Source organism: Neovison vison, chromosome 6 (assembly GCF_020171115.1).
Source record: "Neovison vison isolate M4711 chromosome 6, ASM_NN_V1, whole genome shotgun sequence".
Taxonomy (NCBI): domain Eukaryota; kingdom Metazoa; phylum Chordata; class Mammalia; order Carnivora; family Mustelidae; genus Neogale; species Neogale vison.
The window spans coordinates 75,132,068-75,276,246 of NC_058096.1; the positions used below are offsets into that span (position 1 = coordinate 75,132,068).

Genomic DNA, 144,179 nt, shown 5'->3' on the forward strand with positions numbered 1-144,179 from the left:
TCTGGACATTCATGTTTTTTTAAAACATGAACAGTATGGATGGTTTGACTTCTATATTTTTAAATTGAATGAATAAAATAACTATTGAAATAAAATGTCCCATTTAAGCAAAACAATGTGAAAGACCCTACATGTTTTTTCAGTGAGGAATTGGGACATAGAAGAGATTAGATGAGCATCTGCTGTGGATAGTCCCATTTAAGTCGCACACTCTACTCTGTGCTCAGTGGATCTGGAAATATTAACAGAAAAAGGAGGAAAGTCATGGAGGTCAAAGAGGGAGACCAACTCTCTGTTACAGCAGAGAATTAAAAGGATTGCACATTACATGGAAGGGGCTCAAAAATGAGAATGGTACAAAGAGGCACTGCTTTGCATTCTTCCTGGTCCCTGCCTTGATGTGTCTCTAGGCTTATTATATTCACCAATCCTGTAAATGTAGAAACTAATCTCCAACTTTGCAGGCTGCAGGACAGCCAATCTAACTTCATTCCCCCTTTCCAGTCTATTAACAAATGTTGGGATACCAGCAAATGGAAGGGGCACCCATAGCACAAAAATGGGTTGATCGATAAATGAAGTGCATGGAATGATTTTGAGAGCAATTCTACATTTCTGTAGAAGCCAGCAAACTGATACAAACATTAAAAGTAGTAAGATTCACTTGAGTAAGAGATTATGATCTTTCCATCACGTTATTGTCTGAGTAACAGTCGCTGAATACTGTAACTTTGCACATGCAGGGTCTAAATGCCAGACCATCTGTGGAGATGGGGGATGCCCCATAAGGTCCTGGCAGTCTTCCGAGAGAGCTCTGCAGCTGGAACCCACTTTTGCTTGAGGTCTCTAAAATTCCTATAAATAGCAAAGATTCTATTAAAATAATATGTCTTCTATGGGTGCCTGTGTGGCTCAGTTGGTTAAGTGTCCAACTCTTGACTTTGGCTTGGGTCATGATCTCAGGGTCGTGAGACTGAGACCCATGTAGGAGGATATTCTCTCTCCCTCTCCCACTGCTCCTCCCCACTGCTCTCTCTCTCTCTCTCTCTCTCTCCCTTTCTAAAACAAAGTAAAAAAAAAAAAAAACATGTCTTCTAGAGTTACATTTGTGATTATCACTCTTGCTTTCCGCAAACCCATAAAGAAGAAAAGTGAGTCTACACGGTCTGGAGGGTATGTTACACAGAATGTCAGGGAAGTAATATAAGGGAGGCCCTAAAAAGCAGCAAGACAGTAAGTCATGGCAAGATTTGGGAACAAACTCTAGGTGCAGAAAACAGCATGTGATAAAATCCTAAGAGAACAAGCAGGGGGTTTTTAGAGAACACAGAGAGGACTTCTGTGTCTATGGCATGATGGAAGAGAGTGGCAGGAAATGAGGTGGGAGAGAGATAATGAGGTTGACCAGATAATATAGGGCCTTGCAGGCCAAGCCAGGAAATATTAGTTTTGATCTGAATATCATGGAAAGCCACTCGAATGTTTTGAGTGACACTGTCTCTCTTTTATTTAAAAAAAAAATAAATTAAAAAAGCATTTAGAATTTTAAAATATTTTCCAGAACATAGCAAATATCTTAGAACACATTATTTACCATTGAACTCCAAACCACATCATTCTTATTTTAAATTTCCTCTTTTGGGATGACATATTTTATTTTTTTATTATCTTATTTTACTTAAATTCAGTTAGTTAACATATAGTGTATCTTAAGTTTCAGATTTAGAGTTCAGTAATTCTTTTATTTTAAATTCTCAAAGAAATACTTCTATATAATTAAGCTTTGCTTTGCAATTATGCAATAACTTGCTAATTAATGAGTTAATTAGCAATTTGATTTTGGGTAAGTCTCTTAGCTGTTACACATCTTGTAGTCTTTTAAAAAATTCACGTATTGAAAGTACACAGTCTGACATGCTATAACATATGTATTCACCCATAAACCTATTATAAAAATCAGGATAGTGGACAAATCTAACATTCCCAAAGTTTACTCCTGCCCTTTTTTAATCTATCATATCTCTGCCCGTCACTGAGACCCAGGCAACCACTAATGTCTGCTACTATAGTTTGTATTGTCTAGAATTTTATTTAAATAGAATTGTTTATATTAATAGTACATTCTATTTTTGTCTGGTTTCTTTCATTCAGCATAATTTTTTTTAATTTATTTTTTATTTTCGGCATAACTGTATTCATTATTTTTTCAGCACACCCAGTGCTCCATGCAATCCGTGCCCTCTATAATACCCACCACCTTGTACCCCAACCTCCCACCCACCTGCCAATTCAAACCCCTCAGATTGTTTAGAGTCCATAGTCTCTCATGGTTCACCTCCCCTTCCAATTTCCCCCAACTCCCTTCTCCTCTCTAACTCCCCATGTCCTCCATGCTATTTGTTATGCTCCACAAATAAGTGAACCCATATAATTGAATCTCTCTGCTTGACTGATTTCACTCAGCATAATCTCTTCCAGTCCTGTCCATATTGCTACAAAAGTTGGGTATTCATCCTTTCTGATGGAGGCATAATACTCCATAGTGTATATGGACCACATCTTCCTTATCCATTTGTCCGTTGAAGGACATCTTGGTTCTTTCCACAGTTTGGCGACCGTGGCCATTGCTTCAGCATAATTATTTTGAGATCTAGCCATGTTGTTGTATGTATCAACAGTTCATTCCTTTTCATTGCTGAGTAGTATTTCATTGTATGGATAAAACAAAATTTGTTTACCCATTCATCGTTGATGGATATTTGGGTTGTTTTTGGGTTTTGACAGGTACACAAAAAGCTGCCATGATAATATGTGTTGCCATGATAATATGTGTACAAGTCCTTTTAAGGATATATGCCTCAGTTTTCTTGGGTAAATACCTAAATGTAGAATGGTTGGATGGTATGGTTGGCATATGTCTAACTTTCTAAGAGACTGCCTAACTATTTCAAAAGTTGTTATAGCATTTGACAGCCACATCAGTTGTTCCATATTCTCACCAACATATGTTATGATAAGTCCTTTAAATTTTCATTACTACAATAAATGTAGAGTGATCTCTCATGGTAGTTTTGACTTGTATTTCCCTAAGAACTAATGCTGCTGAGCACATACTGGAATCTTAATGCCCAGCGTGATGGTGTTAAAAGGTAGGGCCTTTGTGAGGTAATGAGGTCATGAGGGTGGAGCCCTCATGAATGGGATTAGTGTTATTATATAAGAGATGCCACAGAGCTCTCCACAACCTCAAAGAGGACTCTAACCCTACTATACACTAGCACCTTCATCTTAGAATTCCCCAATTCCGCAACTGCGAGAAAGAACACTCTGCTGCTTAGAAGCTGCCTAGTCTGTGGTCTTTTGTTCTAACAGCCCAGATGGATAATGACAGTGGCTATCCAGGAGCCCAGGAAACAGGCCTTAGGAAAAACCAGAACTGCAGGCTCTTTGATCTTGGCTTCTGATCTCCAGACCTGGGGGGAAAAAAATTCTGTTTAAGCTATCCAGTCTGTGCTATTTTATCATAGCTACCCTAGCATACTACTACCTAGCTACTGACATATATGGAAACCAAGCACATCCCCCACCTTCCCTTGGCTAGCATGCCTACTCCCTATGAATCTTAAATGAGTCACGTTTATTTAAGGCAGAGTTGGCTATCTCTAGAAGGGACTGGGGTTCCAGGCTGTGAGCAAATATCACTTCTTTCTCCAAAACATTTTTAATGTAGGTGAAATTACAATAAAATTTTAAGTTTAGTCTGCAATTTTAATTTAGGACAGGAATTGTAATTTTCAGTCCTGAGGGAGGAACTAAAAAAAGGACACACATGGCTTGTATTTGTGGAGAGGGGTGTTCATGAGTGTTGTATCCGAATGAGTAGTTGTAAGCAGCTATTAGTCTGTTTTCTATAGGAGCCATCTATGAGTTTTCAACCCTAGGTTGTGACTTCCTTGTCCAGTTCTTGGTCTCACTTAGTTTGGTGAATGACTGTATCCCAAAAAGTCCCTATTGGTTGGATTAGGTGAAGGACAGTAGGAGACTACTAAGGGGTACTTTATTCATCTAGATGGCAAAGGAAATGGAGGTATAATTTCAATAGAGGTTTAACTTCAAACCAATCGCACTTAATTTGTAAATTCTTCCAAGAAAAAAATTCATGAGGGTGAGAACTAGAAACTGACCGAAGGAAAATCTGCTCTTCAGGAACACCTGAGTGGCTCAGTGGTTAAGTGCCTTCTGCTCAGGCCAGGATCCCAGGGTGCTGGGGCTCCCTGCTCAGTCTGTGTTCAGTCCGCTTCTCCCTCACCCTCTGCTGCTCCCCCTGCTTGTGCTCTCTCTCCCTCTCTGTCAAATAAATGAACAAAATCTTAAAAAAATATTTTTGCTCTTTTTTAGTTTTGTCCCTGCGTAAGTAAAGGGACACCGAAGGCAAGAGAACATCCCACAAGCCAAACTTGTTACATATATTGTTTTCTGGATAAAATTGTACAGAGTAGCTCTAAGGCTCACTTCATCTAAATGTACGGGGGCGGGGGTGGTTAGTTTTGTTTTTTAATTGGGATTCCAACTATGAGCTCCACCTTGAGACATCAGGAATGGATACAGGATATAGATTAGTTTTAGGAGCACTGGACTGAGAGTTAGTGGATTTCACCCCTAGTCATTCCATCCTCTGAGGCTCAAACTAACTATCAAATACATGGAGTTCACTAGGTGATACCCACCATTCGTCCGTAAATAAATAAATACATACATACATACATTTCCTTTCTCCTCCCCTGCCTTCCTTCCTTTCTTTTTGCGAAGCACATTCTAAGTGTTGTCCTTTCCAAAGAAATCATCTAGAATTTCCAGGATTTTGGAACAACTCTTCAGAGTGTTTGGCCCGGTGTGGAGCCCTGTGCACTGCACTTCACCTTTCACAGCCCTTATCCTCCTGAAGCTCAGAGGCTATGGCGCCGGGGTGGGGCGGGGCGGGGGGGGAGGGGAGGGAGAGTACAAAATGGTACAAGACAGCAGATAATCAAATGTTGAGACGTATTCAAGGGCCTACACATCTCGTCTAGCCCAGTGCAGTAATGTGAAATGACAAAAAAAAAAAAAAAAAAGGACACAGCGCTCTTTGCGCCGCCAACCGCGGGGCGCCGAACAGCGGCCGGCACTACAGGGTTGGGTCAAAGGCCCCGGGACGAGAGGCCCTCGGGGCGCAGGCGCACCGGGCGCAGGCGACTGCTCCCCGGACCCCAACCTCGCCTCGTAACAGCCTCTTTAAGAAGGGGAGCCGCAGGCAGCCCGGGTGACGCTCACGTGACTCGGCTCTGTGCAACTGCTGGCGGAAGTGGTCCAGCCTCTGCGACCCGAGCGGGGTCTCCGGCGCCCCGCGGGGCGTGCAACCTGAGCGGGCACCGCCGGGCTGCCCCGGAGCCGGTGGTCGGGATGGTGCAGCTCTACAACCTGCACCCATTCGGGTCGCAGCAGGTGGTGCCCTGCAAATTGGAGCCCGAGCGGTTCTGCGGCGGAGGGCGCGACGCGCTCTTCGTGGCGGCAGGCTGCAAGGTGGAGGCATTCGCCGTGACCGGACAGGAGCTGTGCCAGCCGAGGTGCGCCTTCTCCACGCTCGGCAGGGTGCTGTGCCTGGCCTACAGCGAGGCCGGTGAGTAGCAGCGAGGCCAGGGGGAGCCCGGGTCCCCGCTTGGGGCCTCCTTCCTAGAGGACTCAGCGTCCGCCGCGGTACTCTGGGTGGGGAAGAGACTTTCCGGAACTTGCTGGAGGGTCTCGCGGGGTCTGGCTACTGATTACTGAAGGCGAGGAGAGCCGTGCGGTTGTCGTGGCAACCACAGGTGCGCGCTGGCTTCTAGGGGGCGGGGGACGCTGTCTGCTCGCTCTTACCTCGCTCGCTCGCCCGAAAGGTTCTACTCACCCAGACACTTAAAAACAAACAGTACAACTACAAAAAACCCCAAACTCAGAAGTATAGAAAATCTCACTTACAAATGTAGGGAGATTGGTATACCGAACCCCAGATACTCCCAGCTTCACCAGTCATGCCAACTTACGGCCAGTTCTTTCACATCTATACTTGTATCCACTTCTTGTCGGTTTTTGAAAGCTATATTATACGCTGGTTTTTAAATCTATGCAAGTGGAACTCAAGTCATAAACTCCTCTCTCCCACCCAAAGCCTCCACTACCCATTTGCCACTGAAATGTGAAGCAGTACCGAGGAACTACAATATGGGTATATCTCTATATTAGAGAAATCCAACATTTAAAAATAGGTGGTACTTAAGATTACAGAAGGATTTACCATAGGCTTTTTTTTTTTAACTGCTTAATAATGCCCTTAGAATTTGTTTCCTCCTTCTCAAGAGGGATATAAAGGCCTAAACTGCAGTGTTTATGGTAGAAAAGCCCATGGTTCAGGGACATACTAATGAAGTGGAGAGCATGAATTTGGAGGATTGGAGATCTCTTTCTAATTCCTGCTCTGTCTGCTACTGGTTGGATGTGAGTTGTAGAAATTTTTGGGTCTCAGTCTCTGTTAAAAAAAAAAAATTTGGGATTACTAGATCAGAGATTTCCAGGTATTGGGATTTTGTGGGTCCATAAAAAACTATGGGATTATCATCATACTTAGTATCTGATTATTCATTTTGTCCAGTAAAAATATATATTTTTAAAAGTGAAAAGCCCTGCTATTTACTCTAACCAAAGAGAAAAAAGCATTTAGTTCTAAATATCGGATATCTTTGCTTTATGAGCAACTTACTATGCTGTTATTTTTTTTTCTTTTTGACTAGTGAAGACATCAACAGAAGCCTGCATTGATTCACAGATAATGTTTGAGAACCACTCATTAGATCTGTATGTTCTCTTTTAGCAGAAGATTCTGATTTTGGAATTTAGTAGAAATACTTCTCAATCATTTGTCAATATTGGTGGTTTTCCCCATCCCACCCCCCTTTTAAACATGGAAGTTCTTGCCTTCAAGAGCTCTACTGAATGGCAAACTCACCAGTCTCAAGGTGTGGTGTGTGTGTATGTGAGAGAGAGAGAGAGGCAGAGACAGAGAGACAGACATATTTACATGATCTGCCCCATTCTTCCAAACAGACAATTATTCTAGATTTGGAAGTGGCAGGCATTAGGTGAACCTCTAGTTTTCTTCCCCATCAGTAGTAGTGATTGTTGGGATCCTTGATATCACTACCTGTGCTTCGGAATCACCTGGGGGAACTTGAAAATATGCTAATGCCTGGACCACAACCACAGAGAAACTGTCGGTTTCCTGGGGTATGCCCCAGCATTGGGGGGAGTCTGATATTTAGCCAAGATTCAGAACCACTGACCTAGTGCCATACTGGTTCCTGTAGGCAGTAAGTAGCATGGTAACCTTATTAATGAGGCCTTGAAAAACAAAGACTTTTTATAATCAAGTTGGCTGTCCTCAAGAAAGTTCAGGAGTCATGTGCTATGGCATTAGCATGAGTCAGACAGCTCAAGGGTAACTCTGAGTCCTCAGCTTGAAGACTGGGTTTAACCCCTGGGTACAGCTTCTATTAACCCACATATAGCTGACTCCTAGCTATGCTGATACCCAGATAACTTGTTTTCCACTTCTCAACTAGGTTTTTCTTTGGTCTCTTTCCTCCCATCCACAGTAATATAGACAGAGGGATTCTGGCTCTATGAGCCCAATGTCTTTCTCTGTAATAAATCTCCCCCTGTCAGAAACAGAATGAATCTTATATCAGTCATTTATATTTACTGTAACTGCTTTGCAAGTCTCATACCCAAGTAGAAAACACTTCCTTTCCTTTCTTTTTTCTTTTCTCTTCTTTTAAGATTTTATTTATTTATTTATTTATTTATTTATTTGAGAGAGAGAGCCTGAGAGAACAAGTGGGAGGAGGGGCAGAGGGAGAAGCAGACTCATCCCAAAGACAGATGCTTAACTGACTGAGCCACTCAGGCGCCCAATATTTTCATTTTTTTAAATCTCTAATTAGCAGGATGCTATTCTCCCTTTATAAAATTTGGAGGTGTTAGGGAGAAAGAAAGTAGGTAGAAATTTTGAAGGATATAGGGCTCTAACATTATCATCAGTAATGGAAAATTCATTTAGGCTTTGTGTGTGAAGTAAGGAAAAGGAGACCTGAGAACTCACTGCTCTCAAAGGAGAAAGACCTGGTGGCCAGGGTTGAGTGCAGCGTGGGGAGCTCTGGTACAGGACATTTGTTTATGGGGTTTCTGAAGGTGGTGGGGCTAGGAGGACAAGACCACATGGCTGTAATTTTTGTTTTGTTTTGTTTTAAAGATTTTATTTATTTATTTGACAGGCAGAGATCACAAGTAGACAGAGAGGCAGACAGAGAGAGAGGAAGAAGCAGGATCCCTGCTGAGCGGAGAGCCCAACACGGGGCTCAATCCCAGGACCCTGGGACCATGACCTGAGCCGAAGGCAGAGGCTTTAACCCACTGAGCCACCCAGGTGCCCCTAGCACAAGAGTCTTAAATGACTCTGTCTATTACATCCTCCTAAACCCTACTGTCTCTTTACTTTTCTAGAACCATAAAACATATTTTGAATGTGTTGCATATTATTTCTACCTTCTGATGTCAGTTTTGTCATAGGAGCAACCTTTTCCTTAAACTGGTATTAGTGTTAGCCAGGTTTATGATCTTGCTGTATAAAAGGAAGTTTATTATTTTAAAAAATCAATAATCTCAGTTTAAGAATAAATATGAGAATGATTTTTAAATTTACTAAATGAAGACAGAAGCTGTTGGAAAGTAAGTAGAATAAAGCCCTGACCATATATATAATGCCTAAAAAAAATTTATAAGTCAGTCAGAAGAAGACAAATACCATATGGTTTTTTTACATGTAAAATCTAAAAAATTTAAAAAAACTAATTGATGGTTGCAAGAGGTGGGGTGGTAGCAGTGGGAGAAATAGGTGAACTGTTGGTTTTTTTGTTGTTGTTGTTTGTTTAAATAAATTAAAAATTTTTTAAAGTTTCTTTCATAAAGAGCTGTTAACCTCCAGAAGAGGTTAATAGAACCTCCATAAAGAGAACCTCCATAAAGAGCCATAACCTCTAGAATCCTCTAGACTTATATCTCCTTTTTAACATTTTGAGAAATAGCGTAACTGGGGAATGAGCATCAACTTTCCAACTAACCAGATCCAGGTTTAAGTCCCAGCTCTATCTTGTGGGCTGTGTTGCCTTAGGCAAGTTACCTAGCTTATCTGAGCCTCAGATTCCTGATCTTTAACTTGGAGAATGAGATAATATCTTGAAGGTTTGTTGTGAAGATTAACAGAGAGAACTCTAAATCTCTGACCATAATACTTGTCAGGTAAACACATTTACTTTAGCAAGTTCTAGTGCACCATTATGAAACTAATCTGAAAACATACAAGGCAGTCTGGGCACTATTTACAATTTGTAGATTATATATATTAAATGATAAATAGCCTTTATCAGTGAAATAGGTATATGTTTATAAATGGATGAAAAATATTTTACTTAACCAAACAAATATTCTTAGTTTTAAAAATTCATTTACTAATTTGAATATGGCACCAAAGCATGGGCAACAAAAGAATAAAGTATATTGGATGTCATCAAAATTAAAAACCTTCATACATCTATAAAAGACACTAAGATATTAACAACAGATTGAAAGGGCAATCCACAGAATGGGAGAAAATGCTTGCAAAGCATATATCCAATAAGGGATTAATATCCGGAATATATAAAGAACTCATATAACTCAACAACAACAAAAGCCTCTTCAAAATGGGGCAAATAGACATTTCTTCAAATGGCCAACAAGCACATGAAAAGATGCTTAACATCACTAGTGACCAGGGAAATGCAAACCAAACCCATAATGAGATACCATTTCATACCCATTAGGATGGCTGTTATTTACAAGAAGAAAGAAAATAGCAAATGTTGGTGGAGAAATTAGAAACCCTGCGTACTGCAGGAATGTAAAATGATAGAGCTGCTGTGGAAAACAGTATGGTGGTCCTCAAAAATTAATTACCATATGATCCAGCAGTTTCACTCTTGGAAGTCTATAAACAAAGTAATTGAAAGCAAGGACTTGTGCAGATATTTGCACATCCGTGTACAAATTTTTTTTTAATTTGCATTTTTTTTAAAGATTTTTTTCATCCATTTGACAGACAGAGATCACAAGTAGGCAGAGAGGCAGGCAGAGAGAGGAAGGGAAGCAGGCTCCCTGCTGAGCAGAGAGCCAGACACAGGCTCAATCCCAGAACCCTGGGATCATGACCTGAGCTGAAAGCAGAGGCCTAACCCACTGAGCCACCCAGGCACTCCCCATATACAAATTTTTTAAATGAGAGCCAAGAAGTGGAAGCACCCCAGTGTCCATTAGATGAAGAAAAGATAAACAAAATGTGGCATAGGCATCTCTGTACCCATGTTCGTTGCAGCATTATTAATAATAGCCAAGACATGAAAACAACCAAAGTGTCCTTAAATATGAATAAATAAAATGTGGTATATACATAAAATCAAATATTATTGAGCCTTAAAAAGGAAGGAGATCCTGAGACATGTTACAACACAGTTGAGCCTGGAAGACATTATGCTAAGTGAAATAAGCCAGACAGAAAAGAACAAAAATTGTATGATTCAGTTTATATGAGGTATCTAGAGTGGATGAATTCATAGAGACAGAACCTGGAATGGTCGTTGCCAGAGCCTGGGGGTGGGGGAGATGAGGAGTTATTGTTGAAGGGATACAGTGCTTTGAGGAAGATGAAAAAGTTCTAGAGAGGGATGATGGTGATTCAGGCACAACAATGAGAATATACTTCAGACTATGGAACTGTATTCTCAAAAATGGTGAAAATGGTAAAATTTTACATTATGTATATTTTACCACAATAAAAATTTGAAAAAAATCATTTACTGAGGAAATTTTAGGAAGATAGAAGGCGGCAAGGGATCTTTTGACCTGACTCCATCCAAACTGCTTCTCTGGAACAGAGTGAGCAAAATCATGGAACCTGTAGGGTACAGTTAGGTGTTTTGCCACGATTTCCAGGGAATGAACAGGGGCAACTCCATTTCTGTGGTATCAAAGGGACCAGCATCAAGAGAAGGTGGCTTTCTGGAAAGCTGGCTCATTTCAGACAAGGAGGGAACCTGGCCAGCCCAGATAGTGTTTGTGGAAAAGGGACTGACTGCCTGCTTGCTGCATTAGTATATGGGAAGTCATTATGCTGACAGCTTGGTGTTTCAGTTTCAGTTCATTGGAAAAGGACTTATTTAGCAAATAATGTTGGTAAAGTGTGTTCTACATTTGAAAAAAAATTTGTCTTACATTCCCATCAAAGTCTAAACATGAAGAATTTAAATAAAAAAGCCACTAAAATAGAATATGTAAGAGTATATTTATGTAATTTGGAAGGCATAGGAGACTGTCTAAGCCAATTAGGAAACCCAGAGGCCAAGGAGCAAACGATATTATGTCTGACTATATGCATATTTGACTACTTTTACTATGGTAAAAGATACCATAAGCGAAATCAAACGTCAGAGAATAGATTGCCAAAAACAATTTGCTATTCATGACCAAAGATTAATATCACTTTTACCCGGAGAGCTGCTATTTCTTATAAGAAAAACAAGTCAAACATCCTAATAAAGTAGATACTTGCAGAAGAGAGCTCATACATGGTTGATAAACATGGGAAAAGATGGCCAGCTTTAGAAATGGTCTGGAAAATATGCATTTTAATAATCATAGTTGTTTCCCCATCACACTGAGTCAGTGCTAGTGAGGATATGGGGAAATGGGGATGTTCAAACAGTTCTGCTGGTAACATGAGTTCCTATTATGTAATTGTGATAGAATCTGGCAATATCTTTTTTTTTAAGATTTTGTTTATTTATTTGACAGAGAGAGAGTGAGAGTGGGAACACAAGTAGGGGGAGTGGGAGAGGGAGAAGCAGGCTTCCCAATGAGCAGGGAGCCTGATGCAGGGCTCTATCCCAGGACCCTGGGAACATGACCTGAGCCACACGAAGGCAGACACCCAACGACTGAGCCACCCAGGCACCCCACATTCTGGCAATATCTTGAGATTTAAAACATACCTGCCTTTTGGCCCAACATTTTTCACTTTTGGGATTCTATGCCATTGAAACAAACCTCTAGAAAATAAATACAGGGGCGCCTGGGTGGCTCAGTGAGTTAAAGCCTCTGCCTTCGGCTCAGGTCATGGTCCCAGGGTCCTGGGATCGAGCCCCACATCGGGTTCTCTGCTCAGCAGGGAGCCTGCTTCCTCTCTCTCTCTGACTGCCTCTCTGCCTACTTGTGATCTCTGCCTGTCAAATAAATAAAATCTTTAAAAAAAAAAAAAGAAAATAAATACATAGGTATAGTCCTGTTTATTACAGCATGAAGTATAGTGGCAGAAAAACCTGAATATATATCAATAGGGGAATTGTTGAATAAATTATGGCACATAGGATACATAGGATATGCAGATAATTTTCAATAAAACAATGTTAGATACCCAGGTATTGACTTGGCGAGTTAAGATTTATTAGTAATTTTTAGAAGTTGTAAATTGTTAAGTATTTTCAATGTGATTTCATTTTGGTGGGGAAAAAAAGATAAAACACTAGTCTACAGTCCATGTTTATATGAAAGAAAGGTATAAGGGCACATACCGAGCTCTGTGTTAACGCTGGCTTCTCACGAATCGGGCTGCAGGAAAAAGATTATGCTTTTCATCTGGCATCTCTTCACAGCTTTTGATTTCTCACAACAGAGAGTAACCATAAAATTACTTTATAATTTAAACAATATAATAAAATCAACAAGTAAGGTAAAATTAACTTGGATTTAAGTTTCATTTACTATGTATAGCTTTAGGCTACTTCTCAGAGTTGACATGAAGGTGCGACTTGTGGGAAGGGGGGTTTCAGAGCTGCAGGAAACACTCAGAGCTAATATAAGGAATATGTACAATTTCTGTGTAAGCTGCATGAATAATTAATAGATTATCTTAAGATATGATGGGGAGAGATTTATTTTGGAGCCTAAATGCCTACTGTCAGTTAAAAATATACCTAAGATCCTATTAATTAGGGTTTTGTTCTCGTCAGTCTTCAATTCAGCCAGTCACATTAGGATTCACTAATAGTTCCTTTTCAAGGCACACAATAAGTGGTTATTTCTAATGACAAATTCTTAGTATATTCTATTTCCTTCTCAGGAGACTATTTGGCAACAATTGAGGAGAAAAACAAAGCTACTTTTCTACGTGCCTATGTGAACTGGAGAAGTAAAAGGACTGAAAACTGTCGCGTGTGTATCCGAATGGTTGGACACAATGTGGAGGCACCTTTCAGTGAAACCTACAAAGACCAGATGTCTATCATTGAAATGCCGCTTTCTGAGGCCCCCTTGTGCATCTCCTGTTGTCCAGTGAAAGGAGACCTTCTTGTTGGTTGCTCCAATAAGTTAGTTTTATTTAGTTTGAAGTATCAGATCATTAATGAAGAATTCTCAATATTGGACTTTGAACGTTCTTTAATTATACACACAGATAATATCATTCCTGTTGAAATTTCTTTTTGTGTTGGTTATGTTGCTCTCATGTCAGACTTAGAAGTCTTAATTCTAAAACTGGAGTCAGACCCTAAAAATGGAGAGAGTGTTAACCACCAGCCACATAAGACCAACAATTCAATGAAACAGACAGAAGGTAAATAATGAATTTAGGTTGCTTTCTTATCTTAGGTGTAGAGAAAACCCTTACTTCTGGCAATCTCTGAGGGGTGATTGTGTGTGTGTGTCTGTGTGTGTGTGTGTGTATAGTATGTGTGTGTATGTACACGTATGTGTATATATTACCAAGCCACATTATTTGTAGATTCAGTCATTCCTGATACATGGGATTTGGGTTTATGTACTCTGTAGCATGTCAGTGTGTTTCAGCATATACTCGTCAATAGAAATAATGGAAGAGCTAGGATGAGTTTCTAGCTCCAGTTCTCAGAAGTTGAATGGTCTTGGGTTAAGAATACCATCTCTCGGGACGCCTGGGTGGCGCAGTTGGTTGGACGACTGCCTTCGGCTCAGGGCGTAATCCTGGAGTCCCGGGATCGAGTCCTACATCGGGCTCCCAGCTCTATGGGGAGTCTGCTTCGCTCTCTGACCTTCTCCTCGCTCATGCTCTCTCTCACTGTCTCTCTCTCTCTCTCAAATAAATAAATAAAATCTTAAAAAAAAAAAAAAGAATACCATCTCTCTGAGTTTCTTTTTTTATTTTTTAAGGTTTCTTTATTTATTAGACAGAGAGGGAGAGATCACAAGCAGGCAGAGAGGCAGGCAGAGAGAGGGGGGAAGCAGGCTCCCCGCTGAGCAGAGAGCCTGATGCGGGGCTCAATCCCAGGACCCTGGGATCATGACCTGAGCCGAAGACAGAGGCTTTAACCCACTGAGTCACCCAGGTGCCCCAATCTCTCTGAGTTTCAACTTCCTCATGTAAAAAATTGGGATGGTAATATCCTGTTGTACTTTATTAGTTGTGAGGAAAAAATGAGGATGGGCGAAGGCTTTTCAAAACCATAGTGCCTTGCAAATATATGAGATGTCTGTGTGTGAATAAATAAAATTACCATATGTTTATTTAATTGGTCTGGGGTATTGTGAAATTTAATTTTCATTCAAGTAGTACTAGGAGTTATTAAATTCTTTTCTCAAATTTTATATTTTAAGATGTCAACAATGAAACTTTGCAGCTTGAGTCAGATGACTTTGTTATCTGTCAAAAGCCCATGGAACTTCTCGGGGAAAAAAGTAGCCAATCTGGAATATCTGTTACACTGGAGTCCACTGGATTAGCTGATGAAAAAACAAACTATTACCACGTTCAGCATCTGCTCTATAAGTATTAAAACGCTTTTCACTCACTAGCCTTTAAGATCTATTTACCTGCATAGAAGTACATGGAAATTAGATCTCTTCCTCTTTCTTTCTCTTTTTAAACTCGCAGACGTTTTGCTCCTGATATTTCCTCCTATGTCTTTTCTGATGACATCAAGTTACATTCACTTCAGCTGCTACCCATTTACCAAACAGGTAAGTAAGGATAGCATTTCTACAGTGCAGTGAGTTGAAAAGGCTCTGGCCTGGGAAGGGAGACTGATAATGGCGAATATGTTAGGTTCTTCTATTGAAACTCCCTTTGCCCTTGGACAGGTTCTGTGGTGAATAATGCCAAGTTCCTTAGCAAATAATGCTAAATAGTGCTCCTGTGAGCACTAGAAAGGGAAGTTGTGTCTACTTAGGAGAAGCCATGGAGAGGACATGACAGGCAAAACGCATTTCTCTTTTTTGAAATGGTTACTTGGCCCGAAAAGGGAAATTGGAGCCTTGTCCTAGCTGGGGTTTTTTAGCTAGATATGTGGCAAAGCTTCGTTTGATGGTCTTGCGAGCAAGGTGGGAAAATGTTGACTGAATGGGAAGTTCATTCAGAGCAGTGGTTTTCAACCTTGTTGTACATTGGGCTTACTTGGATGCTTTAAGAAATACTGATGCCCAGGTTTTACATATTGGAGATTCTTTTTTTTTTTTTTTTAAGATTTTATTTATTTATTTGACAGAGAGAAATCACAAGTAGATGGAGAGGCAGGCAGAGAGAGAGAGAGAGGGAAGCAGGCTCCCCGCTGAGCAGAGAGCCCGACGCGGGACTCGATCCCAGGACCCTGAGATCATGACCCGAGCCGAAGGCAGCGGCCTAACGCACTGAGCCACCCAGGCGCCCCACATATTGGAGATTCTGACTTAATTAATCAACTACAGTGCCTGGGCATCAGTAGTTTTTTAAATGCTCCCCTGGAACCAGTGGGCAGCCAAGACTGAGAATTTGCCATTGGGTTCTGTACTTAGTCCTGGCCTGCCTAACATCTTTAGATGTTGCCTGAGACAATATAAATATTATTTTGATTAAATGTGTTTATAAGCCTCCCTTATTTTTTTCTTTCTTTTTGTAGACATTTATTACCTAGTATTTTGGGTGTTGAGCTGAATACTAGGGAACCAATAATGAGGAAAGTAGGCAAAGTACTTGCACTTGTGGAGCTTATTGTCTTGGCGTGGGGGAAGCAGACATTAATCAAGTAATTATTTGATTATTATCAAAGAGTATACAATTACATACTGAAATGAGTGCTCTGTGGGAAAAGAACCCTACCTTGAGAGCCTATAGCAAAGATACTAACCTCATTTAGGGGTCAAGAAAGGCTTCCTAGGAAAGAGGATCTGAAGAGTGAATCAGGGCTGATTTGGAAATAAGGTTGGGTGCAGAGGAAGCAACAAAGGCATTTTGGTAGAGAGAGAATCTTATGTTTGAGGAACTGAGAGAAGCAAGACTGAGAGGTAGAGCTAGGCAGAGAGGGTCGTGAGGCAAAGTTGGAGACCAGAGAGGGCCCAGAGCCAGATTAGGGGGTCAACTACTAATGGCTTCTTCCTTTCTCTCTCTTTGCAGTAGCAATGTGCTGGACTAATACCATAGAAAATTTCCCATAATCTGAACTTTGCTAATTGAGTCCCCACAATATCATTTAACATGTTCCTGTATCTCCTATATTTCCCTGTGACTTGGTAGTTTGATCTAAAGCCATACTGTTCACTTTGGTAGCCATTACCTACCAGCTCTTGTTCAGCACTTGAAGTGTGACTAATCTAAATTGAAATACATTGTTAAGGGTAAAATTCCCACCATTTAAAAAATTTTTTTATAGAATTTATTTATTCATTTGACAGACAGAGATCACAAGGAGGCAGAGAGAGGCAGGCAGAGAGAGAGGGGGAAACAGGCTCCCTGCTGAGCAGAGAGCCTGATGCGGGGCTCGATCCCAGGACCCTGGGATCATGACCTGAGCCGAAGACAGAGGCTTTAACCCACTGAGCCACCCAGGTGCCCCATTTTTTGAAGAGTTAGTACAGAAATATATATATAAGAGATCTCAATTTTTTTATTGACTGCTTATTGAAATGGTAATAGGGATATACTGGGTGAATACAATATACTATGAAAATTTTGCCTGTTTCTCTTTACATTTCAAAATGTGATTACTAGAAAACTTGAAATTACATATGTGGCTCATGTTATATTTCTGTCAGCAATGCTGGTCTAGACTAAGTCTTGATTAGATGACGATGGTGGTGATGATTATGAAGGTGATGATTTGGTAGCACAAGAAGTGCTGACTTCTGTTGGAAGGTACTGACTCTTTTGGTGACTCTTCTTGTGATGATTATTACCTAGATCTGTTAATTTATTAGGGGTTGCAAAAGGTGATATTTTAATTATATCCCTCCCTTTTCATTTCCTACCGGCATTCTTCTATAAAGAGCAGTTTTCCCTAAACAACTCTTTGGTTATCCCCTGATAGACTCTTTTCCTTAGAAAAGTTAAGATATCGATTTCCTTTATTTACTGATTTCATGGGTTCCCCCTCCCCCATTTTTTTCATGCAGGTTCCCTTACTTCTGATAGAAAAAATTTGTCTCAGGAAAAAGAGTTGCTGAGTCTCTTCTGTTTCTTCTCATTACCTCACGTGGGCTATCTCTACATGGTTGTCAAATCTGTTGAATTAATGTCAGTTTACCAGTATCCTGAGAAGTCTCAGCAGGCGGTGCTTACACCACAATTTTTGCATGTCATCGCAAGGTATGTTATAGTGTTACTTGCTGGACCTGGAGTCACTTATTCTGCATATTCTTGGGTTGCTTCTTAAATCAAAGAATTTAAGAATGTATGGGGATGCCTGGGTGGATCAATCGTTTAAGCCTCTGCCTTTGGCTCAGGTCATGATCCCAGGGCCCTGGGAATAGAATCCCCTTTGGGCTCCCTGCTCAGCGGGAAGCCTGCTTCTCCCTCTCCCTCTGCCTCTCCCCCAGCTTATGCTGTCACTCACTCTATGACAAATGAATAAATAAAATCTTTAACAAAATAAATTTGAATTGTATGAACTGATATATAGTGTTATAAATTAATGGGGTATATTTGTCTTTTGATGGCCCATATCTACCTTTTCAATGTCAAAGATTTAGATTCTGGTTTTGCCTTTGTTTTATTTTCTTAGATTGGATAGGGGTCTTTGTGAGGAAAAATTTTATAGGGAATTTTAATGAAAAGTCAGTGGAGCCAGTCAGGACATCTCTGGATTTCTTTTTAGATTTTTAAATTTTTTTCTCAGCTGCCCTATCCTTTCTGTGTGAGTTGAGTTTTTTCATAATGGTTTAGAACTGTGAAGGAGCCAGAAAGACTACCCTCTGAGTAGTACAAATGGGGAAATAAACCAGAGGTTGGGATTGGCAAGGTCATGTGGCTAATTGGAGGCAGATGCCTTTTGAGTTACCTTACCCTAATATGCTGGCATGTAACTTGGGTTCCTGAGTAGGATTTTAATCTCATTTCCTTTTATCTCAGCCCTAACCGATGCTTCTGGTTCTATTTCCTGTTTTTTGAGCTTTGGTTATGTGCAAGACACTGCATTGGGCCCTCTGGCCAAGCACTTTGAATAAGGTACACCATTTGCTTTCTAAAGCAACAACGTGAAATAAGGCCAGAAATGCAGGCAGGTGGCACAGACACTAGGGGATTTGTGACAAATATCTTTAGACTTCGTGAAAGTGGTGTAGGCACTTTGAGGAGAGAAATTACTTCTGTCTGAGTCATACAGGGAAGTTTTTTGTGCTTGGAGTGAGAAAAGCTAGTTAGAATCTACAGACGTAGATTAGAAGAGAAGGGCATTATAGATAGAGTGAAGACTATAAACAAAGGCTATGTCTAGTTTTTTTTTTTTTTTTAAAGATTTTTATTTTATATATTTGTCATAGAGAGTGAAGTGAGAGCAAGCACAGGCAGACAGAGTGGCAGGCAGAGGCAGAGGGAGAAGCAGGCTCCCTGCCAAGCAAGGAGCCCGATGTGGGACTTGATCCCAGGATGCTGGGATCATGACCTGAGCCGAAGGCAGCCGCTTAACCAACTGAGCCACCCAGGCGTCCCGCTATGTCTAGTTTTGTAGGAGCATCTAATAACTAATTTCAGAGGGCAGTGATTTTTAAATTTTTCCACCTGAGTGGTAGTATCAGTAACTACAGCAGGTGCTAGAGTATACTCAAACAGCATAATATTCCCCTGAAGATTCACCACTCACTCATCATGTAGTTGCTGCCCTCTCCTCCTGTTTGGTGTAGGGAGAAATGCTATTTATTATGTGTTTCCTAAGTGAACACTGTGGAAGTAGCTAGTCTCAATTTCTGTGTTGCATATAGTGATGTTCTTTAACTATGAAGAAGCTGAAATGCAGAGAAGTGGTACAAATGATGCTTGGGAGAGAGCTCAAGGCTTTGAATTTTAAGGACTTCTTTAAGTTTTTGATAACAGTGATGTGATAAGAGCATTCATTTAGGAAAATTAGTTGTAGCTTTTATGCAGGATGGATTAAACACAGGTATATCAGGTATTGAGATGGTTCAGGGAAGGATAACCAGGGCCTACAGCAGTGAGAGGATGAGGAAGAATGGTTGGAAGAGGCTTCGGCAAGAGAAAGACAGACTTCGTGTCTGTTGGGATGGTGGGAATGGCGGAGGCATGAGGAAACCTCACCTGAGTGTTGAGGCTGCTTTTATGAAAGTAGAGGCTGGCAAAGTGTGGGGCAAAAGAGAAGTTTGGTTTATGAATTTGAGGCGCTTAGGGAGTATCAAGAGGAAATGTTATGTAGGCTTTTGGACACAGAACTGAAGATCAGAAAAGAAAGGGAAATGTAGATGCTTTATTACCATCAAGAAAGAGCTGACTGTCCAAATAGAGAGCATGGCCCCAAGAGTGTATAGCAGAGAAAAGTAGTTGGAAAACTAAGCTCTGGTGAAGTTCATGTTTAGGAGAGGAGAGAAAGAACAAAAGGATTTTCAAGAATGCAAAAGAACCTAAGGAACTACAGCATCTTAGAAACCAAGGAAAAACTAGAGGGAGAAAGAGTAAAGTTTTAATTTCTCTCCCAAAATATTGATGCAAAAGACTATTCAACTTTTCTCTGATTGCATAGATGTAAAGGACACTGAGAATTTAGTGATTTGATTCCCTAAACTTATTCCCCCCTCTTTCTTAAATATAAGTCATGATTTAGTTTAGAATGTAGAGTCCTGAAAACACAGTTATGGTGATTTGAAGGGACTGGATTTTGCCTGTCTCCAGGTAAGAAATTATTGAAGCTTTTCTTAATATCAGCACCAGAATACATTCTGACACCCTTAACTTGACCATGGAAGCAATAGACATTAGAATAGCAGTTACTATATGTAAATTCAGATTCTTAATAAAGATCCCCACCCCTATTTTAAAAATCCTATATTTGTTGAACTTTTTGCATATTATTTTACCCAGTAAATACATATTTTAGAAATATCCTGACCTGTAAGTTTGTCTTCAAAAGTTCCTTAGAGGCTGGTATTTAAAAAAAAAAAAGGAAAAATTTTTTTTGAAGAATCTAAGAACAGTATAAAATCATGTAAAATGTCATCCTTATAGAAATACTTAAATAGGAAAGTCCCTCCTCCCCTCCCCCACCAATAATCCTAGTCCTCCGAGTTCACCATGTCAACAGTTGGCGTATATTTAGGGCACCTGGGTGGCTCAGTTGGTTAAGCCTCTGCCTTCAGCTCAGGTTATGCTCCCAGGATTCTGGGATCGAGCCCCACATCGGTTTCCTTGCTCAGCAGAGAGTCTGCTTCTCCCTTTCCTTCTGCCCCTCCCTCTGCTTGTACTCTCTCTCTCCCTCTCTCTCTCTCTCTCAAATAAATAAATCAAATCTTTAAAAAAAACAATGGGTGCATATTCACCCAACTTAATTAAAAAAACAGTGCACTTACTACTATGATTGGTTTTATAGAAGTGGATCATATGACGTCCACCGTTCAGCACCTTGCTGCTTCACTTAGCGTATCTTGGACATCTTTTCATGCCAGCACACTTCAGTTCACTTTATTCTTCTCTTGTACTGCTGCTTAGTATTTTAGCAATAGCCAGCAGCTGGGTTACTGTAGGTGGAAGTGAGTCAGAGGACCAGTTTTTTAACCTCTGGAATCTGCTACTCATTTATCTTTATGGTCATATGTCTTTGCATGGGTGCTTTTTTGCTTCTCACCATCTCAAAGCCCCTTCTATTCATTTTTACTTCCTGGTGCTAACTCTCTATTCTAGATTTCTAAGTGGTGGTTCTATTGTTCTAGCGATTATCATGACTCCAGAGGTCATGTCCTAGAACATTGTGGAATGGACAGAGATGGCAATGAGCTGAGGCTGCAGTGGAAACCCCCCAAAACAGAGAAAGAACACGCTGAGTGATACATCTTACCTACATTGTGCAAAGTCTCCCAACTGTGGAAATATCAGAATGCCTTCCTTATAAAGAAGGATTTCTTCTATTTTTTAAAAAAGATTTTATTTATTTATTTATTTATTTATTTATTTATTTGAGAGCGAGAGCTCGGGTGTGCACACACAAATTGTGGGGAGGGACAGAAGGAGAGGGAGAAGCAGACTCCTTATTGAGTGGGGAGCCTGCTGCTGGGGTGGGGGTGGGGGGCGTCCACCCCAGGGCTGTGGAATCATGACTAAGCTGAAGGCAGACACTTAACCTGCTAAGCCACCCAGGCACCCTGAAAGCAGACTCTTTACTGACTGAGCCAAGAAGTATTTCTTCTAGGGGTGCCTGGGTGGCTAAGTGGGTTATGCCTCTACCTTCAGCTCAGGTCATGATCTCGGGGTCCTGGGATCGAGTCCCGCATCGGGCTCTCTGCTCAGCAGGGAGCCTGCTTCCCCCTCTCTCTCTCTGCCTGCCTCTCTGCCTACTTGTGATCTCTGTCTGTCAAATAAATAAAATCTTTAAAAAAAGGAAGTATTTCTTCTATTATAAGATCAGTGCTAGGTTTGCTTTATTTCAACATAGTTCATTTTTAATTCTCCAACTTTTTAATTTGTTTTTATTATTCCTGTGGGGGAAAAATTATTCCTGTGAACCCACTATAAGATGGGTTTTGTAGCAATTTCTAAGTTAACTATTTTTATTATTTTTTTAAGAGATTTTATTTATTTATTTGACAGGCAGATATCACAAGTAGGCAGAGAGGTAGGCAGAGAAAGAGAGAGGAGGAAGCAGGTTCCCTGCAGAGCAGAGAGCCTGACGAGGGACTTGATCCCAGGACCCTGAGATCATGACCTGAGCCGAAGGCAGAGGCTTTAACCCACTGAGCCACCCAGGTGCCCAGTTAACTGTTTTTAATGCCCGTATTGAAGTGTTGATTTATCCACTAGTCACCAGCATCTATTGTGCCCTGACTGTGCGGTCTCTAGGTCGTTTTACAGTGCAGAAGCAGCCTGGGGTTGTAGAAAGAGCTAGAGGAGTGTGAGGAGTAAGAAGACCTGGGGTCTAATTAGGCTCCATCCTCCAGAGATGTCTTAGACCAGTCATAAGACTTCCATGCCCTCATCTTTAAAACAGGCTCCTGGAGTGGATAATTCTCAAGACTCCTTCAGCTAGTCTATAATTTTCAGTTCTACCATCAAATATGTGTTTGCATAATCTAAGTGTGTTATCCAGCCTGATCTAGGCTCAATTACATCCTGACATAAGTGGGATAGAGATAGTAGTCAGGAACTTGTGTTCTAATCTTGACTTCCATAGTCACCTCTTTGTACCTTGGGCTTTGGGAAGCTCCTTCATTTTGTCTGTAAAATGAGATATTGACCCACATCCATGGTTCTTAATGAGGCATGTACAACAGAGCCACACACAGAGCTTTGTAGAATTATACATGTCTAGATTCAGCTCTTAGAGATCATGGTTCAGTAGGGCTGAGGTGGGGACTATGGGGACCACTCTATGGGGATTCGGAGGTGCTCTCTTTGTTAAGAAGCAGACTAATCGTCAAATGCTGTGGGTCTTCCCTACCCACCATTACTCTGTTTGCCTGTGTGAACTCCTCCCAATTATGGGCATGTTGATTATTGGCCTCTGCTCTGCTCAGTGGTGTCTCTCCTGTTCCTTAGCAACAACCTACAGTGTTTCACAGTGCGGTGCAGTGCGGCGGCAGCTCGTGAGGAGGATCCATATGTGGACACCACCCTGAAGGTTAGAACTGGTTTTAGATGACAGAAAAGTCTTATGATCAAAAAGGGGTACAGGAATGCTTACAGCTTTGCTTTTGGGTCTAAACTGGTGATCGTTAGAGGTCTGAAGTCTTGTTTATCAAAGCAGAACTCTTGGACATAAAATAGCAAGCATTTTGTGACACTTTTTAAGATTACTTTGAAAACATTTCACTAAGAATTTAGGTGAAGGGCAAAGTTTTTAAAATTTGGTAAAGAATATGTGTAGGGTAATTTCAGAGAGAGTACTTTACAACTATGGTATACTACAATTTTACTCTTTTTTAATGGGAATACTGGAGACAGTTGTATATAGCTATTAACAAAGCACTAGAGAACTCTGTGTGTTCAAGGACACAAACGCATGAAAAGAATTGATTTCTACTGTTACCAGATACGCCTATGATATATTTCTATCGTCTTAAACTGAGAGTTAATAGACGTGCTAGATTATTAACCTCATTTTGAGTGAGAACTAATATGCTTATTCTCTGAAGAGCTCTTGACCACAAAATAACCATAGGCAGTTTTATGATGAAATGCTGTATTTTCTGACCTTGAATTTCTGTTCTCAGAAATATACTGATCCTTTGTGTGATATGCATCATATGCTATTCCACTTCTCAGGTATAAACTACTTGAATGGATATTTGTTATAAAGCAACATGCTGCAGGAAACTTCCAAATTATGATGGCCTATACTTTTTTTGTAAAGATTTTATTTATTTATTTGAGGGACAGAGTGAGTGAGAGAGCGAGCACATGATCAGGGGCAGAGGCAGAGAGAGAGAGAGAGGGAGAAACGGGGCTCAATCCCAGGACCCTGGGATCATGACCTGAGCCAAGGCAGACACTTAACCTACTAAGCCACCCAGGAGCCCCATGATGGTCTATATTTTATAAGTTAATGTCTATCTGGCACCTGAAACACCTTTTCCTGGAAAAGAAGTGTTCAGTACTGATGGTTAGGTTGCTTTGTAGTGCTTAATATGTCTGAGGTCCTCTTCCACTATCACGGTCACCCAAATTGTGACATGTGATAGCATTTCACGTGATCTGAGTTCTCTGTAACTCTTTCATGCAATGGGCTGTGTATAGCTTTCTGTTGCTGACCAGGCATACTGTTTACCTTCAGCCTCTTAAGAAACCCGACTCACAGCTTCCCCATGCCTTTCTGTGTTTAAGATACACACATTGCCTCTTCAAGAGTATATTTTGGAAATAAAGGTTATTTCCCTAGTAAAAATGGAAAGCCAACAGATTCTTTGTCCCTCCCTCCTCCCAACACCTTGCTTTGCTTTTTTGTTTTCTATTTTTCAAACCTAAGAAAGGCATAGGCCTAACATAAGTGGTGATGCTGGAGTGAGGGGTACATCATGGATTGAGGTAGGTTCAATCTGCATTTGAAATTAAATTGTGTTGTAGGTCTTCTCAGTGTCTCCTAAAACCAGAGGGAGGGAACAAGGAAGAGAGGAAGGGCGAGAAAAAGAGAGATGATCAGCCTGCTGGTGGGGGAAGCTGCCGTTGAGGCCCGTCCTCTTGAAGGTAGCAGAAGGAAGGACAGTGATGATCACACCTCATGGCTCCCCCTTTCCTGCAACGCTACCATTCTGAAATGCTAGATACCACCTGAACCAGTGCACGTGTAGCCTCTTGCCAACTCAGACTTTGCAAGCCGTGTGTCTGAGAAAGATTTCACGACCTCAGGATGTCCAAAGTGTACATTTTTCCTCCCTTTCCTCTGAGAGCCTGACTCCTCAGCACTAGTTAAGGCCATCTCATCTATTCTTACGAACAAAAAAATAGATGAAAGGGTTTCCCCAGTTATACAAAAGGACAATGAAGATGACTCAGAACCAGAATAGTGTTAATGGACGAGAGGGCACAGGCCTGGCAGCATCATTTTGTGAGCTCCCAGAAAGAGTGCTTCTATTATCTTACCCATTCTACTTGAATTAGTGCTACCTTATGGGGACAGGAGTCTGTTCCTGGTCCAGGATTTCCTTCCATTTACCTGACACACTCAGCCGGTCATCCATTCCAGGCAATGTGCCCACCTAAGGAGCTAACAGTGAGAGGCCATCAGAGCAAGCATTTCTCTTCTATTCACCCATCCACTTAGAAACCATTGATTTCTCTTTGTGCAGTAGAATGACTTTTGATAGTGTCTACTTTCCTAGCAACCACATTGTGTCATGTCCCTGAACCAGCCCACTGTCAGTGGGGATCTCTCCAGCAGGTTATCAGCCCACAGCTGTGCTCCGAGAGCTGCTCTGTCAGCCACACAGGAGTTCCCACAGCCTCGAGGGACTCAAGAGCACCCGCTGCCCGCATTCACCCAGTCAGCAAATACTGAGTAGCTCTTCGGCAGGCACACATGAAATAGGTAGTTGGTTACATAACTTTGGACAGAACAACTTTCTCCTCTGATAAGAATAGGAATTCAGATTTTTTATTTTGGAGGGGGTGGGCGGGGGAGCAGGACAAATAAACAGACTGACTTTTGAAGGTTAATGTTCCTGTACCTTTATTTCTTGGTTAAATTTGTGATGTTTCTTTCACTAGGCTTGCCCACCTGTCAGTATGGATGTCTGTGCTTTAAGAATACAGCTTTTCATAGGCTTGAAAGCCATCTGTCACTTTAAAAACCACCTCATACTTTTGACCAAGGCAGACCCTGAGGCTGTTCCAGAAAGAAGAGAATCACCTAAGAGGCTTCTGTAAGCATCCCCACACTTCCATCCATTCCTGCCAATGTTTCTGGAATGCATTGTTACTGGTATATTCTGTGTGTGTCCTAGTTTATCTTTTTAAAAATCAGAACTTTGAATGATTAGATGATTTGTCTATGTTTTTTTTTTCCAGAGAAGGAAAAGAAGGTCCTAGTGATCTCCATACTATCCTTTATATTAACCTTGGAATTTTAGAAGATAATGAATTATAAAATAGTTTCAGTAATAATCTGTGGTATTTGAGATAAGCTAAAGGACGTGCTTTTCAGTGTAATTTATAGGAAAGACAGAGCCTCTAAAGCTAATCCAGACTACAAGGCTCTTTACTACTTTTTTTCTTTTCTTCTTTGACCTTCCAGTAGTTACATTTTTATCCAGGTATTATTTTCTGGTATTTCAATTCAAAAGAAATTAGTACTGCATTTCTTACCTTAAAGCACATTCATGGTATATAGATATGTGCTGATCGACCTTAAAATTGCATTTGATAGCACTAATCTCTGGTTGACTCTTAGATTTTCTGCTTTTACGTTGTTTGGAATTGAACGCTTAGTTCTAGACTAGTTCTGCGTCTGTACACATTTCCTGTTCTGTGAACTTAGTGGTAGGAATTAGATGACAATGAGGATGGGGATGATAATTTGTGTGTTCTCCTATGAATTATTTATTTATTAAATATTTATTTATTTATTTATTTATTTATTAGACAGAGATCACAAGTAGGCAGAGAGGCAGACAGAGGGAGAAGAGGAAGCAGGTTCCCTGCTGAGCAGAGAGCCCGATGCAGGGCTTGATCCTAAGACCCTAAGATCATGACCTGAGCCAAAGACAGAGGCTTAACCCACTGAGCCACCCAGGCGCCCCCTGGATAATTTAATCAGAAAAGAAATCCATCTGGGGGGAAGAGAAGCAGGTAATGTACAGATAGTCCTCTACTTAGATAGTTTGACTTCCAAGTTTTCAACTTCACAATGGGGTTGAAGACAATACCTATTTACTAGAAACTGTACTTCAGATTTTGAATGTGGCTCTTTCCCTGACTAGCAACCTGTGGTATGGTATTTGGTGATGCTACAGAGTGGCAGAGGCAGCTGCCAGCAGCCACTGATCATGAGGGTGAACAACCAATACACTCACATCCATCCTGTACCCAGAAAACCATTCTGTTTTTCACTCTGTACAGTATTCAGTAAATTGCGTAAGATATTCAACACTTTATTATAAAATAAGCTTGATGTTAGATGATTGCTTCTGTGAATGTTCTGAGCCAAGTTTACGGTAGGCTAGGCTAAGCTATGATGTCTAGGAGGTTAGGTGTATTTGATTTATGTTATTTTCAATTTTTCGTGGGTTTATTGGGAGGTAGCCTCGTTGTAAGTCAAGGAAGAGTTGTATTTCGAGTCGAACACCAGTTTTTGTTTTTAACATGAGTTTTTGCTTTTTCAGATTTTTTTGTGCCTGTGCTTTGTCCCACCAACAGGAATAATCAGAGGTTGATTTGGGTAACCAGTCACTCAGAGCATGTACAGAATGGCCTGAGACTGACTAATTCTAAAAGCTTTCTGGCAAGAGGAAGAACAGTTCACTGTCTTGCGAATTATTAACGTTTTTTGTCATTGGACAGTTTTAAAATTCTATTTTTAAATGATTTTTTAAAAAACTTCTAGTCTATTTGAAAGTTTCATTGGTCAGAGGTCTGCATTTTAAAAAGATTTTATGCTAAAGAAAATGCATCACATAGTGAAAGCCAGAGCTAAGATAGTGCTTGAAGTGGACCATGGTTATGTATGTGTTCTGCATTTCCCCAGCAGCCCCAAGTGTATAGCCTAGTGTTCTATTGCAGCTTCTGCTTAGATCGGTGGCATAAGGCAAGCGGCACTCCTGAAGGCCATGTGCAAGACAGACACTGGGCACAGGCACTCTCACAGCCAAGTCTCTCTTCCGTTTGAGGGGTCTTGCCTGTTCTTTGAGCATTTTGCCCATTTAAGAATTCTTGTGGAGTGAATTGGAAGCAATTGGTTTATCAGTACATGAGAGTTGTCGAATTTTAAATGCTTTAGAGCTATGTAGCGTTGTGAACTAATGTATAAAAATCCACTTAGAGCTAATCACTGAAGAAAATACTCAGTGCAAATGATTGCACAATTCTTCTTAGGTATTTAAGATTACCATATATTAATTCTGTGTCTTACCTTGTAATTCTCATCTTTTGTTTTGCTTTCAGTTCTAGAAAAGGAACCAGTGGTAAGCTTAAAACACCTCCTGTAGCTGAGGCTGGGTGGAATTTGTATATTGTGGATACGATCTCACCAGTGCAACTGTACAAAGAAATGGTACTCCTTTCACACTTCCAGTTTTGTTTTGTTTGTTTTTTTAAGATTTTATTTACTTGACACAGAGAGAGCACAAGTTGGCAGAACAGCAGGCAGATGGGGAGGTAGAAGCAGGTGCCCTGCCAAGCAGGACCCTGGGATCACCACCCGAGCTGAAAGCAGATGCTTAACCCACTGAGCCACCCAGGTGTCCCAAAAACTCTATTGGATCCTGGATCCTTTTTTTTTTTTTTAAGATTTTATTTATTTATTTATTTATTTGTCAGAGAGAGAGAGAGAGAGAGAAAGCACAAGCAGGCAGAGGCAGAGAGAGAGAAACAGGCTTCCTACTGAGCAAGGAACCCAATGCGGGACACAATCCCAGGGTCCTGGAATCGTGACCTGAGCCAAAGGCAGTTAGGTCAACCGACTGAGCCACCCAGGTGTCCCTTTCACACTTTCAGTTCTTATTGGTAGAAATTTAGAGTCAAAGTCATGACCAGATGTTGATTCTAATCATCACACATTCAGAATGCCACAGCCAACCAGCTTACAGGCTCTGTCTGAACGCAGAGTGTGGATCTTCAGTCACCTTCTCATTTTCACAGCTCCTGACATTTGAGGAGCCAGTAGAAATTCCCTTCACTAAAATAAGACAGACTTACTCATACCCACCCTCCAAAGAGGATCGATTAACCAGTCTGAACATAAATAGCCTTTGACCTTTACTTTCAACCCTAGCAAAGAGAACCAGGAAATGGAGGTGAGAGAAATCTTAGATCATTTATCCCCATCTCACTCTGAAATATTAGCAGATTGTCTCAGGGCCCTGCGCACCTGCCTCATTGTCCTGTGGGGTAGTGGCCCCGGGGCGGGCGGGGGGTGGGGAGCACCCTTCTACCTTTTCTAAGAGCGACACTGCCCACTCATCGCTAGCATTTTTTTTTAACTCTTTCTTTTAAAATAATTTCAAACTTACAGAAAAGTTGCAGGGTTAAGAATAGTAGAAATAAAACCCTGTATATTCTCCATGCAGATTCACCCATAATCAACATTTTATCCCTTTTGCTTCTTTCTTTCTCTCTTTTTTTTTTTTTGTGCTCTCATACTTTCTAAACGCGTACACACCCTCCCACACCCCCTCCCCGACACACTGTGATCCATTGGAAGGTAATTTGCATTCATCAGAGCCTGATGCCTCTAAATACTTCATTGTATGTTTCCTACAATCCGGGTATTTGTTTACATCACTGAAGTACCATGAAATGCTTAATAAATGAATAAATATGGGACGCGTATTCCAACGTTGTCAGTTCACTAGCATCTCCCTTCTCCAGTACAGGGCTGAGTCTAACATCAGGTGGTGCATATAATTATCATATCTCCTTGACCTTCTTTCATATAGAATACTTTCATAGATTTTTTTTTAATGGCATAGACATTTTTGAAAATAAATTTATGCCCCTCCACCTTTTTAAAATTTTTATTATTTATATTTTATTGTTTAGATTCAGGTTGTGTATGCTCATTCTCAGCCAGAACATTGCACAGGTCACATTGTGTCTTTCTCAGGGTGTTACACCAGGAGACACATGACGTCTGTGCCCTTATTGGTGATATTAATTTTGATCATCAAGTCAAGGTTTTGCCTGTTTTGTCCCTGGCATTTTAATGCCGATAATTATATCAGCTTTGCCCTGTCCTTTTAATCTTGCTTAATGGAAAGTCTTAAAACTTCATGTAGATGATTTGTTTGCTGGAATCTGAAAATATTGATTGACTCAGATTAACTAGTGATAATTTTAATAAGCCCACGGTGGGTTACAGAAATAGACCAAGTAGAGCCTAAATTTACTGACTGAAACTACAATAAGGGAAGCATACTCAGCCTGAATTTAAGAAAGATTTCAATCATAAAACTTAAAAAAGTTAGCTGTTTCAGATGTTTGTTAGCTTTATTGAACTGTGATCCAAAAAGAGTATTATTAGTATTACGTTATTTGTACCTTCTCTTGTGATTAGCACGGTTTAACAAGGGAATGTTTACAATCAGGTATGAATTAAACTGGCTCATGGATTGTGAGGGAAAAGAACACCTCAGCTAGGCCTATTCGAATGATAAATGACCTCTTTTTAGTCTTTTATGATTTAATCTGTCTAAATATGAACTTTACTAACAAAATGTCTAGATATTCTTTTTTTTTTAAGATTTTATTTATTTATTTGACAGAGAGAGATCACAAGTAGGCAGAGAGGCAGGCAGGGGCAGCGGGGGTGGAAGCAGGCTCCCTGCTGAGCAGAGAGCCTGATGCAGGGCTCAATCCCAGGACCCTGAGATCATGACCTGAGCCAAAGGCAGAGGCTTAACCCACTGAGCCACCCAGGTGCCCCGTCTAGATATTCTTAAGAACCAGGAAACTTGTGGGTGTCTTTCTGCAGCAATATTAGTGGCTGGCCTTTTTGTTTGTTTCAGGTAGACTACAGTAATACCTATAAGACTGTAAAAACCCAGAGCTGTATCCACCTTCTTAGTGAGGCTCACCTGTTAGTGAGGGCTGCCTTGATGGATGCCAGTCATTTGGAACCTGGAGAAAAAGCGGAGCTCTTGGAAGCATTTAAAGAAAGCTGTGGGCACCTTGGTGACTGCTACAGCAGGTTGGTGATGCTTCTTGGAAACTTGTTAAAGAAGCCATCTGGAGCTTTGGGTGTAGGTGCCAGCTTTCCCATTGCTGGTAGCTATCTGATGAATGGGGGAACGCTTGAGGGGAAGTGGTTCATTTCTTCATGTATTCCATACACGTTTATTGAGCACGTACTGTGTGCCAGGTACTGTGCTAAGCTTAGAGCCACAAAGGTGAACATGACTGTTTCCTGCCTTCAAGGAGTTACAATTTATTAGACAAACAATGACTCTCCAGTTCATGAGTCTCCCTCTGCTTAATTTAGGAACTAAATTTCTTTCAGGTCTTCAGGACCTGCTCATGACCATGAAAATCTCAGAGACAGGAATTATTACTGGTTTATTGCCTGTTAGCCTTAAAAGAGAGATACTATTTTGGTGGTCTGGGATTTTAATCTTTGTAGTCAGCACTTTTATGAGTTCAGAAAAGGAGTGGGATGAATAGTGGGTTTTATTTTTGAGAATGGACTTTATAGATTTTTTTGTATATGATTATTTCAAAGGCTTACTTGACCCATGGGAATGATTATAAATTAATAAAATAGACTTTCCTTTCAACACCATTATTTTAGAGCCACATTATAAATCCTAAATTCACTTAATGAGTTATTTTTCTATTTTTATTGTGAGCAGGCAAAAAGAAACTGTGTTAATTAGAATGACTTTACAAAATAAAATTCAGAACTTGTTCCAGTGACATATGGCAGTAGAAGAGTATTTTGAGATTTATGTCTTCTGGAAAGCATTATCTATTTTATTATCAAAATGTGTTAGACATCCAGGCTCTAAAAATGACAAATTTGAGGGTTTTTTTTTTTTACTTCCTTCCCTTTAGGCTTGATACCCAGTATTCCCACCTCGCCTTACCATATTATAAGATGTCTGGTTTGTCTATGGCTGAAGTTTTAGCCCGAGCAGACTGGCTACTAGAGGATGGATCACAGAAATACGAGAGGGGACTAATCTTTTACATTAATCATTCACTTTATGAAAACCTGGATGAAGAATTAAGTGAAGTGATTATGGTTTTCTATTTACTTATATTAACCTTCCTAACTTTTCATTTTAGCCATTTATTTTATGTGATACTGTTTAGAAGTCAGGTTTCAAATGTTTTTCTTTGGGATTATTTTCTTCTTTTCCTAAAAAGGTTATTGAAATGTCCTTTTCTTCATTAATAATCCTAGAATTATAGCTTGGAAAAGAATTTATAATTACCTTCTCCTACTTTCTCATTGTATAGATGGGGGAATGTGGTTCATTGTGGCTGAGCGACCTGCCCAGTGTGACAGGCACGCATCTTTAGAAGAATGACACACACCTTGGGCCTTGCCCTCTTTCTCATCTGTACCCCTTTGCACAACACAAACCTAGTTCTCCCAAACTCCCAAGTGTCCGAAGCTTCACTTAGGAAATCCTGGCCCAGTGACCTTAAGACATTGTTAAGTCTTGTTTTTAGCCCATCCTGTGTTTTTAAAAAGAATTGAGTTAAATATCCAAAGCTGAACATTATAAGACCAAATACTTTAAGGTTTGGAGAGAAATGAATTTTTTTTAATAAATTACCTCATTAAGTATATTTTGTATTAAGCTGGAATTTTTAAATGTCTTTTAAGTGTAATTTAATCAAATATTTATTTTCTTCTTTTGAACTCTTATTAAAATTAGAAATGCCAGCCACAACTCTGTACATATTTTCACCACTTTTTCTGCATTATGTCTCAGCAAAGAGATCACTTCAGGTCATCTCAGGTCTCCCACATTATCACTGTGAACTCTGTCTTTTTAAGTCCAAACTTAAGAATACTTAAATTGTAAGAATACTTACAATTGTGTCTCATTTGGAAGTTTACATCTTGGTTTTGTATCTCTTTTTTTTTTCTTTTTTTTTTTTTGCTGATTTTGTAGCTCTGTGTTGGTTAACTGACATTTTATTTCTTATTCATGTTCACTAAAGGAATTAGCAGCAAAAGTGGTCCAGATGTTCCATGTAGCTGAGCCAAAGCAACTGCCCCATATTCTCTGTAGTCCTTCTATGAAGAATATTAACCCTTTAACTGCCATAAGCTATCTAAGCAAGCTGGATACTTCTGGGTTTTCATCGATCTTAGTGACATTGACCAAAGCAGCAATGGCTCTGAAAATGGGAGATCTTGACATGCACAGAAACGAAATGAAAAGCCATCCAGAGGTACAGTGCCCTGCTTGGTATTAACGGCAGGCTGAAACAGGACCTGGTAGCCCTAAGGTGTTTAGTTTTCTTCTAACTTCTGTCTAGTTCATTTCTTCTTAGTCATAAAGGAGAATAGACCTCATGCTAGAATAGAAGGGACCCAAAGTGGGAGTACGCGGGCTTTGATCTGGTGAATGAAAAAGAAATAAGAGTGATCAGTGGTAGCAATGGGTATCCAAAGACCTCTCAACTTTGCATCAGGAGCTTTCAGAGCACAGTACTTGGTTCTAAAGAATATATAGCATCTGCCCTGAGCTGACAGTCTGATCTAGCATGAGGGATATGATATGTCCACTGAAACAGAGCAGAGTGCTTTGTGTTCAAGTACAGGAAGTGGGATGTTAACCATGAGCCTTAGGAGTCTAGTAGTGGAGGAAATGGCCTGCACTTGAAAAAATCACAAATGACATGAAGGAAGATTGATATTGAATGACAGTATTAAAGAAAAGGTAGCTTTTCCTTCGAAGAGAGCCCATTTAGGTTCATGAGCCACAGATGTTAATCCAGTAGAGGAGGAAATTAAAAGGTAATGTTAAATGAGCACTTATTTTGCCCCCAGTCCATTCTAAGCCCCTTGTGTATGCTTTCTTATTTAATTCTTGCAGCAGTGCTCTAAGTTAGATGTGTTATTATACCTATCATACAGGTGAGGGAACTAGGACAAAGAGGGAGAAAGGAGTCGTCCAAGACCACATAGCTCGTGAGTGTTCAAGCCAGGGTTTGGAGCAGGCAATATGGCTTTGGATACTGTGGTTCTAGACTCTTATTTTGTTGCCTGTGGTCAGATGCCCACAGTATGACTTCAGTTTCTAAAACAAGACAGCAGAAGTGCTTTATCATTGTACAAATGACATGTTTCATTACGATGAAGAGAGCGAGTCAACATTGAGGTATCCTCTGCTTTGAAGAGTACAAGTTTAGAAAGATGAATTTTCTTAAGGTCTAGTCTTTTTATATTCTCAAGGTATATTATTTTTAAACAAGTAGACTTAAATATAAAGCTCGCTACAAGAATAGGATATCCTGATAGTTAAATATTAATAACGTCTTCAAAGACAATTAACAGTGATGTCCTCCTTAGAATGAGAACTTTGTAGTTAGAGAAAAAATTGAGATTGAAGTATTAATAGCTTAATCATGAACCTTGAATGCACTGGCATGTATTTTCAAGATGAACGCAGTGTACATTTTGACCCTAAATTTCTTGTTTATCTGAAGATGAAGTTGGTGTGTGGCTTCATTCTGGAACCCCGGCTATTGATTCAACAGAGAAAGGGACAGATTGTTCCAACCGAGCTTGCAGCACACTTGAAGGACACTCAGCCTGGCCTGCTTGTGGCTTCAGTCCTGGGCTTACAGAAGAACAACAAAATTGGAGTTGAAGAAGCAGATTCCTTCTTTAAGGTTTGTCACTTTTCAAAATGCAGTGGCTCTGGACAGGCTGATAAAACTGGTGCGGGACAGGAAGCAGAATAAGAGACTGTGTTTTCATTTGTTTATTGCAAAAGAAGACTTACACATCACAAATTTATAAAAGTACACATTAAAAGGATATATCTAGAGAAATTCCATTCGTGCATCCTGGAATCTGGTTTCTGTTCAGACATCTCAATCTACTTTGCCATAGCACGAATGCTAATGATAAATTATTAAATGCATGGTCCCCATGATAGAGTGCTACTCAGACTATAACTTGATCGATACTATATTTAACTGGGCTTTGGGGGCTTGTTTCACTGTTTTCAAGGTGCTTTGTGGTAAGGATGAAGACATCATTCCTCAGCTCTTGGTAGACCTTTGGGAAGCTCAGCTCTTAGCAGGTCTCCCAGATGTGGTTCTCCAGGAACTTTTTTTCAAGCTCACATCACAGTACATCTGGAGATTATCCAAGAGGCAGCCCCCTGACACTGTACCACTGCGAACATCAGAGGATCTGGTGAGAGACTAGATTAACATGTTAAATTAAACTTGTACACCACACATTACAGTAGTATACCTTGTGATTTTTAATGGCTTAGAATCAAACCTAATTTATATTACCAGATATCTTATAAGCAGGAATTAAAAATGCACTTAAATCTTGTCCATGGGTCCTAGGAGGGAGCCCCTGTTGGGCTCTGTGCTCAGCAGGGAGGGTAGAGTCCACTTGTCCCTCTCCCTCTGCATGCCCCTTTGTTTGTGCATGTGCTCTCTCTCAAATAAATAAAATCTTTAAAAAAATAAATAAAAATTTTAAAAAATATATAAGGAAATACTTAGTGCATCCCCCCCCCATTTTTGGTGCAGTTTTATTCAGTGAGAATCAGCAAGGCTGAGACTTTTCTTCCCATTCCCAGGAAAGTGTATGCCTAACTCTGTGACATGCAGAAGATTAGCAATTGCTTGTTCTTGGTGGAATAGATGAAGAGAATCTTGTTTTGATGTATTTTGCTTATGGTAAATTTCTTTTACATTTTAGATTAATGCCTGTAGTCATTATGGCTTAGTTTATCCTTGGGTTAATGTCTTAATATCATCCGATTCCTTAGTGGATAAAAGTTATACAGAAGACCTTTCAAAATTACAGGTAAATAAGAATGCTTCTTTTTTATGAATATGCATATTACCATAGAGTATCAGATTTAAATTTGGTAAAACCTCAGTTGTCCTGTTAATCCAGAGTGTATACTTTTTTTGCGGGGAGAAAAGCCATAGTAAGGCATACTCAGGAGCTCTGGAGGGCATTCCTGCCTCTGCTTGAAACTGCTGAGAGGAAGGCTGGCGGCTTCCAGAGGCTGGTTTTGTTGCCTGCCGAGAGTGAGTTCACCAGGTCATGGGACTGTCTTGCCTTATTTTCAGAATGTCCTTGGAAACACTTTGTGAAATGGAAGTATGGCAAATGTTTAGCAATTTTTATTGATGGAGTTTATTTTTTGTTTCGTGTTTACTCATACATGTTAGACCTCTAGCCAAGCTCACCACTCTCTGTCTTATAGAAAGTAGGTTAAAGTAGCCTGTTTATCTGACTCCTGAGGAGAACTTAAAAAAAAAAAAAAAAAAAAAAAGTGTGATCAGAAAACGTAGATCATCCTGTGAGAATTCTGACTGTGATACTGTTTTTTCCACAAATGAGAAATAAAGTCCATCTTTGACGTGGTAGACCAAGCTGGGCTAGATAGATATGGATATGATTTTATTTCAGGGAGGCCTGTGGCCCAAGGACTGAATATATCCTCACATTTTCTTTGTTTGGTCTGCCCAATGTAGTGCCAACATATACAATTGAAATTTCAAATGAAGAATTCTGAGTTTCAAGTTTTTTCTTGAAAGATTAGGCAGAAGTGGTAATGCAGAGGCTCTCACTGCCTCTGCAACCTGAGAGTTAGAGCAAACTAGTGGCTCCCCTCCGTGGTCAGTGCTTATGTTGTCCTGTCTGCCATGGTTCTTATCTTTGGGTCCTCCTGGTCCAGATATGGTGCCTGGTGTCCATTTCCCTTACATCCAGCTGCCTTCATTCATTTCCATCATCTGTTTTGGCCTCTTTAGACTTTAGAGTTTGTAACCCCTTGATTTACATCGGGAGCTGGTAAAGTGTGCTTACTGCCTATAGAAACCAAAATGTCAGTTTGGGGATGGGGTCCAGGAGGGAAACTGAAGAGCCCAAATTGCTTAAACTCAGCCATTAGACAGGTCTGAATTGCATATCCAAAGATAGAGTTACTTACATTCATAAAGAATTGCCAGAGAAAATTCTTGTTGGTTCTTATCTCTAATCCCCTTACAGTACAGAGGCTCCTTAGGACTTAGCCTCTGATACATTCACTAAACAATTATTCCTCAAGCATGTGCTTGAGGAATGTGTTCTGTGGCACTGGATAAGCCAGGCAGGGCCTTGCCCTCCCAGAATATATGTATTAATTACATATTTAAAATCACAATTGTAACTAGTGCTATTAAATCTTACCAGATAGAGCTTCAAAGCATATTTCTAATCACTGCTTGAAAAAGTGTAATTGAGTGATCTTTTAAAATTCATTTTAAAGTGTCTAAAAAGAATACATTCTTCTGGGAATCTTTGCTGTTAAAGGATAGAAATGTAGTCAAACTATACTTTAAAAAATTGTTTTCCTAATTTTATCTCTTTCTAGATTATCAGTGGGTTGATTGGTCTTAGTCATTAGATAAAAAAGAACCATCAAGAAACAAAAAGATCTCATTTGTTTTCACCTAGAGGAATAGGAGGTTCAGAATCACCTGGAGAACCGTTCCAAAATTGTGTGATTTCCCCTCCGCCCCGCATCCCGCTGTCACCACACAGATTTGATGAGTGTTTGTCTCTTATCCTCAATCACTGTAATAGTATATTTGTGAAAAACTTAAAAAACTATCTATAAATTATCTAATGTCAAAAAGCTCCTATCTGGAAAGACACAGTAACTAGTCAATGCCCTGCCTTCTGCCATAATTGTCACAGTTCACTCCCCCACTTCCTTGCCAACCACCACTCCTGAGATTGTGTAGGTAGAGAAGACAGGGTCTGTGGGTTCCAGCCCTGCAGAGCTGGCTGAGAATGAGGGACCTAGATCACAGAAGGAAACAAATGTGTATATATTGGGTGTGGAAAAGAAGGTCATTTCCAATACTGAAAACAATATTGCTAAGAAACAGAAGACATTAAGAGTAAAGAGTAGTAATAACTTTTGGAGCATTTTAAATTCAGTGATATATGTGTTGTCTGGTGTTTCTTATTTTTAAACTTTTTGATGATATGGATAAAACTAAGTAAATGTTCATGGGTAATCAATTTTGTACCAAGCTTTGACTAGCTTCATTTAACCATGGCTTGGGTTACCCATGCCTTGCTCCTTCCTACCCTGCCCATTATCCAGATTAATCAAAAGTTGAAAGTAGAAATAATCTGTGTTTTCTTTCATGTGGGAGATCCCACAAGTGATCAATTATCATGCTTGCTCTCTTGTTGTCAGAAAATTATTCAGATGAAGATGACTGTTGAACTTGCAGGAAGGAAAGGGACCAACCTTAAACTCCTAGCCATTCCTTGGTAGATATTTGGAATAAAATAATCACGCTGACTGTAAACAAATAGTTCACATTCCATATCCTCTTGTGCGTCTGAGAAGATGCTGTAGTAAAAAGGATACAGAAAGAAAAAAAGTCAGGATATGACTATCTTATCTTTATCCAGAAGAAAGTGAAAGTAGAGATGTTTTGGTGGTAGTAATATTTATAGTTTAAATGTTTAAAAGTAAAATACTAGTAAAGTACTGAATACTCAAATACTGCCTACTCTGTCTTTCAGCATGTGGCAAATAGTACTGATACAAATTATTAGGTTATTAACAATTGCTTTAGTTTTATTAAATTTTAAATTTTATTTTTGGTTATATTTGTAGTACATGCCTATTATAGAACATTTGCAAGATACAGGTGTGAAAAAATAAAAAGTGGACTTTGTTCTTCCATCCAGTGATCTGATTTCTATTTCAAATCTCAGTGATCTCCAAAGGCATTTCTTTATGTGCATGTACCTGTGTAGATTTTATAAAATTGATCCTGTTCTGAATATAATTTTGTATTGATATTTTTTACTCATCATTCTATTATGAGCATTTTCTCATTAACTAGACTTTTAAAAATTTTTTGATGGCTATATAATAGTCCACCATATGAATGTACCATAATTTACTTATCCCTTATTTAACATAGATCCTACTTGTTCATTATTACAATTACTGTGAATTACAATTCACAATTACAGTGAAATGAACATAAATCTTTGATCACAATGTTGATTATTTCCTTAGAATAGAGTCCTAAAATAGAGTCCTAAAATATTCCCATTGGTTTTAATTTACAGTCTATACAAAGCACTGCAACTATGTTAATTTAGAAATTATTGCTTTCTATTAAGCAGATTTTTATTCTTTAAACTAGAGGTGGTTTCAAAATTCTTTAATACTTTAGTCCGCTTAGACTTATAAATAAATACTGTATTGCATTCAACTTTTTGTTTCCTTTTTCTTTCTTTTTTTTTGGCAAGGGATATTGGTCTTTTTTTAAAAAATGTTATACTATATATTGTGCTTTAGTTTTTTGGATGCCTCATTCCATAACATTTCACTTTTCTGTTCATAGTCTCTTATATGTGGTCCTTCATTTGACATAGCTTCCATTATTCCATTCCTGGAGCCACTCTCAGAAGACACTGTCGCTGGCCTCAGTGTCCATGTCCTATGTCAGACGCGTTTGAAAGAGTATGAACAGTGTATAGACACATTGTTAGAAAGATGCCCAGAGGCGATCATTCCATATGCTAATCATGAACTGAAAGAAGAGAATCGGGTACGCTTTTCAGCTATGTCTTTTAGGCTTGATTCCTGATAATCAGAATTGGTGATCTTGTTGTCTTATCTGCAAAATGGGGACAAATTATATCAGTCCAACCTCACAGGTCTGGGTGGGTCAAAGGAGCATATATGTTTAATAAGTTATGTGCTTTGAGTACTGTTAGAGGCTATTAAAATGTATGGTGATTATATGTTATCTCTATTAAAAATCTTTTGTTTGGAAATAAAGTAGGATATTACCTGAAGATTTGGGAAATGATGTATGATGAGAAAATATTATTTGGACTATATGATCTTTAGCTGAGAAATTGGAAGAGTTTAAACTTGAGTACTCTACCCTCCCCTGCCCTCCTGTTCCCCTCCCGTCCCTCCCTCCCTCCCTCCCTTCTGGCCTTCCTTCTTTTCACATAAAGATAACAGAACATGTCTACATTTCTTCTTCAGAATATCCAAGTACATATGTACAACATACATGCCATTAGATTTTCAAGTTATAAACCTGATTTATGTTATAGTTTAAACAGAAGACTGGCTCCTGATATAACTTCTGTTGTAACAAATTTTGGCACCTTAACCAAGATGATATATTTTGCCCTGTGCTTTCCTGCACAATCTTATTCTTATTGGAAGTTTGAAGGTAAAATGCATCAAATTTAAAATGTATTCATTTTTTCCCAAGATAGACTTTGTGGTGGAAAAAACTGCTGCCTGAACTTTGTCATAGAATAAAATGTGGCGGAGAGAAAGGTCAGCTTTACCTCTCATCATTAAAAGGTAAAATGATTATAGAGGGCACAGCTTGCATGGAGCACTGGGTGTGGTGAAAAAATAATGAATACTGTTTTTCTGAAAATAAATAAATTGGGAAAAAAAAAAGGTAAAATGATCTTTTTTGTTTGATTATAAATGAGTCTTAGTTTTAATTTCCATAATTTGCTGAGGTCTTGCTTTCTCTAGTCCTGAGATTCTCAAATGAGATGAAGAGGGTCTAAGCAGAATCATCTAAAGAGTTTAGTTCAGCATTGATATGCTCTCCCATCGCATTAGATATTCATTTATCTCTTCTAGTCATGGAGCTGTTGCTTTTAAGCCAATGTTTTCAAATACTTAAGAAGTTAACATAGTCATAGAAACTCAGAACCTTAGTATTTTAAAAACTTGAATAGCCATTAATACAGTTATATTTTTATTGATGATCTGAGTGCTTAATTTATTTCATATAGGAAATTAAGATTATTATTATTAATTATAATTGTAAGCAAGTATTGAGGAATAACAAGGTTCCCAAGGATTTAAAAGTTGAGTATCTAGGGGTACCTGGGTGGCTCAGTGGGTTAAAGCCTCTGCCTTCGGCTCAGGTCCTGATCCCAGAGTCCTGGGATCAAGCCCCGCTTTGGGCTCTCTGCTCAGCGGGGAACCTGCTTCCTCCTCTCTCTCTGATCGGGTGTTGGCGGTATAATGGTGAGCATAGCTGCCTTCCTCCTCCCTCTCTGCCTGCCTCTCTGCCTATTTGTGGTCTCTCTCTCTCTGTCAAATAAATAAAATCTTTTTTTTTTTTAAAATTGAGTATCTATAAATTATGCAGTGTTTTACAGCATAGGCATTGTTTGAATTTGCAAAATTCATAGTCACTTATAAATCATGATAGATATATGGTTATAAACTTCTCTAGTCTTATGTGTTACTGTCATTAGAAATTGTTGGCCTGATGACAAAGGGTGTGGTTATACTGATTTCAGTGTGCATAATCGATTAGAAATGGACAGTTCTGGAATTGTGTTTTCCAGCTGATGTGACTGGTTTTTAAAGTGTTAGGCAGAACCCGTGGCAATTGGAGGGTGTTTTTCCAAAGATGCCTTAAGTAAAGTTGCATGCTTGTGACCGGGAAGATGTGGTGGCTTGATACTATCTTTTTGTCCTACTCATCTCCCTGAGTGAATTTTGGGTTTTTGGAAGGTGGAAACGTCAAATATTTGATTGCCTTGTCCCCATTGTGTCACGTTTATCACACAACTTGGAACCAATTATTTGTGTGGGTCACTTTGCAGAGCAACTATCCCACATCTCCGTACCTCAGCAGCATCATTATCTGAAAGGACTTCATCCTTTCCCCATCCACATCCATGTCCCCTCTACCCCAACCCACCCATAATCATTCCTCCAAATGTTCCATTTTCCTGTATCATCAGAATATATCCATGTGTGTGCATACACACGTGCTTGACTGTATTTGTGTGGCTTGTAGAACTAAGTGCAGGGTGTGATTTATGTTTATTAGACTCCAAAGCCCCAAGAGCTGGTATAGCATTTTATTCATTTCTCCTGTTGTGCCCTCCTCACCAGCCATATGCCTCTCCATAGGAAGCATTCTCTATTAATTGATTTGAAGGGAAGATACCTAAATAACTTCAGGTCCATTTCCAAGGGAGTGGTAGTGCACTGAGAGGACACCAGGACTAGAGTCTGGAGATCTGGAACTGAGTTCCAGGTCTGCGATGTATGGAGTGACCAGAAGCAGCCCAATGTTTTAGTATCCTGAGACTAATGAGAAGTTCCGTATTGATTCTAGAACCATCGTAAGTTGGTAAAGTTGGAGATGGAAGTCAGGGATCTATATAATATATACTTAGGAGCTTGTTTTCTTGTATATCTAATGCAGCATTTCTCAGCTTTGGCACTATTTACATTTTGGACTGATAATTCTTTTGCGTATATTCATTTTAGGACGTTTAGCAGCATTCCTTGCTACTAAATACTGTAGCACTTCTCCAGTATGATAAAAATGCCTTCAGACAGCTTCAGGTGTCCCTGGGAGCAAAATGATGCTGGTTGAGAACCATTGCACCAATGCAGAGCCATTGAAACTGGAGCTAGTGATTGGCTTGTTTCCAGGAAATATTTGTTACTGTTTTTGTGGTAATGAACTATGCTTATTGCTAAAAATGTTACTACTGTAGTAAATTACAAAAATGAAGTTTAGAAAGTCATTTAAAATCCCATCAGCCAGAAATAACTATTTTCAGCATCTGATAAATATTTTCTAGACACACTGGGGGATTTAAAGTCCTCTACGTATTTAAGATAGTGACCTTATACTTGGAGTTAGAACCTATATCAGCCCCTCATTGGTTGGCAGAAGAGGAGAATTGGGCAGTGACAACATTTTTGTTGGCTCTATAACCTTGATACAGTTCTTTTTATACCTAGGATACTATTTATAGGCTCCACATTTAAGCTAAATAAACTGGTTTGATAGGGAAGTATTGATAATTCATGTTTTTCATATAGGTGTTGCAAACTAGTTAGTAGTCATTGTTTATTAAGTTTCTATTAATATTTTAGATATGCATCATTGTATTTTATTTAATTCTCAAAGGACCCTAGAAGCTAGCAGATGGTACCACCTCATTATAGATGAAGAAACTGGACTCAGGTTAAGTGACTTTCTTAAAGTCACAGAATCTGTCTGACTCCAGAGTTGGGGATCTTTCCCATTCATCACTGCTGATCCATTCATTAACTTTTTAGCAACATGGGCGTGTCAGCCCTTTGTGTAAGGGTTGTTTTAGGTTGCTGAATATTAGAGAAATGACTTTGGATGGATGCGCACACATCTGAGCAGGAGATTTTATATTCTAGTCACTCTGCAGATAGAGTAAGTGGTGGGCAGGGGAGGATCACACAGGGAATGACGCTGGTGTTTATCACCAACACTGTTCTGAAAGGTCACCCCCTCTCTTCCCAGCAGAGGGCAGCATGTATGGATCAAGAAGCAATGGAATCATAAAATTACATAGTTCTTTTTATAAAAATGTTTCCTAAATCCCTTAGTAATTAAAGATATACACAGGAGTACATTATTTTACAGTTTCGAAAAAAATGGTCGTGAAGACAGATTTGTGCTTCTTGATAACCTGAAAATCTCATAATAGTGAGGAACTAATTTAGGAAAATGCCATCCATCAATTAATAGTATTTCCTTTCCTAGCAATCTTTATAAATTAGCTGCAATACAGCCCTAACATTAAAGACAGTATCCACATGATTTTTTTTTCTTTAGAGGCGAATAGAAGTATATTGAAAAAATGATGTAATAATCCAGCAATGAAACAGTAAATCAAAATTTCAGGGAACTAATATAAAATAAACTTAAAAGCATTTTAGAAAGAATAAGAAGTTGTTAAAACCATAAGTAGTCTGTGGATTTTAAAGACTGATTTTTTTTTCTTTCCTTTTGTGATTATAACATTTTGTTGCCTGACTGAGCTTCTAATTAGTTGAGTGTTAAGAAGATTGGATGAAAGACAGACATGCAGTTCTAACTCAGATACTATGTCCTACCAACAGAAACATTGTCAGTTGCTGCTGTGGAGCTAGAACTACGAGATTTCCTGAATATCCTCCCAGAAGATGGCACTGCAGCGTTTTTCTTGCCTTATCTTCTTTATTGCAGTCGAAAGAAATCATTGACTTGAAGGTATCATTTGGAAAAATACCACAATGCCATAGAAGACTGACTTTAAAAAAAAAAAAAAGGAATATCCAGTAAAAATGTAAATAAAGGATTTTCATATCGAATAAGCACATTTATTGCAGACGCTTTCAGGCTGCTTACCCTGTGGTGGTATTATTAGTTTGGTACTTTATGACCTGCATCCATGTAATTGTCCAGATTATAAAGAAAGCCACAAAACTTAAGAATTTTTTCAAAGAAGGTATATATGTTTTTAAAAGTAGACACTGACTTTTATTCCAAGTAATATCAAATCAGTGTTGTTGGAGAAGTGACAATCTTTTTCACCCCAGAAACATTTGGTAGGTATATTTGAAAGAATATTTCTTCTTGATTTTTTCCAGATTTCTCAATTAGTTTACACCTTCTTTCTCTTCTTCTTCTTCTTCTTTTTTGAATACTTTTCTTTGAGAAAGAGGTTAATGTTTTCCCACAGTAAAAGATTTCCAACTTTACTTTTAAAACTCATGCTGTGGTTTCTCCATGAACCAATAAAGTAGAAATTTTCAAACTTAAATGTCTTCTTGTCTGGCCATTAACATAATTTGTTGGATGCATGTTTTTCAGCCAAAGCCTTGTTTCTGTTTTTTGTTGATGTGTACTTTAGCTCTTCTAGCTAGAGTATATGGGAAAATAAAGAAATATATCATTGTATTCACAGTTGTGTCTTCTTTTTTAACCTCTTATTAAACAATTTTGAGTCCAAGGTCAGCTCATCAATAGTGTGCTTCGACTTTACTTAATTAAGGCTGGGCAAAAATGCTACTCACCACACATCTGCCACAACTGTATTTTGAAACTTTTCTCCTGATGTCAATATTCATCTTTACCAGGATATAATCTGTAGAACTGTTTGTCAATTTTGCCTTTCTCCAGTTCCAGATTATTCTCCTTTTGACTGTCTCTTCAAGGGTTCACAAAATCCAGGTGGACTGGCATTATTTTAATTTTTTATTTTACCTCATTTAATTTAATTTAATCTAAAATTATTTCATTTACATTTTAAAATTTTTAATTTATTATTATTTTAAAGTAATATTTTACTTTCTTGAAACTTACGCCCTCATGTCTGCTGATTCATTAAGAATGATAGCAGCACCGTGTCAAAGGTATTAATGGGAACCCAATGGTTGGAAACAATTCAATGAATCTTAATAGCAATGCTTTAAGAACCATCAGGGACAACATCTGGGCATAGATTTTGGGGGTGGGGTTGGAGAATACAGTTTTATGAACTCCTGGTGGTGATATGAAGGACCTATGTAAATTAGTTATAATTGTATTAGAGTCAGTCATGTATCTGTTGATCTTTTCATATGACACAAAGTAACAGTTTCCCCCACAAATTCATGAAACTATATGTTTTCAGTCTTTTTTTAAATGCTTATAGCCATTCCAAAGTGAACTTTTTCTTCATCACTTTCACGTACATTGTTATGAATATTTTTTTCCACTTATCACCAATTTATTTCTTTCAGCCAGACTTGGTCTCTATAGAAAAAGAAATTTTAAGACCATTATTAAAAACAGTACTGTAGTCCCCCCTTATCCACGCTTTCCGTTACCTATGGTCAATTAGTCCAGAGGCAGATGTTCCTCAGAAGGTCAATATAGTAGCTTAATGCTATGTCACAATGTTTATGTCCTTCACTTCACATTTTATCTTCTTACACCATAACAAGAACAAGAAAGATTAGTATATCCTGAAGGATCAGGATGAGGTGTTTTGAGAGAGAGAGAGAGAGATACCACATTCACATAACTTTCATTATAGTACATTATTAAAATTGTTCTATTTTATTATTATTGTTGTTAATCTCTTACTGTGCCTAATTATAAATTAGACTTTATCATAGATGTGTATGTATAGGAAAAAAATAGTTATATATAGGATTCAGCACTATCCAGGGTTTCAGGCAGCCACTGGGGGTCTTGGAATATATTCCCTGTGGATAAGTGGGGGACTACTATATATGTCATGTGGTTTAACTATATTCTCATTTTTAATATTAGTTATTTTGTTTAATTATTGTTTTTTTATTATGTTATGTTAGTCACCATACAGTATGTCATTAGTTTTTTGATGTAGTGTTCTAATTATTCTCAATTCATTTCTATTTTTCCATTTTTTGCTTGTTTTCTTTTTTATTTAAAATCAATTAGTTAACATAGAGTGTATTATTAGTTTCAAAGGTAGAATTCAATGATTTATCAGTTGCATAAAACACCCATTGCTCATTATATCAAGTACCTTCCTTAATGCTCATCCCCCAGTTACCCTTACCTCTCCCTCCTACCCTCCAACAACCCTGTTTGTTTTTAGAGTTAAGAGTCTCTTATGGTTTGTCTCCTTCTTTGATTTCATCCCCTTTTATTTTTCTTCCCTTTCCCTGTGTTCATCTGTTTTGTTTTTTAAATTCCACAAATGAGTGAAATCATATGATATTTGTCTTTCTCTAACTTATTTTGCTTAGCATAATACCCTCGAGTTCCATCCACATCATTGCAAATAACAAGAATTCATTATCTTTGATGGCTCAGTAATATTCCATTATATATATATATATATATATATATATATATATACATACATACACACACACACACCACATCTTCTTATCCATTCATCTGTTGATGGGTATCTGGCAGAAATTTCCATTTTTTAAATATGTTTTAAAACATGTCTCATTCTAGTACTGCTTTAACTAAAGAAAAATTACTTTGCTCCCTGCAAGATCTTCATTAATTATAAAGGGAAAAATATTAACTTTATAATAAGGAAAACTGGCAGAAATCTCCTTAATCAAATGCTCAAAGTTAACATAATGAGTAAGGGGAAAAAAAATCAGTATCTTGTGCCTCCTGACATGTATATTGAGAAAAACAATATCACTTCCATGAGAATCTTGCCAAAAAATGCATAACTTAAATCTAGTCATGAGGAAACATTAGATAGACCCAAATTAAAGAACGTTCTACAAAGTGGCTGCCCTGTATTCTCTAAAAATGTCAAACTCAGAGCACCTGGAAGGCTCAGTCTGTTGAGCGACCAACTCTTGATTTTGACTCAGGTCATGATTTCAGGGTCATGAGATCAAGCCCTGCGTCAATCTCTACACTCAGTGGAGATACTGCATGAGAATCTCCCTGCCCCGCCCAGCTCTTTCCCTCTCACATAAATAAATCTTTGTGATCTCTGTCTGTCAAATAAATAAATAAAATCTTAAAAAAAAAAAAAAAGTCAAAGTTATAAAAGACAAACTGTTCAGACTAAGAAGACAAGCCAACTAAACACAACGTATGAGTGGGATCTTCTTTTTCTGTAAAGAATGTGATGAGAATAATTTGTGAAATTTGAAAAGGGTCTATACTATTAAATCATCTTTAATTTCCTAATTTTGATAGGTATATTGTATTTATATATAATATTCTTATTTTTGGGAAATATATATATTTACTATATGTTTATATACATATAACTTTTTTTACATATAACTTTTTATATATGTATTTACTAGTGTATGTACGTTAGAGAGGGTGGGGGCAGATAGGAGAGAGAAAGGGAAAGCAAATGTAGCTATGTAAAATGTTAACAGTTGAGGAATTTGGGTGAAGGGTATATGGGAATTTTTGGTACTCTTCTCACAACGTTTCCGTAATTCTGAAATTATGTCCAAAAAAGTTTAAAAATTCCTTTTCATTGAACTAACAGGTGGTTAGGTATTTACCATGCAGAGTATTGGATTGGATTGCACTAGTTACTAAAATACAGAATATACTGACCTTGCCTGTAAGTAACTGAAAGCTAGGCAAGTTTTTTTTTTTCCTACAGACAAAAAGCTATCTGACTGTAGTAGAAATGTCACAGTCTAAAAAAAAAGTACCTTTTGTATTTATCAAAGGAGGTCTTTTATGCCTCCTCTTGTAGGGGAAATGAAGCATTACATTAAGTATGTCAGAATATCTACAGTTCTTTTCTTATGATGTTTTTCATTGTGGAGAAAATTGCCTCTCTCTCATATTTGACTCTTCATCTTGTTCAGGAGTTACTAGCATTGACCCAGCGGTTTATTAGCCTCTTCCCATCTTCGGTGTTCTGGGGCTCTCAGTCCCACTCTTTGTAATAAAGGCTTTTACAAGAATCGCTTTTACATTACCAGGTATTTGTGTAAAACCTTGGAGCAGACATGAAAACTTGTCGTTTGCATTACCAGGTATTTGTGTAAAACCTTGGAGCAGACATGAAAACTTGTCATTTGCACTCACTGTTGATCTTTGAATGACTTAATTTGGGGGAGATTTATTTCTATATTTTCTTTCACTTATATGTCCCCATTAATGCCCATTTTGAAGAGGAAACACAAAGCATTGTTTTCTCTACATCATTTCCCCCTGTTGGATTGGCCATCACCAATTCCAACAATTCCGAACTCAGAAGACCCAAGAAACACCAAAGGCTGCAACCACACACCAGAATTTCACTCTGTAGAATACAGTTTGTGATTATTTACCCAGGAAAGGGCTGTTTCTTTTCATGTGTTTCCTGTGCTTCAGGAGGGAGTATTCTTGATGGGCTGGGGGAAACAGGGAATTTAGATTCCATTTTTTCCCCTGGATCTTTGCTATAGTCTGGACATTGGTGTCCCCTCAAATTCCTACATTGAGAACCTAATGCTTGTGGTTGAGAGTAACTTTGTAGGGCCTTTGGGAGGTGATTGTGTCGTGAAGGTGGAGCCCTTGTGAATGGGATTAGTGCCCTTGTCAAAGAGGCCCCATGGAGCTAGCTTGTCCCTTCCACCATACAAAGATTAAGTAAGAAGTCTGTAACCAGAGAAGGAACCAGACTAGGTAGTTATTAAACAGCATATATTTATTTTCACAGTTCTGGAAATAAATATATGCTGTTTAATGACTACCTAGTCTGGTATTGTGTTAGAGCAGCCTGAATGGACTAAAACAATCTCTGACAGTGATCAACAATACTTTCCCTCACCCCTAGAAGTACAGAATGACATCATTTCTGCCTGACTACTTGAAATTATATTGATGTTTTGGGGGGGGATGGGTGGGGAGAAACTTCTTGTGTGCCAAGTACACAAGAACAACTACGAAAAAAGTTTAAGTGTGTTCTAGTAAAAACGAAATTAAATTCTAAGTGTGTCTTTTCTTAGCCTTTCAGTAAATAACATGACCACTCCCTTACATCAGCTTTAGGAATAACTGCACTGCCTCAGAGTGGTGTCTGTTTGTATTAGCTGAGAGACTTCTGGTGCTGTTATTAGTACCAGCAATCAGAGGATAAGCTGTATCCCACACCATTTAGCAGTAAAAAAAAAAAATCCTATTTCGAGGTAGAGAATGAAGAGATCAGGGCAGCAAATTCATGAATGCTTCCTATTGGGGGAAATATTTAGGCAAAGTAGTGCATCTTAGTTATATTGGTGATATATGACTTCTAGAATTGCTAGCTCGATATTCACCTTCATTCGGCAGAACCGTGTAAGTAGTCTCCATTCCAGCATGAATGTGGTCAGTCACGTGACAGTGGAGTAACCAGATTCCAGGTGTCCTTGGAAACATTTCTAGAGTTTGGTATGTCCCAGGGAAAACGTCAAAGACATCAGAAGTATAAATGCCCCTGTGCTTAATTAGAAAAATGACAAATATTATATAATGCTTATTGTATGTGAGAGTTCTTTCAAATAATCTTTCATTGCCCAGTGCAGGGATATTGGAAAAGTGGATGAATATGTTAAAAAAAGAGAGAGTGAGGTATGTTGTCTTGGTACTGCTGAGTGCCTGGCAGGATGGCCACGAAGTGCGTGTGAAGGGAAGATGTAAGGAGAGTCCACTCTCCCATTTGGATCATGTGGCACCTCTTACACTTCAACTTCAGTTTGCCTTTTATCGTTGCACTTGAGTTACACAGAATTTAGCTGTGCCTCATTTCAGTCCTAATCTCACTTTTGCTGAACCTCATCTAGATTAGCTGGTCTGTGAAGCTTTATGGCAGGGAAGGTAATGCTGGGAGCAGGAAAGGAGGCCCAGGGAGATACCAGAACCTGAGGCAGTTCAGGTAGAGGCTAGATTAGACACAGAGTACTTGCGGGGAAGGGGGTGGTATTTCTGCAAGGACAGAACTGAAAGTCCCCTAAGAATATAACATCTGCATAAACCAAGATACAGACAGCAAAATGGCCTTTTCTGCAATGGGCTTTTTGGTAGTTTCTGAATTTTTTACATTAACTCAAAGGTAAGAAAGAGAGCTTTTGGCTCCTGCTGAAATCAGCATTGGCTGAGAGGCAGAAGTAGCCTCGAGATCTTGGGACCAATCAGTTGCCTCACACCAAAATGATAAACTTGTTCACTTTAGGCCATTTCAGGATTCAGAAGTTAGAACAGGTAAAAGTTATAATAAAGTCTTGGCTCTACCCTCTGATCCATCATATGGACATTCCCACCCTCTCTGCTAATGAGTCTATGCCTCGCCCAGCAAATATGTGAGCAGAACTCCACGAAAACCCACTAAAAATCCAATGAAGAGCCCAATGTGTAATAAAGCTTGGTGACAACAATTGAAATTGCTGCATGGCACACTCTTTGGGAATAATTTAGTAGTCTCTTAAAACTTTTTTTTCATAAGTCTCTCTAGGGAAATATTTTCTTCATTTGTGTTAAAACACTTTCCAGTAGGGCAAGAATAATGACCGTGGATCACTCTTACCTGATACCCAAAGCTGTGGCCATGAAAGTGTACTGAGTGCAAGTCTATTTCATTGCCCATTCCCATCAGGTACCAGTTGACTTCATCTCCCACGTGCATAGTGAGGCCTTGCAGGTTCCCAAACATTCTTCCATTAATAGCTGGGAAAATCACATGATTTTTAAAAATTATTTTTCATGATATTTTAAATCAGTAACTGTTTCACTGACAATATGATTACTAGGTTACTGTATGGGACCTTTTTGAGGTAATCGAAGTTATTTCACTACAGACAGGGAAATGAATACTTTCAGGTCAATAAAGTCACACTTCTTTTCTAATCATTTAGTACCCAAATCCATAATCCTAAGTGTGAATTTAAAAGGGAATGAGATTTTGGAATGGGGAAAGAAGTTAATAGGTGGCTTTTGCTTGGAACAGAATTCTAACTCACATACAGAGTAAGGCAGAACCGCCTTATTATAAAATGAATAGTCTCCAAACTAATTTCATTTGAAGGAAGAACAGGGGGAATTTAGGGTTAAAATAATGTCTCATACCATGCATTTTATTGCTTTCTATGAATTCCTCATCATCTTTGTTTACTTTCTCGGGGTGTTCAGAGTATGTTTTGATGTTGTCATCTATGTACCAGGATTCATTTTCATCAAAAACAAAAAACAGAAGGGAAAATTCCAGTTTTCTTATGGGATTGAATACTTTCATGTAATGTTTCCGGCAAACAATCAGTGGGCCAATTAATCCACTATAGAGATCCTGAAAACAAGCAAAAACATCAGTGATCCTTGTGATAAAATCAGCATTTCTGACAACTGGGACCTTGGGAATTTTAGAAGGACCGATTTAAGTCATAGACTTTGCCTAATGTGGTACTGTCAGATCATCACCTCCACTTGTAGATAAGTTGGCCTAATGGTGAATGGTAGGTAGGTTGAATGGGTGATGCTGAAGTAACAGAAGTACATGCGGAAGCCAAATATTAGCTCAGCTAATGAACAGCAATGTAAAAGAACCCCATGGATGGTGTTGGATTGCCTATTCCATAAATTGAGCACTATACCAGTCTCAAAATCCAGAGATGAATCAAACAAAGCCTGTGCCCTCCAGGAACTTGGTCTAGTAGCGAAAACAGAGGATGGAAGAAATGAATCACTTGTGGTGATGGAGGTTCATAAAGTACAAATGGACACAGAGGAGGAAGACAACAATTGACAAATCTATGAGCTGTTTGGTTTGGGGGTGTCAGTAATGGCTGATTAGGTCTGGAAGGCCTTCAAGCTCTATCATGTTCAGCAACTTCAGATTTTATCTTGTGGGTCATAAGGAGCCACTGAAAAATTGAACATGGCATGACAACATATTTGCATTTTAGACCAGTCGTCCTGGTGGTGAGTGAAGGAAGGATTGAAGGAGGAAGAGACTGGATACTGGGGGCCATTGCAGTAGTTAGGCAAATTACAAAGACCCGTTCTGTGGAGACAGAGAGAAGGAATAGACTGAATTATATGTAGGTGGGTAGACTGCCTATGTAAGCCAAGGGGAAGAACTAGATACTTCATACCCCGGATTCCAGCCTGAACAAATGAGTAGATTTGGAACTTGTGGTATTGCTATAGGAAAGACAAGAGGTGGAGATGGATCTCAATTCCATGTCACAGTGGCTGGTTTCCCCTGGTGGGACATGCTTGTGGAGATGTTCACATAGCCAGGTCTAGAGTTTAGGAGAGAGGTTTGGACTCGAGATTTAATTCTACAAATGAATCTATGAACAAGTTTTGATTCTCAGTTGTTGAGTGTTTTGTTGGCTTTGAAATATTCAATCAAGTAGCTTTAGTTGTGCTAGATTGACTACTGAGATCAACACTTCTATTATCGTTAGTAGAGCTCTGAAATCATGTACCTCAGTTCTTTGGGTTTAATGTATTTTTATGTAAAAAGGAAATAAAATAACTGCATTAATATTTAATTCTGTGTTACCCACAATCGGAAGTCATAGGGTTAACACAATTACAACTTTATCCTTAAAAAGAAACAAACCAAAAAAATGAAACCAAAGTGAATTGTAGAAAAGCTTCCTTTTCTGGGATTTTAAGATCAAATTGGATCACAAGAAAACTCTGATCTCATCTTCCTTCAACTGTGTGTCTAATTTGGGAGTTTTCACAAAACACAAATGATTTAAAGTTTACCTTAACTTGATCCACAGTTGAATAGTAAGCCCACGGAATACAAGCAGAATCCTTTATTCCAGCTCCAGATCTTTCTGGGATCTTCCATTTGTAAGTGCGAATTTCACCTGAATAGATCAAGTGTTAATGTATCTGGTTATATTTGGTATATATTTGATAAATAAATATATACTGAGTCTTAATAACTTGTGACTTAGAAACTGGAAATGTCAAGGTAATTAGTGTTAAAAAGTAGTGGAGCTCTAAATTGTTTTTAGGAATTTAGTCTTAAGACAAACTCTAAGACATACTTTTAGATCTTCTTTGTCACTCAGGGATTAACTAGCCATATACACACACATATAATACCACGAAGCCAGAACCTGGCAATACTAATATCACTAATTTGAAGGAACTTTATAACATATCTTTTTTTAGCTTTAAGTCTGTTCCTGTAAAACACTCTTCAACCATCAAGTGATTTCCCCCAGCGCAACACCTTCCCCAAGCCTTCTCTGTGTTTGCAACTGCATGCCTTGTGTCCTTCCCTCGGTTTCACTTTAGTCTTCCTTTTCTCCTTTTTCACCATTATCCCTAGTGATTCCATAATTCTTGGTGCAGAGCCATTAGCTCATGGGATCTTAGGGTCACTGACTTGTCCCACTCTGTCATACCATACACAGCTCGGTCACTTACAGGACACTACCACACCCTAGACATTGACACTTTGAAGATAGCCAGTTGCTCTACCCTCCTAACTTGCCAAGGCCTTGCCCTTCTTCCCTGTGCTCTGGGCTCTTCTCCAGGCTGATCTCTGCTTCCAGTTATCTCAGGGGTTCCTATCCAGCTCCTCACCAGACCTTGACTTGTGTGCTCTGTCTGTGTGGCCTCTTAACCATCTACTCCCTTTATGTAGACCTCACTGTTACATACTCATGCTTTCAGACTTTCATTAGCCAGAGTCTGGCCAGCCTTTTCTAGGGAATCAAACAGGACAGGAAGGATGGCCTCAAGAGATGTGGTAGACTTTTTCTTTTTTCCTTAAGTCCTCCATCTTACCCACCCCTACATCATCACCTTTTTTCTAAGCAAAACCTTTCACTGAGAATATAGCACACAGATTCACCACCTGAATTTATCATCTTTTCCTCTACACTCTTAAAATCTCATCAGCCAAAAAATAATGTTTCCTTTTCTTCTCCATTCTCCAACCTGCTCTGCCACCCATGGTGGCTTCCCAAAAGGCTGGCGCTATCCTTGACTTCCCTTCCCTAATGCTCCCTAATGCTTCATTTTTCAGCAAGGGCTGTTAGTTCCACCTTTAAAATACAACCAGAATATGACAACTTACCACCTCAGCTGCTTCCACCCTGGTCCAAGTCTCATTTTTTTAAAACTCAGATTATTGCAATCGTCCTCTAACTGATCCTTGATTCTGCCCTTGTCCTCCGAAGTCACTTAACCCACATGTCAGCCAGAAGAGGACTTCACAGAGTATTCATCAGATCATCACTCTCCAGCTCAAGCCCTCACATGGTTACCAGTATAAAATCTGAGGTTCCGACTATGGCCTCTAAGGTTCCCTTTCCTCCTCCTGCATCCAGCCCCCTGCCCTCCCTGGATCTCATCTCACATTCTGTCCCCTGTTTGCTCTGCTCTGGCCTCTAGCCTCCTTGCTCTTCCCCTCTCAGGGCCTGGAATGCTCTTCCCCCATAACTCCCTGTAGCTCATGACTTACCATTTAGGTGTCTTCACCAGTGGCGCCTCCTCAAAGAAGCCCTCCTGATCACCCTACTTAAAACAGTGCTCTTGTTACTTCCTCTCTCTCTCATTCACTTTAATCTTTTCCATAGCACCTTTTATACATTGGTACTATGTATATTTACCTCTTTTGAAAGAATATGAGAGTCACAAGGGCAGGGCTTTTTATTTCTAATCCCCTGAATTCACACGACCAACTTTATAGTGTAATTTATTTTTTCTCACCCATTTTTTTCTCACTTGCCAAATTTGGGAACTGCTAAATTACTAAGAAATAGCCAGAAGCCAACTTTACAACTGAAAGAAGAAAAATATAGTTTTTAATTAAAGGAAGTGTATTTAACCTCTTCCAGCTTTTGCACTGTGTTAACTGCAGTTATTGCGTTTCCATACATACCAGATATTGGGCTAGAATTGGGGAGTTTAAAATTCCATGGGGTGGTCTCTGCCCTTAAGACCTTGCCTTCAGCTACCGGCATGGAAGCATTCAACCACACACAGTATGCAGTAAATGCTGTGTGGGTGTGGAGAGATCATCTCTGCTCATTCCACCTTGAATATTTGCAGATACAGTACTCACAGATGTTTTCCTTACAGTTCTGTGCACCCCTCTCTCGTTCTCTCCCTCTCTCTCTTTCTCCCTTCCCTTCCTTTCCCTTTCCTTGTATGTGCATGGAGGCGTACACACAGATACACCCTCCCTGCATGACCTCTTTTTAAAAAATTTTTTTTAAATTTTTTAAAGATTTTACTTATTTGAGACAAGGGGAGAAAGAGGGAGAGCACAAGCTGGGGGGCGGGGATGCCAGAGGGAGAGGGAGAAGCAGACTCTCCACTGAGCAGGGAACCCGACAGGGGGCCTGGTCCTAGGACCTTGAGATCATCACCTGAGCTGAAGGCATACTCAACTGACTGAGCCACCCAGGCGCCACCCTGCATGCCGTCTTAACCACCTCTTTCTTTACTTCCTTAAGACACTCATTTGGAAGAAATACCTCTCTGATAACAGTCATTTGTGGGAAGCCTGTAAAGTCTATTAAAATGCCACGCCCCACTCTTCCCACCCCCTGCCATGAGTACCTGGTAAAGTTGGAGTAACTGTAGAACTCTCTGTTTTCACCCCATGGGCATGTATTGAGTAGGGCCTTGTGGCCATGTTTTTAAAGATAATTTTAACTATGTCTCCAACATCTGCATGAAGTTGTGGACCTGGCAAGGGCAGAAAAGAAGAGTAGCTTATATACCTATCAGATAAGAAGGTTTAACTCAGTAACAGAAGCAAAGATCAGGTAACTTTCTTAGCATGAAGGCAGAAGTCATACTAAATTGCCAAATTGCTTCATACTAAATTACTCTTGGATTTACACCAGGTCTCAGAGGATTCAGAATAAAAACACTAGGAATGGTTGCCTCCAGAAATGGAAACCGGGGGTGCTCTAGAATCCTAGAGGACGTTTTGGCCTGAAAGTCCCTTGTAAGGGCAATGGCCTAATCCTACTGAGTCAGCTATGACCCTACCCTGACCAAGAGTCATTGGGCAGCACTTGCTCTCATTTCTCTGCATTTGGACTTCCAGACCTTCCTGAGTGTGAATTTGTGGCAGTACAGCATTTGGAAGGGTGGGTGGCACCACCCCTCCCATTTCTACCTTCTTCTGTAGCCAGTCTTAGCTAGTCTGCTGCTAAGAATTTCCACAACCCAGTAACAATGCCATTCTCCCTTGGGTGTCTTATTTCAGGGGCTGAGGATAACATGCCTCACAGTATCCTATTAGTATGGAAATATGATGGGGTTGGGAGTGATGTCCCCTGCACTTGATGATTTTCCAGAAAATTCCCAAGACAACTGTTGGTCAAGTTCTTAGACATTCTCTCTTAAAAGGATTCCTGAAAAATCAAGAGCAACTTTTCCCATGCCTTGTGTATGGTAACAATTTTTTCTTTCTTTATTTCCTTGTCTATGTGTACATTTTTTTTCTCTTGAAGCTAACTACTAGATGTCAATTAAAAAAAAAACTAATAACTATGATTTGGGAGCTGGAAGAGTGGTGGAATAACAGAATCTGGTGAAGATTTTCATTAGAAAATAATTTCTAGGAATTTCACCAAAATTCACAGGCATCATTTTGATGAACACCAGATACATATAATTTCACTAGCATATGGGATAATACATTGTTTCTGAGAAAAATAAGCAATGTTTTTGAAATATTTTTAGAAAATACAGGCTTCTCATTTTTATTATGGAACTTTTCTTTTTATTTGAATACCTTGAACTATGAACTGGGAAATTAAACCCTTGGACGCATAGCTACCCCACACCCGATGATTAGAGTACCTAGAATTCCCAGATGTTCTTCTTCAGCATTTCTCTCCATGGGAACTCTGAACGTGCTGTCGGTGTATTGCCGATACACAACTTTCTTGTATTTGGAGCCTATGTAGAATTCCTCCTTATCTAAAAATGCATTTGAAACACTTAAAAAAAAAAAACAATACACACACTAAGGTTAGTAACTGTCTTAATGAAAGTGGAAACCGAGTTTAAATTTTTGACTAAAACACAGTTTTCATTTAAGTAATTATGCAAATTTTTAATAGCATTCTCCTATTCCAGCAAGAAAGAGTAAGACTTTGAAAACAGATAGGCATGGTAGAAAGTGCTCCTTGCTGGGAGGAGAGCCATCCAAGACCTGTGCTGACTCTTCCACTAGTAAAATGACCTCCAGTTAGTCATTGCCTGGTTGACCCTCAGGTTCCTCACCCCCAAAATGAGGTATGAGATGAGATGATCTTTAAAATTTCTTTATAGCCCTAAAATTCTGAGCCCAGATTTCATCCATGAAGGATTCTCTGGTTCCTGCAGTATTTCTGGCTTATAAGAGCTGAAATGGCCCAGTGTTTTCAACCAATCCTTTTATCTTAAGTTTGCAATGACTCCTCATGGCCCCTGTAGACTTTTTCTTTTTAAAGATTTTTATTTATTTATTTTAGCAAGAGAGACAGTGGGAGATTGCAAGCAAGGAAAGGGACAGAGGGAGAGGGAGAGACAGAATCCCAAATAGACTGCTCACTGAGCACGAAGCTTGAAGTAGGGCTCGATCCCAGGACGCTGAGATCATGACCTGAATCAAAATCAATAGTCGGCTGCTCAACTAACTGAGTCACCTTGATGCCCCAACTCCTGCAGCCTTCTGACTATTTTACTCCTGTCACTTGAAATTACCTTTCACTACTTTATACTGCAAACATACTCCCCATTAGTCAGTCAGACTAGCCAGCTAACATTTGCTTAGCTGCAGGTTACCAGAGATGTTGGGCACCCCAGATCCGAGCACATGTCTGATCTCTCAAATCATATTTGTGAAAGCTTAGTGCATGATGTGTGAGATGATGGAGGGAAGAGTGGTTGGAAAAGTCTTCACGAAGTGTCTGGTGATACTGCTTAATGTGCAGTTTCCAAAGCTCCAATAATGATCCTTTACTTACACTTATTCACAATGAAGTTATTTTTTACATTTCTATAATGTTCATGTTGTTGGTGGTTTTGAAGTATATTTTCCTATGACTTCTTGAGGACATAGACCATGTCTACTCTACCACCCTCAAGAATTTAAAATATTCTTCACACATAATGGTTTTAAGAATGTAAAAGAACAGATTACTGAACCGATAAGGAACTCTCTGAAGGAAAAATAAGAAAAGCAGCAAACGGCTGATAAGGAAATAATATTTAAGGTCTGAATTTAGGCATTGAATTTTGTTTAAGTTTGACGATCAATAGCAAGATAAGGACACGTGAGCATAAGAAGACAATCCAACAGAAAAGAAAGAAAGAGGGACTACAAAGAATCAAATGAGATAGATGGAAATTTTCCTGTGAGAAAAATGCCAGAACAGAAATTAATGAGGAAATGTTCCTGGGAGGCATTCTGCTATAGTTCTGTTGTTACAGTTTAATGCAACTGTTTGTGTTTCTAAAATTTAGCATAATTCTTAATTCTCTGAAAGAGAAAACTAAAAAAAAATTGGGAATCCGAGGCTGAAGATTTACTTTTGTTCTTGTAAGTGATGCAGCTCCCGTTCCCATTCCCTGCTTGGGGAATAATCCCATTCCACCTCTACTGCTGCGATGTAGTAGGTCCTGTGTGACACGTAGAAGTTTGGATCGTCAGACTGTCCCCTGCATTTGTTCACAGTGTATTTCTGCTTCATGCCTCCTGTGTAGTGATCAGTTGTTAGGCATTCAACATCAAAAGTCCCTGGAATGGTAAATAAGGAAGCGTGTCACTCCTTTGCTCAGCACCTTCTGTGGCTCTTCAGCTCACTCAGGATCAACACGTGGCTCAGATGGAAGATCACCTCAGCTACCATTCAACTCTATTCCAGTCACAGAGGCTTCTTTGCTGTTCTTAGACCAGGTCAAGTGTGTGCCTGCCTCAGGGCCTTTGCCCTTGCTCTTTCCTCTTCCTGGATGATCACATGAGCTACCACTCACTCTGTTCCAGTCACAGAAGCTTCTTTGCTGTTCTTAAAACAGGTCAAGTGTGTGCCTGCCTCAGGGCCTCTGCCCTTGCTATTTCCTCTGCCTGGAATACTCCTTCCCAAAATATCTACATAGCTTATGTCCTCACTTTATTCAAGCTTCTCAATAATTGTCACCATCTCAAAGAATTGTTACCCACCTTCCCCCATCAGTCACAAGCCCCTTTTTCTGCCTTATTTTTCTTGATAATGTTTATAACCACATTTATATATAAAAATATACTTGCTTCTTGTCTGTCTCCCTGCATTAGAATTTCCACTTCACAAGAAAAGGCACTTTATGTCTTTTGTTGACTGTTGTATTTACACTTGTCTAATGAAGAAAGAGGTGACACTGGACTTGTCTTACATTGTAGTGGTATATGATGAACCAGATAAAGCCTGAAGCAAGTTAGTGTGTTTTACATTTCGGTTAAAGATCTTTCTTTCTTGTTTCAGTTTGTCTTACTCATTCAGAACCAGGCCACAGGTATCTCTGAGGTTGCACAGCTATCATTCTAGCATGGGACACTCAAACACAAACAGCCAACAAGCCAACAATACATGAAGGCTTCAGAGAGATTACCAAAAGTCTAACTGCAGAGCTGTTAGAGAAGTCATTCCTTTTTTAGTCTGATTTGCCAGCTATTGTTAAAAGGAACATAACTTAACAAGAGAACATCCCAAGGACTCTATTACATGGAAATGTGAAAAAACCACAGTCTGCTCTTCACTTGTCACTTCCTCCCTTCCCCTCAGCAGGCAGGAAATGGACCTATCTGCCACACGCTTAGCTAACAGTGGCCCAGACATGCTCTTCAAGGGAGGGAAGGGCACACACCTGGGGTCTTGGGGAAGGGATGAGTTGATCACCCAACCCAGCTTTTTAAGCCAAAATGACACGAATCCATTTAGCAGAGACTTGTCTTGGCTTTAAAGAAATGTACCTTCAGTATCAGGCTGCATGAGGAGTGTAACACTTTTTTGAGGGAAGAGGTTTGCTGTATCTCTTCTTTCTCCTTTTGACAGATACGTGTTTCCTGTGAAGTAAATCCCATGTACATCAGCCTCATTTCCAGCACTGAATAAATACCACATGACTGAATCTCCTTGGCACATGTTGAGACCAGGCTGATTCCCATACATGAATCCATTCATGGCTGTAAAAGTCGGGAAATAACATTTTGAAAGTGATTTGTCATATGTCCTCCTACGTGACAACCTCCCAGATTTTCCAGAGCCAGCTTTGTTGATCTAATTTTTGAAAGACCCATTCATGCTGCCCCAACCCATTATGCATCAGGAGTGTCTCTGCAACCTCTTGCTGTACCCAACACCCTCAGAACATCCCTGGCTAGAAGAGGAAGAGCTGAAGGCAGGGTTCTTGAAGTTCTGCAATGTTCTTCCCAGCTAACCATTTCTTAGTTCTCTCAAGAGTTGGATTTGTGAGGACCCAAATGAATGAATAATAAGAGCTATTCCTGGGCACTGCAGACTGGGAATGTGTTTGTTGCTCTGGATGGAAAATTGTCTGATTCATCTTGAATAACAGAGTGAATGCAGGAAGTTTTCTTTCACTGCTCTTACTAATAGGTAATACTCTTGACCTCTCCAAAATGTAAAAATGCAAACTCGAAATATTATCATGATTGTGACCAGTATAGATTCAATTAAAAAAGCAACATGAGTTTTTAACACAACTTTACATTTGTTTCTTCTTACTATGGTGATTTTCACATGTAGTCCATTAGCAGCGTGGGCATTCTGAACAATTAGTTCACTGTCTCTAAACCTCTAGAATTATTCTGGGAACAAAAAAGAAAATCTGATGCTAGGTTTCAATTAAATAAGAATTTCTGGAGGTTTCCCTGAGCACTTAAAAAATAGTTTTAACAGTTCTAATAAAACTCCCAGGGGAATTCTAATTTGTTGTCAAGGGTGAGATTCATTAAAATGCATCAACAACAGAGGCCACATCTTTCTTTCTTTTGAATAATAAAATGAGGCTGTCGCTATTAAACCACAGATGAGAAAAGCATCTAATCCAGTAGTTCTCAAATTTAGGCATATTACAATGATGTAGAAGGTTTTGTTACATAGAGATTGCTGGCCTCACCCATAAAGTTTCTGATCCAGTAGGTAGGGAGTCCCTGGGTCATGCTAAAGCTGCTGATCCAGGAACTATATTTTAAGGACCAGGTATCTAATTGATAGATTTTATGTTTTATTATTCTAGATTAAGCAAAATGAAAAATAATTGACTGACACCTTAAATATTAATATTACCCTCAGAGCTGTATTTAATCATTTGTTGAAAATTAATCAATGGGCAAGGTAATTAGCATTTTGGTTTCATTAAAAGCGTTACAAGGGCCGTGCTGAAATAACTCAATATTGGCAGGTGATGCATACTCACAGTGCATCTTATTAGATTCCTGAAAATCTTCATCTTCCTTATTCACTAGATGAGGTGCGGTTGTAAACATTCTAATATTCTCATCCAGGAGTAAACTTTCATTCTCATCAAACACTGTGGGAAACAGGTAGAACTCCTTGTCCACATTTTTCTGTAAATTGAGACAAGAATAATGATGTGAAGATAGGACAAGTGAAGCAGAAAGACTTAGCACACAGTACTATTTGGGCACAAATTCACCAAAGGAAGGATAAAAAGTTTCCATTCCTTTTTGTAGATGGGGCTCATGAAATAGTCCAGCTGATTGCCAGAGTTTTCATTCCTATCTTTGTAGTAGGTTTTTGATTCAACATGATCTAAGTCTCTCTCTGCACCTACACCTTCTGACTCCTCTCCTCACCTTCCTGCCAACTCTGCCCATACCACTGAACACACCAAAAACAGTGACTAAAATAGGGGGAAAAGGTGCCTGTGCCAAAAATTGGGGAAGGGTCATCTGCATTCATGAAAACTTGAAGAACTTCTGTAAGGCAGAGCAGGGGAAGCAGATAGAGGGAGAAATCTTCTTAAGTGAAGAAATAGTCTGTCAAAAAAAACAACCCTGGGGATAAAAATATATGTTTATAAAAAATAAAAAATTTTTTAAAAAAAGCCTGACTGAGGAGGAACAGGAATTCACACAATCTTCAGTCACGTTGACAAACATTCTACTTTCTCTCTCGCTGTCCCTCGTGAAACATAAATGAGCAGAAATGCTATCTGGTCTATGGAATATGTCAGTAGTTCAGAAGAAGGCAATCAGTCTAAGAAATCAAAACATATGAGCACCTGAAAACTAGATACTTCCTCAAAGAAAAGTTTAGAGATTATTGCACATCTTTTTCCTGAGATAATTTTTTTCGGATGAAAAATACGATTATCAAATTTTTAAAAACCAACTAAAGCAGAGACCTGAAGGTTAGATCTTATAGAAAACTGAATTGTTGATGGGGATAATTTTTTAAAAATTTTTTATTTATTTGAAAGACAGAGAGAGTTGAGGGAGAGGTAGAGGGAGAGAAAGTCTCAAGCAGACTCTGAGCTGAACATGAAGCCTGATGTAGGACCCGATCCCATTACCCTGAGATTATGACCTGAGCTGAAACCAAGAATCTGACAACTAACTGACTGCACCACCCTGGTGCCCCTGTGATGGGTATAATTTTAAGAAAGCTCCCATAAATCAGAAGAAAAGATTGAAAGATGAAAAATACATACATAGTAATGATTTAAGGAAGAGAGATATTATAAAACGGGGAAAAGCAATGGTAATAAATAATAGTGGAAATGATTACTACCAGAAACAGAAAGTTCAGATTCAAAAGCTTCACTGAAAACAAGGCAAAAGTAGTCATAGAAATCTATGCTTAAAAATAGTCTGGCAAAATTTCTGAATTTCAGACATAAACAAATTTCTACAATAAGTCATTTAAAAAATGTTATCACAAACATTGAGCTTCTCTAGTACAATAAATGTCAGAAGAAGATGGAGTAGCATTTACGTTTTTGAGAGGAAAAGATTATGATACAGAAATTCTATACCTAGCAAAGAACAACAAAAATACATTCTCACATGTGTAGGGATTGTAATAGAGGACTGCTACATTCACTTGTATTCTGATCTATAGAGAAAACTTCAGGGAAATGTGTATAGGCCATATTTTCCAATAATAATGCAATAAAACTAAAAAGTACTAATAAAGGAAAAAAGTTAATAAAATTAAATAGATCATATTTGATCCTAGTAACTCTTAGAGAGGAAGCAAACATGAATTACTAAATATTTAGTAAGCAATGTCCATGACAACAAGGCATAATGCATGGGATGCACTAAACATATAAATTGAGAGTCTGAAATACTTTAATTTTTTAAATTTTTTTAGAAAGAGAGCACAACACACATGTGTGCACAGGGTGGGAAGGGGAGGGGCAGTAGGAGAGAGAGAAAATCTTTTTTTAAAAATATTTTATTTATTTATTTATTTGACAGAGAGAGAGAGAGAGTGAGAGAGGGAATACAAGCAGGGGGAGTGGAAGAGGGAGAAACAGACTTCCCACTGAGTAGGGAGCCTGATTGGGGCTTAATCCCAGGACCCTGGGATCATGACTGGAGCCAAAGGAAGATGCTTAATGACTGAGCCACCCAGGTTCCCCACAGAGAGAAAATCTTAAGCAGGCTGCTCTCTCAGTGTGGAGTCTGACACAGGGCTCGATCTCATGACCCTGATATCATGATCTGAGCTGAAATCAAGAGTTGGATGCTTAGCCAGCTAAGCCACCCAGGCACCCCTGAAATACTTTTTGTTTAAAGTAAAACCAAATAAAAATAAATGTTTGTAAGTATCTGAAAATTTTAGAAAGTAAAATGAAAAAAGGAAAAAAGAATTAATACAGACAAAAGAGAAACTGTTTAATAAATTAGAGTACAAATTTAAATGGCTAAACCTAAAAATGTATTATTTGAAAAGACCGATGAAATACCCAAATCTCTGGCAAGTCTAATTAAAAAAAAAATAAGAGATAACCCAAATATACCACAATAAAACAGAGAAAAGGATATAACCACATGTATGGGGAAGGAACAAAATATCATTATGTACAATAAGTGTGATAAGCTGACTTAGAGGAAGATACCTGAATAGACCAATATCCATAGGTGAAATGAAAATGTGATTAAAACATATTATGATAGACAGACAGACAGAAAGAAAGAAACCCTAACTACTTCTTTTTAAAAGTCACACAGTTAAAATAATTTTACAGACAATCTCTTTCAAATCTCTAAGGAGCAGATGATTCCTATCTATTTAAACAGTTCCAAAGTATTCAAATCTTCCCAATTTACTTAATTGGGAATAATAAATCTTCTCAATTTGTTTGATGAAGATAGTAAAACCATGATTTAGTACCTAAAAAAGCACACACAAAATCTAAAATAATATCGCTTACAGCTTAAATGAGAAATTCTAAATAAAACACTATCAAATTCAACACAGAAATATGTCAGGGTGTCGGGGACCCCACAAGGCAAGCCAGACAAGATGGCGGCTGGCAAGGAGCCAGTGCGGTCAGGCTCCAAAGTAAACAGGCTTCATCCGAATGAGGAAGCAATCCTCATTGGACCGGGCGCCTGCATGCTCTCTGCGTGAGCTCTGCATGCTCTATATGCTTTGGTATAGTGTCCACGCTCTTGACTCGTGTACTTCTTCTTGATTGGCTCTTGACTCATGTACCTCTTCCTGATTGGTTAACTGTGCACATATAACCGAATGCTCTCCCTGACAAAGGGAGAAGAAGCATCCTCCGGAGTGTAAGAAGCTAGCATGTAAGAATAAAAGAGCTCTCTTTAACTACGTGTCGTGTCTCTCTGCGGGCAGAGTGAACACGATAGAAATATATTGAAAAAAAATTAAAAAGCCACAGTGCTCATACCACCAGCATTTTTCACAGATCTAGAACAAACAATCCTAAAATCTGTATGGAACCACAAAAGACCCCAAATAGCCAAAGCAACCCTGATCAAGAAAAACAAAGCTGGAGGCATCACAACTCCAGACTTAAAGCTTTTATTACAAAGCTGTAATCATCAAGACAGTATTGTACTGGCAAAAAAACAAAAACAAAAACAAAAAAACAAACAAAAAAAACCCCAGACACATGGATCAATAGAACATAATAGAAAACCCAGAAATGTATCCACAACTATACAGTCAATTAATCTTCAACAAAGCAGGAGAGAATATCCAGTGGATAAAAGACAGTCCCTTCAACAAATGGTGTTGGGAAAACTGGAGAGAAACATGTGGAAGAATGAAACTTGGCCACTTTCTTACACCATACACAAAAAAAATAAATTCAAAACGGATGAAAGACCTAAATGTGAGACAGGAAACCATCAAAATTCTAGAGAAGAATATAGACAACAACCCCTCTGACACTGGCCACAGAAACTTTTTACAAGAAAGACATGTCTCTAAAAGCAAGGGAAACAAAAGCAAACATGAACTATTGGGACTTCATCAAGATAAAAAGTTTCTGCACAGAGAAGGAAACAATCAACAAGACAGTAACCTAAAGAATGGGAAAAGATATTTGCAAATGACATATCTGATAAATCTATAAAGAACTTATGAAACTCAACACCCAAAAAACAAATAATCCAGTTAAGAAATGGGCAAAAGACATGAACAGACGTTTTTCCAAAGAAGACATAGAGATGGCTAAGAGACACTTGAAAAGACCCTCAACATCATTCATCACCAGGGAAATACAAACCAAACCACAATGAGATCCCACCTCACGACTGTCAGTATGGCTAAAATCAACAACACAAGAAACAACAGGTGTTGACAAGGATGCAGAGAAAGGGGAACCCTCTTACACTGCTGGTGGTAAAACAAACTGGAGCAGTCACTCTGGAAAACAGTATGGAGGTTCCTCAAAAAGCTAAAAATAGAACTACTCTTCTATCCAGCAATTGAACTACTAGATGTTTACCCAAAGGGTATAAAAATACAGATCCAAAGGGGTACATGCATCCCAGTGTTTATAGCAGCACTATTAATGATAGCCAAATTATGAAAAGAGCTCACATGTCCATCAACAGATGGATGGATGAAGAAGAGGTGTGTGTGTGTGTGTGTGTGTGTGTGTGTGTTTGTGTGAGTGTGGCTAATACTCAGCCATTAAAAGAATTAAATCTTGCCATTTGCAATGATATGGGTGGAACTAGAGGGTATTATGCTAAGTGAAATAAGTCAGTCAGAGAAATACAAATGCCATATGACTTCCTCACATGTAGAATTTAGGAAACAAAACATATGAACATATGGGAGGAGCTAAATAGGGAAAGAAACCATAAGAGACTCTATAGAGCAAACTGAGAGTTGTTGGAGGGAGGTGGGCAGGGGATGAGCTAGAAGGGTGATGGGTATTAAGGAGAGCACTTGTTACGATGAACACTGAGTGTTGTTATAAGCGACAAACCACTGAATTCTATTCCTGAAGCTAGTATTGCCCGTATGATAACTAACTAGAGCTTAAATGAAAATTTGCAAACAAACAAAAAAACTCACAGTGTTCAAATAATGTTTTTCCTGAGAAGGGCAAGACTGGTTCAACATTAGGAAATCCTTAAGGTATTTCATCATGCTTACAGATCAAAGGAAAAAAGATATATAGCAATTTTTTTAAAAAAAATGTTTTAAATAAAAATTTTTAAATAAAATTACACTTTTGGGACTAGCTATTCCTTTCACTTTCTCCGAGATCTTTGCAAGGCTTCCTCCTTGAAATTTAGATCTCACCTCAAATATTACATCCACCTTATCTAAACTAGAATTTCTGTTCACTATTACATTACCCTAAGTAGAAATTCCATGTTCATGGATAGGAAGACTCAATACTGCCAAGCTGTCAGTTCTTCCCAATTCAATCTATAGATTCAATGCTGTCCCAATAAAAATACCAGAAAATTATTTGTGGATATCAACAAAGTGATTTTGAAGTTTGTACAGAGGCAAAAGGCCCAGAATAACCAAAATAATACTGAAGAAAAACAAAGTCAGAAGACTGGACATTTCCGAACTTCAAAACTTACTACAACACTGCAGCAATCAAGACACTATGCTACTGGTGAAAGAATAGACCGATACATCAATGGGAAGAATTGAGAGACCAGAAGTAGACTCACATAAATTTAGTCAACTGATCTCTGACAAAGGAGTAAAGGCAATACAGTGAAACAAAGATAGTCTTTCCAACAAATGGTGATGTAACAACTGGACTTTTACAAGCAAAAAAAAAAAAAAGAATCTAGACACAGATCTTATACTCTTCACAAAAATTAACTCAAAATGGATCACAGACCTAAACGTAACATAAATAAAATAAATGTAAAATAAATAAGGCTCCTAAAAGACAACATAAGAAAAATCCAGATGACCTTGGCTAGAACTTTTGAGATGTAACACCTAAAGACACAAACTATGAAATAAATAATAGATAAACTGAACTTCATCAAAATCACGGTTTATGCTCTATATAAGATAATGTCCAAATAAGTGAGAAGACAGGCCACAGACTGGGAGAGAAGATTTGCAAAAGACACATCTGATAAAGAACAATTATCCAAGATATCAAAGAAGTTTTAAAACTCAACATTAAGAAAACAAACAACACTATTAACCAATAGTCAAAGACCTTAACAGATACCTCACCAAAGAAGATAAACAGATGGAAAACAAGCATATGAAAAAATGTTCTACTTCATATATCATTAGAGAAACAAACATTAAAACAAAAACGGGTTACCACTACACATCTATCAGAATGACCAAAATCTGGAACACTGACCACACCAGATACTGACAAAGATGTTGCACAATAGGAACTCCTGTTCATGTCTAATGGGAATACAAAATGGTATAGCCATTTTTGGAAGACAGGTTGGTGTTCTTACAAAATGAAATGCACTTTTACCATACAGTCCAGAAACTGGGCTCTTTGGTATTTACCCAAAGTGGCTGAAAACTTATGTCACACAAAAACCTGCACATGGATATTTATGGCAGCTGTATGCACAATTGCCAAACTTGGAAGTAACTGTGATGGTCTTCAGTAGGTGAATGGATAAAATATTTGTTACATTCAGGCAATGGAACATGACTCAGCACTAAAAAGGAATGAACTACTGAGCCATGAAAAGACTTGGAGGAAACTTAAATGTGTATTACCAAGTGAAAGAGGCCAGTCTGAAAAGGCTATACACTGTTTGATTCTAACTACAGCATTCTGGAAAAAGGCAAAACTATAAATTATTAAAAACACCAGTGGTTACCAGGGGTTGGGGATTGGTAATAAGAGATAAATAAATGGAAAAGGATTTTTACAGCAGTGAAAATATTCTATATGATTCCATAATGGTGGACACTTCCATTATACACTTGTCTACACCCACAGGATGTAAACACCAAAAGTGAATCCTAAAGTAAACTATGGACTTTGGATGATAACAATGTGTCAGTGTAGGTTCATCAATTGTAACACATGTGCCCTCTGTTGGAAATGTTGATCCTGAGCAAGGCTGTGTGTATGGGCGGAGGGGGGGGTATACGGGAAATCTCTATTTTCTCCTTAATTTTGCTGTTAACCTTAAAGTGTGCTGAAAAGTTAAGTTGACAAAAATAATAGTGAAAAAATAAAAAACTCTAAAGCTAAAAATAAAAGATGCTTATAATAAGGGAATAAGTAAGAGAGGAGGAAGGATAGGAGCTAGACTTCTTTGAATATGTCTCTTTTTGTAGATTTGATGTTGGAACCAGGAAATATTTTACATTATTATAAATAATATTACAATTTTAAAGGCAATCCCTAAAAGAAACAGAAGTAAAATTAAATAAACCTGTGTATCTGGTGGATAGCAAAACTACACAGAGAGGAACTATTCCAACTGACTTTAATTTTGTAATTTGACTGAACATCCCCAGTGGGATCTACTCTAAGGACCAAAAGGGCAGCAAACAAATCTTAAATTGTTTTCAGTAATTATATTCTGGCTGTAGTGTTGTAATTATGATTCTGAGGCTATTGTATGTATAGTGTGGAATGAATTGAGCAAATGTTTATGTTGGTATCATTGAGAACTAAGATTTTTCAGTGCAGCTGAAGGGAGCACTGATGTAAGATAAATAAAGTTAAGTAAAAAACAATAAGAATCCGTAGACCTGAATTTGAATAGAAAGTATGAGTATGAAATCATGATAAATTTTCTCTTAAAAAAGTACGTTTTCTAGTTCTTCCCATAGAAAAGGGCTAGGTTCAATGATTAAGCCAATAGAAATGAGTACCCATAGTGCCCAGATTGTGGTTTTGAATATAATTTCTTACTGAAAAGAACTAGGGCTTTTTGGGAGAAATGGTTGATTCTAGGTCTGACTCAGAAAGTGTATAATATGAACCTAAAATAGCTTTTTATACTAAAAATCAAGGAAGCTTCAAGGACTACTAAGTTCATCTGAAAATGAAGGAATCAACCAGAACAAATCTCCTCCGTGGCAAGAAATAGAATTTGGGGGGCATCTATAGGGATAATATCAGTGATTTCAAACATACCAAATATTCTTAAATCAATAGTTCACAATATCACTTAAAAAGAAAAAATTATTAAGAATCTTTGAAGTATGTTAGAGGAGAACTATTACTTTGAAAACTTGTAAATAAAGGGAAAGAATCAAGCATTTGTCACTCCTTTCTTATAGAACATGTACCTCAGGCTAACCAAACAATCCATGAAGGGAAGTTTCTGTTTATGGAAACATACTGGCTAATAAATAAAGAATGATGGGATCAGGATGTTACCATTGTACAATCCCTGATTAGTTTATGAATCTAAGAAATGGTTCTCAGAGGCCGACAACATTCCCAGCTGATGGAAGTATCCAGTAGCACACATGAAGCAGTACTGAGGAAAAAAAAATCTAACCTGTATTTGATCAAATCTGTAGATCTAGCCATTGATTTATAAGAAATTGAGGGAAAGAGAAAAAAACATGCTGAATGACACCATAGGAGTATGAGCAGTAAATCCAGGCAAGGGAAACTTCATAAGATAAATGACCCTTGTGACAGGAAAAAAATGCAACCTTGAGAAACCTTGAGAAACACAATAACTGATTACAATGTGTGTCATTATTTGTGTACTGATTCAAACAACAAACTTGAAACAAGTAAGAGGCAGCTGGAAAAACGGGAACACTGATTAGAAATGTGATGAAAAAATTTGATTAAAAATTGATGATACTAACATTATTATGATGATTCTAAGTTATGATCATTATATTGAAGGCTATTTTTTAAAGAGTCCTTATCTTTTATAGGTTCATATTACAATACTTAGAGATAAAAACATGATGGAGTTAGGTATTTCTCTTTCCTGGCCAAATGGTCATTTCCTCCTTTTAAAAAATGCTTTAAGCAGTACTTTCCTCAGTGAATGTTGAGTGGCCAATTATCATTTTTTATTTGTGTGTTGAAGTCTAAAAGTATCATAAAAGACCCTGGATTCCAAGAAAAGTCTGTTTCCAACTCATCTTGAGATAATCATGTTAGCCAGAGAATTTATGCATAGGAGAGCTCTTATGAGTTGGAGAAAAATTTGTAATAAATATTATGTATTAAATCCCCACTGTCTCAAAACCCACAATTTTTCTTATAATAATGATAATTCAAAGGGATTGGGAAGTCATTTATATTTTCCCTCATTGGACTCACCAGTCTCCCATTTGCATGTAAACTTCCTTTCCTACATATTTTCATTGGCCCGATAAGCCCAGTGAATATATCTTTGGTGGGATCCACAGCAGAGTAATACATCTTAGATAGGCAGATGGAATCTTTGTAAGTGGGTCCCACTTCTTTGGGGACGGTCCATTCGTAGGTGAATGTTTGTTTGGGTGCTACATGTGAAGCTGGAGGAGGAGGCACACCTGTGAGAAACATCACATTGGAGAGGTTAAGTATGCTTTCTAATGTGGTCATTTGAGCCACCAAGTAGACCGGGTTTAGTCCAAGACAACCCACTTCTCAGTTCCTTATTACGAATTAGAATGAAATCCTACTTGAATGGTGTCCCACTTGTGTTCCTGTGTCAGGTCACGGATGGGTGTGATTTCCTTCAGGAAGCCTCCTCTTAACCGGTCTGTGACTGGTGCCTGCTATGATCTGAATGTTTGTGTCCTCCTAGAATTCACATATTGGAATCCTAATGCCCAATGAGATAGTCCTAGAAGGTGGGAACTTTGGTGGATGATTAAACCATGAGACTAGAGCCCCCCTAAATGGGATTAGTGCCCTTAAAGAGAGATCCCACAGAACTCCCTAGCCCCTGCTACCACATGGGAACACAGCAAGAAGTGTGGACCCAGAAAAAGGTCCTCATCCAACCACGCGGCCCCCTGATCTTGGACTTCCAGGTTCCAGAACTGTGAGAAATGAAGTCCTGTTGTTTATAAGCCACCCAGTCTGTGGAATTTAGTTACAGCAGCCTGAACGGACTAAGACAGGGCTGCTCTCAAAGTCCCTGATGATGTCCCCAGCACCTTTCATGCTAGGTTATGTGTATTTCCCCCACAAACAGAATGTAACCGCCCTGAAGGAAGCAGTGTCTCTATATTTCCTTTGCTAGAACAACACCTGAAAAGGAGGTATAATCCATACATGTTCTATTGAACAAAACTGAATTAAAAATAACTTCAGAACTAAAAGGTAACTGCAGATGATCCTGTTCAAATATCCTGACTTTATACTTGGGTAAACTGAGGCCAGAAGGACTGAATAACTTGCCCACAGTCACACCATAAGAGGTGGCAAAAGCACTTATCTTCATTTGTCAGCCTGATATATAGAAATACCCAAATGCGTGCATAAAATGGAATATTTGTATTATTAAAGTTATATTAAAATGCTTATAATGCTAAGGAAACAAACTCAGTATAAAAATACAATGACAAGTATTTATATACTATGATATCAACTACATTCAAATATATATTATATGTACACAGATGAAAGAGTGGGGGGTTATATAAGAATACCATAGTGGTTATCCAGAGAACTATAGATAATATTTTTGGCTGTACTTTTTCTATTTTTCAAATATTCTAATGAGCATCTAATCTTACAATTTTAAGAACATTTTTCAAGTCTAAAATTCACCCAAACAGTTCCCCAGAAATGTATAATTGATACAATCCCAATAAGTTCCTACCAGCATTGTCAAAAATCATCCAATTAAGGCAGGACAAAATTCCATATACCAGTTGGAAATGGAAGGAGAAGAGGTTAACTTGCTTCCTGGCACGATGCCTAAGAATGATATACGAGCGGCTTCCTTGGAAGTTTCTGCCCTCAGTTTTTGCTGGGCAGTTGTCCCTGGCCGACCAGCACAGTAGGTTGTTAAATGTAGTTTGGTTACAGAATGTTGTACTCACTTTCACTCAGGGAGTTGTGAAGTGAGGTATAGTATGTGCCTTCGTTGTTCTTGCTGACCCTCACCCCAACTGGCTCAATACTGAGGGGATATGCTCCTTTGTTATGGAAAGTGACTCTGATGGTATCTCCCACCTCTGCCCAAATGACAGGACCTAGGGACAATGAGAGCATTATTAGTCTTCCTTGGCATATAACAAACAGAATACGTAAGACAGTTGTTTAATTTGGCTTGTCCTCTGGCAGAAACTGCTGGCAGCAACATCTTGTTTCTGGCAAATGGAACACCTGCTTTTTGTTTTGTTTTGTTTTGTTTTGTTTTAAAGTCTGTTATCAACTTGACATGGTGAGGCTATAAAGAGAGAATAAGGGCTTTCTGATTTATCTTCAGGTTAAGGAAATTTGTTATCATTTTCATCCAAGTTGGTTCACCAGCTTTATACATCGACAAGAAATTATTAGGTGTCTATACTCCTCATCCTAGACTTCTGCTGGCCAGATGTGTGATATTTGTCCTAAGAGTCAGGGGACTGCTAGTTAAACCTTGACCACCCAAAAAGGGTAAGTTAAATTGTCTTGGATGTGAAGAGTAACATTTTTATGGATTTTCTTTCACCAAAATTAATATTGTTACCAAATATAGAATAAAAACATATATAGTAGATATTTTATGTAATACATAAAATAGTATTTATTGAGAGCTTCTCATGTGCTTTTCTGAGTGTTAATGTGCATTAACTCATTTAATCCTTACAGCATCTTTATGAGATAAGAACTGTTACTGTTAATTTTTTAAAGATTTATTTATTTATTTGAGAGATAGACTGCAAATGCCTGCTGGGGAGCAGAGAGAGAAAGAAAGAGAAGCCCATTCCCCGCTGAGTGCAGAGGTGGATGCGGGGCTCAATCCCAGGATCCTGAGATCATGACCTGAGCTGAAACCAAGAGTCAGACGCTTAACTGCCTGAACCTCAAAGGTGGCCCAGGACTGTTATTGTTATTATTGTTCCCATTTTACACAAAGAGAGCAGGCAGAGCAAACGGTACTTTCAGAGGTCACACAGCTCAAAGGCAAGGCATGAGGACAGTCTGAATTCAGACTCTGTGTGCTCACCCACTATATTCTGTCTGAAGGTTTGCGTAAGAACAGGTCTCTGGGTTGTGCCCAAGGTTCTAAGACAGACTCTGCCTTTTTCATTAGTAGCCTGGACTTTAATTCTAGAGGAATGTACTTTCAGTTAAGAACAGAGGCTAGTGGCTTTGTTGTCAATTTATTTTATTTTTGTTGTTGTTGTTGTTGTCAATTTAAACCAAGTCATAAACACACATTTCTCCTTGCCCTTTTTAAAAAAACTTTATATACTTATTTGAGAGAAAAATAGCAACAGAGAGCATGAGTGGGGAGGAAAGGGAGAAGCAGACATCCCACTGAGCAGAGAGCCCAAGGCGGGACTTGATCCCATGACCCTGGGATCATGACCTGAGCTGAAGGCTAATCAACTGAGCCACCCAGGTGCCCCTCTCCTTACCTCTTGAAGGAAACAAAAAATCATCATTTGAAGTCAGCAGAGCTTTTAATGATGAAGATTTACTATTGGTAATTTACGTTGGAAAAGTAATTAGCTGCTATCCTTTAATTATTGAATGACCGCCCACATCCTTAGTTTATATGTAGAAATCATACTGTGGGTCCTGAAGTTTCTGTTCTTTCTGAGATTGGGTAGGTAGCCCAGGACAAGAGTCCGACAGTCACAGATATTCTGCATGGACTCACCCAGGATGCCAAGATGTTCCTCTTCAGGGCCTCTCTTCTTTTGATTTGTGAAGGAGGCATCTGTGTACTCGCGATAAACCAGCTTTTTATAAGATCCTCCAATTCTTGTAGTGCCCTGTTCAAAAAATACCTCTGAGGCGCTGCCAAAAGAAAAAGCGTTTAACACTGGAGTTGAGAGCAGAACAAACAGCAGGCATTCACATAGGAGAAATTGCAAAGCAAAATTATGACCAGTGCTCAGAGGCAAGGCTTATTTATGATTTGCTAAATATTCAGACAGAAGCAGCTGGTACTAGGCACCTCGTAGAAGGCTGTTCAATTAATGAGTGGGGTATCATGGTGTAGAGTTTTCATTTTTTTCAAGTGAAGTGGAAAATTTTAGGATGACCACATCAACCCCTAATAGTCATTAATTGTTCTATAATGGAATCTTTAAAACAAGTTACAAAATGTTTAAAATTCAGTATCTACTGTTCATTGCATATTAGCACAAGCCAGGTACTTGGGAGCTTTCATTTATTATCTGACACTCACACAATATGGCAACGAAGTTGGCATTATTCTCCTCTTCATTCTTATAAATGAAGAAATTAAATTTCAGAAAGGCATCTGACTTGCCAGAGTCAACCCATTCCTCTCTTCTCCCATTTGATGAATGTATTGGACACCTGCTTTTTACCAGGAAACTTGTTATGTGCTGATGGTATAACCAGAAGCAAGATGGACCCACCCCTGTCCACAAGGACTTTATACTGATCAGAAAAGATAGACTATGAACTGATCAACATAATAACAAGCAATAAGCACAGGGTGTTATGGAACATTCTCCTGGGCTTAAGGGAAGCGTTAGGAAGAGGCCCCAAAAACTTTCCAAAGAAAGTGATTTTTCAAAACGATCTAGAAGAGAGTGAGTCAAGTTAGAAAGATGAAATATATGTGGTGGGGAGAATGGGGTGGGTGTTTACAAAGAAGCAACACACTGTGGAAGGTTCAGAGGAAAGAGTGAATGCGGCATGTTTTATGAAATATGACCAGAGCATGGTGAATGGGGCAGGGCAAAAGAGAGAGAAAGAGGCAGAAGAGAGAGAGTGTGACTTGGAGAGATAGGGAGTGGGTAGCAGGACCCAGTTAAAGTTTCAGTACTCCATCCCAGAACAGTGGGAAAGCTCTGAAAGATGTGAGCATTCAGGAGTAGTATTTTAAGAGGATCCCTCAGGTGGGGGAAAAGTAGACACCTGTTGGAGACATTTAGGATACCCGGAGGCAGTACATAATGAAGAGAGAAGGAGGGAGTGGTAACGTGGGGAGTGAGGGATGGTGCTCAGGTTTCAGGCTTAACTGAGGGATGCACAGTGATTGATACTATTCACACAGAGGAGGAAGCTCAGACTACGAGGAAGACAATTGGTTCAGATTGGACATACTGATTTGAAGGGACCTCATCCAAGTGGGGTGTCTTTTAAACAATTTTAAATGCAAATCTACAATTTACAAGATGCAGCTTTGGAGTCATTGCATCTGGATGTCAGTGTAGACTGGGACCTAAACATCTGCTTCAGGAATCACAGACCTGGGTGGAGGCAGGCCTGGCCATGGACATGGCATGTGTCATTGAGTAAGCTACTTAACCTTTCTAAGGAGCTGCGGGGACAAATAAAGCTCCCCTTAGGAGGTGATGTTTGAGCAGAGACTTGAAGCAGGGGTGTGGCATAATCTCATCAACGTTTTGGAAAGCTTACTTTGGGTGCTTTATAGAGAATGGATCACAGGAAAGGAAGTCTAAGCAGGGAAGAACGGCTGGGAGGCTGTGGAAGTTATTAGAAATGGACAGTAGTTTCTGTGAATCTAAGGATTCTGTCAAGAGAGTGAAAAGAAAACCTATAGAATGGGAGAAAATATTTGCAAACCATATATCTGGTAAGAGGTTAATATCCAAAATATGTAAGGAAGTCATAGGCTTTAACAACCACTACCAACAAGAACAAAAACAAACAACCCGATTCAACAATGGGACTTGAGGACTTGAAGAGATGTTTCTCTGAATCACCAACAAGAACATGAAAAGATGTTCAACTTCACTAATCATCAGTAAAATACAAGTCAAAACCACAATAAGATACAACTTCACACCCAATAAGATGCCCATTATAAAAAAATGTGAAATAAATATTGGCAAGGAAGTGGAGAAATTGGAGCTCTTGTACATTACTGGGGGAAATGTAAACTGGTACAGCCACTGTAGAAAACAATATGGCTGTTCCTCAAAAAATTAAAAATGCAATTGTCACATGATTGAGCAATTCCATTCCTGGGATGTACACACAAGAATTGAAAGCAGAGATGTAAACAATGCTCATCCTTCCATGTTCATAGTTGCATTATTCACAATAGCTAAAAATGGAAACAACCCAAATTTTCATCAACAGACAGATGGATAAATAAAATGCAATACAGTGTACAATGGAATATTACTGAGCCTTGAAAAAGAACAAGGGCTATGACATGGATGAACCATGAAAACATTACGCTAAGTAAAATAAACCAGACAAAAAAGGACAAATACTCCCATCAACCCACTTATATTAAGTGCCCAGAATAGGCAAATTCATAGAGATAGGAAGTAGAAGTTAACAGGGATTAGAAAGCTACTATTTAATGGATGCAGTCTTTCTATTTAGAATGATGGCAAAGTTCTAGAAATGGATAGTGTGGATGATGGTACAATTTTGTGAACGCCCTTAATACTGCCAGATTGCACAATGCTGTATTTTCTCTTATTTAAAAAAATTAATTAATTAGCCAATTAATTAACTAACTAATTTTTATTTGACTTCAATTAGCCAAAGTATAGTGCTATATTTTCATTAAAGGAAAGCTAATGCATTGATCAGTCTCATTATACTCAGTATTTTCTGAGGAATTTGTTAAGTATCTAATAATTTTTTAAATCGTTTTCTTTCATGAACTCAAAAGTCATATTTCTAAAGGGAGACTCATACCAAACACTTTAATAAATATTTAGCAGTGTAGCTACTCAGTTTCAGGTACCAGTTATAATGTTAATTCCTGATTCCATCTTTTGTGGATCTTTCTTTCTCTTTCTCTCTCTTTCTTTCTTTCTTTCTTTCTTTCTTTCTTTCTTTCTTTCTTTCGAGTCCTATTTTGAAATAATAGTCTTTTTCCTGAATTACCTTCCAGGGGCTGTTAAGTTTTCTTTGGTGAAGATGTCTATTCCAGAAGGTGCATAGTTCCAGACAATTTCCTCAGCAGCGATGTAGTAATGTCTAACATGTTTCCCGCGAATATTGTCCTCTGATGAAGGCTTGTTACAGTCTTGTACCTGGAAAAAGGCCTGGAGACCAGCTGAAAGCCACATGGAAGGAGACACTGGTTAATGGAGCCAGTGGTTTTTCCCTCCTATTGCCTTGTAAACACTGCCGGTGAAATAACAGATGGGAATTGAAGAAATAGACAGCTAGAAACAATACTAAAAATTAGAGTAAAGTGCAGTAACTAAATTACTGGTGGAAAATTCAAGCAGTAAAACTTCTCTATATGGCACAGAAAAGAGATATTAAACACTAGTATTATTAAAAATGTGGTACCAATCTTTGTGGTTTCACTTGGGAGGTCTTTTGGTGGGAAAAAAGGGACACATTAATAGATAATTAATGAAGAGAGGTTTGGCCTCACTTCATATTTTAAGGGCCAAGGTGGAGTGGAGGAGAAGGAATAGAACGAGCATTTATGATTATTGTTCTCAGACAATATCAAAATGGTTGTGCTCCCAGTGTGTTGGGTCTTCTGAGGCCAAGGTCAGATTTAATAGGTGAGGTTACGTCTGAAGGTCAGACTTAACATACCAAAAGACCCAGATTAAAGCTAATTTCTTCAGTAGATCAATATTACAAACTAGTATTTTTTTAAGAACTAACAATGTTCTTATATTGAAGAAATAGAGGAGGAATTTAGCTAGTTAAACCAAGGAACAGCTGGACTTCAAAGAACAAAGTTGGTTATATTTGATAGAACCAAGACAAAAAAAAGCTATCTTTCAGCACCACATGCAAATCTTCTGCATTTACGATAATGTGTATTTTACAAAGCTGAGAAGTTATATAGGGAATTAAACTTTTAGGACAGAAGTACACAATCAGAACCAGTTGTTATTTTCCCCAAATTAGTACACTTTCACATTTTATTACTTTATAAAATTCCAGTCTTTCAGTCCTTTTTATTACATTATGATGCATACTGCCATAGGAATGAAATTACATTACCAGTTCAAGTTCAGATTATTCCTGATTCCCCATAACTACCTCATTAGTGGTGTAACTGAGACATGATGCTATTTCAGCTGACAGCTCATTTTGGGTAAAGATGATTTTGGGTAACCACCTTACCTTTCAGGTGGTTAAGATTCTGACAGCTAAGCATCCATTCTCCAGGATTCTGGGCCACCATGAAAGCTTCGAAGAGGGTAGCAGGAAAGAGATTGACTGTATCAATTCGGTAGTTCTTATTAGTCAACACCTGGCCATGGAAGAAGGCTGCATGCACATCCACTTCATTGCCCATACCAAAAAGGTACCATCTGACTCTGTCCTCTGCACACATGGAGAGTCCCGGGAGACTTCCAAAAACATATCCATTCACAGCTGTAAGCCAAGAACAGAGATTGTGACTCACAGACATTGGTGCCTGGGATAGTAATAGTCATCTCTATAGAAACAGAATGAATTTGGGATGGAAAATACATAACATATATCCTGCTGATATTCCTCCCTCCTGTACCCACATCAGACATCGCTAATCAATCACAGCGCTCTTATTTTAGACCTGAATTCAGCCTCAGAAATTTTGTCAACACAGCATTAGTAGATGAACATAACACTGAAGATGAAACCTGTTCTCTTTCTCCGTTAGGAGCTATCCTCATTAGTATGTGTATTTATAAATACAAATATGTGCTTATATTCATACATACATACAAAATGTCTACACATAAATTTTTAAAAAGACTGAAGCTTATTTAGTAATCAATCATGTATCATGTTGATAGGGATAATATGAATGGCTTTAATGTTTTCTTTCTGCTTATCAGAACTCTGCCAATTTTCTACAGTGAATATGAATTACTTGTGTAATAACATGAGGAAAGCTTTTTTCTTTCTTTTTTTTTTTTTTTTAAAGATTGGCAGAAAAAATTAGAAGAGATGTGGAGGAGGAAAGAAGAAATGCAGGGGAAGGATTGTGGGCACCAGTACTAGAGCCACAAAGCCCTAAGTCCAAAGGCAGGGTGATATAAAGCCTTTTGAAGAAATTTAGGATCACTATTCAAACTCGGTGGTCCTAGAAGTACGGTGAAAATTGGTTCTCAGTAACACCATGAATTATACAACAGAGGTACAACCAGACTGACCCAGACTAGATGTTTGAGTATCTTTTTCTAACATCTATTTTTGATTACTGCAGAACAGAGGCAGGATTGAAGTATAGAAAGAGGGCCTTCCAGCCAGAAATAAGCAAAAGTTGGGGAAAAAATTCTGTACTTCGTTAGTCAGTTATTTTTCTGCTTTGATAGTTATTTTTTGTATTATCGATTTGGGTAAAGATTATTTTGAAGAAGGTAAACACAAACAAAATCTATACTTCTTGGTCTAGTTGATGTTAAGAGACATGATTTTTTTAATACAAATTCTGAGTGATAGAAAACTTTACTAAGCTCATTATTTTGTGTCTGGGGCACAATTAAGAGATAAGGAGAAACCTAGGCAATAAACAAAGCATTTCTAGAAGAAATAAAGTGAATTAAAAGTTAGAAGAAAAATGATGCAGATGAAAAATGTATGAGTAAAAGAAATACCTTGTAGAAGTAGTGGTTTAAACTATTTTCCTAAATACAGTTCAATTCTTTATGATATAAGTATAATTTTAAACATTTAGTTTAATAATTTTAGGCTGCCTCAAATAATTTTTGGGATGAGTTTGGAGGTTAAACAAATATATAAATAAATATAACATGCATATACATTAAACCATAATTGATGATGTTTTCTACTTATTAGTTTGGGAATAATTTGGTGTATCCAGTTTTACTAGGCACAGAGTTTTGATTTGATCTAGCTGAATATGGAGTTGCACATTTAATATGCCTTCTTATCAAGGCCATACTAGAAACACACAACTTAGTGATGCCTGGTGGCTCAATTTATTAAGCATCTCTCTTCATATCAGGTCATGACCTAGGGTCTTGGGATCCAACCCCGCATCAGGCTGCTTGCTCAACGGGCAGTCTGCTTCTCTCTCTGCCTGTGGCTTCCCCTGCTTCTGTTCTTTCTCTCTCTCTCTCTGACAAGTAAATAAATAAAAATCTTAAAAAAAAAATAAAGAAGCACACTACTTATTCATGTGAAGGATAAACCTAGCAGACCTAATAGATCAAGAAAAATAAGACCAAAATTAACACATCTTCTATAATCTTACAATACATCCTGTTACTCTCCTGGAAGTCTTCATCATCTTTGTCAACTTTCTCTGGTTCAGAGCAATAGTTTTTAATGTTGTCATCTAGGTACCAGCTGAGATTTTCATCCACCACAGAAAACATCACCACAAATTCTTGGTCAATATTTTTTTCTTTTTCATTATCCAGAGAATCTGAAGTGAAAATTACTATTTTAGTAGAAGTTAATCTTTAACATGTATTTTTAGCAGGTGATTTATAGCTTTAAAGATTTATTTTTCTTATAAAGCACAAATCTGGATTAGTCACTTCTGTTTTACAAACATGAAAACACCAGGAAATTTTATGGTCAGTGTCCAGGGCGTGGAGATCCTCATATATCTGAATATCCACTGACCACATAATTATTCAATTCTCTTTGGCAGATGTGAAGGTTGGAATTTAAAGTTGTGTGTATAAGCAGGTACACCAGATATACCAGATGTGAAGGTTGGAATTTAAAGTTGTGTGTATATGTTCTGGTCCCATAAGCTAAGACAGTAAGTCTTTTCAGGTAACTCATTATCCCAGTAAGAATTAGATTTCAAGCTCTTGAATTATGTCATCTTTGTCATGATGCTAGAAATAGATACTGTGATCCTGTATTGACCAACACAGTACAGATAGCTACAGAACTATCACCACGGAGTGCTGCTAAGGGGGTCACTTTCAATAAAGTCACACATCTCTTCAACACCACTGTTGGAAATTACATAGAGCAAAACCTATCTTCCAGGAAAGCATGTTTCTTACTGTTTAGCAATGTGTGTGAATGCTTGTTCCATTTATCCCTTCTTTTTTTCCTGTCTTGCTGTTTCTTTCCTTTTTTTCTGGATTCACCCCCCCCACTCAACCTTACCTACTCAATCATAACATAGAAGAGTTGACTTATAGTTAAAAAAAAAAAAAAACTGCCTCGTCTCTTGCCTTTTGGTCATACATTGTGATCAACAATGAAAAGAATGTACCTTTTTTACAGATTATTAAGGGTCCGATGAGTCCTGAGGCAATATCTTTTGGAGCATCAATGTGGGAATGGTAAATCCTGGTCACACAATTGCTATCTTCCTCACCAGGACTCTGGTCTTGGGTGGCATCCAATACGTATGTGTACTGCTCGCCTGGATACACTTTGTCATCTGCTTTGTGAAAATCTGTCGTGTTGTCAGGATAGATGGCCCCTGGGAAGCAATATGCAATAAAGTTACAACATGAATGTATTTGAACTTAAATGAGAGAATAGATGCTCCATTAATTTCTTCAGCAAACATTTATACAATTTCTAGTATGTACCCTCTTGGGGATGTAGTGATGTCCTGTTTGGACACAGAGGAGTGAAGGAGTGAGAGGCTAATGACTTAAGGGGTCTGGAAGCTTCACAGAAAATTTGGTCATTATTATTTTTTATACTTACTGAATCTTAAGGGAGTAGTGATAGAGAATAGTCACTTTTGGTTTGCAATTCAAAGAATGACTTTTGCTTTGGGGTCATGGTATGGAAGCATGAGCAAAATGGCTATTCTCTATTATAATTTGGAGCATCTTATATGATATCAAATTTATGCCCATGAAGTAACTACAGATTTTTTAAAATTTTGTACTTTAAATTTTGGAAATTTCCAGAAACATGTAAAAGCCGAGAAAATAACTTTATTTTCAACTGAACTTTAACAATGATAACTCAAGGCCAATCCGGTTTCATTTATACCCTCACCTACTCTTATCCTCATCACCATCGAATTATTCTAAAGCAAATTCCAGGCATCATATAATTTCATTCATAAATACTTGAATATGTACCTCTAAAGGATAAGAGCTCTTTTTTCTTTTCACAGAAACACAATATAACTACCATAACTTAAAAATGAGTAATGCCCTAATATACCATTAAATCATAAAAAAAGAAATAAGACGGCAGTCAACCTCCATGTTAGGAACATATTTCTTTGATTCAGAAGAACAAACAAAGATATATGGTCAAAACAATCACCTTCTAAAGCAATACCTCTTTAAAAAAGAAAATTAATAATTAACAAAATCTAACTTTATCTTCATTTCTAGACTTAATCCTTGTAATTTCAGTTAGCATGGCCTCCGCATTTTTGCTTATGATAATATCTGATGTTCATTGATTTATTACTATGTACTATTATTGTCCCTATTTTATATATGAGGACATTGAAGCACAGAGAATTTGAGAGAATTTAAGAACTTGCCTAAGATCACTCAGCCAATAAAAGTCAAAGCTGGACTTGAAACTTGGTCTATTACTTTCAGAGCCCTTGCTCTTATCCACGACAAAACACCACCTCTTTCACTCATCATTACCATCATTGAGTACTAAAAATGAGTTTATCCCAAGTTAGGATGGGTTGGGACAAAGGCCACAGTATGTTCACATGTAGGAACTTCAGAGGTGAGACAATCCCTCTTTCAAGTCCTGTTTCCTCCCTCTGGATGTTTGCCTTTTCTAGGCCTTAATGCCCATTGCCTAGTTCTCTCATTCTCTTTGGCTCGAAGTGAAGTCCTCATTCTCACTGACTCACTCATTCTATCAGTCTGCCCAGAAGTCCCCTTATGTTCACACTTGAGAAAGCAAGCGCAATTGAGGGAAATAGCATTATTATGATGAACCAAAATACTTGTTAATAAAATCGCTTAAAGCTAAATGACACAGTGATAGGTCTTATCCCAGAGGGGAAGCCATAATTTACAAGTTAAAAAAGTGCTCCTACAGAGAAGCTAGAGGAAATTCCAGCTAAAGTATGAGCTGAACTTACCCTCATGTTCCTTACGGTAAGTTATTCCGTGAGGATGAAAAGTGTAGGGTCTAGAGGCAAAGTTTCTTAAGTGTACATAAACATTATCTCCAGTTTCAGCTTTGATAATAGGGCCTAAAAACCCTAGCCAGATGGGTTTTTCTAAAACCGTTGTAAAGGTTTTGTCTGTGTATTGAAGATAAAGAGCCTTCTTATAGATCCTTCCAATTCTATTTGGGCCATTTTGAAGATAGACATCGGAATGCTCCCTGCAAAGGAAAAGAAGACAACTCTATCAGAAGCCATCATTTCAGGGGATAACGTTATAATTATAACATCTCATGTGATTAAAGAGAAATTAATAACCACATCACATGAAATGTTGGCCTATTGTATGGACGCTTCCCAAAAAATGGAGAGGAGGGTACTCATCCTGTTATTTTAATTGTGAGGCGTTCCACCTCAGGTGTGTAGCAGAGAATCATGTGTGAAGGCACCATAAAATATGGTATATCTTACCAGAGTATTTTTCTACAGGATTTTTATGTTAAAACCCAGAGGTGTTATGAGAAAGAATACAAAATTAAAGTGAAATATTAAGATAAAGCACTTAAGAGTTTACTCACGGTATACCTCTTTCAGCTACTAGAAAAAAACGAGTTTATAAGCAGTTAATCTGGATATTTGAGACTTTGGTGTGTGCATATATTTTGTTTTTCTATATAAATAAAATTTATGATGCTAAATTAGTTTTATTTGTATTTGTATTTCTTTTAGCATCACTAAACCACGATTAGCATTGATGCATGCAATATGTGTGGGTTTTAAAATTACCTTTGGATTCAAATTACCCTTGTGTTCTTTTAATCCCTTGCTACTGAAAATACTTGAACACTGAATATTTACATTCTGCTTAGTGGCTGATTCATAGTTGCTCAAAACTCTTCTAAAAATATTAGCAAATTAAATTATAACCGGGCAGGAAGAGGAGGAGAAAGAAAGACAAGAAAGGAAAAGAAAGTGAGTTTGGTAATCAAACTTTAAAGTGATGCTTACGTTGTCCTTAACAGAAAGCTCGGGATTGCTCAGAGAGAGTGATTAGTGTTACCCATTGAGGAGGATGCACTTAAAACCTGGACTTTGGCAAGCCCCGCCACAAACAGGGGAGAATAAAAACCGCTAACACTCAAGCTAATCATCTGAGGTTTGTGTTTCTTCCTATGAGTGAGTGTGTGTGTGTGTGTCTGTGTGTGTGTGTCTGTGTGTGTTGCCAACATTCACCACAGTGACCTTTGAGTCTTACGGTTTCTACTCAACCCCTGTGGTGCCGGAAGTCTGAATGGAGAGTAAACTTCGTCTTATTTCCACAGCTGTAAGCTCATCGGAGAGAGTGAGAGAGAGGTTTCCTTCTTTTCTTCAGGAGAAGAGGAGGGCTTGTCTGGGAGCTCTGAACTACTGTTGCTGCAGAGTTTAAAGGCCTAGTTGTTCAAAATTCTAGGGTTGCAGCCTAATATTTATTTTTCTTTCTTTTTTTTTTTTTTAATTTATTTGACAGACAGAGATCACAAGTAGGCAGAGAGAGGCAGGCAGAGAGAGAGGAGAATGCAGGCTCCCTGCAGAGCACAGCACGGATGCGGGGCTCGATCCCAGGACCGTGAAATCATGACCTGAGCTGAAGGCAGAGGCTTTAACCCACTGAGCCACCCAGGCTCCCCGCAGCCTAATATTTCTTAAGTTTTAATGTGCCTGGGGATCTACTGAAGACCTTAATGCAAGGCAAACTCCTGAGCCCCAGCGCCATTGTTTCTGATGGTGCGCATCTGGGCAGGGGCTCAGGCATTCAAAGTTACTAAGAAACACCCCGGTGTGTTGTGTTGCAGGAATTCAGCACTGGGCCGTGGGTAACCTGAATATTGAAGACTCCAAAGTAAAGGGGAAGAGAGCTGCCTAATCCCAGACGCATTGGGATTTCTTGGGAAGGCGAGACAGAAAGGTGGCAGACTCTGTTTCCAGAGCCTACCATGGTAGTGGCCAGGCCAGTGGTATAGTTGCATGAGGACATCTGAGTACTTCTGATAACGGGAGCCAGTGAGCGGAGCTGCTTGGGGCTCCGGGGGCTGAGTTCGGGCAGCAGCAGCAGGTGCGGAAAACAGCAGAGCACCATGCCTTGGGTTGACCAGAGGACTCTGACGACGACGAGTATATCTCCCGGATTGCGGGAACTGCGGGATTCTCAAATCGCTCACTGAGAAATGAACCCTTTTTGATGGGAAGGGCACCAAGCTGGGCATTAGAAAACAAAGAAGTGACCTCTTTTGCTGAGTTTCTCCTAATTGTTTTCATTTTCTAATTGTTTGAGTTTCCATTTCATTAGAATAAAATAGAAAAACGAATTCAGGAAGGCTCAGAGGGATTTCGAGAACATCAAAATGCATGGGAAAACAGCAGGACAGAGAGGGTGAATTCTCCCTCTAACACTGCAGCATTAGCATGAACGGGGGAGTTCTCATAAGCAGATGTTTTAACAACAGCAGAATTCTGAGGCACTGCAGGCTACTGAGATTAAAAGCAGATTCATCCAGTCGGAACTGCCATGAGAAGGTTCACAAGAGTACGATTTCCATGAGGCACACAGCGAGAGCACGGCTCACGGTGCAGAGATGGAGTTCCTCTCTGGTCGCCCCAGCAGGCCCTGGCACACTCAGTCTTACACAAGCCCATCCAGGTCTGAGGGTAAACTTTCTCCAGTGTCTCCTAGTGGTAGGAGATCGGTCCTGATATTTAAATTCAGATTCTGATCCGTGTTCTAAAATGCCCTCTTGATTCACATTTTACGAAGGCCCTCAAATTCTTCGGGCTTCACTCAAATACACTGTGTACTTGTATTTTCTGAGCGTGACTCTGAAACACGTGAGAACATATCACATCCCATTTCAATAAAATGCAGTGGGTTTTGTCGGAATGTCTTTGTTGCATGGAAGTTCCCCTGTCTTAATCACCTCCTGATACAGGAGGAGCATGGCCTAAGCCTTGGGATTCACTCTTTGTACCCAGAGATTTGGGGGAGGCAAAAACTGCTTTTGAACTAATTGATCAGAAGTTAAAACATTTTCAGGGTTTTTGACATTTGGAATTCCTTTTATATACACAGCAATATGTGAAATATGTTTCCCTTCTTTTCTTTTTTAATAAAATTAACTTAACCAAATTGGGAAATATTTCATATCATATGATATGATATTCTAAGGGAGGTCTATTTGATTATGTTCTGTCTCCAAAAGAACATCAAAGGATCATTAGAAGATGTCTATTTAATTTCAAGAGCACAGCTTAGGGACAAGAGTTAGTTACTAGAAGCCTGCAGGAAGTTTGCCAGTCAGATATTCAGTCAAAAGAATCCATTGTAGTTGATCTTTGAACCAGATAATTCATATTAATTGTAGTTCTTCCTGTTGACAATTTTAACAGGCTCTTTTTTGCTCATTACAATCACTAGATACTACCTCCCTGTCAGTAATCATATCCTTCTTTTTTTATCCCCTCAGCTTCTAGAATCCTATAACCAATACAGTTTCTGGTAGATTCACACTCAAAAGTGAGTTTTTAATGATAGTGGAATTAAAAAAAAATTTTTATACTGCCTTAGTAAGATGATAATAATGCTACATCCTTCCATAAATTCAGAATGCACTTGAGTGGTCTTGGTTTATGTTTAGGCATAATTACTAAACTGTGGGTAATATATGGGAAAGGTTTCTGGATTCTTGGCTTCATCAGTCGAGACACAGAACATTGGTTTTCTATTGCCAAATAACAAATTATCACATAGCAACTCAAGCAACACCCTCTGATTATATCACAGTTCCGTGGGTCGGAAGTCTGGCACAGCGTGACTGACTTCTCTGCTCAGGTTATCACAAGGCTGATATCAAGGTGCTTTCTCATCTGGAGGTGCTGGAGAAATTCACTTCCAAACTCAGTCAGGTTATTGACAGAATTCAGTTCACTGCGGTTGTAGGATTGACACCCCCACTTCCAGCTCCTCATAGCCACTGTACTCCTTCTCAAGTGGCCTCTTCCAAATGCAAGTCAGCAGTATTTTCTTGAATCACCTTAAATCTCTTCTCTTTCTCTTCTTTCACTAGGGATTCTTTGGTATAGATTAGGTACACTCAGATCATTATCCTATTTTATTTTTATTTAATTTTATTTATTTATTTGCTTGTTTATTTATTTAAATTCAATGTAGTTAACATATACTATATTATTACTTTCAGGGATAGAATTTAGTGACTTATCATTTGCATACAATACCCAGGGTTCATTACATCAAGTGTCCTTCTTAATCTCCCAGTTACCCCTACACCCACTGCCCCTCCAGCAACCTTTAGTTTGTTTCCTAGAGTTCAGTCTCTAACGGCTTGCCTCCCTCTCTGTTTTCATCTTATTTTATTTTTCCTTCCTTTCCCTTATGTTCATCTTTTTTTTTCTTAAATTCCACATGAGTGAAGTGGTATGTTTGGTATTGTCTTTCTCTGACTGCCTTATTTCACTTAGCATAATACCCTCTAGCTCCATCCACATTGGAAAAGGCAAGACTTTATTCTTTTTGATGACTCAGTGGTATTCCATTATATACAATACCACCTGTTTCTCCATTCTTCTGTCGATAGATATCTGGGCTCTTTCCATAGTTTGGCTATTGTGGACATTGCTGCTATAAACATTGGGGTGCATGTGCCCCCTCCGAATAACTATGTTTGTATCCATTGCATAAATATCTAGTAGTGCAATTGCTGGCTCATAAGGTAGCTCTATTTTGAACTTTTAGAGGAATCTCGACACTGTTTTCCAGAGTGGCTGTAGCAGTTTGCATTCCCACCAACAGTTTAAGAGGGTTCCCTTTTCTCCCCATCCTTGCCTTTTCTCCCCATCCTTGCCAACATCCTTGCCAACATCCTTCCTGAGTTGTTAATTTCAGCCATTCTGACCGTTGTTAGGTGGAATCTCATTGTGGTTTGGATTTGTGTTTCCCTGATGATGAGTGATGTATTTTTTCATGTGTCTACTTGACTATTTGTATGTCTTCTCTGAAGAAATGTCTGTTTATGTCTTCTGCCCATTTCTTGATTGGATTTTTTTGTATTTTGGGTGTTGAGTTTGATAAGACCCTTACAGATGTTGGATGCTAGCCCTTTATCTGCTAAGACATTTGCAAATATCTTCCCCCATTCCATAGGTTGCCTTTTAGTTTTGTTGACTGTTTCCTTTGCTGGGTCATCACCTTATTTTAAAGTCAACTGTACCATCGAATATCATGTAGATCATGAGAGTGATAGCTCTTCATACGTACAGGTTCTGGAGGGTTAGGGCCATCTCCAATGTGATGGATAAGGAGATGGGGCCTTTGGTGATATGCCTAGGTCATGAGAAGGGAGCCCTCATAAATGAGATTAGTGTCTCATGAAAGAGGTTCCAGAGAGATTCCTAGCTTCTTCCACCACGTGAGGACGCAATGAAAAGGCTATGAACCAGGAAGAGAGCTCTTATTGGTACCTTGACTTTGAACTTCTCAGCCTCTAGAAAAATAGATTTCTGTTGTTAATAAGCTACCCAGTCTGTGATATTTTGTTTTGACAGTCTGAACAAAGACTGCTGAACATGCTGGTAATCAGAGACAATGAAGGGAAAGACAAATTGCTACCTAAACTCATCTTTACAAAAAGTTTAGTATAGTATTGGTGAAATGGCTAAAGCTCTGTTCAGTAGTCACTGCTCAGATTTATTTTAAAAAAAGATCACAGGCAGAGTGACCAGTGCCCTTTAGAGTTCACATGACTCTAGGCTGTTGCTGAAGCCACAGATTATCAAACCTATGTTGTGCAACTTCCCTAAGCACAGAGGAGACACAAGAGTATTTAAAACCAAAGGAATTCTCTGTCCCCCAACCCCCCTCCCCCACCATTCTCAATAAACCCTTTCTCTTCCCTCACTTCTGGAATCACAGACTTCTTTATGGAAGTATGCTTGGGGCAATGTTTTGCATTTAGTTTATGTCTAGTGAAGCTGATTTGATTTTTGATCATGAATAAGAGCAGAAGAATGGTGGGTGGGAGCATGGAGTATAGCAGTACTTTTTTTTTTTTAATGTGTTTTGTTTCCCTATAGAAACTGCATATAATTTACATTGTATTTAATCAGGGAAAATACTGCCACTACACAAAATAGTTTGGTGGAGTCATGAAATCAGGTCACATTCCCAAGAAGAAACCACTACCTAAAAACCAGACTTAAAGAAATTATTGAAAGGTGTATTAGTTTTGTTTGCTATCGGTTATTTTTAGGTCAGAAACTTTTCTTACCGTACGTTACTAAATTAATAATATAATGATTAAAGATTACCATCAGCTATGCATTATCTTTTATTGTGAAAAATTTCAAACATGCATAAAATGAATGAGAATAGCATATACCCGTCAACAGAATCAATGAAATTGATTATATACCAATTATGAAAATTATTATACTTGCTTAGCTATTTTTAAAGATATAATCTTAGGACCTGATGGTCATTGGGTTCATTTGTGCTTTGTCACCATTAGAATACATTTTTAAAAGTAGTGAGCATTGGTTATGGTGATAAAGATTTAATTAGCATTATTAAAAGTGATGACCTCAGTATAAATTTCCATTATTAAAACATCAAGAATGATACTCTTGCATTTCTGTAGGGTGACTTTTGCTTGAAATAAGGAGGGAAGGTTCACCTAAAACATGAAAACCTTTAAGTTACACAGTTTTTTGGGGGGGGGATCACTATAAATATCTCACATGTTTTGTACCTGTGTGATGGACCAAGCACTATACTAAGAGCTTTATATGCAGCCACTCTTCAAAGAACCCTACGAGTTATTTTTTTTATCCCCATTTTACAGATTAGCAGGCTGAGACTGAGAGAGACAAATTGAATTAAATGTCCGGTGTCATCCAACAAGTACTGAGCACAGTAACACCATATTTGTTAAAACAGTTTTTGATTTCTATAAATGATGTTTTAAAGGATTAAAAAACATTTTATTCTTACCTACTAGTAATCAGTAAGTGGTATGATAAACATAACATTTTATACTGTCATTATTTAAATTAAGGAACTTTTGCATAAACAGAAAATAAGACTGAGTCCTGATGAGAGACAAAATAATAACCAGAGGAGATAAGAAGAAGTCCCCGCAGATCCCCTCAGGACCGAGGGGAAAGGAGTTAGGCAGACTTTACCCCTAGCCAAAAATGCCCAGGAATTTAGAGATTTATTAACGTTTTCTGGATTTCCAGTCCACATTTTGAAGTTATTATACACTACAAATTAATAAAATATTTTATCTTATTGCCTTTATTTTTTAATTGATAGTTTATAAATTTGGTCTTTAAACAAATGAACAAGAAAAATAGTGACTTACTTGTCAACTGAAATAAGTTTCTTCTCACTGTCAGAGGCATAGTCCCAAGTTGTTTCAATAATTCCAATGTAATAATGCTTCTCTTTTGCCCAGGCTGAGTTACTATAGAAAAATAGAAAAATACCCAGCCACAAAGTCTTCATTTTTTTTCCTCTTGGAGCCTAAGAAGCAATGAGGCAAAATCAGAAGCCGGCAATTTTATGCTTTCTTCCTTTGTTTGCTGGATTGACACAGCTTAATGTTGCACAAAAGTAAATTGTTTCGTCAAAGCAAATAACGTTTCCCACTTCAGCTCAGTTCTGGTAAACTCAGAAAGAAAAGTTTTCCGTTGCCAGGCTTCTCTGATTACAAATAGAAAGTCAACAGTTATTGTTGGAGCCGCTAGAGTGTGCATAACTCTGCTTTCTTCCATTTATTGTGTAAATTCCAGGAGGGCAAAAAACATCGCTAAATGTTCCCTTTGTTCCTCGAACAATAAGCCACAGTACAGTGCCCTGCACGCAGTGAACTCTTAATAAATCAGGAGGAAATTATGCAAAAACAGTTTAAAACATGTCACTCTTCACTTTTGAAACAGCTAACAATACTTAGTTGCAACTTGGTGATACAAAACACGATATTTAGTGTGCCAAATTTAAGTACCCCACAATAAGAATCTTATTTTGAAGGATTTAAGGATTTATCTTTTTTGTATGCTCTGCACACATCTACATGGGAAGTTTACCATATTATTCTGCATTGCTATATGCAAATAAATAATAGAGCATAATAGGGGTTGATAATTCTGTTTTACCATCAAAGAAATCAGACATAAGTAAATCTGTTTGCAAAAGCAAAGGTTGCTCTTAGTAAACAGAAGTTTATTATCAGAAGTAAATGGAAGTTTATTAACTGAAAATTCTGGTTGTAACACTGCACATTTTGTGTTAATATAGCCTTTCCCTCTAGAATCTTCAATTCATTATTCTTTGTCTAAAGTTGTTTATAGAAATAGACTGGTATAGGAGAAAGGACCCTGATGTTTGTACAATCCATTAATTTAATAGGTGTTCCCGAGAGAGTCTGCTGTGCACCAGGTCCTATTCTAAGCACTAGGGGTATAGCGGACATAAATCCCTACTTTCATCAGCCTACATTTTAATTGTGAAAGACTGACAATGTACAAATGAAGAGTGAAACAGCTAGTATGAGCAGCAAATGCTAGGGAGAAAAATAAACCAGAGAAGGACAATGATGAGTACCAGAGAAGATAGCAGGATGAAGATCAAAATCCAATGACACATCACGTCATATCAGGCATGATATTTAACCCTGGCCTCAGTTTCCTCACCTGTAAAATCTCAGTCTCAGCGGACTGTTGACAACATGGTAATTGAAATGACCCACCATGTTAAATCATACAGAGATGCTGCTCTCACAGGGTCATAGTAATCTTACCTAACTGCCCTGATAGAGAAAACCGAGTCACATTGCCCAGGATGTCCCAAGACCTCCTTCCAGAGCTACCTTTAACTGTAGTGCCTTCATGCCCACTGAGAGGACCCCTGGCCCAAATCTGTGCCTTGTAAGACACTGGTCCTTTTAAATACTGGAGCCTCGGGGAGGTTCCTATTTCCAAATGGTCTACTCAGAGGGGGCATCTTTTAGCATTCTTTCCAAAGGAAGAATGGCACAAAGCCTCTATATGAGCCAGCAGCTTTCTGGACATCTGCTTCTTTCTCATCCTCTACCCGATGCTCATACTCAGCCCTGAGGGACGTGAGGACAGTGATCAGATCACAGCAAGTGTCCTGTCCTACCTAGTGTAGTCTACCCCACTCCCACCCAAAAAAACTCCCCAAACAAACAAAAACTGCTCAAGTAGTTACTGAGGGCTTCAGAATATATATAGGTAGCATCCCATACACTGGGGGCAAAATGAAATGGTTAAACAGTAACACCCTGCCCAGTGGGAGTAAATATTTTATGTTGCAATGCAGGAAGGGTCACGAAGTCCATATTTCTGTCCTGTTTTGTGACAGTTACCCTTCCCGTTAAAAGGCATACAGCTGCTGAATGGCGGGAAGTGGGGAGAATGCCCTGAGCCCCGGTACTGTCTAAACAAGAGAGGCCACTGTGGGCTAATAAGCAACTGGCCATTGACAGGTCATTTACTGCAAATCTCCTTATAGGGAATCCAAGGTTGGACCTCAAAAGTGAACTTTGCATAATGTTGCAACTGAGATCTTCTACACTCAAGAAATGTGACAGCAGCATAAACTGGGGAGAGACAAGAAGAGTGGGGCATCCACAGGAGAGTCTCAGCAGACTTAGAGCATCGCAAGAAAGAAGAGAGGAACCTGGATGGGACCAAATAGCTCATCCACTTACCTGTGTCTGTCAGAAAGCTGTAACCTCAGAACCCTGGGGTACCCCTTTATAGTTTGTTATAAATAACTACTGCACAGCCAGGTTAACTGCTTAGTGACCTGAGTAGAGACATAGCACAAGTTTTAATCATTTTCCACAATTTCTTTTTTTGTTCTCTTAAAGATTTCTGGAAAGGGTGAGTCTTACCTGCATTTAGCAATTAAGATCCTAGGCCTCGAGATGCCCGGGTGGCTCAGTCAGTTAAGAGTCTGCTTTCAACCCAGATGATGGTCTCAGTGTCCTGGGCTGGAGCCCCGCGTTGAGCTCCCCACTCAGTGGAGAACCTGCTTCCCTCTCTGCCCCTCCCCTCCCAACTCATGTGCTCTCTCTCTTTTTCTCTTTCTCTCAAATAAACAAAATCTTAAAAAAAAAAAAAAAAAAAAAAAAAGATTTAAGAAAGATATCCTGGGCCTGATAATGGCTAAAATCAAGGAAGTTTAGCTTATTTCTGTCTGGCAAGATTCAATCTCTCCTTATCTCCACTATTCCTGCTTCTACCCTCTAGCTTCTTTTTGGTTGATCCATGAAAACTGCCTTTTAAGGTAAGATAGAAGGATTACTAAGAAACAGACCACTAAGGACAGTATGTCCCTTTGTGACAGCAGGAAACAGTATAAAATCCCAGGTCATTCTGTAGAGGACCAGTCAGACCACCACAAAGCTATCTTTTTCACAGGAAATTGTGCAACTCTGGAATTTTATCAGTGATTGTGGTTCCATATGGAACTCTGATAACAAGTCCCTTGATGTGAACTAGTTTAGCACAAGCCTGGCTGATCCTGTTCTCTACTGCTCAGTTCATGGCTATTTAGGGAATGATCACACAAACTGGGCTTTGGTTGTTCCATCCCCTTTGGCTGACCATTAATGGGTCAAGGTTCTCTCCAGCACATACTCACAGGGACAGCTGTCATAGACAGGGGAAGAGAAAAGCGTAGACTCTCATTTGCAAAAACCTTGATGGTGTTGAGGTCTACATTACAATGGGAAAAGAGATTTTTTTTTTAATGGCATAAGGATTCCAATTACTCTGTTTTTGTTTTCTTACGCGGTGAACAATGTAGAAATCAAAACATAGGATTTGTTAGCAATGAGAGAGAACCAGAATAGTAGACTTATTTTTATAAAAGAATAATTTATTCACAAGCTTTGATAACATACAACTTCAATGTGTGACTTTTTAAAAAAACAGATTTTATTAATTTATTTGAAAGAAAGAGAGATACTGTGTTGGGGGGATGAGGAAGAGGGGTAGAGGGAGAAGCAGACTCACCGCTGAGCAGAGAGCCTGATGGGGGCCTATTCTCAGGACCCTGCTATCATGACCTGAGCAGAAGGCAGATGTGTAACTACGTAAGAGACTGAGCCACCCAAACACACATAATGTGCAGCTTTCCTGAAACATGTTCCTCTCTTGTTATGTTTAACCTCATTCCTTCTTGCTTCTGTTCCATGCTGGGGCAATATATACTGTGTAGGTCTTAACACTTTGATTTGTGTCTGGGTCTTAATTTATAAAAAATGACTCTGTGATGACACAAAGAGGCCAATACCATTGAAAGAAAAGTGACAATTCCCCTAGCACAAGAGACGCATGTGTCATGCAGGACCAGAGTTGTTCAGAGGCAGAAGCAGATAAAGAGAAAGCACAGGCCACAGCCTTTGTTGGAGTTTGTGTATGAAAAACAAGGCAAGGCAGAGTAAATAGCTTATGACTGGCTAGTCTGAATCATCTCAGCAGGCTTTGGGGCACAGAAACAATCTCTAGTTGTTTCAGGTTCAGATTGATTTAGGACAGAAGAACTAATGGCTTGGTGTGTGGGTTACATAAAGGAGGTGGTTGGGAGTATGAAATTGGGGATTGGTTGTTTCACATATGAAAGACTGGTTCATTGGCAAGCTGTTCACTATCTCTAGGAATTAACTAGCTCTGGGAGGGGCAGTCTTTTCCCAGTTAGCAAGGTCCCCAAAAATGTCACGACATGATAAAATGCTGAAAATTAAGAACTTCATATCAGAATTATCTGTTTACATGACTGTCCACTCAGTTAGACTGGGCTTTCTTGGGGCCAATGACTATACCTTACTTTGTCTTGAATCCCTGGCACTTAGCATAGTACTTAACACACAGCTGAATAAGAATTGAAAGAATGAATAAATGTTGGAGGAGCAAGATGGCAGAGGAGTAAGAGACCTAAATTTCATCTGGTCCCAGGAATTCAGCTAAATAGTTATCAAACCATTCTGAACACTTACAAACTGAACAGGAAATCAAAGAGAAGAATAGCAGCAATTCTATGAAAAGAAAAGGGACCACTTACTGGAAGGTAGGACATGAGGAGACGTGAATCTGAGGCAATACATGGGAAAATAGACCGTGGGGCGAGGGGTCGGCACCCTGCAAACAGTAGAGCAGTGGAGTACAAAATTCGAAACTTTTAGAAGTCTACTCCATGGAGGGCGTCACTCCAGTGGCTAAGTGAGGGGCAGAATCCTCACAGGGACAGTGTGGTCTCAGAACCTGAGAGGCCACAGAAAGACTGGAGGTATCTGAGTGAGGCAGAGCTCCCAGATATCAGAGTTGGGAAGCAGTCTGCAGAGACAGAGTCAAGGAGAGGTTTTCAGCTCAGGGTTACCTTAAACCATGATCCAAGCCAGAGTTGGGCCACTGCTCTTCAAGCAGGGATGCCAGAGGTGGCAGATCCAGAGACCCCCCCCCCTTTACTTCCCTGGGACAGTGGTGCGGGAGTGTACTGCAGGAATCTGCTGGGTTTGGAGACTCCAAATGGGTCAGTGCGCCAGAGGTAGAAACACTCAATCACAAGCTGGGCGAGTACAGAGCACGGCTGGAGACCAGGGAGATAGGAGGGATTGACTTCTTTTCTCTAACGGTGCACTGAGGAGTGGGGTGCTAAGCTCTCAGCTTCTCGGGGTTGGAGATTGGGAGGCCACCATTTTCATTCTCCTCCTCCAAAGCTCTTTGGAAAGCATTCTGAGAACAAAAGCTACAGAGAGCAAACCTGAGCAGATTGCCTCAGGCAAGGGAGGTGCAATTCGACCTCAGGCAAAGACATTTGAGAATCACTGCAATAGGCCCTTCTGCCAGATCAGTGAGAACATCCAGCCAAGACTAATTTTACCAATCAATGAGAATGGCAAAACTTCATTGCTAGGGGAATACACCCCATAGAATTTATGGCTTTTTCCCCCATGATTCTTTAGTATTTCAAAGTCAAACATTTTAAAATTTTTGTTATTTTTTTCTTTTTCTTGAAAATTTCCTCTTTCCTATATTAACCTATTTTAACTATTTTATCTTATCAATACCTTTTTAAAATATGTTTTTTAATTTTCATTTTTATAGTCATAGTCTCTCCCTTCATTGATATTGATATATATATATATATATATATATATATTTGCCTTTCTTTAAAATTTTGGAATACAGTTTCTTCTAACAAACCAAAATATACCCTAAATCTAGCATATGGCTTTGTTTTACTCTCCCTCCTGATCACATTCTCTCCTTTTTTTTTCCCTTTCCTTTTTCAACCAACTTCTATCTTATCAATTCCTTCTTTAAAATCTTTTTTAGTTTTCATCTTCACAGTCATATTACATACCTTCATCATGTTTATCCATATATATATATATATATATATATATACATATATATACATATTTTCTTCTTTCTTTCTTTAAAATTTTGGGAGTTTCTGTGTGGCTCTGTTCTATTCACTAGCCTAATCATATATATATATATTTTTTTTTTTTCCCTTTCTTCTCCCCCCTAATTTTGGGTCTCTTCTAATTTGGTTAGTGTATATTTTTCTGGGATCATTGTTACCCTTTTAGCATTTTGTTCTTTCATTCATCTATTCTTCTCTGGACAAAAGGACAAGGCATAAAAATTTACCCCCCAAAAAAGAACAAGAGGTAGTACCTACTGCTGGGGATCAATAAGGACATTAGAAAGAAGTCAGAACTAGAGTTCAGAATGACAATTACAAAGATGTTAGCTGGGCTTGAAAAAAAGCATAAAAGATACTAGATAATCCCTTTCTGGAGAAATAAAAGTACTAAAATCTAATCAAGATGAAATAAAAAAGCTATCAGTGAGGTGCAATAAAAAAAGGAGGCTCTTCCTGCTAGGATAAATGAGGCAGAAGTAAGAATTAGTGATATAGAAGACCAAATGATGGAAAATAAAAAAGCTGAGAAAAGAGAGATAAACAACTACTGGAACATGAAGGGAGAATTTAAGAGATAAGTGATACCATAAGATAAAACAATATTAGAAAAATAGAGGCTCCAGAAGAAAGAGAGAGATGGGCAGAAGGTATATTGGAGAAAATTATAGCAGAGAACTTCCTTAATTTGGGAACGGAAACAAACATCAAAAGCCAGGAGGCACAGAGAACCCCCTCAAAATCAATAAAAATAGGTCCACACCACACCATTTAATAGTAAAACTTATAAGTCTCAGTGACAAAGAGAAAATCCTGAAAGCAGATTGGGACAAGAGGTCTCTGACCCACAATGGTAGAAATATTAGATTGCCACCAGACCTATCCACAGAACCCTGGCCGGCCAGAAAGGACTGGCATGATATATTCAGAGCACTAAAAGAGAAAAATATGCAGCCAAGAATACTGCATCCAGCTAGGCTCTCATTGAAAATAGAAGAGAAATAAAAAGCTTCCAGGGCAAACAAAGACTAAAAGGATTTTCAAACATCACACCAGCCCTACAGGAAATATTTAAAGGGGTAGTCTAAGCAAAGAGAGAGCCTAAAAGTAACAGACCAGAAAGGAATAGAGACAATATACAGTAACAGTCACCTTATAGGCAATACAATGACACTAAACTCAGATCTGTCAATAGTTATCCTGAATGTAAATGGGCTAACTGCCCCAATCAAAGGACACAGGGTATCAGATTGGATAAAAACAAGACCCATTGATATGCTGTCTTAAAGAAACTCATTTTAGACCCCAAAACACCTCCAGATTTCACATGAGGCAGTGGAAAACAATTTACCATGCTAATGGACATCCACAAAAAAAGAGTTGGGGTGGAAATCCTTATATCACACAAATTAGATTTTAATCCAAAGACTGAAATAAGAGATGAGGAAGGACACTATATCATACTTACAGGTTCTGTCCAACAAGAAGACCTAACAGTTTTAAATATCCATGTCCCTAACATGGGAGCAGCCAACTATATAAACCAATGAATAACAAAATCAAAGAAACACATTGACAATAATACAATAATAGTAGGGGACTTTGACACCCCCCTCACTGAAATGGACAGTTCATCTAAGCAAAAGATGAATAAGGAAATAAAGCTTTAAATGACACAATGGATCAGATGGACATCACAGATATATTCAGAACATTCCATCCCAAAGCATCAGAATACACATTCTTCTTCAGTGCACATGGAAAATGTGCAGAATAGATCACATCCTGGGTCACAAATCAGGTCTCAACTGGTACCCAAAGATTGGGATCACTCCCTGCATATTTTTAGACCACAATGCTTTGAAGCTAGGACCCAATCACAAGAGGAAAGTTGAAAAGAACTCAAATGCATGGAGGCTAAAGAGCATCTTACTAAAGAATGAATGGGTCAACCAGGAAATTAAAGAAGAATTGAAAAAAAAAATCATGGAGACAAATGAAAATGAAAACACAGCAATGTTCAAAACACAAACACAATGTTCAAAATCTTTGGGATATGGCAAAGGTGGTCCTGAGAGGAAAATATATAGTAATACAAGCCTTTGTCAAGAAACAAGAAAGGTCTCAAATACACAACCTAACCCTACACCTAAAAGAGCTGGAGAAAGAACAGCAAATAAAGCCTAAACACAGCAGAAGAGAAATAATAAAGATCAGAGCAGTAATCAATGAAATAGAAACCAAAAGAACAGTAGAATAGATCATCGAAACTAGGAGCTGGTTCTTTGAAAGAATTAGTAAGATTGATAAACCCATGGCCAGACTTACAAAAAGAAAAGAGAAAGGACCCAAATTAATAAAATCATGAATGTAAGAGGAGAGATCACAACCAACACCAAAGAAATAGAGTTATAAGAACGTATTATGAGCAACTATACACCAACAAATTTGACAATCTAGAAGAAATGGATGCATTCCTAAAGACTATAAACTACCAAAACTGAACCAGGAAGAAATAGAAAACATGAAGAAACCTATAACCAGTAAAGAGATTGAAGCAGTCACCAAAAATCTCCTAAAAAACAATAGCTCAGGGCCAGAGAGCTTCCCAGGGGAATTTTACTAAACATTTAAAGAAGAATTAATACCTATTCTTCTGAAATTGTTCCAAAAAATAGATATGGAAGTAAGATTTCCAAACTCATTTTATGAGGCAAGAATGACCTTGATCCCCAAACCAGAAAAAGAACCCATCAAAAAGGAGAATTACAGACCAATATCCCTAATGAACAGGGATGCAAAAATTCTCAGCAAAATATTAACCAATAAGATCCAAAAGCACATTAAAAGGATTATTCACCACGACAAAGTGGGATTTATTCCTGGGCTACAAGTTTGGCTCAACATCTGCAAATCAATCAATCTGATTAATTAATAAAAGAAAGGAAAAGAACCATATGATACTCTCAATAGATGCTGAAAAAGCATTTGACAAAGTACATCAACATCCTTTCTTGATCAAAACTCTTCACAGTATAGGGATAGAGAGTACATACCTCAATATCATAAAAGCCACCTATGAAAAACACACTGCAAATATCATTCTCATTGGGGAAAAACTGAGAACTTTTCCCCTAAGGTCAGGAACACCCCAGGGCTGTTCACTATCACCACTGCTATTCAACATAAGAAGTTGTAGCCTCAGGAATCAGACAACAAAAAGAAATAAAAGGCATTACAAATTGGCAAAGAGGTCAAACTCACTCTTTGCAGATGATATGATACTTTCTGTGGAAAACCCAAAAGACTCCACTCCAAATCTGCTAGAACTCATACAAGATTTCAGTAAGGTGTCAGAATATAAAATCAATACACAGAAATCAGTTACATTTCTATATACCACCAGCAAGACAGAAAAAAGAGAAATTCAGGAGTCTATCCCATTTACAATTGTACCAAAAACCATAAGATACCTAGGAATAAATCTAACCAAAAGAGACAAAGAATCTGTACTCAGAAAATTGTAGAGTACTCATGAAAGAAATTGAAGAATACACAAAGAAATGGAAAAGTGTTCCATGCTCGCAGATTGGAAGAAAAGATATTATGAAAACATCTATGCTCCCTAGAGCAATCTACACATTTAATGTAATCCCTATCAAAATACCATCAACTTTTTTCAAAGAGATGGAACAACAACAACAACAACAAAGAACAACAATAAAAAAGAACAAAGAAACAAAAAAAGAAAAACAAATAAACAAAAGGAATGGGACAAATAATTCTAAAATTTATATGGACCAGAAAAGACCCAGAATAGCCAGGGGAATGTTGAAAAAGAAAACCAAAGTTGGTGTCATCACAATTCCAGACATCAAGCTCTATTACAAAGCTCTAGTCATCAAGACAGTATGGTACTGGCACAGAACAGACACATAGATCAATGGGACAGAATGGAGAACCCAGAAATGAACCCTCAACTCTATGGTCAACAAAGAAGGAAAGAATATTCAATGGAAAAAAGACAGTCTTTTCAACAAATGTTACTGGGAATATTGGACAACAACATGCAGAAGAATGAAATTGGACCACTTCCTTACACCATACACAAAAATAAACTCAAAATTGATGAAAGACCTAAATGTGAGATGGGAATCCATCAAATCCTTGAGGAGAACACAGGCAGCAACCTCTTTGCCCTCAGCCACAGCAAATTCTTGGTAGACACATCTCCAAAGACAATGGAAACAAAACCATAAATGAACTACTGGGATTTCAACAAGATAAAAAACTTTTGCACAGCAAAGGGAACAGTCAATAAGACCAAAAGACAACCGAAAGAATGGGAGAAGATATTTGCAAATGACATATCAGATCAAAGGCTAGTATCTAAAATCTGTAAAGAACTCATCAAACTCAATACCCAAAGAATAAATAATCCAATCAAGAAATGGGCAGAAGACATGAACAGACATTTCTGCAAAGAAGACATCCAAATGGCCAACAGACATATGAAAAAGTGCTCAACATCACATGGCATCAGGGAAATACGAATCAAAACCACAGTGAGATACCACCTCACCCCAGTCAGAATGGCTGAAATTAACAAGTCAGGAAATGACAGATGTTGACAAGGAAGCAGAGAAAGAGGGAACCCTCCTACACTGTTGGTTGGAATGCAAGCTGGAGCAGCCACTCTAGAAAACAGTATGGAGGTTCCTCAAAAAGTTGAAAATAGAGCTACCTTATGACCCAGCAATTGCACTACTGGATATTCACCCTAAGGATATGAATGTAGTGATCTGAAGGGGCACATGCACCCAAATGTTTATAGCAGCAATGTCCACAATAGCCAAATTACGGAAAGAATCTAGATGTCCATCAACAGACGAATGGATAAAGAAGAGGTGGTACACACACACACACACACACACACACACACACACACAATGGAATACTATGGACTATTATGGAATACTATACAGCCATCAAAAGACCCCCAAATTTGCCATTTGCAATGATGTGGATGGAAGTAGAGGGCACTATGCTAAATGAAATAATTCAATCACAGAAAGATAATTATCATATGATCTCACTGACATGAGGATTATTAAAAACAAGAAAGAGGACCATAAAGGAAGGGAGGGAAAAATAAGACAAGATGGGACCAGGGAGGAAGACAAACCATAAGAGATTCCTAATCTCAGGAAACAAATTGAGTTGCTGGAGGGGAAGAGGGTGAGAGTGATGGGGTGGTTGGATGATGGACTTTGGAGAGGGCATGTGCTATGGTGAGTGCTGTGAATTGTGTAAGACTGATGAATCACAGATCTGTGTAGCCCTGAAGCAAATAATACATTATATGTTAATTTTAAAAAGAGATTGAGTAAATACTAACTATAAGAATAGTCACTAACATCAAGTAGAGCTTTATAGTATGCCAGAGCAGTGCCAAGAGCTTTATAAATTTTATTTCATTTTATCTTAACAATAACCAATTGGGCAGATGCATTAGTTTTCCTTTTAAAAAAAATTTTTTTTTTACTGCTGCTTTAGCAAATCACCAGCAACTCAGTGGCTCAAAACAACATAAATTTAGTATTTTATAGTTCTATATGTCAGAATTCTGACCCTTGCATCACCAGCCTAAAATCAAGGTGTGAGTGGGGCTGCATTCCTTTTTGGAGGCTCTAGAGGAGAATCCATTTCTTAGCCTGCTCCAGTTCTTAGGGGCTTCCCACTTTCCTTGGCTTATGTGGCCCCCTTTTATTTTCAAAGCCAACAATGGCAGGTTGAGTCCTGACATTGTATCACTCTGGCCTCCTCTTCTGCCTCCTTCTGCTGTTAAGGACTCATCATGATAACCCTGAATAATCTCCCTATCTTAAGATTTGTTGATGAGAAGCCTTAATTCCATCTGCAACCTTCATTTACCTTTGCTGTTAATAGTAACATAACCATAGGTTCTGAGGATTAGGATGAAGATAGCTTTGGGAGAGGCCATTATTTTGCTTACAAAATATCATGAATAGGTATTATTATTATTATCTTCATTTTATAGGTGAGGAAGCTATGGATAAGAGAGTTTTTATACCTTGTGAGTAGCTAGTGAGTAGAGTGGCTGGAATTCAGGTTTGGCCTCCATGACCCAGAAATGCACTATGATCCTGAGGGCATTAGAACAAGGCTTGAGACCATGTTGGGCTGAGGGCATTAGAACATGGCTTGAGACCATGTTGGGCTGAGCTTCCCAGTCTCTCTGTGCTGTGGAAGGATTCAGGCCAGGGTCTGGCTGGCAGTTGGAAGATTCAGAGGCTTCATTTTGTCAGTTTACAAAAAGATGACTAGGTTTAGAGGGCTCACCTTTGGATAATTTTGCCAACTTGAGTAATTAGTCAATATAGTAATGTATTCATTTAAAAGTAAAGGAGAATACATTTTTATTATCGGTCTTTTATTTTTTTTATTTCAATTTTTTTTTTTTTTTTTTAGTGATCTCTATACTCAACATGGAACTTGAACTCATGACCCTCATGAGATCAAGAGTTGCATACTCTACCAACTGAGCCAATCAGATGTGCCATATATTATTGACCTTTTAAAAAATTTGGTTATAGATCTTCTTAGAAAATCAAGTTATGGAACAAAATTTTCTTCGTAAGTATAGAATTTGGCCAAGAAAGTGTATATCCTTAAAGCATATTCCTTTAAAAAAATTTTTTTTGCACTAACATCATTTCTGTTGAAATGATGGGTACTCATCATTACAATGAGAGGACCTTCCAATAGTTGTGCAGGAGAAACATCCCACTGATGCATTCTTCGTCTTCAACTGTTCCTGTTAAGATGTATGCCATTGAATACCTTTCCATACAACTCCATTCATCAAATCACACTTCATGTATCCATTAAATCAGGGTACATTTTACAACACAATGACTCCTGTCCATCTCTGAATCCCAGAGTCTAGGATTGTGTTCATAAGCGAATGAGTAGATGAAGTTAAGTATTACTTTTGGTGAGATTTGGACAACAGCTTTAGCAATTTCTTACACAATGGTGTAGTTTTATCAGGCGCACCTTTAAAATTCTCAGAAAGGGATGCTTCTCATGGGAAAGAGGGGTGGCTAGTTTCATCCATATTTTGCAGGTTCTTATTAGTTTCAATAGCAGAGAGTGAAGTAGTATTGTTAATTTTGTCCAGTGTTATCATAGCATTATTAGCATATTAATTTTTAGAAGTACTTTTCTGGAGACACAAGTTGGAGTACTTTGGGGTAAAATTAAATGGTGTCAGGGATTTGTCTGATAAGATTCTGGGTGTTTATGTATTACTTGTGAAGTTAAGAAGTTGTAAGTAAGAAAAAATGAAAAGTATGGCTTTGGTTTCAATTCTTATGTTGAACCCTTTTATTTAACTAATTTCTGATTTTAAATATTCTTATTGTCTAAGGCATAAGCTGTTTTTTAGACAACCCACAAGACATTTGTAGTCCCCTCTTCTTGTTATTTCCTCTACAGAGGCTACAAAACCTCTTTCCCAGCCTTCCTTGATGTTAGGAATAGCCAGAGAGTAGGGGTTTGACCAATGAGACTGAAGAAGTTGGCAGGGTCTCCTCAGAAGACTTTCTTTTCTGATAAAAAAAGAATATGTGGTTGGTGCTACTCTTTTTTCCTTCTTCTCTACCTTCAGTATATATGCAATATTTGGAGTTGCAGCAACCATCTTGCAATCATGAGGCAATAGTCATGAGAGAAATGCCAAGGACATTAAAGAAACTGGCCCTTGCACCATCAAGTTACTGGACCAACCCTAGCAGCCTCCTAGCTTACTTAAAAGTTTGCCACAAACACCATTGGTAATCTTCTTAGCTGGCTTTGGTTTCAGTTAGCTTAGCTGGGTTTTCTGTTACTTGTAGCAAAACACATCCTAAATGTTAATAATGCCAGATACAAAGACAGAGCATGAGGCCTTATTCTTAGTTCTGGAAAACTGTCACTTACACATTCTATAACCTGCAGTCTAATAATAATACATGAATTTGCATTTTAAATACTGACTCAAATTTTCAACCATGCTATGAGCATTTCTTTTATTTCTTTCTTTTTTCTTTTCTTTTTTTTCACACTTACTGATGGTGTAGTTTAGTCTTGGATTGTGTATTTTCTTTCTGAGCTAGACTTCAGATTGTACCTGCTGTCTTTGTTCCTCTTGCCCACTCCCTTCACTATGTGTTGAAAACCTTGTTACACCACTATAGACTCTACCCCCGTGACACAGTTGACAGAAAGAGGAAGCTCACACACAAAACTGACCAAAAAAAAATGTATTTCAAGCTTGTTTTCCTGGTAGATTGCCAAGAGATTTCAGCCAGGCCCTGGATTCCTTCATCCCTTCTTCTTCAGTAGCTTTAGCTCTGCTCGTGGACTTGTCAACATTCATATCAGAAAGATATTTAGGCTGTAGAAAAGAAAGTTTCATGATTTTCTAAAAAGTAACTGAGTCAAAATATTAAATCATTATATCAAGAGACCAAAAGGTAAGGACTTCATGGAGAGCCTAACTAATTAAGGAACTGATGAAAATCTTAGAAAGAAAGGTATTATTTTCATCCTAAAGTTGTTAGTAGTAAAATGTGTTAGAGAGAGAAGAGAAGGGAATAAGAAGAAATAAAGTGTCATTTGAATATGATAAAATACGTAGTCATTATTTAGTTTTTTTCAAGAGTTGTGAAAACACTTTATAATTCTATCAGAGTATATGTAAGGTACCTACCTCATTCAATACCACACTGTTATTGATATTATCTTTGAAAAAATAAATCTTTGCCAAATCAGTATCTTCCTTACTCAACAATTGTATCTGTTGTTTAAATACAATGTTTAAGTGATTTGATTATTAGCAAGGTTAGATATCTTTATAGGCTCAATAGCCATTTGTGTTTCATCTTCTATAAATTGTTCAAATCCTTATGTGTATGTTATATGAGTCTGGAAATAATGCATATAACTCTAGAGTATCTTTTATCAGATTAGAAACAGTTATCTAAGTTTGAGAAAGAAGATAAGACCAGAGTTTCTTGGTCATCTCAAAACAGTAATCTTTGAGGGTTTTTTTGAGATTTATTTATGTCTTTTAGAGAGAGAGAGAATGAGAGAGAGAGTGGTGGGGGGGAGAGACAAAGGGAGAGAGAGAAAGAGAGAATCTCAAGCAGACTCCCAGAGTCTGCTGAGCCTGATGTAGGGCTCCATCTCATGATCCTGAGATCATGACTTGAGCTGAAATCAAGAGTTGGATGCTTAACCAACTGAGCCACCTAGGTATTCTTCAAAATAGTAGTCTTTAAATGAATGGTGTGTCAGATCATATAAATGTTCAGTGGGTCAGATATCCTTATATAAACATAGTTAATTTAAATATGATCACTTCGAATTAATTTAGCTTACCTTTTCATTCGATTACAGTGTAAGTGCTTTCCATTCCAGCCTCAATGTGAACACTAACATGGCAATGAAATAACCAGGTCCCAACATCTCTTGCATACATTTTTACAGTCTGATATACTCCAGGAGGAAGGTCATAAACGTCAGAGCGATAGATTCCCGTATCCTCAATAAGGAGACAAAACACCATTAAATAACTTATAAAAAGTATTAGTCATTTATATAGCCTATCAATTCTGAAATACTTTGTTAGACAACAATTAGAAAACATTAGGTGCCATTGCACTTCTCTTCAGAGTACAAGTGAGGGTTTCAAGGAGGAGCAAGTCTGAGAACATTTCAGGGATAGGCCACAGAGAAACATCTCACTCTAAAGGGATCTTGTAACATTCTTGGTGTTGGATACCTTGTCAGTGCCTCCTGCAGAAGAAAGCTCTAGATTTCAGACAACATCCGGTCTTACAAATCCCAAAAATTTTACTGAAGTATTTCTAACTAAGGATGTTGGGGATGTGAGATGACCATTTCTTGAGGTGTAGCTAATCAGGAAAACTCATGTTTACAGGAAGGAGAGGAGCTCATCTGCCTTCCAGGGTCAGAACTGAAGACTGAGGGCCTCAGGGGCTATTTGTTCTCCTAAGCAGAGAACCAGATGTTCAGAAGACTACCTCCTCTGCAGGCTACTTTGATTTTGAAAAATGAAGCCCCAGGGCCTGGCCTGGCTGGATCAGGATGGATTTGGAAGAGCATAGAAAGATGAATTGCTCTGAATAATGCAATGGGAGGTATTTGGAGGATGGGGGCATGTTGAAGAGTACAGCTCAAGATAGGGTCTGGAATAATTTGAAGAGAGGACAGATGTTAAGCAAATCTGGAGAGGAAGAGTGTGAGGAAAGAAGTACTGAGTGTAAAAGGAAAAAGGTGGAGAGCCAGTGTTTCACAGTAATGCATGGTAGAGGGATAAATGAAGACAGGGATGTTTAAATCAAATGGTAAATGCTTTCACTGTGTAGTATTGGGGGGGAAAATTCTTCATCTACCTCCAAAATTTCACCAAGCGTCTATGACCCACGGTGGCCTTGTTTTTGTGGTTGTTAAGGGGAGTCAGAGAAAATGGGGGTGTGTTCCATTCTGGAGATGCACAGAGATGAGAAAATGCTAGCCATGTGAGACGAGAGGTAAGGGAGGTGAGCAGAAGCACGAAGTGAGAGTGGGAGATACTGGAAAATAGAGAGCAGAGAGGCAGAGTGTTTTCTACCAGCTGTAGATTGGGGCCTGAGCCATTTTTATTTAGGAAGATTAACTTTGCATCTACAGTGACAATAAGATGGGGGGGAGGGGGACAGGGATCCATTTCTAAGATGTCAGAAATGTAGAGAACAATACTAAACAATTTTAACTAAGAATTGACAATGTTCCAGTCACCAGTCAATGTGCACCATCTATCTGGAGCCCTGGCATCAAGGGAGATCACAGCCTCAGGGAACAGGCGGCTGGCTGTTCCAAGACCAAGTGAGTAACCCCAGAGGGCTGCGTTGCTATACTCAGGAGTTCCAGAGAGTAAAGCCCAGAGGCTGCATTAATGCTAGAGTAATTAAATTTCACCTCAAGGGAGGGGAAGACTATTCGTGATCATCTGAGGGAGGTTAAGAGTGAGTGGCTTGGGGCACCTGGGTGGCTCAGTGGGTTAAGCCTCTGCCTTTGGCTCAGGTCATGATCTCAGGGTCCTGGGATCGAGCCCCGCATCCGGCTCTCTGCTCAGCAGGGAGCCTGCTTCCTCCTCTCCCTCTGTCTGCCACTCTGCCTACTTGTGATCTCCGTCAAATAAATAAATAAAATCCTTAAAAAAAAAAAGAGTGAGTGGCTAGAACTGACAGCTGCTAGTACTAGGAATAGGATTATTCTTGTTTTTAAATTCAAGTATAATTAACATATGGTGTTACATTAGTTTCGGGTGCACAATATAGTGATTCAACAATTCTATACCTTTCTCAGTGCTCATCATGATCAGCGTACTCTCATTCTCCCTTATTTCACTCACCCTCCCACCCACCTCCTCTCTGGCAACCACCAGTTCCTCTCTGTATTTAAGAATCTGGTTTCCTGGGCGCCTGGGTGGCTCAGTGGGTTGAGCCGCTGCCTCCGGCTCAGGTCATGATCTCAGAGTCCTGGGATCAAGTCCCGCATCGGGCTCTCTGCTCAACGGGGAGCCTGCTTCCCTCTCTCTCTCTGCCTGCCTCTCCATCTACTTGTGATTTCTCTCTGTCAAATAAAATAAAATCTTTAAAAAAAAAAAAAAAAGAATCTGGTTTCCTGTATGTCTCTTTTTTCTTTGTTCATTTTGTTTCTTAAATTTAATAGGATTGTTTTCAAAGAGCAATTTTGTGAAGAGGTAGAGAGTGAGGGACTCTAGAGTGAGGGATTTTATTTATTTATTTGACAGACAGATCACAATATAATGTATATAAATGTATATATATATATATACACACATTTCTATATATATATATATGGTATCACTTAACAATACAAAGAAATAAACTATTGATATGGGCAACATTAAATCCTACTTCTGCTCATTTCAAATCCTACTTCTACTCATTATTGTTTATGGGAAAGTTCTTCATCTTGTTATTCCTTCATTTCATTCCCTTATAAAACAGTGATAAAATAGTGCCTATCTCTGGGAAGGCTCAATGAGAAATCCATGCAAAGAACTAAGCATAGCATTTGGCACATAAGAAGTACTTAATCAAGGTTAGTTTTAATTAACATTATAGAAATGTTACCACAAATTCCACTTAATTTGATGGCTTATATTATAATCATTTATGTAGAGCTAATTCTTGATTTTCTCTCCACTCAATGTTTGGCATGGTTCTAGGAATGTCAGAAGCACTTGCCAAACTGAACTGATCTGAACTAAACATTAAACGCACTTAAAAACTGTACCCGGAGTTTAAATCTCTCTCTTTTGTTGTAATCTTAAAAATCTAATGTAAACACTTATGAATAATAACCCTTGTATCAAGACTTTTCCTTCAAAAACACAAGGAATGTAGATGGCAATAGGAGAAGGTCATGATTGTTGGCCCTGGGTGGAAGGTAAAGGAGATCATTATATTACTCTGTCTACTTTGTCATGTAAAATTCCCTAGAATAATAAAAATAGTTTTTAAGCCAAAACAAATAAGTTTAAGAGGAATAAATGTGTTCATTAAAGGACAGAAAAGAAAGCAGCACACTGATAAAGCTTGGTGCAAATCAAGTCATGCAGACTCATCGAATTTGTCTGAGGCTGAGCATTACAGAAGCTAATATAATACATCTAGAATCCAGGAAAGCTTTTTTTTTTTTTTTAAGATTTTATTTATTTATTTGACAGAGAGAGAGAGAAAGAGCACAAGCAGGGGGAGAAGCAGAGGGAGAGGGAGAAGCAGGCCCCCCACTGAGCAGGGAGCCTGATGCAGGTCTCAGTCCCAGGACTCTGGGATCATGACCTGAGCTGAAAGCAGAGGCTTAACCATCTGAGCCACCCAGGTGCTCCTAGAATCTAGGAAAGCTTTATGTGAAACTTTTATCAACGCCAAAAAGTGAACTGTATTATGCCAAGTGGCTGAACTAAATGAGGTGTCAAATGCATGAAATATAATTGGTCCTCAATTGTACATTAATGTGTATATAAGGAATGGGGATGAAGAGATAAAGAAGATGCTCCTTAAGTAAATAAGTGACACTAACCTGGACACTGAAAAGGGGAAGGATAAACCTTAAAATATTTTTAATAAATTAGAGAGATGTCCAGGAAAAATGGTCAGTGAAACAACTCCGGTAAAGAGTATGAAGGTGAGAAGGGGGAAAAGCTATTGAGACAGAGAAATAAAGAGACTAAGAATACATACAAGAGAAAAAGATGAAGATAATTATTTTAAAAGGTTACCATAAAGCCAATTGTCACCTAATTCTGCATTTTTATGTTATAACAAATGCTGAAGGAATGACAGAATTAGAAAGTTACCATTTATAACTCCCAGTATAAAAATTGATTCCAGCAACACTCATCAATAAATTGGAGAAAAATAGTAGGGATCATCCCAATAAAGTTATCAAACAGCCCAAACAATGTCAGTACCTCTTATCAGCATGTACCTCTTGGTGTGACATGGAAAGCACATAATAATCACCTATGTGCTGTTCATGTCAAGAATGTTTGACATGGCTCTGATCACGAGGAAACTATCAGACCACGGCAGAATATGGGACATTCTACAATGGTCAGCAACTGGCCTGGACCCTTCAAAAATGAAATGCCATGAAGGATCGAGAAAAAAAAAATCACTTATTTTAGGACAGATATGACAATGACAACCAAATGCTATGTATAGCTGATTATATCCTGAATTAAAAACAAAACAAAATCATTAGAAAGAGCATTTTGGGGATAACTGGGACTATTTGATGGATTATATGATAGATTATATTATTGAATTAATGTTAACATGGGGGTGTGATAATGTTAGCACAATGGGGCAGAAATTCTTTAGTCTTAGGATCCACATGACTTTATTTAGTACTTAGGGGTGAAGAACCATGATGTTTGCAATTTACTTTAAATGGGGTCCAGAAAATTTGAGAAAGAAAGAAAGTGTGGCAAAATGTATGTGTTCCAATTGTTTTTCTCTTAAGTAACTAAGGGTTTGAAAACAAAAGTTGGGATAGAAAGGGTGAAACTCGAGATGATTATAGAAGTCTTATTTACCTATCAGGTAACACCAGATTAGAGTGAGAAGTGCCCTTCGTGCATTCATAAGCATTTTCTGTCCACGGGATACAAAGAGCTAAATGTATAATTATTTACATGTACCCCGTATGTTACAGATTGTAGGTGTTGAACTTCAGTTCTGGCTAGGTCATTTCCTTTCTAGTTCTGTTATCCTGCCATGCTGCCCCCGTAACTGCTTCACAAGACACAACAATAATTAGGTGACGCTGCCCAGGGCTCTTACCGTGTATTCAAAGCTGTGGCCATGAAAGTGAACCGTGTGCAGGTCAGATTCACTCCCCATGCCAATCAGATACCAATTCACTTCATCCCCAACATGGAACGTCAGACCTTGGTTATTTCCAAACATTCTTCCATTAATTGCTGTGGAGGGACACAATGTATTATATTCAACAAAGATTTAAAATAATGTAGGTTTGGGGCACCTAGGTGGCTCAGTGGGTTAAAGCCTCTGCCTTCGGCTCAGGTCATGATCCCAGGGTCCTGTGATCGAGCCCCGTATCAGGCTCTCTGCCTGCTTCTCTGCCTACTTGTGATCTCTGTCTGTCAAATAAATACATAAAATCTTTAAAAAAAAAAGAAATTAAAAAAATAAAATAATGTAGGTTTAAAAAAAAACACCTTATAGAAAGTATCATATGTGTTTTCAGAGGCCATGAGGAAGTTAAATTCCTTCTAAGGAAGCTGTTAAACATGACCAAACCATTCATTCATTTGGACGAGTCTAATTCCAGGGAGTTTTTCTTGCCTCAGGAGATGAGGAGTTGAGCTTGCTTTAAGTAATTGGGTTGCACTAGAATATTTCACCACTATGGATACATAAATTAATGGATATTTAAATGTGTCTATATATTTAAAGTATGTTTAAAGTGATCGTAAGAAGCTGAGAAATTGAGCGTGTTCTTCTTTGACTGCTGTATTCAGACCTTCATGATCTGTCACAGGTATGAGTAGAATGGCCTTTGAGCTGGGGTCTCTCTCTCTAGCTCTAATCCTCTATAGCTGTGGTTTCCAAAGAGTAATAGGAAAAAAATATTAATTTAATTATAGGTATAATATATAATTTATGTATTTTGTATATGCATATAATTATATATACATATAATTATGTAATTTAGTCATCATTAATATATAATTACATATTATATATTAAGTTAATATATAATATAATTTATATATAATATATAAGTTAATATTAACTTAATATATAATTAAATATATGATATAATATATAAAATTATTATAATATAATGTAATAATATATAATATTGTATTAACATATAATATAACAGTAATATAACATGTAATTATATGAGTATGTAATATATTAATATTAATATGTGTGATATATTAATATGTAATAATTAATATAATTAAAATATAAATTATATAATATATTAATACTGTATTTTAATATTAATGCATAAATATACACTAAATTATACATTAATTATATAATATATAATAATATATTAATTATAATATTTATATGACATTGATAATTTATATCAATATATAAATATAAGATATTTAAATTAAATTTAAATTTACATATATAGATTATATAAATTTACATAAAAACTATATGTATATAGTATATGTATATATATGTATATAACTCCATATATGTATATATGTATATAACTCCATATATATAAATTATATGGAGTTATATATAAACCATATAAATTATATATTATTTATATAAATTATGTAATTAATATTATATGTGATTATATATAAATAATTTATTTTAATAAATATTAAATATTAAGATAAATATAAATAAAATATTTTAAATAATAATTATTAACTCCTTTTTACTTTTCTATTTCGTGTTCATCTGTTGAAATGCCAAAAATGCTTTAATACAGTGGTACAAATATCTAATTTATAACCATATATCTATGGAGGTTGGGTTCTAACACTTTTAGCTGATGGAGGGATATACTAGAAATAGAAAAAACTAGGAGACTGCTTTAGACTGTACTTCTCAGACTTTAATGTGCATGTATCCTGAAAATCTTATTCCAGTGCAGATTATGATTTACTAGATCTGCTTCGTCTGAAATTCTGCATTTCTAACAAGCTCCCAAGCGATGCTTGATGCTGCTCAGACTAGGCCTGGAGCATGAAGGCCTGGCTGACCGCCAGAGCGGTTTCTAGAGTATGCACCTCTACTTACTGTTCCCTCGTCTGGTGCCTTTGGTGCCTTCTGCGCAGTGGTCTTTAACTGGATTTTGTCCTGCAGGGGACATTTGGCAGTGCCTGGAGATATTCCGAGTTGCACAACTTGGGGGAAGGTGTTACTGACTTCCCAGGGCCAGAGGGTAAGCAGGCTGCTGAACATCTTATGATGTACAAGGACAACCCCCTCCCAATAGTTACCAGACCGAAAATATGAAGAGTGGCAAGCTTGAGAAACCCTAGTTTAGATCATATCTAAATTCTTAACAGGGTATTCAAGGTCTTACACAATTCTGTGGGCTTTTCTTTCTTTCTTAGGTCACGTTCTTCTATCTACTTGGAATGTCATCCCCCTCCCTCTTTACTAGACAGACTCCCATGCATCTTTAAATACTCAACTCAAAGTCCTCTCCCCTTCAAGAAGACCGTCTTAGAAATAAGAATTTAAAACACAGCACTGTGTTGATATTTCTGTTCCAGCACCACCCCCCCACCCTTTCAGGTCAGCAGAAATGGGCCAGCCCTGTGCTGTGAACAGCTTGAGAGAGGATGCCTCATCTTCCTGGCCTTCGTATCTCCTCAGCACCAGTGTGGTGCTCTGTGCCCTCCACGAGGCATATTAAAAGATGATGGGTAGCAAAGATGCAGTCCTTGAATTAATTTCAAATTTACTGTATGTATCTTGGGGGAAGAAAATGAAGAAGTTGAAAAAGATCTCATTTGGGTTTGCCTTACTTAAGGAGCCCTTACCTAGTTGCATCCCGGAGCTTCCGCCCGTGAAAGGACTGGGACCAGAAGTCTGACTGAATGTGACTGTGATCATGTGAGATTGTTTATGTGCTTGTTCTTTGAATAACTGGCTCATTACTATGATTCTAGATGGGCAGGGGGACATAAACAGGACATGCCTATTCACAAGCCATCGACAAAAGAATTTTGGTAGATGAGCATGGGGTTTTTTAACGATCTGCCTCGTGGGAAATTGGATGAGACCATGTGCTCACCAATTTGCCACAAGCCCCACCTCTCCCTGTGTCTGTCCAGGTAAGAGACTTAGAATATCATTTCTGAAGGATATTCAGAAATGATAGCTGGTATTCTCGGTTTTACATCACCTGTGTGGTTCCGGAAGCATTGGAATTTGCCCTGCAGCTAAGTCTACAGCCCTTAGACCAGATCCAGCCCTCTTACTTCCTGTTTCTCTCTGGCCCCTGAGTGCAGGATGGGTTTTAAATTTCTAAGTGATTAAAAAAACACAAAAAAGAATGTTTCCCAACATGTGAAAATTTTATGAAAAACAAACTTCAGTGTCCATAAATGAAGTTTTATACTGGCTCACAGCCACTTCCATTTCTTTATATCTTATCTGTGAGTGCCCTTGTGCCCCATGGCAGAGTAAAATATAGCCTATGGTAGAGACTGTGTGGTTTACAAGTCTACACTCTTTACTCTCTGGCCCTTTATGGAAAAATTTTCCAGCCTGGGCCACGTGATCTACGCCATAGTCCTATGTGATTGCCTTCTCTAAACTGCTGAGTCTGGTAAGTGTGAACCCTCCCCTGTTCCCTTTGTATGAAACATCGTAGAGGTTCCAGCTGTTGAGGCAGCTAGTGGACATTACCGTGCATTTGGTTGCTGAGGTCAAACTCTTCATCATTCCTGTCTATGTTATTTGGATCTGAAGAATAGGTGTTGACATTTTCTTCAAAGTACCAGGATTTGTTCTCATCAAAAATCATAAAGTGGAGCACACGGTGAACTATGCTGGCTTTGGTGTTTTTGCGACACACGATCAAAGGGCCTACCAGTCCGCTGTTAAGATCCTGAAGAGGCAAAGCAAGATTATCAACTGTGCCCAAAACTAAAAATGTCCCCCAACCAGTGAAATGAGTAGAATAAAGGTTGAGTTCTAACGAGTTCAGATCGTGAGTTTGTAGTCATTGGGATTCTAAGTCTGCAACTAAGAAAATGTTTGACATGTTAAATCCTTGACTGAGGAAAAACAGTCATCTCACTCATTCGAGCTGAAGTCTGACGAGAACAACTAACTCCTGAGAGGGATTTTAGTCACATTCCTCAGTGGATTTAGCTCTATTTTTGAAATAAAAAACAAAAACCCAGAGCGTTGTTTTTAATTAGAATTTCTTGGCCTTGGAGTTGGCGGGCAGCAAAGTCTAAAGGTCTCGGATCCTTGGCCATGCAACGCTTCTGCCCTCAGAGCCGCTTCCGGCTAGGAGCCTTGGTTTGTTTATACTCATTTTGGTTTGGGGTTGAGTGTCTGTGTAGATTCTTGTTCTAGGCAGAGAGCAGGCCAAAATAACTAAAAGTTTGGAGACGAGACTTTTGTTGTTGTTGTTAAGTGAAAATAAATTGAACGCCATCATTGATGGTTTTAAAAAGCTATATACATCTATATATGTTTATTTCTCATTCATCAGAGACTTTTAACTCCATACTTTGTTTTCTGTAATCCAAATATAACAAAGCAAAGCAGAGGATATTATTATATTTTCCAATTCACAGTGACATTTTAGAAAATACCATGAATTGAAGTAATCATAACGCAATGATCTTGCTCTTGGAAAAAGCAAACATCTGTTGAATTAAAAGCTGAGCAGGATTCAGGTCACTTAAGTGAAAGATTACATAGAACTAAGATTTTTTTTTTTAAACACAAATCAATTCCTTCTTTCTTTCATTATAATTTCCAAGAGGAGATAGAAAAAAAAGGATGACTTAAGGTTTACCTTAACCACATCCCCAGTTGAGTAGTAAAACCAAGGTATGCACTCAAAGTCCTTTGAGGCAGGACCAGTTCTTTCCGGAATCTGCCAAATGTATGTTTGGATCTCTCCTAAAATAGACAAATACAGTGTTTATATACAGAATTTTTTAAAGCCATGTTTTTAGGGAGATAACAAGCAAACCCTGAAGCTATCCACATATTAGGTGACAGAGTCCTAGTTTCCACTTCTGGCTCTACCCCTCCTAGCTCTGTGGTCTTAGTCAACGTGTTTATAGTGTCTGAGCCTCTGTTTCCTCCTGCACATAAAATGGGAATTCAGGGATTAGACAAGATGGTCCAAATAAGGCATTGCTCGGGTCACAGGGTGAAGTTGACATAACTCTCACTGCTGCCTCTCACCACCTCTGGGTTACTGAATCAAAACCTTACAGTGATTTTGCCATTGAAAAATGTCAGTCATTACATATTGAACTCATGTGTTCAACAAATATTATTGTGGTGAAGATAATGCAGTCTTTGCAATACGACAGACTTGTTTTGAATTCCAGCTGAATCTGAACCTTCTAGATTATAGATCACATGGGCCTCTTCCCTCTTCCCAGAGCATTTGCATTAGCCCTATGGAATCTAAATCCTATACTCTTGCCTATTTCAGAGAAGTTTTTTTGGACACCTCCTTCCACTCCTGTGCCTTGCTATATAATTCTGCGTCTCCCACTTCCAGAGGCTTAAATTAATTTTCCTAAGCATCTCCGCTAACTTGATCCTATCCCCAACTTCCCTGCTTCTGAGTCTTTAACAACTTAGTACCAGCCCTCCCCTTCCAGCTCACCACACAGGGCCTGAGCACAGCAGGAACCCAGAAGTGTTTGTGGAATGTACGCAATGGAATCCTTCTCTGACTAATGAGAACAGAGTGCTGACTTGCAAACTCTCTTGGTAGGAGATTCATGTTGGCACTACAATGGGACTATCTTTTTTTTTTTTTTTAATCCAAAAGGGAATATTTCACCTGCCATCAAAATGTCTCTTTCATCCCTCTACCCCATGCATCTTTCCTTTCTGAATTTGGCTCTTTCCTTGATATCCTTAATTCCCAGAACTCCTTGTCTTGGTAGTCAACTACGGTAGACATTCAGGTTCCCCTTTAAGAATGAAGGAATCATTGCTCCACAGGCTGTCCGTCAGCTTCTGAGAGATAGCCTTGGTAGAAAAGAGCCACCTCACCCAGGCTTACATCCAATGACAGATGCAGGGGCAGAAAGGCCCAGCTTTCTCACCCCAACTCAGGGCAACTGAGGAACATCCTTTCTTCAGAACTTCTAGGGATGGCTGTGATTTCTACTGAGGCAGCATCTCTACATAAGCTCTTCCTGTGCCCGATTCTGTGTCTTTGTCTTTCTCTCCATAGCCTTTGATCCTAAGAGCACTATCTGCCCACACATTTTCATTTCAGGGTCTGCTCCCTGGGCATATATTAAAAAGCATTTGTTTTGGGGGCACCTGGGTGGTTCAGTCAGTTAAGCATCTGCCTTCAGCTCAGGTCATGATCCCAGTGTCCTGGGATCAAGCCCCACATGGGGTTCCCTGCTTGGTGAGGAGACTGCTTCTCCCTCAGCCTCTGCCTGCTGCTTCCCCTGCTTGTGCTCTCTCTCCCTCAAATAAATAAATAAAATAAAAAATCACTTATTTTTGTCTGAGGTATATAGACTGCATGCTGTATAATGGTGTTACCACAGAAATGTTAATACATGGGGTTCATGACTTTCTCTTAGTGTCTCTCTCTCCCAACCCCCTTCGTCACACACTGCGTTGTATACTCAACTCCTACTTTAGCACTTGAATTGGAGAGTTGGAGTATAGTCTATAATACTGGCAGCTGAATGGTGGAGAGATGGGAGGGAAGATGGTTCTAGAAGAAATTATATATCTGGGGGAGTTTTTCTTAGGTACCCATCCCGGAAGCAAACTCAAGACTTGCAAAAGGAACTTACTCCCAAACTCCTTCTTTAGACCCTTCCTACTAGTCCACTGGTCTCTCTCCTCTTGAATTATGCCCATACTTAAGAAAAGACATTAGCACATAGTCCTGCATAAAAGCTGTGAAGCTTTTTTCTCTTCCGAAGCAGTTACCTGGCTGTGTTAGAACAACAGTGGAATTGTTTGTTTTCACTCCATGAGCGTGGATCGAATATGGTCTTGAGGCTTTATTTTTAAAGACAATTCGGATTTTTTGACCAGGAGTGAGAAATATTAAAGGACCTAGGGAATATAAAAAGGAAAATGTGTGGAAATTGTTATTTATTATAGATTATGAATCCTCTGTCCTCTTAAGTATTTATACCGCGACTTATTTTTATCCTTTTTCCTGAACATGCAGCCAAATAAAACACACTTTTAACAAGTGGATCATTGATGATTTATGAAACATAGTTTTTGCCTGGAAAATTTAAGTCTTCAGAACATTTATTTTGAGTAGCATCAGTTAATGCCTATGAAAACACACAATTTAGAAATGAAATCTTTTATTTTCTTTCTTAACCAACCTTATCACTTAAACCTTTTATCCTTTTCCCTTTTCACCTTAGTGGAGAGTTAGCAGGAGCAGGAAGGCCTTTTTACTGACCAAAGATGATTGTTTTTCCCTCAAGACTGAAGACCCCTTCATTGTACTCTCTCTCCCTTCCATCCCAGGCCAAGAAGTGGAGGTAAAAACTTTATTTTAAATCTTCTTTCTATTTAGAAGCAGTAATATCAGTGTCTATAAAAATTCTGAAACAGAGACAGTTTTGAGATGAATTAAGCATGAGGATTCCTTCAAACTTGCACTATAATTACTGAAATCAGAGCCCTGAAGGGATCTGCTGGACATGAGATGCTAGCTTGGGACATCCACTCTTTGTCTCCATGGCCATCCCACCTTCCCAAACAGGAGAGAACTGTTTTCCCTTTTCTGTAAGAATTTTTTTTTTTTATAAATAAGAATGGAATCTAGAGGGTCATATTGTGTTATTTACCTTGATTCATTCAGCCAGGATCCCAGCAAAAACTAACAACCTGCTGTTACTAAAGACAGGAGCCACCCAACAGCAAGTGGGAACTGGACAGCACAGACCTCCTTCTGGGGGTCGCAAACAGACAAGCTTGAGAGGCTAATGAGGAGCCAAGAAGAGTATGAGTTTCTCCAACAACATGTAAATCCATCTTCTCAGGGTCCCACACCAGAAAATAGTTTCAATAGGGGTCCCTGGGTGGCTCAGCTGCTTAAGTAATCTGACTCTTGGTTTTGGCTCAGGTCATGATCTCAGGTGGTGAGATCAAGCCCCATGTTGGGCTCCTAGCTCAATGAAGAGTCTGCTTAAGACTCTCTCCCTCTCCCTCGCCTCTCTGGTCCTCCCCCCCACCCCCGTGTGTGAGTGTACTCTCTCTCAAATACATAAATAAATAAAACCTTAAAAAGAAAATAGTCTCCAATAAACACAGAGTTATCAGGACCCAAATAAATTTAAGCATAAATGCCATGTGACTTCTGGAAATACTATGCAACATACAGAAATGTCATTTGACATATGATAATATCATGTGACCTCTGCAGACCCTGCCAGATTTAGAGAAATGCTACATATAGGTACTTGGGGTGGCTTGTAGTTTTCCTAGCTTACTTGACAAGGGTAGAAGAAATAGCTGTAATTTTGCTCACTGTTAGACAAATGAAGCTAAATATTAACACTTGAAATGTTTAAATTAAACACTTAAATTTAAACGAAAAGGTCCCCCTCCTCACTACCATACGGCTTCTGGGCTTCATTTTAGTATCAAGGAAATGATCTCTAAATGCTACTTCTAAGGTCTCTCTAGAGTTCTTGAATTCTGCGGGAAAGGAGTCAGGTAATCTGAACCTGACCAGAGTAACTTTCTATCATCTCTTCAATTTCCATGAAACAACACTTGAATCAGTTTCCTTTTCCCAGTAAAAGTGCCTACTGGCAAACAAATTAGAATTAACGTCATAGGCACTTTTACTGTCAAGGTGGAGGTGGACAATAATCTCAATGTGTGTTGAGAACTGTTATCTCAGAGATTGTTATCTCTGGTGGCCGAGGACAAGAAGAAAAACTTGAAGACGAGTCTGATCATATATTAATACCTAGTATGTCCAGATGTTTTTCATCTTCATTTCTCTTTGTTTGATTCTTGAATGTGATATCATCATATTGACGGTATAGGACTTTCTTGTATTTGGACCCAAGAAACTTTCCAATTCTATCCAAATATATGTCCGTTTCACTTTAAGGAAATAAAAACAAAACCAAAAAACCCACAAAGTTAGTTGATTCAATCATTAAATTCGACAAATTCTCATATGGAAGAACTCCTTATTGAAACAACACAATTGATTAATGTCTAGAGGCTTCTTTACCTCGAAAAGTAATTCTTCTTAAAAACAAAAAATTCTCAGTACTGGCAAGATTGCTGGATATTCATTCTGTACTTTAAACGTGTTTTCCAGAGGAAATTTTAGTTTTGATACATGGATAAATAGCAAAAGTTAAAATCAGAGACAGAAATCGAGTTTTACAAAAAGAAAAACAAGGGTCTCCAATTTGAGGTTCCCAAAAGAAGACAGATTGACAGAGACAAAGGAAGACAAAAGGGAAATCTGACTGATGCCCAATGTTAAATGTAGCTCGAGTGATGTTTAGGACACCTCAGAGTGGTCAGGCGGGATGGTAACACACTTCCGGAAAAGCAGTGAAAAGAAAGACAGCGAGAAACAAAGCCCAGAAGTGAGTGAGGCAGATATTCAGAAAGAATTGAAGTCATTTATAATCAAAGGTAAGATACATAGATAAACATTATATTTAGAACGTATCCTAACCACACAGGTGCCTCACACATATCTCGCACACACCTGTCCTGCTCAAGCACACCACACACACATACCGTAGAACACTCATACACAACACACAACAGGTGCACACATGAGTGAGACTGAAAAGAAAGGGCGGAGGACTCCACAGCGAACCCTCCTCGGCTAGAGACGGAAGCTACTGCCGTACTTCTTTCTTTGTAAATGCTGCAGTTGTTTCTCCCACTTCCTGCTAGGAGAATAATCCCACACAACTTCCTCCGCAGCAATATAAATGGTTTTCTCTTCCTCATACTGTGTTTCATCAGGGTTTGCCTCCGCACACTGCCTCACGTGGTACTGATGCTTCATGCCTCCTCGATAGTGCTCTGCTGTCATACAAACCACATCAAAAGTTCCTGGAGGTGAGTCAGAAAAGAATGCATAAAGCTTTATGTTCGATTCCTTTTCTCTGTGAAGTCGTCTAGAAGATACAAACCCCCAAATGGAATACAGTAAAATTTATTACTTTTTTCATTACGTTGGCAGGTACTTATTCTTTATGCCAGGCTTATTTCTAGGAACTTGGGAAACATCAGTGAACAAAATGGTTAAAAAAATCCATGCCCTTAAGGTTCATATTGCCAGGTGGGTGTTGCTGTAAACAGAGCAGGTAACATTTATGGATGTTGGAAGTGCTGTGGATTGAAGTGAAAGGCAGACTGGTCTCAGGAGGACTGAGAATCCTGGGTGGGGTGTGGCAGGGCAGGGAACAATGACCAATATTTTATAGGACAATCAGGGAAGGCCTTGATGGGAGGGTGACACCTGGACAAAGATGAGAGGTGAGGGATGGATCCGGGACAAGAGCAGTCCAGGCAGAGGAAACATGCAGCAAAATCCCCAAGCTGAGGGTCTGTTTGGTGTGTCTACAGACCATTACAGAGGCCCGTGTGTCCGGAGTGGAGTGAACAAGAATGAGAGGAGACAAGTTTGGTGCAAGTTGGAGGACTGGGTCCCAAGGGTTCTTGGGGACAACTGAAAGTCTGTGGCTCTGAAATGGGGAGCCATTGTGAGATTTTGAGCTGATGTTGTATAAGGACACTGGCAGCTGTGCTGAAAACAGATGGCAGTGGCAAGTGCAGAGGGAAGGAGACCTGTTAGGACCCTACAGAGTGATCCATGAGATAACGTGCGGCTTGGGTCAGAGTGGCGGAAGTGGAAGGCAATCAGATTCACACTTCCAAATCCCCAAGCAAGGACCCAACAACAACAACAACAAAAACTCCAGCCTGGTTCAGGCCATGAATTCCATCGGAATTCAGATTTTCTTTCTCTGATTTTGCTAGTTTTATGGTCATCATATGCCAATGCTGCTTCTGAAAGCTACCTTTATCATCCCTAACACTCTCTTCTGTCTCATCTGTACCAAATTCTGTTGTTGCTGTTACTTTTTGCAAAGGGTAGGATTCAGGAAGATGAACAGGAATCAAAACCTTCAGACTCAAGCATTTGGGAAGAAGTACTTGTTTAGAATGAGGTGATGCCCATGGAGTACAGCTCTTGACCCATAGCAGGTGTCTCCACGGGTTTACTGTGGCTGATTTCGTTAAGGAAAGAGAGGAAGAAGGAAGCAATTTTTTTTCTTAAGTCCAGGAAAACATCTCCCGGGAAAAGGAGAGGAAGAAGTGGGTCAGGCAGAGGCAGGAAATCCCTTGCCGCAGGTTGAGTGCACAGGGCAGAGAGAATGAGTGTTGGAGAAGATTTCTTTTTTTTTTCTCCCAGTGCTCTTAATCACAGGTTCTGTTTGTTTGAAAAGTAAAATAAAAAATTTTTAAATGCAGAAAATATAATCGAATGAATCTGCACTATCACCAAGAGTTCAGATACCAATCCAAGGCATTTACAGAGTAGCTAGCTTAATGTGTAGCCAGCATTTGATTGGTATCAGTAGTTTTTGACCAAGATGAATGGATTTTTATTTTATTTATTTATTTTATTCTGGTGCAGGTGGATCTACAGGATAATGAAGGCACTAATATTGAACATCTTACATATTCCAGGCAATTTACTATGCCACATATGTCTCACCTGGTCCTTATCTATTCCTTTTTGTGGATTGTAAATTACTTCAATCCCTATTTTACAAATGAGGGTCTCAGATTCAGAGCAAAGGGGAGGCTCCTCTGGCGCCCCTAACAGTATTCTGATTTTAAAAATTTACCAGCAGCAAATGACCTCACTGAAGTGAAAACATTTCCCTAGAGAGCCAGGCCCTCAAGGAGTGGAGTAGAGAGAAGGCAAAAGCAGATGGCAGGTCTGGGAAACAAATGGATGGAAGAGTAAGATGTAGAGAAGATCACAGAGTAAAAATGGGTTAAAATGCTCCAAAGCATCTTCATTGCTTTTGAGGAGTGTGGATTGATTTAGAGTCTGGAGCCCAGGAAGAGAAAACTGAGAGGGATGGAGGTGATTTTTGTGATCTGGGAAATGATATATTACTGTTCCTCTGAATTACATGGAGCAGGGGAAAGGCTTTTTAGGCACTGTTTATGTAGGTTCCTTTTTTCCTATACAAACAGTATTCAGTACATGTAAAGATACTGTTTTTCATAATCTGGATACATTTCAGCATGAAAGAGAAGAGCTTCTACTTACCTACAGAATCGGGTGTCATAAAAAGTGTCTGGGAGGAGTGGGGAAACAGAGTTATGGTGTCGTCCCTTGATCCTAAGGAAGTGAAGGTATTTCCTGAAAAATATATCCCATGTAGGTCTTCTACTGATCCCACACTAAGAACATGCCATGAAACGTTGTCTCCTAAACACATATCCAGTCCAGGCAGATTTCCATACATGTATCCATTTATGGCTACAAGACATTGGTGACAAAGAAAAGAATATTTAATTCATTGATAATTACCATCCCTTCAAACTTACCAAAGGACTAATCAGAAGGCAGCCTAATCATGTAAGAATTTCAAGATTATCTGAGTTAATCCCTTCCTTTTAGACTTGAGAAAACTAATGCCAAAGAGGTAATTACTTATCCAGTGTCATTAAGCTGATATTTGGAACAGTTAAGATCAGAGTCCAGATTTTTAGATTCTACACCAGTCCTTTCTCCCTACACCTACAGTCTTCAAAAACCCACCCACGCACCCACCAACCAACCAACCAATCAACTAACTAACTCAATAAACACTCCACCCACCAAAGCCACTAATTTGGCAGTAAAAAAATACATGATATTTCTATCTCACATTTAATAATAGCTAAAACAACATAGTACAACAACAAGGCATTGTTAAATATTTAATAAATTGAATTTAACATAATCATCCTAGTTGATATTTTTGTTATGAAAGTTATCTTTAAAAGAAACATGAAATATATTAGCCAACCCTTGGGGAAAAATGTATGTCTCTCTTAATCTGTAATTCTTTAGACTTAATGAAATTAAACAAGTGCTTAATGCCTTTATACTGTAAATTGCATGTTTCCTTACAGTACATCTGATTGGACATTTGGAACTCTGGATCATTTTTATCCACATTTTCAGGCTTTGTGGTAAATGTTTCAATATTTTCATCTAAGAGATAACTTTTATTTTCATCAAATATTGTGGCAAGCAGGTAAAACTCTTTGTCTTTTCCTTTCTGTGGATAAGAATAGAAAAAGAAATAGACATGAAATACATATATACATACATAGACATATATATGTATATACACACACACACACAATCTAGTCAAATAGTTGCTCTGCATACAGGATTTCCTATGCAAGGTGTTTTGTATACTTCTGGAAGATCTGGGCATGGATAAAGGCATGAATCTCAGTGAATAGATTTACCACAGAACCAAGAAGTTAGGAGAATTATCTACAGCTGTTTTCGTATAAAGCTCTTACTCTAGGGACCCCCACAGCTGAACTTCATAAAACCAAACTGTATGATCATAGCTATTTGTACTGACTTTTCATAAGATGCTTTGTAGAAAGTGAGTTAAATAAAACGTTTTCAATTCTAGAAAGTCGCATTTTTAACATTTATGAAGAAATTAAATATGTACACGTATTTATATTTTTGAATAAATAGAAAGATTACATGTACTATGAGAATTATGAGATTATAATGTTTCATCATATGGATGCTTATTAGTACAACATCTCATTTTTAAAAATATACATTCAATTACACATATATTTATTTGGGAAGATTTATTAGGTTTTATTACCTTATAAATTATAAATGCAAAAAAGAAATCAGATATTAGTTTACTTGTGAGTAAAGAACAAGGGGAATTCATTCCTCAAACATTTATTGAGCACCAACTACGTGCCAGAGAAGAGCTGTGGTTGTTACAAAAAATTAATAAAACTTCCTGTATGGTTTCAAGAAACTTATGGTCTAGTGGGACAGAAAGGCCAATAAATATAATTGCATGGGTACATGCTCCAATAGAAACATACACAAGGAACTATGATAACTAGAAGAAACCACTATAGTTAGTAAATATTTTCCAAAAGGCAGGAAGGGACTTTGTCGGAGTTTTAAAAATGTCTCCCTTTTAGCAGGCAAAGCAGTGAGGAAAGGCCATTCCTGATAGAGAGAAGAGGACAAAATCAATTAGTCTTTCTTACTCAGGGACTAACAAGCTAATTCTGCAGTAGAATACGAATTGCATGCACAGGGTGGCAGGGAAGGAGGCATGAATGCGGAGGGATCGACAAGGGTCTGGTGTGCTGAGCCCGCAAACTACAGAGTGTGGAGAGTGCTAGAGCTGGATTTGAAAGGAAGAGATGTGGAGCTCTGTCAAAACAGGGTGAAAGTGGAAACAGGAGTCAGGAGGTTAGAGGAATTCAGAAAGAGGAGATGGTACCTCTAAGAAGGCAGTGGTATTGGGAGTCTGGTGACTAATGTTGGAGGTGAGAAAGGAGTTGCTGATCAACGTCCTAGGCGGGGTGGTGTCATCAACCAAAAGACAGAGTGGAGGAGAGAGGGCCAAGTAGTGGCTGTCCAGAGGGAGAAGAAGAGTTCAAGTAGTCAAGTGGAATTAGAGGTGCTAGGTAGGTGCTAGGGTAGGTGCTCATTGGGCAGAAGAAGAAGATACAGGTCTGGAGTTCAGAAAATGATAGGATTGAGAGAATCAGCACACAGAAGAAATTGAAACTGCAGATTGCCACATTGCTTTTCCTCTGCAGTTCTGTTCTGTGTCAGGGAACCTCTCACCAAGGCATATCTGGACATAGGTCCATGACTCACCTGTTTGCCATCTTCTCCAAGACTTCCACTTCTGCACACGAGGAGAGGCCCTACGAGGCCACTGTTGATGTCTTTTGGCAAATTTACCGAGGAATAGTATAACCAGGTCAGGCAGTTGGGGTCCGCGGAGGTAGGACCCACATCTCTTGGAACTTCCCACGTATAGACAAATGTCATGCCAGGATTTACATGTGAGGAAGGTGGAGGAGTACCTAGTAAGAAATAAATATTTGTAAAATAGGACCGAGGACCAGGAGTCTCCGTTCTAGGCTGTGAAATCTCTGAGAGCAAGGACTGTATCTTGCTCGCCTTGTAGCACCTTGGGTGACAGCTGGAAGGGGCTGAAGGAATTCCCGCCATAATGAGGATACGGAGCTGTTATGACTCGAAAAGTGGGCTGCACCATGATTTGAGGAGGAATTTTATTCTCTAGCTGACATCGTATTGCGGTGTGGCTTGCATGGGCCTCCCTCGAGCCTTACTTACCTCCTCCAGGTGTTCTGTGGGCCCCCTCATTGCTCGTGTTGTAACGTAGTCCATGAGGCTGAATGCTGAGGGGCAGGGAAGCCTTGTTATAAAAAGTGACCTTGATGATCTGTCCCACTTCTGCCTTAATAACAGGGCCTAGAAAGCAACAGGATTAGGAATTGTCCTCTGTTTTCACAAACATGATTGTCAGGTGTTTTACTTGAGTAAGTTTTTTCTAGGAACAAAGTAAAGAGATAATGCCATGAACAGGAATGCATCCGACAGCAAGAGTTCTAGATGATTCACGGTCTTAGAAAGTCACTTTGGGTTATGTGAATATATTAATCTTATTGGATGTACGGGGACAAAAAAATGTATTGTTTTCATAAGGTTACCAGATGACATCTAGAATCTCTAAAACGGCGTGAGATGTGAACACTATTTTGATTGCACAGAATACATGTCAATGGTTTTTATAACCCTGCAGAGCTATGAAGAGAATTTTACCAAGGATTCCGAGGTGCTCTTCTCTTGCCTTCGGTGTTTGGAAGGAAGCATCTGTGTATTCACGGTAAACTAGCTTTTTGTAAGATCCTCCAATTCTGGTTGCACTTTGTTCAAAATGTAGCTGGGATTCACTGTGCAGAGAAAGTAGATACACAAAGAACTTTTAAATCAACAGTGATCATGTGAAAAGAAATTTACATACATCTGTTTTAAGTTATTTGTAATTTATAAAAGCAATGCATGTTCATTGTAGAAAATTTAAAAAATAAGGGGAAAACTGACCCCCCAAATTAAAATCTTCATAGTCCTGCTATCTGCATATAACCACTGTCAACATTTTCCATGGATTTCTTCTTAGTCTTTTATCTATGTATATGTATATGAGTATCTATGTCTGTCTACTTGGTGGTTTATCCACACACTTTTTTTCTGGAACAAAAAAAAAATTTTTTTTCCAGTCGGGTAGTTAACAAACAACAAACATCATTTCTAAAACAACTATGTGCTGAGATGTTAGAATAGTAAGATAAGAGATGTCATTCTTCTTTTTAAGTCTTATTATAATAAAATTAAATAGGTTCCCCTGAAAAAAGGTGTTCCCTAGCAGTGAAGTAGTGACTTGTCATGCTAACACATCATAGAATTTCATAGCCAGGACAATCAAGCAAACTGAAAAAAAAATCTATTAATTCATACTTATTTTAGACAATATAAAATGAGAGTTGGATCTAACTCTGAATCTAAGTTTTGCTCTAAGTCCAGATATCCTTTATATAGTTTCCACCTCACAGATTGAATAATTTTTTGATAAGCTGATGTAAGAAGAGAAAATATTCACTTGATATGACATTCTTAGTTTTCACAAATTTTCTGTGAGAAAATTAGAGAAAAATAATTACCATGGGAAACACTGCTTGATGATTTTAGAACTTGATATTTTCTGACATGTAACTTTTATTTAGTAGACCAGAAGGATTAAAATTCCTGTAATCTTTGAGTTGGTAAATATAATTATATCAGTTGCACTATCAGAAAAACTATTTGTGTACTTTTTTTTGGTAAAGATTTTATTTTTTTATTTGAGAGAGAGAACAAGAATGAAAAAGAGAGAGCATGAGAGGGGAGAGGTCAGAGGGAGAAGCAGGCTTCCTGACGAGCAGGGAGCCTGATGTGGGACTCGATTCCAGGACTCCAGGATCAGGACCTGAGCTGAAGGCACACAGGCACCCCTTTTTGTGTACTTTTAAACCCTGGTGCCATGGGTAATCTCATAGTTTTTGGTCATTAAAATAGGAACTGGTAATAGATTCTTAGGTGTTGTTGGAATAAAAATATTTATAAAACATGATTTAAGAATGTCATAGGAAATAAAAATAATAAAAAATGTCTTGGACAGTTATTTAATTTTGCCTTCAGATCTTAGTGGGAAGGTATAAATTATACATGAAGAATGTTTCTGAATTTTTGTACAATTCTGTTATTAATAACATATCCATTGTGTCTCATCATTGTATATAATAAACCTATTTTGAAATTTAGTGCTAGGAAAAAAAATGAGCAGTATGTTTTATTTTGCACTGGCTGCCAAGGCATTTAGAGAAAAATTTTGTGTAGTAGTGATCCTTTGATTCAATATTTTCTAATTATTGATATAATTATTTTTCTACTTTTGTTTTATCGGTATCTTTTTATGATAAGATGCCTAAATCCTTTTTAAGAATAGCTCATTATGAAAAAGTTCGATTATCTTTATTTAACCAAGAATACTTTTAATCACCAAATTATTACCTTCCAGATGCTGTTAAATTTTTTTTAGTGAAGGAATCTACACCAGAGGGCGCATAGTTCCAAACAATTTTTTCAGCAGCAATGTAGTAATGTATAACACGTGTCGCAGGAACGTCTGTTGAAGGTTTTTGGCAATTCCTTACATTGAAAAAGGCCTGCATACTAACTGAAAAACAGTAAACCCAAGCAGAGAACATTACTACAACATTTTTCTTATTCCATATGTATTTTATGTTTTAGCCAACAGTATTGCAACTTCTCCTTTTTGGAGAAATTTGAGGCATTTTACTTATGGAATTTGTGTAAAAACCTAAAATGTATGAGACAAATACAAAAAGGAGGATGCAGAGATGAATGTTAGAGGAATATATATTACTGGGGAACAATCACCACCGTTGGACTGGTCCCTAGATGAAGATGGTGTCTTTACCGAGAAGAATTTGAGAGTTTATTTGGCGAAAAACATCTTTCCTCAGGTGAATTACTACTGTGAGTCACTAATGAATTAGCTGAGTTATTATATTAACTAGAAGGCAGGCAGGAAGAAAATCAAGGGAGGTGCCTTTCCATGAGGACACTAATCCTGTGCTTTGATTTCCGAGTACTGTTGGTGGGAGTGTGAATTAGGACAGACATTTTGGAAGGCAAACTGGCAGCATTTGTTAAAACATAAAAAGATGCAAATAAAAAGATGTTAACTATAACATTGCTAATAAGCAAAAAACGTGGAAGCAATTTAAATGCCCATCAGCAGGCAAATGGATAAATAACTTAGGATATATTCCCAATGTGGAAAACTATACAATAGTGTAAAAGAGTAAGTTAGATGTATGGGGAATGTCAGGGAAAAGATTCCAAGACATGGATGAGTTAAAAAAGCAACAGCAGAAAATTACATGCAGTGTGATCTACTTATGTAAAACGAAACACAAAATACAGCAATGTGTTTTTGATTTCTACATTTTCATATATATTGTGTGAGAATGCATAGTATTCACACCCAGTGTTTACTCTCTGGAGAGGAACGAAGAGGGCAGTGATGGGAGGGTTGGACTAATGGCATGTTCTTAAATCTGCTCTCTAAAGACAAGAAACACAATATTTTATTTATTTTGCTAATTTTTGGGGTCTAAACACTCCCACTCTGACCAGTTTGAGGTTACCAAGAGTTTACCAGCTGGCTGACTTAATTCTCCACCCTCTTGAGCTGGTATGAGCTGGCTCCCATACGTCACATTAGATTTTCGCTTTTTCTGCCTACTGCCTCCACCCAATTCTTCCCACAACCGCATTCCTTCCTCTTTCCATCCTTCCTTTCTTTCCAGCCAAAGTCTATTCATGTATTCTTGTAATGACTAAAAAAATAAAATAAAATTTTTAATAAATTTTAAATTAAAAAATTTTAAATACGAATTTTAAAAAGAGTGGAAGTAAATTTTGAAAACCACACCCCACTCTAGGACACAGGACACAGGAGAAAGCTATGGAGTCCATCAAATCAGCCAAGGAACCTCAGAAGCTTCTCAGTTGTGCCTAGGGCTGACCCTATTCTTTCCACAGAGCTGAGGGCCAGATCAGGCTTGAAGGCACCATCTGCAAAGTCAGTAAATAGGGAGAGTGGGACTGAGTGTACCCTGTCACCTGAAAATGATATTCCTTTCTAAGTGAGCAACTTTTTACCATTAAATTCAGTCCTCGAGTTGCAGTAGCTGCGAGTGGTTCTCCTTTTTCCCTAGCCCTTGAGGGCCCCAGCACATAGGAAATCCTGATAAATACTTCTGTGTCGTTATTTCAGTGACTAGGGGAAGCATGATTCTAACCAAAGTATGGGACGTGGAAGACAGGTTTGATCACAGAAGTACACCCCAGTTTTGGACAAAATAAAATTTACATTCTTCAGTTCTAATAATCATGTTTTTTGATTGAAAGGTAAGAGAAAACATTTGCGTGGTAGGTAGAGTTTGGTCATATTTAAGTATAGAAAAGATTAATGACTTCATAACTGGCCATTGTATGATTCATTGGAGGCTGTGATTAAAGAGGGAAATAAATAGAAATACAGAGGTCTCCTGAGTTCTGGGTCAGTAACTTACAGTCCCACAATATTCCTGGCAATTCTTCTTATAAGGTTTTGGACAAGTGTTTTAACCTCTTAAAACTTGTTTCCTCAACTAAAAAACAAACAGTGATAGTCTTTACTGTGCCATTCAGGCTTTTTATAAGGTTCGTTGGCTAATAAATATAAAAGTTTTTTGTACAAACAAAACAAAACACCCTATATACCTACAAATGTTCATTATTGTGGAATTAATTGTCAGAGACCTGGGTTCCAGTTCTGATCTTGTCACTACCTTCCCAAAAGGCAATCCCATCACCTCCCTAGAAATCAGTTTCTCCATTTGGAAGAGAAGGCATCTGTGAGGGGTTGCAGCCTTGAAAATTCTCTGACCCTCTATTATGTAAAGGTCACAAATCCCTACCGTGTATCTGACATCCCAGCTGCCAGTCTCCAGGGCCCTTGGCCACCATGAAGGCATCTTCCAGTGAGGCAGGGAAGACCGTAATGGTGTCCTTTCTGTGATTACGAGATATCAGAGTCTGTCCATGCAGGTAGATGGGGTGTATGTCCGATGCTCCACCCATGCCCACAAAATACCACTTGACCTTGTCCTCAGCACACATGGTGAGATTGGGCAGATTTCCATACATGTATCCATTTATTGCTGAAAACAAATGTATGTTTTATTTTCTTTATTTGTCTTTTAAGTAAACCCTACCCCCAACACCGGGGTTGAACCCATGACCCCGATAGCAAGAGTCGCAGGCCATGCTGACTGAGCCAAGAAAACAAACATGCACTGATCTCTCACACATGGTAGATGAGGACCATATGCTGCTATACATTCTGTGCATTTCCTCACTACACAAACCTCACAGTGTCCGCTTTATTCTCAAGCAGATTCTAGCATGGGATTTGATTGGTGTTTCACACACAAAAAGGCCATAAATATTGTATATAATTAGAAGTGTCAGGAGCACAAAGAATTACAGGTAAGAGGAGGAAAAGTGAGCTGAAGAGCAGGGGGTCAGTGACGAGTGGAAAAGAATAAAAAGAAGCTAAGCCCCCGAAAGAAGAAAACAAGAATGCGTGACTGAGAGAATGATCCTATCTCTCCTGAAAAATTTTATGTAGAAACACATTCTTTTTTTTTTTTTTTGGAAACACGTTTTCATAAAATACCTGGTCAGTTATGTTTTTGTTCTTCCATAATATTTTATTACCTTAAAGTGATATCTTTCCTGTTTTACCATCTACTTTGGATCAAGATCAGACTTTAGAAAACAAATGCATTTCCCTAACTTTTCATGTTTTGAAACTTTGCCAACCAGCAAGATTTACTGCATGCCTTGCACATCAACCAGTTTTTTGAGTGAAAAACTGGAAAATGTAAACTCAAGCACACAGACTTGAACAGAAGGAAATTAGTAACTAGAATCACTGAAGTTAGAATTATAGCATATGGGGAAAAAGAAAGCTTTCTTTAATCTTACAGGGCATCAGATTGCTGTCCTGGAAGTCAGAATCGCTAGCGTTAACTTTGCCGGGTTCAGTATATGTATTAATATTGTCATCTATATACCAGCTTTTGTTTTCATCAGTTATGGAAAACATCAAAACATAAGACCTGTCGATGTCTTTTTCGGTGTCTCCATCCAGGGTGCCTGAAACATAAAGAACAACAAAACTTGCTCTTTGCAATAATTATTTTTTGCCATAAAATAAACTGGGAATTCTAACTGATTCATCCTATAATCTCGCACACCTACAGACAGAACTCTAAAGAACAAAGCATGCAAGGAACGAGCAGACAGCCTCTCATCTTCCTATTTTCTTCGACCCTGCAGATTCAGCACTTCTATTTAGGAGAAAGGGGTCAGTCATTTTGTGGAAAGGTGGCTCAAGTGAAGTTTGCTGGGTTTGACTACCATCTAGTGACCAATCTGCATCACGGGACTTGAACCGAGGCACTGAACTCACCACCGCCATCTAGTGCTCGGAATCTGAGAGGGCAATTTACTTACTTGATCGAAGAATCAAGGTCAAGGAAGGAAAGGGGAGCTCATTTGATAGAAAAATTCCACTAAAGAGCAGGGAAGAGCCTGCTTTTTCTGGTTCTGTTGCTACAGTGAGATTTTAAAAATATGTTACCTCTTTTGCAAGTCAGAATTGGTCCAACAAGACCCGAAGGCACGTCTCTTGGAGTGTCTACGTGGGAGTGGTAAATCCTTGTCACACAGTTACTGTCATTGGGGCCAGGCCCCTGCTTTTCTTCTACATACCACTTGTAAGTGTATTGTGCCCCTGGTTGCAGACGGTCATCTTCCTTTTGCTGGCTCGTAGTATTATCAGGATAGAGAGCACCTAGAAAACATAATCCACACTGTGGGCACAGTAACCATTGGGCAGCACTATTTTGAATGTGACTCGTGTTTTCTCTAGTAAGCCATAAATGTACGTTAATTTCTAGTTTTAGAATCAAGTGTGCATTTCTCCCCTCCTCTTTCCTGCCTCCTGTCTCTTCTTCCTTAGCTGGCTTTCACTTGAATACCCAGCTTATCTAGTTTCTAGACTAAACTGGATTGAGATAGTATTACTGCAGATTATTATCACCATTATGGATGGATTCCAGAAATATTTACTGTGTATCTACTATATGCCTAGACCTCAGATACAGAAATCTAGGCTCCTGGGAGGCCTTCCACATTTTCTTCAGACTTGGAGCATCAAGAGGGCATCCATGAGGCATCAAGAGGCATCCATGTGTCCTCCAAATAGATCACTGGAGCCCCAGGAGTGGCCCTCCCTTAGCTTACATTACCCTAAGCTATTACCCCAGTCCTGAATCTGGGGCCTTTCTCTTCTTTCTTTCTTCTTTTCCTAGAATTTTTGCCTTAGATCTTTACCTCTTGAGGCCAGAGTCCTCATAACTATGAATAAATGTCTTACATTCAATAGAAGATTTTGAAGCATGGCCAACATCTCATATTTACCCACCTTGCAACCTTCCGGCAACATCTCCCCACCCCCTGCGCTCCATGGTGAACATAAAATCTTATTTGTTGGGTTTTTTCTTCCCTTCCTTTTTCTAACACCACTAGGCAGTTGTCAGTATAGATGTGTAGGAGACAAGATACTGTCTGGGAAATAGTAATTTTTTTTAAAGATTTTATTTACTTATTTGACAGAGAGAGACACACTAAGAGAGGGAACACAAGCAGGGGGAGTGGGAGAGGGAGAGGCAGGCTTCCTGCTGAGCAGGGAGCTCAATGCAGGGCTCCATCCCAGGACTCTGGGATCATGACCTGAGCCGAAGGCAGATGTTCAACAAGCAAGCCACTTGGGCAGTTGTTATGGGCATCACTATTCCCAATAATGATTTTTCTTGTCAGTGTTTTTTGTAAGAGGCTAATCCTCATCCATTAGGAAATGAAAGGAGGTGGGGGTAGAATAGTACTTCTGCCAACCTAACATTTGCTCATGAGTATCTCCTACCTAAATAAATAAATACAAATGAATGTGACCCATGTTTTCTCTATTACGTCATAAATGTACATTAGTTTGTATTATTATTATTATTTTTACTGTGAGTGAAAAGTGTGTTTTCTTTCCTAAGAATTGCACAAGGGGGGGGCACTTAAGATGAGAAATTGAAAAAAGACTGGATATAAACAGTCTACATCCACCCCAAACTACTCCCAGTTGATAATTACCCTGCTTTCCCTGAGGTCTTGGGCTCATACTTCTCATAAGTAACAGCTCCGAAATGTAAGGAAAAAGGATTCACTTACCTTCATTTTCTTTAGAGTAGGTGAGTCCATGAGGATGGAAACTATACATTCTTGAAGCAAAATTTTTTACGTGGACATAAACCATGTCTCCAGTCTCTGCCTTAATTATGGGCCCTAAAAATCCCAGCCAGGATGGTTTTCCAATGATTGTTTGGAATGTGTCATCAGTATACTGAAAATACAAAGCCTTCCTATAAACAGATCCTATCCTGTCTTGCCTCCGTTGCAGATTTTTATGGGACTCAAACTCTCTGTAAAACAAAAAACCAAAAAAACAAAACAACAACAACAACAAAAAACAAAGAAACAAAAAGAGAGAACTTTAATAAAGTTTGAGAGGAAAGAAAAAAAAATGTTAAGTCAATTGAAACTAGAAGTAAGAAGCCTTACAGCCTGATTTCGAACGACAAAACTCAGACACCAGAGAAAATGTGAAGGGAATCAAAAAAGGAGGTATAGGCAAGGAGAGCGTTGGAGTCTGTGATGAAGGGATTAAATACAAGTGTAGCAAGTAATATATGTGGCATTTCGGTTTACAAGACTTACCAAACTCTTCATACTGAGCCACAAAAAAAGGCTTTTAACCCTACGTGAAGGTCTCTTTACATCTCAAGCATTACATCTATCCCGATGACTTGGAATTATTTATCCATTTAAATGGATTTGTGCATTTGCTGGTAGACTTAGGGTCCTTTTGGCCAACAAACATGGCAAATCCAAACCCCCATGCATAACCACTAGCTCTCTCCCTCCTAATAACTTGAAAAGAGAAATCAAGAACACAGCTACAATTTTGGAATCTCTGCCATACCTTCCATATCGGAAGGAGAAGTGTTGTTTTCTGTCTGGAGTGCCACACAAACAAAACTGATGATAAACTCAGAATTAGAGATGATCATTGAAATACTGTGCCATGTTGGCAAGAGTGGCAACAATTATAAGCAGGAATAAATTCTGATTTCTATCAATATCGGTCTTCCACTCCGTGCTTACAAGAAAACAAAGGAAGCAGTTTTAATACCAAACGTGCCCTTAAAGGGTCAATGGTTGGAAATTCTTCATTAGCATTTTATCAGTGAATAACAATTACTGACTTTTGTTTCTGATAGTAACTTTTTCATTGCAAAGATATTACTTACTGATCTTCTGAAAAAGGCTTCCCATTGAGCATATTTTTACCAGTAGGAGCATAGTTCCAAGTGGTCTCTTTAATGCCTATGTTGTAGTGCCTATCTTTTGCCCAACCTGGAGAACTCACAAAACCCAGAAAGATTAATGGTAAAAGGGCCTTCATTTTCAAATTCTAAGCCTGGAGACTCTAAGTGAGTGATGCCTGTCTTTCTTTTATAAGCCAGGCTTTCTTCCTTTATTTGTGTCAGTTTACATAAGTCAGAATTGCATAAGAGCCCAACATATGTTTCATCTACACACACGTCACTTCCATTCCAAATGCATCTAGTTTTCATTAGTCAGGCTGAGGGAAATGTTACACAACCCACAGAGAATATTATGCTTGGCCAGCATTAGAGCCTGTTTGAATTACTGGGTAGATGGGCTACCAGATCACCCACCATCCTCTGACAATTATTAGCTATCCCTAGGTTATAGGAATCATCTCCAGTTTATTCTCCAGCCTCCACATTCTCCCAGATTCTTCATTATATGTTAATTTTAGTTATTTCTTACTCTAGATGTTAATTTAAATTCCTTGCCATTTAATACTGTAAATTATTCTCAAATTTCTTGAAATTTAAGACTATCCATAATCTAGCCCTCAATTTGATATTCCAAGTTCATCTCCATAATTCATATACAGGACCCCTTACCCTAGGAAGCTGACTTATTAGGGACAGAGCTTATCCAAATTGTCCCCATTTTCCAAGCCCCCTGGAACTTTACCTCCTCAGTGAAGACCTCCCTGATTAAATCAGCCTATAGACCCCTCTCTCTTTCTGAATTCAGCAGGCTGTGTCCAGACCTGGCAATTAAATGCATAGTTTGGTACTGGTATTTAAAATTTTCATGTATTTTCTCTACCTGTCCTTAGATTATAAATCCTAGAGATCACTTGCTTTTATTTTGTGTATCTTCTAGAAATGTCAAGGAATAAATGTAAAATTTCTTGGAACAAATAGTTATAGTCCAAATAACTATACAGAACAAATAGTTATAAGTTATAGTAAGGAAACAGGAGTCTTTGCCACTGATTTGTATTTCATTACATATTTGGATATCTATTACCATTAGATCTTGTTTGAGACTTTACAACTGGAAAACCACAATGACCTTCAACAGTTAGAGTGGCATTCTGATTTAGGTTTGGAAACACACACTTAGAAATATTAAAGCAGGGTGATTGTATAACATGTATAACTCATAGGTGAGTTTTAGGAACAAGTTGGGTAAACAGTCCACTGCTTTGACAGGTTTTAATGTCACCAGCATATGTTGGAAGGAATTCAGAAAAGCTAGGCCTGGAGGGACCTCGGTGTGTGGATAAACTGTCCACAGGAAAATCAAGACAAGGAAGGGTTTCACAAGGGGCACCACTGGGGAAACTGTGGAAAGGGTCGGGGAGCAGACCCACATCAGACCTGATGGCTCTGAGGAGACCCATGCGTTGGAATAGTTGGAAGCTTGAGTCTCACAAATTTAGTTCTGTGTATGGAAGAACCTTATGACCTTCCCTGTCACTGTAGCCTAGAACAGGAGCTGCAAAAGACACCACTCATCAGGCAGGGGGCGGGATTCCTTAAATGGGCTTTCCATTATACCTTTATCCTGAAATTCTGTGACTTCCTTTCTCATCCTCCCAGAAACATTAATTTTATTCTGGAATGTGGATAATTGAGGACCCATTCAACTGCCTTTTTTTTTCTTTTTACTTAATAAGCACCCCAAGAAGTGTAAAGTCTAGTGTATTTAAAACAAACAGAGGTACCCTCATTTCCCAACTCCACCATATACTAGCTATGTGATTTGGGGTAAGTTGTGTTATCATTCTGAACCCAAGTCCCCTTAACCGTAACACAAAGGTAATAACAATTAAAGCTTGTGGCTGCTGGGAGGACTTACCTTCTAGCCTACCAAAGAGAGTTAAGCATCCTCCCCCAAAGACAATGAAAATTGTGTTGGTAAACATTCATTGTTTGTTTTTCTTCTCAAGAAATGACTAGGGAAAATGGCTTTGTGTGGAGGATGGGAGGAAAATGGGTAAGATTGGAAAGAAGAACTTTTTTTTAGGTCATATTATATTTCAAAGCTTGGAAAGTTGACAATTTCTGTCTTTCCCTTCCTCAATAGATCCGTCTTTTGGTACAGCTGTATTTGAGGTTAGTCACCATTATTTGGCTATATTCTTGGTTTGTAGCCCAAGACCATGAGGCAACTTACTTTGCTAAGATTTGTTGAATTTGGCCCAAAGGTGTAAGCTCAAACACCTTGGAGGAAAATTTGGATTCCTTCCTGGTTTTTCCATTCCACAGCAGAAAATTATTTAAGAAGAAATGGAGCACATGAAAATATGCATAAGGATCAAGTGATACCAGCATCTTATGTTTGCAAAAAAGCTTTACAATATATAAAAATACCTTTAAAAAATTATTCTTCAAAATGTATTCTTCAAAACACTCTCCTTCACCCCAGCTCTTACACCTGGTTAATACATGAAGTAGCTAAAGCTCAGAAGGTCTAGTAACTCACTGCATGAAGCACACTTCCAAGTTATGGTGCCAGCGTTCAAACAGAAATCCCTGGCTTCCAAGTCAAATGTTTCTTCCATGTGACCTTATTAATTGGCTTCCATAATTTAAGTGTTTATCCTTCTATATTATCAATAAAGGCTAAGTTTTGCTCAGAATATATAACTCTAATTGTATTTCCAACAAGACAGACCAATGGGATATAAATGATGTGGGGGCAGGATGGGGAGTTTAAGGACAATGGGGAAGATGTTAGTAACATTTACATCCATTTCCATTCTTTCTGTTTCTTCTGCCAATAATCACTATTTGTTGAAAGTCAGATCGTCCTTAGTCAGTTTCTAAACTATAACTATAACTGTGTCAACAAATCCTGAAAGGGAATTTCATTAAGCTCTTTTGATAGTTGAGGAAACTAGAACTCAGGGGTTCTAAAGAATTGACCAAAGCAAGTTGGGGTTATTGTCACATTTGAACCCAGATCTTAAAGCCTGGTAGATGTTCTTACTACTAAACTCCCCACCTGTTACTCTGGGCAACTCTGGGATCAGGAGTTTAAATAAGTAGAGCAGTTGGCAGCTGGGGCAGATAGGTACACTTAGACTAGAGCCCTGTGTCCTTCTCAGGTTGGAACTATGTAAACTGCAATCTTTTACAGTATGGTATTAACTCCATGAGGGACCAGATGCCCACAAAACAATGCATAGAAGAAAAGAGTAGGAAATGTTGAGAACCAAGAGGAAAGAGAAAAGCAGGCCCTGATATTTGGAGCTGGCCTGATAGTATCAGTTGGGCCTTGTCCTGGGACTCACAGTTTGAAAACACTTGGTGTTTTTCTCCTATTGCACATAAAATTTCCAGAACTCTAACATCAGACTACATCACTGTGACTACAGTGAATCAAGACAAAAAAAATGTCCACTCCAAAATAATGTCTGAACACACATAAACATTGTCCAAACCTTTAAAATAACCAAGCATTCCCTTATCCTGGCTATAACTGATGATGTTTCTTCAGCAATTATAACTTTAGATCTGCTTCATTCCTCTTGACTTATAGATAAGATTTAAGACATCCAATCATAGAATCGACCCTACTGCATCCAGTCCTGAGCAAAGCCCTGCTTCCTTAACGTCTCTCAAATCACCTAATATAAGCACTGATCCTGTCAATGCTTTGTAGCACCTTCTTTCCGAGATGCCCTGTGGTTCTCCATGGTATGTGTTGTCTTTCATTACAACAAACAATAAATACAATTTATTCAGTTACAGGTGTATTGCTGTGGTTTGGTTAGAGTGCATTGACACTAATTTCCCCTAGGAAAAAAAAAAATCCATAACATGGCTACTATTAAAATATTATCAACATGACAAAAATTCAGAAATTTATGTCTCCAACCTGGACCTCTCTGCCTAATTCCAGTGTATATGGTGGTCTACTCAACATCTTCACTTAGCTGTTCAGTACAGCACTTCACGAACATTTACATGTGGATGAATCCCTAGAAAAATCTGAGGGTTTTTCAAAATGCAAATTCTGAGTCTATAGGTCTGAGGTGGAGCCCCAATATTCTGTATTTCTGTGCTGGATCCCTAGTGATACCAGTGTCACAGGTCCATGAACCATACTTTTGGTAGCAACAAGCTAATAGTCCAAACTTAACGTGCCAAATATGAACTTCTAAGACTTTCATTCTTAACTCCAGCATGTTAAGAGGGCTTGGAAGTCATCACTGCCATCCTTATAACAAGAAGCACTGGACAAACTGGAAGTCAACGACTTTTCTTAAACCTATTAAAGAAGTAATGCAAGTGGGGAGATGAAAATTCTAAGAGAAGGAATCAAAAGAAAATGCTAGAAATCAAAAACACTGGAACAAGAATAAAGGTGCTTCTGATCCTTCATTAGATGGGACACAGTCAAGGAAAGAATCAATGAGCTTAAAGAACAGTCAATAGAAACTTCCAAAAATGAAATGCAAAGAGAAAAAAGAATGAAAACAAAAAAACAAACAACATGACACACAGAATATCTTGGACTATGGGATAATTTCAGAAGATATGACAAAATTGGAAAACCAGAAGGAGAAGAATGAAAGAAATGAGTAAAATAAATATTTGAAGTAATAAAGACTGAGAACTTTCCAAAATTAGAGACAAATACCAAACTACAAATTTGAGCAATGCAGAGAACAATTGCTAGAATAGATACCAAAAAACAAAAACAAAACCCTATACTTAAGCATATCATATTAAACTACAGAAGACCAAATCTAGACAGAAAATCTTGAAAGAAGCTAGGAAGAAGAATGTATCTTCCCAACAGAGAAACAAGAGAAACAAGAATAAGAATTATAAAACTGGACTGATCTTGTTTATACTGCTAAAGCCATTCATTCCATTCACGCCTTCTTCATCTCAGTTAATGGCACCTCCAGTCTTTGAATAAAGCCAGGTCAAAAATGCTGGATTCATCCTTAGCTCCTCTCTTTCTCACATTTTACAAGCTGTCACCAGTTCAAAGTATAACTTAAAATCCTGCCACTTCTCACCACTTCTACTGATACTACCCTGGTTCAAGCCACAATTGTGTCCCCCTAAGGAGCTGTAGGAACCTCCTAAATAGTTACTCTGTTTCTACTCTTGCCCCTCTCCAGTCTGTTCTTAACAGAGGAGCCTGAATGACCCTTTAAAATATAAATTCCGGGACGCCTGGGTGGCTCAGTTGGTTAAGCAGCTGCCTTCAGCTCAGGTCATGATCCCAGCATCCTGGGATCGAGTCCCACATCGGGCTCCTTGCTCAGTGGGGAGCCTGCTTCTCCCTCTGCCTCTGCCTGCCATTCTGTCTGCCTGTGCTTGCTCTCCCCCCCCTCTCTCTGATAAATAAATAAAATCTTAAAAAAAATTTTAAAATATAAATTCCATCAGGTCATTCCTCTTCTGAAAATCTCACAATAGCTCCCTATTTCCTAAAGTGTAAGATCCCTTCTATGACTTTCAAAGCTCCTTAATGGCTAACAGACACATGAAAAAATGTTCATCATTACTAGCCATCAAGGAGATTCAAATCAAAACCACATTGAGATACCACCTTACACCCATTAGAATGGCTAAAATTAACAAGACAGTAAACAACGTGTTTTGGAGAGGATGTGGAGAAAGGGGAACCCTCTTACACTGTTGGTGGGAATGCAAGTTGGTACAGCCACTTTGGAAAACAGTGTGGAGATCCTTAAGAAATTAAAAATAGAGCTTCCCCATGATGCTGCAATTACAGTACTGGGTATTTACTTCAAAGATACAGATGTAGTGAAAAGAAGGGCCATCCGTACCCCAATGTTCATAGCAGCAATGACCGTCTGTACCCCGATGTTCATAGCAACAATGGCCACAGTCACCAAACTGTGGAAAGAACCAAGATGCCCTTCAATGGACAATGGGTAAGGAGGATGTGGTCCATATATACTATGGAGTATTATGCCTCCATCAGAAAGGATGAATATCCAACTTTTGTATCAACATGGACAGGACTGGAAGAGATTATGCTGAGTGAAATAAGTCAAGCAGAGAGAGTCAATTATCACATGGTTTCACTTATTTGTGGAGCATAAGAAATAACACAGAAGACATGGGGAGATGGAGAGAAGGGAGTTGGGGGAAATTGGAGGGGGAAATGAACCATGAGAGACTGTGGACTCTGAAAAACAATCTGAGGGTTTTGGAGGGGCGGGGGTGGAAGGTTGGGTGAGCCTGGTGGTGGGGATAATGGAGGGCACGTATTGCATGGAGCACGAGGTGTGGGGCATAAACAAAGATTCTGGAACACTGAAAAGAAATTTAAAAAATAAATAAAAATTTTTTTAAAAAGTTAAGGGGCACCTGGGTGGCTCAGTGGGTCAAAAGCCTCTGCCTTTGGCTCAGGTCATGGTCCCAGGGTCCTGGGATCAAGCCCTGCGTCGGGCTTTCTGCTCAGCGGGGAGCCTGTTTCCCCCTCTCTCTGCCTGCCTTTCTGCTGCTTGTGATCTCTGTCTGTCAAATAAATAAATAAAATCTTTTTTAAAAAAAAGTTAAGTATATATATTCCAGATAATAGATAATAAATGTGTCTTGTGAAAAAAACAAAAAACAAAGCTCCTTAATGACTTCACTTCCCATTACCCCCTTTTTCCCATCTCCACTCCTCTCTCCTCTGCCTTCTCTGCTCCAACAAAGCTTGCCTCCTTGCTGTTCCTCTGACCTACCAGTCGTATCTGCAACAGAAGGCTTTCGCCACTGACTCTTCCCTCTGCCTGAACACTTCGCCTCTGGTACCCTCATGCTCCTTTCTTCATCTCCACCAGGTCTTAATTTAAATGTCACCTTCTCAATGAGATCTACTTTTAATAGCAGCACCTGTTCTACCTCTCTTCTCTCTAGCACGTGGGATTCCCTCCTACTTTTCCTTTTGTCCACAGCACATATCTTCCAATGTACTATACAATCTTCTTTATCAGGTTTATAATTTTTTTGTGTGTATGTCTCTTTATACTAAAATGTAAACTCCATAAGGGCACAAAATTTTGTTGGTTTTTTGTTGTTGTTGTTGTTGTTGTTGTATCCCCAGCACCTAGAACAGTGTTTGGCACGAAGTATGTGTCTAATGAATATTTGCTGAATGAATGCATGGTAGGATACCCTGAAACTGGCTATGTGACCTAGAAAAACAGTAGCAGCAACATTAATGACAATTTTGGAGTGCTTTTCGTGTGTTAAGTACTTTATGAGTGAAACTCATTTAATCTCTATAACCTTGGAAATGAGACAACTAAAGCAGGAAGAAGGCAAGACTCCAGCCCAGGGGATGCTGGGTGGCTCAGTTCATTAAGTGCTGCCTTCAGTTCAGGTCATGACTTCAGGGTCCTGGGATGGAGACCCACCTAGAGCCCTACATGGGGCTCCATGCTCAGCTGGGAGCCTTCTTCTCCCTCTCTGTATGCCCCTCCCCCTACTTGTGCTCACTCTTTCTCTTGTACAAATAAATAAAATTAAAAAAAAAAAAAAAAAGACTCCCTCCCAGGGCTGCACAGGTGGTGAAAGACAGAGCCAGAATTTGAACACCCAGGTATTTGGGCTCCAAAGCTCAAGATTACAAACAATGTGCTTTGTTGGGAAAGCGAATTATCCTCTCAGTACTTCAAGCATTTTCCTCTTCCTTACAGACTGTTGTGCCAGATTATTTTAAAGAATCCTTCCATATCCACAAACCCGAATGTCACTCTGCTTCACTATTTTATCCACTTTGCTGATGGTTTTCAGACTAAGTAAGAAAATAATGACTTGATGGAACCAGGAACTAGT

General features: G+C 38.6%; 3 protein-coding genes across 10 annotated transcripts; 1 reads left to right on the forward strand and 2 right to left on the reverse strand.

Annotated features, from left to right (window-relative positions):
* The first annotated feature begins 5,328 nt into the window (after window positions 1–5,328).
* Window positions 5,329–44,698, forward strand: HPS3 (HPS3 biogenesis of lysosomal organelles complex 2 subunit 1). 5 transcript variants are annotated; one of them, XR_006384984.1, is made up of 17 exons: window positions 5,329–5,656; window positions 13,277–13,768; window positions 14,785–14,956; window positions 15,062–15,147; window positions 17,551–17,743; window positions 23,129–23,210; window positions 25,793–25,947; window positions 28,184–28,292; window positions 30,745–30,926; window positions 31,787–31,967; window positions 32,909–33,142; window positions 34,403–34,588; window positions 34,932–35,120; window positions 35,643–35,750; window positions 39,320–39,526; window positions 40,211–40,305; window positions 43,879–43,961. XR_006384984.1 is itself a non-coding variant. In XM_044251579.1 (17 exons), the coding sequence occupies exons 1-17, from the start codon at window positions 5,440–5,442 to the stop codon at window positions 44,004–44,006; spliced, it is 3,012 nt and encodes a 1,003-aa protein (XP_044107514.1). In that variant the 5' UTR covers window positions 5,329–5,439; the 3' UTR covers window positions 44,007–44,698. The 5 variants fall into 5 exon arrangements, 3 of the variants coding, with proteins under 3 accessions (XP_044107514.1, XP_044107517.1, XP_044107515.1); XM_044251579.1 differs by having other exon boundaries at window positions 40,215–40,305; window positions 43,879–44,698; XR_006384985.1 differs by lacking the exon at window positions 39,320–39,526 and having other exon boundaries at window positions 5,330–5,656.
* On the reverse strand, window positions 35,023–91,543 carry LOC122908590 (ceruloplasmin). Of its 4 annotated transcripts, none has more exons than XM_044251576.1 (20): window positions 91,157–91,543; window positions 83,721–83,968; window positions 81,909–82,121; window positions 80,922–81,095; window positions 78,839–79,093; window positions 77,627–77,798; window positions 74,436–74,575; window positions 72,664–72,816; window positions 70,946–71,160; window positions 61,637–61,787; window positions 60,168–60,380; window positions 58,751–58,958; window positions 57,035–57,174; window positions 55,778–55,906; window positions 52,958–53,064; window positions 51,308–51,524; window positions 50,769–50,908; window positions 49,525–49,687; window positions 38,203–38,307; window positions 35,023–35,099 (listed from the first exon to the last, which is right to left on the reverse strand). In XM_044251576.1, the coding sequence occupies exons 1-19, from the start codon at window positions 91,297–91,299 to the stop codon at window positions 38,204–38,206; spliced, it is 3,285 nt and encodes a 1,094-aa protein (XP_044107511.1). In that variant the 5' UTR covers window positions 91,300–91,543; the 3' UTR covers window positions 35,023–35,099; window position 38,203. The 4 variants fall into 4 exon arrangements, with proteins under 4 accessions (XP_044107511.1, XP_044107510.1, XP_044107512.1 ...); XM_044251575.1 differs by having other exon boundaries at window positions 35,043–35,128; XM_044251577.1 differs by lacking the exons at window positions 35,023–35,099; window positions 38,203–38,307 and adding an exon at window positions 44,575–44,660.
* A 14,128-nt stretch (window positions 91,544–105,671) lies between these two features.
* Window positions 105,672–136,435, reverse strand: LOC122910445 (ceruloplasmin-like). The gene is made up of 19 exons (XM_044255076.1): window positions 136,281–136,435; window positions 135,142–135,392; window positions 133,502–133,714; window positions 132,844–133,014; window positions 131,772–132,014; window positions 129,292–129,457; window positions 127,504–127,634; window positions 127,015–127,152; window positions 126,529–126,740; window positions 124,771–124,921; window positions 123,922–124,134; window positions 121,475–121,682; window positions 120,562–120,701; window positions 118,548–118,676; window positions 116,416–116,522; window positions 115,290–115,491; window positions 111,705–111,844; window positions 106,702–106,864; window positions 105,672–105,715 (listed from the first exon to the last, which is right to left on the reverse strand). The coding sequence occupies exons 1-18, from the start codon at window positions 136,433–136,435 to the stop codon at window positions 106,706–106,708; spliced, it is 3,129 nt and encodes a 1,042-aa protein (XP_044111011.1). The 3' UTR covers window positions 105,672–105,715; window positions 106,702–106,705.
* Window positions 136,436–144,179: the final 7,744 nt, after the last annotated feature.

Excerpts from the sequence above, each read along its gene's own strand:
- LOC122910445 (XM_044255076.1), bottom strand. The coding sequence starts at position 136,435 with ATGAAGGCCCTTTTACCATTAATCTTTCTGGGTTTTGTGAGTTCTCCA. Across the intron at positions 124,135-124,770 it reads AATGTCCAATCAGATGTACT|CCATAAATGGATACATGTAT; the intron begins GTAAGGAAACAT and ends AATGTCTTGTAG. Across the intron at positions 118,677-120,561 it reads AAAACATCTGGACATACTAG|GTCCTTTAATATTTCTCACT; the intron begins GTATTAATATAT and ends TATATTCCCTAG.
- HPS3 (XM_044251579.1), top strand. The coding sequence starts at position 5,440 with ATGGTGCAGCTCTACAACCTGCACCCATTCGGGTCGCAGCAGGTGGTG. Across the intron at positions 33,143-34,402 it reads AAATGAAAAGCCATCCAGAG|ATGAAGTTGGTGTGTGGCTT; the intron begins GTACAGTGCCCT and ends GTTTATCTGAAG. Across the intron at positions 34,589-34,931 it reads AAGCAGATTCCTTCTTTAAG|GTGCTTTGTGGTAAGGATGA; the intron begins GTTTGTCACTTT and ends ACTGTTTTCAAG.
- LOC122908590 (XM_044251576.1), bottom strand. The coding sequence starts at position 91,299 with ATGAAGACTTTGTGGCTGGGTATTTTTCTATTTTTCTATAGTAACTCA. Across the intron at positions 71,161-72,663 it reads TCACAACTCCCTGAGTGAAA|GTGTGCCTCCTCCTCCAGCT; the intron begins GTGAGTACAACA and ends TGTTTCTCACAG. Across the intron at positions 57,175-58,750 it reads CATCACTTACAAGAACAAAA|TGTTTCAAATGCATTTTTAG; the intron begins GTAAATCTTCAG and ends TTTTTTTTTAAG.